The following is a 144,179-nucleotide window of genomic DNA, read 5'->3' as shown; positions in this document are numbered from 1 at the left end:
AGATGCCCCGTCCCTCCTGTCTCTATACGCACCTCATTTATACCCCCTGGAAACGTCGACATCGAACGTTGCTACAGTCGATCCGAAATCACACTCGATCCCGAGTAATTAATTGACCTTTCCAACAGCTTCATCCGTTTGCTTTTTGGGGGGTTGTCGGGCTCGATAGAGCTGCAACGTCCCCGACCCCTCCGTTTGCTCGATATTATCTCTCGAGATGAACATTCTTTTTAATCTAACGAAGAAAGATCGTCGTTACTGTATTAATGAAACGTTATACGAACGATGAATAAAACCGGCGATCAATCGTACGAACCTTCCGCGCGGAATAGAAAACGTGAGATACGGTAAAAATTCAGCTCGTAAAAAATTGCGAATTCAAAGCTACGCGAGAGCCCCCATAAATATTTAATTCCCGGGGAAATGGAAGCCGCGCGGACGTACATCCCCCGTCGACGGGAAATCGCGCCGCCCGGAACGATAACCGTGATAACAGGCGGCGTGTTCGATTGTTCTGACGTAAAAACGAAAATCGACGAATATCATTTCCTCCGCTAACGTATAGTTAATCGCTGGGCCATGAATCCCGCCCCGGGGGAGGCTCGTTCGCGGTTCTTATCTCCGTAAATATTTCGAAATTTCCGCGACCCGTTTTCCCCGGGGGAGGGGGGGGGAGGCCAATATTTAATGCGATTCCGGTGCCGCGTATTTAAAGGCGTTAACAATAATTAAAAATTACGTTTACGGTCGTGGCTTAGCCGCAACGTTGAAAATATTCGAAAAATCGATCGAAAACCACCCCCCGACGACCTGGAGATCATCGGTGAGGGTATTCTATGCATTCTGCAAGGTTTATATCGCGTTCACACTTGGGCATACTTGTACCACCAGTCACTGATAATAAAATACATTATTTAGCAAGAAAAGTGGTGTTTTAAATTTAGTTTAGAAGATTCTACGTCAAATTGGCGGTTCCAGGGATGCCCAAACAGTCTCGACGAGCCCGATGCTTTGAAAATTCGTTTCCCCTCGCGATGTACGGAAAGGGTGGAGGGAATAAGGAACGGGTTTGCGAGCAGCGGGGCGTATTTCGCGAGTAAAAATACGAGAGCGAGCCCCGGTAGTGTGGTTCCGCGAACGCGAGAGAAGCCGCTATTGAAACTAATTAATATCATTCTCCCCTCTTTCGCAGTGACATTTATACGCCCGGGAACAATGCGAGCGGCGTGTAACTTAATTAAGGCAACGACGCGGACCTGACCGTGGCTTTGCGGCTACCGTTTCCCTATATCCGGTTCGCGCATTATTATCTAGTCTGCTCTCTCGCGCCCTTTCGCGACTGGCGAAACGCCCGCAATGCCAGCCGGGAGGAATTGTGTTTGTTGCGTAACGCAAGCGCGTACGGGTTGAACCCGCTTCCGCCAAAATGGCCGAATATTCATGGACCCCGAAGACACCCCCAAGGAAATTAAAAGTGCTAAACTTGGCTCCAAAATATGCGGTCTTCCTATTACATCTCCTACGATAACTTAATATACTAAATTACAAAGCTGTACCCCATCGTTGGGGTAAAGAATCTCGAGTGTTAAAAACAAAGATGGCTGGACCGACTTTTTACAACGACGGTCGCTTTCCGAGCAGCGATGACGTTTCACGGTTAATTGCGCCACGCTGGTCCAACTGGAGAACACCGTAAATCACCGTGGGGAATCCGGCGATTAAATCGCGTTAATGAGTTCGTCGGGGAGACGCGTTCATCGAGAAATCTTGGCTATCGTGGTGGACATCGGCTGGACGGACGGGGCGAAAAGCGGCAGCCGGGGGCCGAAACGGCCGAAATCGTAAAACTCGTTTATTCGTGCCTGGGTCCTTGTCTCGTGGCTCGCGGACGCCGGCGTCGGCGAGCGCCGGCTACGAGAGACAGGGAACGTTAAAACGTCACGGGTCTGATAGGTAGCTCGTACGACAGCGCGCGTAACTGCCTGATTAAAAGTAACGGCTCAAAGCGTAAACGAAATTTATGGCCAATCACGGGGCCACCTACTTTACGTCGTCGACCGCTGCCTTGCGAAACAGAGAACTCTCGCCGACATTTTGCCTACTCTCCGTCTCTCTCGATTCCTGTATGAGCATCCTCGTCGCTCCTTCTTCCTCCCATCCCGCCCCTGTCATTCAAAAAGGTGTCAACGACAATCGCTTTTACGAGATACTTATTAATTGTTACTGCGCTTTTACGACGGCATAAAAGCGCGGTCTACGACCGTTTGAGTGGGCACGACGGTGCAAGAGGGATTCCCCCCACCGGTGGATTATTGCCTCCGATGAGGCTATACGGCGTGTCGTATAGCTGCACACGACGACACCGACGATCTTCTTGTTGATTCGAAGACGGGAAAACGATATAATGACCGACAAGATACATATAGTCGACGACCGGGGAGAGGAAAAGGATGAATCGGGGAACCTGTTCGGACTTTTGGCACCGTGTAAAGACCCGTTTTATGCTTTCCAACGATCGATGGGGGGATCTTGTTCCATCGACGCGCCCGATCGAATATCGAACAACTTTTTAATCGTCTCGCTGTCTCTTTTATTCCTTTTCCTTTTCAAAGTTATTCCTGGACGGATACCTCGTTCGCGAATTTAGCATTCGAAACCGGTGGTTCGATCGAGCAAGTGGGAATAAATCAACCGTGAGAATTAAAGCGACACCTTCGTGTCAACGGACAGGTATTGGTACGATAATTAAGCGGATTATTTATCTGCGCTAGAGTATTCGCAAATGTATTAAGACGTTAACGTAATCGACGAAAATCGAAGGATCGCCTTCGTTTCCATAAAATCGAATAACCGCCGAATGGACTGCGACTTTTATTTCCAATACTCGATGGAGACATGGTGATCGAGGGGTTCGCGACTAGCGTCCTCCACGCTCGCAGAACGGCGTGTCCGTGCTACATATATGCCAGGGGCAGACGAGGCAGGCTTTAATACTTATCGAGCTATTGGTTTCCTAAGCAGGTTCTATAAACTCTAAAACTCTAAAAAATAAAATGGTTCTAATAAAGGTTCACTGATCTCAATTATAGAGTCTCAAGACTTTTTACCAAGAAGCTAAAAAAAACTAATTTCTATTCTAAATCCTGAAAAGCTATTCCCATGGGCTTTGTTCGTAGAATTATCCACGAGAATCGCCTTTCATTTCTATACCATTATACCACAAAATTGAAGGACTCTCGAGAAACATTTAATAAATTTAGTTGTCTCTAAACTATTTGTCTTACTGTGCGTCGAGCATCCCCTATCCACCTGAATGGAAAAGCAAACGTGAACGAGGGAAAACGTGTCAAGGGGGGCCAATCGGGAGAAGCAGCACGAGGGTGAAAGAAAAAAAAAGAAACGGTAAATTAAATGTCGCGTACGTTGAAGGGTGGAAGCAAAGAGTTGTAAGAGTCGACGTCGGCGTCGTCGTCGGGGGCGGCCGAGGCGTCGGTGGAGGATGATGGCGCGGTCTAAGCTTTAAGCTTTGGATAACGACAACGGAGAGGCGACGGTAATGCCGGTGCGCAAGTAAAAGAGAGTTTTTCTTTTCCTTTGGCTCGTAGCCCCCGCCACGGCTTATCTCCCTACTAAATCCAGCAATTTTAATACGCGTTTCTCGGCAATTTTCTTGCTACACGTTCCGCCGTCGACTTAGCACCCCTTCTTGCACTCCCCTTCTCGTTTCTCTCCGTCCCGGACCCTCCCCCGCGTCTTTCCCCGTTTTACCCTTCTTTAAATAAACTTTATTTTTACGGTGCTATTTAAAGCAATTTCTGATTTCCCTTAATTCATTACGACGCCGTTCCCTATAGCCCTCTTAATGCGCCTCCGGCATTGCTGGCATTTCTCATTTACCCTCGGCCGCTAATGGCCACGCGATACGACGACTTCGATGTCGCGGTTCTAGAATTCCTCGCGTTTTGATTCCTTATGCCACCTGGACAACCCCAATCTCCGCGAGATTCGATCCACCCAGAATCTGTGGCGTTCTTTCAAACCCTTTCGGTGTCGATCCTGGCAACTTACGTTCATTAACCCCTTAATTTCGAATCATTTGTCAAACGTACGCTATTTAATTCTGTTTAAATTTCTCCGTACAAGGAATGGCCACCAAAAGGAATAGACTCGTGATCGTGAAACTTGACATCAAGAACTTGGTAACGAGCCTGACTCGTCATTGTACAGTAAAGGGTTAATACCTACGTTATCATTCGATGATTCAGGAATTAATTATCGTGAAAGCTCAACCTCGTTTAATGCAACTTTGACAATAAAATTCGGAATTATAATTCTGCTCCGAAACGTTACGTATTATTTTTCCAACATTTTCCGCGGCTTCGAGCCCGTCGCGAAGCGTTGCAACAACAAACGATTAACGGAGGGCGGAGAAATTTTTATCGCCGGCTATAGACGAAACGGATCGTCAGGGTATCGCAATAATCGGTTAATAAACCGATCGGCGACTGGAGCTTCCCAGCGTCGAACTTTCTTCCTCGGGAAATTGAGTCGGATTTGAGTTATGGGAACGGCGTTGCACGTCCCTCGGAATCGTCCTGGTCTAGCGGCCGAACCCCCGTGTCTATTTTCGACCCTCCTCCGCGCAACACATCTATCGCCATTACCGGTGCCGAGGAGGGCGGGAAAACTTGTAAATAAAAAGGAGTAACGATGACGTAACCGTCGTTTCGCGGTCGACGGGGTACCGTGCCGCCCTTCCCTATCGATCCGTGGACGGAGCAGGGCGTCAATAACAATCGATTATTGTTTCAGGAGTTCCTGGTAATAGGCTCGATAGTCTTTACTTTCCTCTTTCTCCTTTCCGTGCGATAAACTGCCTGCCCCGGCGAGTTCTCTTATTCTCCACCCCCTGATCGGTCCGTACGCGTTCGAGCAAACAATTATCGGAGCCAAACAAGACGCTCACCTTCCCGACTCCCGAATTCGCGTAAAGATAACCCCCTGGACGATAAAATCGACGATTCGAAGCCGTGGATCGCCAGGCGAGAGCGAGCGAGACCGGATTCCCACGTCCCCCCCCGTCGCTCCCGGCAATTCGTATCAGTTCAAGATCATTATACATTCATACCCCCTTCGGGAGGTTAAGCCGAGAGCGAGTTTCTACTTTGCAATAAATTCGGGCTTGCGAGGCAATTACTCCAGCCGGCCGTAACCGGGCGATAGTCTAAGATTAAAAGAAGGTCTCCTCCTCTCCGCGGCGTCCGCCATAAAGGTGGAACAGGGTGACGCGACGTTGGCCGCAGGTAGGCGACGCGATAAATATGATTTTTGTGTGAAACCGTCTGGAAGACGCGGGATTTGATCGCCAGGGGTGGTCCCGTGCGCTCGTACGTCACGCGGGTCCAGGGTCCTCCTCCCCGCCCCGTCCTCCTCGGCCCCCGGAAACCGGCGAGATCATCGAGAGGGAGCCATTGGACAACCAAAAGACATTCAAGGTCCCGCGATGTCGTTCGTCACTTGGCCTCGCAAGGGGACCCCGGGAGTTCCCCTTTCACCGCACTCCCCTTTGTCCATCTCTTCCCCCTTTGTCCTACCCCGGGGCTCTTTCTCTGACGCATCTTAATCTAGATGTACCCAGCCTCTGACCTCCGCGTCCTCTTCCAACAACTAATCCTATCTTCTTACCCGAACCATCCCTACCTTCTACGGCGAACCCTCGCCCCTCGTCCCTCGTCCGTCGAGGACACCGGGACCGACAGGTTTGTACGACACGGTCGTTGTTTCGCCCGTTCGAATCCTTTTCTCCTCTCCTTTTATCCGGGAATGCCACCGCTCTATTTATGGCCGACAGACGCGCGGAACAAGAACCGCTGGGAAGTAATCTCGACGACTATCGTTAATAGAGTCGTTCGTTCGACCTATCCGCGCTAACCCGACCGGTCGCGAACCTCATTTTTGATTTCGAACCGGCGTAAATCGACTCGCTTCCACGCATCGTACCGAAACCGTCGCTGCAAACTATCTTTTCAAACATCTAACCGTCGCTCTCGATCTCCTCCTCGCAACGGATCTCCCATCTTCCATCGTGACGGGGTTCTCTTCAAAAATTTATTCTTCGGCTTCGAATTCACTGGCCTGCCCTTTTCAATTTTTTTTTTTAACATTTAATGGAACAGTTTGATGTTAGTCAGGGGGGCAAGAATTTCTTTTAATGCTATTCCGTTCATATTTATTTTTCATTCGCAACTTTGGAGGTAGTTTCAACCCCTAGACACGAACATCAGCATCTAATATAATCGTACCTCAGTTACTATTATGTACTTTCAATCTACATATCTAGAGAGGCTCAGGAAGCTAACAGTAGGTCATTCTATCAATGTTTTCAAAATCGCTCAACCCAGACTTCTTTGGTCAAGGAAGAACTCGAGTTCCTACGACACCCCTATAGTCCAGCCTGCCCTACGATGAACGGTGTTAGAGAGGCCATAAATGGCATAATGGCGACAGCGGCTGTTCCCATCCGACTTTCCTAAGGTCTAATGCGTTCCTCGCCATTCGTCACCGAGCCCTACCCCTAGATCTCTCCAAGTCCACCCGTTAATAGGTTCAGAAGCTATCTCTCTAGACGTTCACAAGCATTTCGGAGCCCCCATAGTCACACCTCTCGGATTGTCTCGTCTCTAGGCTAGATCAGGTTCTCGAGAACATTGCATAATTATTCCCTTCACGAGATCTATCCCGAAGCGATCTCCTCCATTACTAGAAAGACTTTTACCAAGCTACACGGACTCGAGGCCTGCTGAGGTGCAACTTATCGGTTCCCTCATCTGGTCCGTACTTGATCACAGCTACCTTGTGTATACCGATCTGACCAGCTACCATCCGAGCGGCACGATTCCCATCTTAGAAGAGATCTAAATTGCTTTGTCCGTTTCATCTTTGCCATTGGACGAAATGAACATGTCACGATTCAAGATAGACGCTCAGGCTACTACCTCAAGTACGTCCACAGTATTCGATAAACTCTCAAAAACGAATGAATTAAATAATTTAATTATTTTTCGACCCGAGGGGCACCTACTACCACGTGCCCCTCTGTACCTCGTCCATTAACGACGTTTCTGCACCTGCACCCCACCTCTAGCACACTCTAACGTTTCAGCTACGAACATTTTGTACAGGATGTATGGAGTTCGAAACGAAGGACCACCTCTCGCATGGAGTCGCTGGGATTTACGTTTGTTTGCTCGACGTTCCTCGCGAGGGCAGACGCCGCGGATTCGCCGAGTACGATTCGATTTTACGAGTCGATAGCGGAGACACGCGAGGAAAGTATAAAAGCGTAAGTTACGCGCGCCTGTTACGAGGCAATCTGCGTCAAAGTGGATTTATCGCGAACCCCGCCGGGATGCTCTAATAGAGCGATAAATACGAATACACGGTGGCTCGTAATGGCGGCCGTACGTCGGCGCGCGTTGCTTTCGTTTAACCCGCGAAAGAAACAACGAAACGAACGATAATTAAGATGCAGTTAGAACAACGAACACGCCCCGGGTTTCTGCGTAGTTTTTTTCTTTTTTCTTTTTTCTTTTTTTACTGAAACGCTACGGGATCGCGACGTGCTCGGCCGTTCTCGCGTAAAAATGTTTAAACGAGGTCCAGGAGAGCCACTCTTCGGGAAGTTTGTATCATCTATTGTTCCTCCCGACGTTGCTACGACGATGCCCGCTCCGAGATTCGCGTAGATTTACGGACCAAGTATAAACATTGAGAAGATTACGGCGGAGCTCATTTTAAGTTCTAACGAGCTCCCTCCCTGGCTCGGTGTCGGCGGCATTATCAAATAATTGAGAGATGTAACTCACCGCTATCTACGCTGCACCCTCGCACCGTGGCCCCCTACTCTTGTCACTCTTTCCGCCGCGAAACCTCCCCCCCCCGAAATAGATCGATTCTCTCTCTTTAGCGACCTCGTCCCTGCTCCAACTCTTTACCCCCATTGATAAAAAAAAATTTCAACGGGGCCACGATGTATTCTTTACGAGGTCGACGGTCGCCAAAGACGAAAGATGACATTAGGGACAAGATAAAATTACGCCAACAGAGGGTCGCTGCCGCCATTTTCCTATTCAAAAGGCAGGATAGATTTTTATTGTGCCGTAACTATCGCGGTGAGACGGGGTCGCGAGCAAAAAGTAAAGGGTTAGACCACGGTGCCCCCTTGAATTCAGCGTAACGAAGATGCGGCGTCCTCGTGTGGCGCTCCGGCGAAATATAAACAAGATCCGCGCGCGGCTTAATGCGTCTCGTACGTCACGCGGAAAGATTAAACAGTTAATAAGAATAAGAGTCTCCGAGCGTGTTCTCCCCCTTTATTCCACGAACGGGGTTTCTTTCGTAGGTCGCCGCACGGCCGCGGGAAAGTGGAAGAGAGACGGGACAGGACGACGGAGAAGGGGGGACACTTCCACGGGTGGTTGGAGGGAAATGGCGGCCATCTTTCCCACGGGCTCTTCTCGAGAACCAATCGCCTTTCTCCGGCGAACATTAAGGCGGCAACTCCGGCTGAAGAATTGCCTCTGCCACGTTAGACACATTTTTCTCGCTTTTCCTTTATTCTGTTCTCTTGGCTCCAGGAGTCCCGGGACTCTCTCCTCTCTCTCCGTCCCGCTCGCGCGGAGAAACCAGCCGCGCACACCATCTCCGGCCGCGTCGTCGTTCCGCATCTCTTATTTTCTTTGTTCAGCCATACCAAAACCCCCGCTGCAACCCTCTTCCTGTTCTTCTTCTTCTTCTTCTTCTCCCGCGGCCGCTCCTTTCTATCTTACTTTTCCCTCTGTTCCTTTTTTACCTACCCTACCCCCCCGGTTATGTATAGATATAGCGCGGAGGGTTATAATAGTGTTCATCCCTGAAGTGAGCTCCATCGACGGCAGGTGGCTGACCTTAATAACGCGCCACGCAAACCGTTCCACGGGGCGAAAAAGAAAATCGTAGAGCGTGCCATCTATGAGACGTCGCGGGCAAGATTTACGCGACGAAAGTCGGGGGGTATCGAGGGGGGGTTGAGAGCAGGTCAGAACTTTCTGTGCTTTCCCTCTGTCGGCTGTGGGAAAGTTCGAACAATCGATGTCTCGAGTATCCTTTTGTCGACGCGTCTAATAAACAGCTCGTAACGCACCGGCGAATGGAGACGCTGAATAAGCCGTGGAAAAATGTCCCTAGGTTCGCGCGTTCGTCACGTGTGGAGGACTCGCGCGGCGCTACCGTGACGCATCTCGGGATATTGCTTCATTGTGTGTCCGCGTAGCGCTGTTTCGGAGGTTGGCTGCGGCCCGATTCAGGGACGAGGACAACCATCGACGACAATCACGGATACCCTCGGCCTTTTAAGAGAGCTCGTAAAAAGGAATCGTGTACCTCACACGTTGAGCACCGGAAGAAAATGTATTAACCCGACTCGAGCGCCTTTTACGCGATAGCATGAAGCGCTAAGCGTCCCAAGTTTCACGGAATAATTTCAATTACGCCCACGATCCTTGGACTCTCGCCTGACCATCGGATTTCTTTTACAAAATACAGATTAAATTTTAGGATTCGTTTGAGAACGCACCGGTAAATAATATAACTAAGAGTTTAACGCGCACGCAAGCCGCTCGAACGTAAACGCGGAAAATGTTTCCACTGACTTATACAGTGTACTGGGTTGGCATACGCGCCGCTACGGTACCGATACGATGATATTCCGATACACACCGATTTTATTCGTTTTATGACTTCTTTCGCTGCCACTGTACGGCATTTCCAATTCATGAACGAGCTCGCTGAACCAGTAACGAATACTGCGTCCCTACAGATAGTGGAACGACGTTAGTTGAGGTTAGGAAATACTAGAACCCCGCATTTATTGATAAAAATACCCTTTCGACAGAGAAAACGAATAATATAGCCGCTATGTACGTAACGATTATTAAACAAATGTGTAATAAAAACATTCGACAATGATAATTGTTTGTTTCATTTATCCCAGTCTACTATACATCGATATCGCCAACTTAGTGAATTATGGAGTTCCCTATCAATCTGGTCCAGTCATTTGTATCTAGTAAATAAACGCAAGGCTAAATAAAGTTTTCCCGTCCGCGATCAATAAAAATCACTGCCTCTGAGGGTGTGGTACCACAATTGCAAGCCCATAAATCCCCGAAACGTCAGTGGTGGCATAAACGGTCGGTGAATCGGCATTCCCTCCGTGTTGTGACTACGTTCGAAATAACGAGGGACGATTATTGGAAAGTGGATAAGTAAATGTCGAGCCCTTTTCCGTCTTGGTTTCGGTCTAAGCTCGGTAGCAGGGCGGCAGGGTGACGCAGGGGGAGCTCTTTTCTTGACTTTATGGCAGGCAACTTGCCCGTGCTGTACCGGTAGCTCTCCGGCAAAGTCGTCAAAGTCTTTTACGAGCGGGTAAACGGGATTTAAAGTGACGATGATGCAACCTCAAGGTGCTCACTTTATCCTTGACGGCCTCATAAATGTAACTGATGACATTGCCAGATACGTTTGACTCGTCTCGTCTTTACAGCGCCGCCACCCATAGAAACACCGTGGGCTCTGTGTGTTGATGAGAACGGCACGAGACCCCACTTACAGATACCGCTCGTAAAAATCAAAAGGACCATTGAACTGGATTAACTTTTCGCACCTCTCGACATTCGTCATGCCTCTGGTTTAACTACCCCACGTTTCTACTTTTTTTTTGTCGACCGGGTCTTTTATCTCAACGGTACGCCATTATCGTAACGCAGGGACATTTATTGCCGTCGCGATAAATCAATAATTACATCACCTCGGGTGTAATTAAAATATCCGTGTAATCGAGAATACTCTTCGCGCAGAATCCACCTCGACCGATTAGTTTCGAAAGCTCGCGATGCAAATTTCCGATCGAATATCGATTACGGCATAATCTCACTAGAATTCTAAACGACGCGAATAAAAAAAATCACTATGTACCGCATCATCCAGTGGCGCCACCTCACAAAAGAAATCCAAAGCAGGACACCATAGATTAAGAAAGCCATCGACAGCTAGTAACTACTGAGATGGTAAGCGGTGGCTTCGACCATCATTCATCGACGCGTTTATAATAAACATTTTCAAACGTAATCAGACGCAATTTAAAAAGTTAATTTCCATTTTTCGACTTGATTGATCGCGACACCAACGATTCGCGTAACAGTTCGAAAGTGGCGAATCGATAAATGCTTCGAGCACGAGTTAACGATTTCCGCATACAGTTTAAGTACACGAAAACGATTTGTTTCGGAAACCGGAGTTTCTATCGAGCGTGTACGGACAAGCGTACAAAGGCAAGTGTAAGGAATAACATAAAACGCAGTAACAGAAGCATAAGAGGAATCGTAAAACGCGGGTAATACCAGTGAACGGCATTCGGCCGCTACCAGCACCATCTACGATCGGTCTGAGTTAACACGGAACAAAGGCTGGCACGGTCAAGCAGCGCGGACAGATACGCGGGGAGAAAGTATTTCAGTAACGTGACGACAGATGGCCCAATATTCTTCGTTGTCGTGTGGTCCGTGCGAAACGGTGCGAATTCTTTCCCGCTGATTTACGATCGAATTAAAACTGACAATTATTGTTATTGTACCGTCATATAAGGAGGTAACAGATAATAAATTCGACCGTAAAACGTTAAACTAGTGTGGCTGCGTTTTGTAAGGCTGGTTTAGTGCTGAGTCGCGTGCAACAGCGCTCGTTAAAACAGCCGTAAACCGACGTAACCGCCCGCGGTGTGGCCTGTCCCGCGACGACCGACGTCTCCTCATCTTATGTTCGTGTCAGAAATTTTCCTTTTAAAACGTCACTTTTGTCGCTATTGTCTATCTTCGAATTGCGCCTTCAGCAATTGCCGGGCCATTACTTATTACAAACTTTACACTCGACCAATTAATTTTTTCACTCGCAACGAGTCAATAAATTCGTCATTCGTCAATTATGTACACATCCGACGCGTAATGCTTCCGACGAAGAAAAACGATAGCAGCGTAAACTTTCCATCGATATAAATCAAATTCCAAAAAGAGTAACTGCACTTTTTCGTTGGGATATTCACGCGGATACCTAATGAGCACTCTAGGGATATTTAGAAGGCGATTGTCAGCAATGTCCGCCATCGTACATACGCGAGAAATCACGCTAGATGACGTGTCTGGTAAGATCGAGCAAGTCGAATAATCAGATTCGCGATGTTAACGATATTTTCGTGAAGCTAGTAATTTTATGATTCCGATATTGAATCCTGTGGTACGACTGTTAAGCTCTGTAGACATTACAGAGAGTATTTTACCGCTTAAGTAGGTCACCTCCGTATAGTTTAAGCATCGACCGTAAGAGCGGCTTAGCTACCGATTCCTTAACGATTGCATTTCCTTCGAGCAAGTGTTCTAAATATTCATACGTGCGCCTGCGTGTTCGTAAAATTGATATTGTCTACTTCTGAATTTAATTCGTATATATATATCAGCTTGTAATTCATTTAATCGTTTGAACAGTACATAATAGGACTTTCGTGTCTTTCAATTTGCTCGAATGCCGGTTTCAGGAAGGCTTTAAACATTATTTCTAATTGTTATAGAAATTAATCGACCCGTTCGAGGATAGGGGAACTCTAAAAAATTGAGGACGTACAACCCCCTAGAAAGTTGTGCCAAAAAAACGAGTAAAAGGTGACAGATCCGACCCTCGTTATAGGACGCCCGAGGAGGCAACGGAAACAGCGTGGTGTGCAGGTTCTCGCGTCGGGTTCGATTAGCCAAATATAGATTTACCGCCGGAAACAAGTGCGCGGCTGAAAGGGTGGCGTCGGGGTTGTCGCGGCCCGACGTACGCCGATTCTCCTCAAAAATCAATCCCGATTTATGCGCCGCGGTCGCCGCGATTTCGTTGCCGAAAAAAAAATCCATATTTAAACCGTCGTCTGATTCGCGTTGTGCCGCGTACGCAGCCAATCGTGACAGCGTAATGGCCACCGTTCGAGTTGGCCAAGTTCCCGGCGCCGCCACTAGATGCCGCCCGGCTCGAGGGTCATAAATCCTCGCGAGATTCCCGCCCATCGTACGCTGGTAGGCGGTGCCAAAGCGTTTCGTGACGTTGTTCGCGTCCCCGTCGGATCCCTCTGGCGGTTCGCCCCTCTACTATCCGACTATCTCCTCCACACCTCCCCTCCAACGCTTCTCCGACCCCCACCCAAGCGAACGGTGGCGCTTCCAGCGCGGCCCCCCCGTCCCCCCTCGTCCAGCGTTCCATCGCTTTCCACGTACCCAGAGATCTCTGTCTCTGGCGGGCCAGCGTATCCCCGGTCATCTTCATAAATGCGAGTCGGCCGTTTGAAATGGTATTGAGGCTAATTCGAGCGGCGCTTATGCGATACAGTGTTTGTTTACCGCTCGCTAAAGCGGCCCGGATTAAATATAAAACAGTTGACAGAGCGTAGACGTCGGGCTAGACGGAGTGGCGCTAGCCGAGAGCTGCGACGACGTCCGACGGCCGCCTTCCTTCCGCCTCTCTCGAAAACCGTGCTCTCGGTGCTCCGCTCTTCTCCGACTGTTTGTTTTTTTCCCCCTCGTTCCAAGCCTTTCTCCGTGGCCCGTGCAGTATGCAACCCGTTAATCGTCCGCGAACTGTCGCCAAACTATTACCATTCGCGATATTTTCTATATCGTTGACGATAAATGGGTAACGTTCGTGAACCATTTGGGGAATTCTCAACGACCCACACCTCCTCCTCTCCATCGTGCTTATCTCATTTTAAGGGGTTTATACTCTATCGTTTTCTCGGCATTGAGGACAAGGAGACGTTGTTTCGGTGTATCGATAGATCTCTCTCTCGACACGAATACGCAATTAAGGTGCGAGGATAAATCACCCAACTGCGCCACGATAGGAGGATCAAGCGGACGCTTAATAGCAGACACGACAGTGTGCTGATTAATCGTCCGTAAGTCTCTCTCAATCGCAGTCGTTGGATACCAAGGTTGAAAACTACGTTCTACTTGCCCTAAAGAAAAAAGTTTCCTTTTGATCTAGAGGCTCTATTCCATAAGAATAATCTAATATTGCTCAAATACGAATAACGCTATGCGGAAATATCGAATGTACACCGCGGAAAGTTCGGGCAAAGTTAGCGGTTAAGAGCAGGAATTATGAAAAAAGCCACGAGGAGCGGTTGCCAGAGAAGATTCGGGGGAATCGGCTTGGCAGTGAAACGGGACCAGTTCTCGCGTCCAACGACAAGAGGACAAATGCGAACTTTGTGTTTTATCGGGGTGCACTCTCGCTATTGGGACGCGCGGGCGGAGTCGCGGACGCAATATTCCCTGGCCAAATTGTGTGTTATAGGAACAGCGAAGCCAGCGTTCGTCTCTCGGGGGAAATGTCGACCTTTAGTCTGCACCGGCAGTTGGATTGCGTCTGTGGAGACGGCACGCCACTAAAAAGATCAATACGCCATCGCCCGGCTCGCCTCTTCATCGGAATCTATTTAGACGACGCGAGCCCGCGGCTCTTCTCCAAACAAATACACAAATAATCATACCTACAACTCTAACGTCCCTAAAAATAATCATTTCACGCTTTGACGATCGTTCCATTACACGAAAGCTAGAACCCTTTGCTACTTTATTACGCGCTCAATTATGCAATCTCGATGGATTTTTTTCTTTGCTTTCAAATGTCGAGCACTCTGAGCATTGGAACGCGGCGATCCTCGTCTCGCCAGGCTGCAAAGTGTTAACCTGTTGGCGTCAAAGTGTTCTCGCAGACATAAGCCACGCGCGGCGTTCGGGTCCAAGTGCGCCTATCTAGACGTTGCAGTTAAGGCTTCCATTACACGCAGACCCTTCTCTCCAGACTAGTCTTATCTTTCAGGCATACAGAACGTCGGCCATAACGGTCCAATTATGGCCGGGATGTTGCAGTTCGAGTTAACGTTGGCCTACGAATCCTGTTACATTTTCAAGTGGACGTACCCCGGGGCTGACGGAGGAATAAATAAGTTCGCGTCGGCGCAGCGTTCGTGAAATATCGTCCTTTTTACTGTTTCGACAACCAAGACGCGGGCAACCACGGAGCAAACGTTATCTACGAGGACTTTCTCAGCTTTTACGACCGTGACACTTCCTCAGACGCGGAAGAATAAATTTACTGTGCCGTCGTTGCCTTCGCCCACGCTCTTTGATACAATGTTCCCTCGATAACGCACGAGCTTTAATTTTTTAGCGATCCAAAGGGGTGGAACAAGATCCTCGTTTCGTGTTTCGACGTTAATCGTCGCTCGATCCTCGGGAATACGTTGGAACGTCGACGATCCTTCTTCCCGGGTACCGATAAGCAAATTTCTTGAGAAATTGCCAATCGTGACAAAATGCTCGGACCCCGAGAGACCGGTCGTCCGGGAAACGTCGTAGAAAACAGAGAGATAAGTTCGAAAGCTGCAAAACATTTCTATCCCCCCCGCCCCTCCGCGCGGGGGTTCGGTTCGCCAAAGAGTCCCGAACGATCAGAATCGCGGCGGTAGTTTTCCATTGTTCCAGAAATATTCGTGTGTTTACTACGAAAGTAATGCTCTTTTCTTAACTCCCGCCCTTATCGTTCGCGGTATGACAGAACTTGCCCCGGCGTGTTATTACGCTCTGGAAGAGATAGGGATCTGCCCGCCAGTCGAATCTATGTAAATTATCCCTCCACCTAACATCGGGGTCCCTCATCCTCGCTTTATCGCGATCCTAATGCCTCCTCTAACGATTCCGTGTCTGCGTTACCAGATTAATTATTGTCGGATTTTATCGAGCAGTTTCGAAACACGGACACACTCGGAGTCTGTGGGCTTTTCCAAAACTCTCGATCGCTCATAGGCTGTAGCACAGTGAAAGAAAATTTTGGGCCTGGTACCGAAGGTGTTGATATTCACCGGAACAGTTACCTTCGTTGCAAGATCACCGTGAATCGAAAAGAGACCAGCAAGCGAAAATCGAGCCGCACCAGAGATTTTCGATCGTTTTTTTCGGAGCGTGTTTTGAGTTAGTAAATCGGCGTGCGTGCGTGCACGGTATTAACGTTAACATAGTTACCGAGTGCGTGCTGGTACGGCGTCGATGTGACCGTTTTACACATGTAACGGCGCACAATGGCCGTAAATGGTATCAACAAGTGGATGCTTAAGTGCCATTATGGAACGTTGATTATGGGCATAAACCGTATTACGTATTATTTGCGAGCATATTAAGATACCGCGCGTGTCTTCGTGCGATTATCGCCCGGCGTTTGTTTTACAATCGAATAAAAAAAATACGATGCAATCGCCCGAAGAGGGAGAGGGGGGGATAGAAACGAATTCTACCGGACGCTGTGTTGCAGGCCGCCCTTAAAGAGTCGCGATGCCTAGCGATTAGGTTTGTTACTACGAAACGCATAAAAAATGCAACGACGTTAAAGATTAATTTTTCATCGCATGCGAACGGAACTGGAAGGGAAACGTATCGCGTATTCGTTCTCCGTGTTCTTTTTCTCTTTATGCCTGATTTATCTTTACACTCTGTAGCGAACTGTTCCCCGTACGCGTTCGACGTTTCTTTTTTTTTTTTTTTTTCCCTCCCCCGACGGAGGGAACGGTATTTACGATACCAGTAACGTCGTCTTTATTGCGCATTGTATGCTGAACCGCAGGAACCGTACGTAAATTAAAAGAATTAGTAGTAGCGTGAGCGCGATGGGCGAGGTCCAGGTTGGTAATCTCCGTTTTTACGCTTTGTGACTGACGTTGATGGCGACCGTGGCATTTAAGTCGATCTTACGAACAACGGTCGCGCAGCTAATGTTCGTAATAATGGAATATATCGCGGCGGGGGCGTGTGAATCGTGTCCCGTGCATATCTACGAAGGAGCTTCTGTCATCTTTGGATCGAAGGTTTAACATAGCTATTTCAAACGCTCATTTAATGCACGTTTCATCGAAAATCTAAAATAAAAATTCGATCACCGTCCGCTCCCTTGAAAAGTCTGAGAATTTCTCGCTTATAGATTCATCCATAAACACCTGACAGTAATTGGCGAACAGAGACACGCTCTGTCATCTCTGGAACGATGTTTTAATACAGTTATTAACACGGCGATATTAATCACATGGCGGGTACGAGCCGCGGGCTTTGATTCATGGTTGTTTATGGATCTTGAAGCGATCGTTTATCGCCGGTAGTAAATATTTATGTTCCGTGAAAGGACGCCGTGCGATTATGAAGCGTAAGCTTGTACCTACCGAGCTAATCGTCGTCTCGTGTTACACGTTGCAATTATTATCGTTATTGCTATTATGCCGTTTAGGCGATGGAACACGATGGTTGCGCCGTTTCAACGTACGTCGATGGGTTTCGCCATTCGCGAAACGGCAGGAAGAAATGTCGATTAGCGTGGACACGTGGTTTCGCCCTGTTCGCCTTCGATTTCGCAACGCGACAGGCGGTTTCGTTAATTAGACGATTGCATTGCTCCGTTTAATTAATACGCGGTCAGATCAAGAAACGCGAGTGATCTTTTGCGAACGAGTCGTCGACTTTCTACTTTTAGCGGGGCGATTCGTTTAAAAACGTCATCGAGCAACGAGAAAACCGATATTACAGGAATTTTCGGGTGCACCGAATGCTCGAGCATTTAACCGTTTAATGACCACGAGGACTACGTAAAGACAGGCTACAAATTTGATTTTTGGCTAGATAAGTTATCAAACGAGATGTTCCAAGAGAAATTATCAAAATTTCCCTTATATCGTATCAATTAAGCGGCGATAAGTTCGAAGATGCAAATACGGTTAATTATTTTTCAACCTATTAAAAACACTGGAATAATTTTCGCATAAAAGTCGCTCGACCCCGGGCGGAAGGTGTTCGAAACGAAACAGCCCACCTAATTATCTCCTTTAGTGGCGACGATACGAACCAATACTTCACACACATTATGCACTGCTTTGAGGGCGTGAATATTTTAAGAAAAATATTCTTTTCGGCAACCGCGCGACCACGAACATCCACCCGTGAATATTTCCATTAAAATCTAACGGGAAACTCTCTTCTTGGAGTCACGAGTGAGAGATTTCAGCGTGAGTAAAAAATGACCCGCCCCTGTTTTCGATTCTCTCAGCCATTCCTTAGAATTTCTGATCAGAGGAGGTCAAGGAAAGCTAGATTCCAGGCGTTAGATCGCAATTTCGAAACAATGTGCTCGATCGGGGGGTGTGAAAATCGAAAAAATCTGGGGAAATATTCGCAGAAAATGTACGCGAACGGCGGTTTGGTCCGCGTTTCGAAACCCGTCGGCCGTAATCTGGCCGCGTGCAATTTACTCGACCGGCCGCGGGCCAATTATGCGCCTCGCGGCGAAGAATTTGCGACTCGTCGCGGGAGAGTGGAGACGCCTCGCGTTGGCGACTCTGTGGTCGCGTGTGCTCGCGAAACTGGCTCGTTAAAGGCAATCTAAGCTTTCTATCTGGCCGAACGCACCGACGTCGGGCCAGAAAATTACACGAGGCGAAGAAAAGAAACGAGGACGGAAGGAGCAACGCGTAAACTGTTAGCTACGACCGGGTCGGGGATGAAGCCTCCCCCGTCGCTCGATACTCCAGCACCCCTTTTTTTTTTCGACCTCCGGAAAACGGGTCTGCGAAACGTCAAAGGGGACGCGCTGTCGCGGCCACGGATCCTCCGCTTTGAAACGCGTCTGGCGAACTTCTGAGAGATCGCGCGCTGCACTTCGCCGAATCGTGATTTACCGCGCGACGTTGTTTCGAGAGCACGTTATTTCCTTTCCGATGGATTCCGGCAATGAGTTACGAGAGACGGTGGTAGGTTGGTCTCTGGAGAAACTCCGTCGGAACCGGTGACGTCCTCACGGAGAGGAGACCGAATCTGTCCGTGACATTCTTCGCGTCCTGAGAGGGTAGAGAAAAAAGACGCATACTTGGGACGGTCGACCGAGGACCGGGGATCGAGAATGTGTTCGAAGATGTACGGATAATGGAGATTCCCCAATGCTCGTCGGATGAGTGATAAAGTGCGATCACTCCGATCCCCAGAGGGGGGGAAAGAAATAGGCAGAAGACACTTAAACCCCTTGAGGACGGACCTAATACATTGCAGCGTTCAATTTTTCTAAATATATTTTCAATTCGGGCTATCTTATCGCGGGAAATAATAGCAGATGGCTGTGTCTGTGAAACAAAAGGACACTGTTCACTCCTGCTAGCGATGTATTACGGAATTTTTATCGGGTCAGTAAAATATTTGGTTCCAGAGAAGAGTTTTTATACGAAAGTAAAGGCAGATTATGCACGAGAGGAGTCTGATGGAATAATAAATCCAACGTCGTACGGGAGATCGAGTTCTAAATTATAAGCCAAGGTTTAATATTTGAATATTTTTACGCGGAGTAGTGTAATTTATGTTTTGAATTACGATCGCACGAGGGGGAAGTAAAATTAGAGGAGGGACGCATCCTCCGTTGTTAGCGAGCGACGGCCGCCATAACGGGGGGTGAAATCAATACCTCGATGTTCCGCTACTTAAAATATGAAGTATACCGAGGATTCCGTACGCACCGTCGCGGTCGTAAATTTTTTAATTATCAATACTACACGAAAATTCGAGTTTCAATAGTAATTCCTCCAATCGGTAATTCCTTTCAAAGTACGCGAGTAAAAACAGGTAAAACTCTCAAGAAGAACGAGAAATTTCGTTTCCAATAAAATTCTATACGTTTATCTAATTTATTTATCGTCGAAAGAATTACGACAGGTATCTGGAAGGTTAGAACCATCGAGGGGCAATGTTTTCAAAGAGTTTTAGAGTACGAAATTAAGACAAGGTTTGCTGAATCAACCTTATCGACGAGCCCCATCGGCAGTCCCGTACAACAAACTCCGTACACGCGTATTAAATTGAAAATTACGAAATACGTAAACGATAAAGATCACTACCGAATCTCATACTAATTAAAATTACCGTTAACAGCTAGGCCGTTAATTCGCTTTACTTTATGTTCTCAAAAAACACGGGGCGGCCGTAAAATAACTTTTATGAATGAAACAAATTATACGTAGAAACTTAACTATTCGGTGGAAATCGTAAAAGAGTACAAAAGTCCTTGGGACGAGCGTGTGATCGAAAGTCAAGTATTCCATAAAACACACTGTACACACCATAGTGACGGTTTTAAAGCTGCGGATGCTTTATTGGGCGATAAAGTCGTTCGAATAGGTGATCCTGCGATTACATTTTAAGCGCCCGTACGATTGACACAGTTCTTCTTTCGTGGATCGGTATCTTAATCGTCGTCGTACGGGTGTCGCACCACTTTCACATTCGTCGCGCGATCGCTATGGTTTATTGGTTATTTCTATTCGAGTACACGCACGGGAATCGCGTAGCACACGCGGGAACGCTGTTAGCGAAATCGTTTCGAAAGCACGAACTGTTCGAACGATTAATCCGAGACTGACAGGAGAAACTTTTTCACGATCAGATAGCCCCTTTGGCGCACCGAAAGGCGTCCGCCATTGGTCGAAAAACGTTCCCGTTGTGTAAACGCGAGACCCGTGCGCCGGGGTAAAAAAAAGGAAAGTCTGCCCCGGAGATCGAAAGGGCCTTTCTTCAACCCTGTCTTTTTAAAAACGTGAAATTTTTATGACCACACTTTCGCACCGTCCCGTCACCGGTAACTTTCTCGAGCCCGTCGAGGGGAACGGTTCAAATTGTTTCAAAGGGTAGTTCGCACTCTTCCAAGCTCGCCATTCTTTCCCAGAACTACTCTTTTTCCTCTTACAGCCAGAGATGTGTTCAAACTTGCAGAATTTTAGTTCCACGGTTCCTGAAACGGCAAATACCGATCAATTTCACATTCAGTGGGAGACTATTTGTCAATAAAAATTGAGTAAGAAGCAGTGAATAATGTAAGAAGATATGGTAGCTTGGTTATAAATACGGTACACAGGCGAGGTACAGCTAAATGCACTTATGAACCCTGCTCCGAGCTGCAATATTTTCCTACCTTCTTTGTTTAGCTACACCGTCTAATCTGTTCCAGAGTAAATCTCGACTAAACGTGACGAAGCCCGTGCAACCTTTTATCTCGCTACTTTTTTATATAAAGTCAAAAACCGAGGATCGAATAGTTTACGCTCGGTAAACTTTCGTGACCTACTATTCAACCTAGATTAATTTTATTTTGGAACGCAACATCCAGTCACACTTGTCACATCCAGCTTGTTTACATTCTGATACAATTTAATTATTTTTCAATACGTGCATGTTCCTAGTTTTATATTCTTGATAATTTTATTAACGTCTAACCAACTGTTGGAAAATGAACACTAATGACGAAAGGAGGCTGTTTTGTATATTTTAATAATGTGTTTCGAGGTCTCCGAGTGCCCCGCTTGCGAAAACACGATACCGCGGTCGACGATATCTCGACATTACAGGTATTTATCGAGGATATTCCGACGTTCATCGATAACGTTATCGATGCCAGCCGGTTGACGGGGTATCGATTGCATAGAATTGCACCGGTGAATAAAATTTTCGCGAATCGCCGAGCCCCGCTGGCCGCAAAGCGATTTTACTGCCTCGCGGAAAGCGCGCGGCGAACAAACGGAGTTAAGTAAATAACGAACGGTTGGCGTAAATTCCGTTTACGCGGGTAATATGTATCGATGATCGTTCCCCGGTATTATGGGTAAATTGATAATCCGTATTTAGGTGACTATTATAGCCATTAAGCCGTCACGTTAATGCAGGTGTTTACGCACGAATGGGAAATCATTTAAGCTGGCCGCCGCGTCCGAGTCTCTTGGTCTTCGTCGATCGAACAAATGGAGCAAACGCGACTGGATCCCCCTGTTCCCGATCTCGCGAAACCCGCCTAAATGCCCCGACGATTTGCATTGCCCGCGACCACCGAAACACCATAAAGAGTAAAAAGATACGATCTCAATTAGTTCCCCCGGGGACCGAAAGGAGGACCTTACGAAACGGACGCGATAAGAACTCGACCGCGCGCGTACCATTTACGGGTATGCAGCTCTTGAATTATGGCCGGACTCCGAACTTTTGAGTAATTCTCCGAAACCGCTGGGCCCCCGAGGACCCTCGACCGAGCATTTCTTCTCTCGCGAAATCGCCGAGATTGGGACTTTCAGAAGCGGCTCCACCGGCCCCTGATTGATATTTCGCCGGGCTTTTAACTTTCGACTTTATTACACTCTCGGGGAGGAAATATTTCGGATTAGTTTAATCGTCAGACGTTCCTGATTTCTGGAAGCTTGCACGTTCGAAGGACAGTAGAAGCTAAGCGTTAAAAAAAATCCACCCTCCACGAATCGTCACCCCTGCGATCCTATCATCGCGGGCGCGAACTCCCGGAGGGCAGTACCGTACTTTGAATTTGACTTACCCCCGTCGGAAAAGTGCGTGGCCCTCGCGTGGAAGTCTCGTCGTTGTCTCGAGATCCGTCGCGGCGAACCGAGGGATCCTCAAATGCACTGGAAGAGCGTCGACTTGTTGTGAAAGAGGTCATGCAGTGCCGCAGATTCGCAGAAACGCGGGAACGGACGGGGACCCCCGAAAACGATAACAAGGATCGCAGCGAGTGCCACAGATAAGGTCGCGAGAAGAACTAACCGCGACGGTAAATCTGTCCGTAAGCCGCGGTTACACCCCTCCCCTTCCCCGATCCTGGAATTAACGGCGACGATAAACGAATTTGGCCGAATCCAGGTCGCTCCTTCGAGATCTACCATCGCTCGAATATTTTCGAAAATGGATGACTATCTCAATGGAAGCTTATTAAAAAAATATTCCCTTGTATTATTAACCCTTTGCACTCCGAAGGGTCATCCAGCAACGAATTTGAATGCATCCTCTAAGAAAACATAACGATATTATTATTTTGAAGTGATTATACAGGACCAAATACATAATATTTCGCAAGAAATTGTGTTTGAATTGATAGTTACCGATGGAGACTCGGCGAATAGTACCAGATCAAAAAGAAGACCTCTGTTTGCAGTATTTGTTACGATTAAGAGATATTCCAGCTCGTGTACGGCGTGGATTGCGCGATCGGACAATCTGGACTTGACAACGCGGTATAGATCGAACAGACGCGAATAACGCGGGGGTGGACGTGTCCCGCGATCCGCTATCTTGCGTGGAGCGCCTGTGTCAGCAGCCGGAACGATATACGAGTGCTCGGTGGGCGCGGGTGCCTTTTATTTTATCCCTTAAACCGGCTACGCCGTTCGTTACTTTGCGTAATAAGGTGGGTAACGACGCCGGGTCGCCGATTTCTTTAATAATCCGCGCAACAGCGCCGTTTACGGTAATTGAGCCACGCCCCGCGAGCCACCGCGTCACGAATAACCCGCTCCGGGAAAGGAGACTTCGAAATAGCCTCTTGAATTCAACCTGACGAGAGGAATCCATCAGGTGTACACTAGACACTAGCCAAATCCATTCCTTTCAAAGCTAGTTTACGGGGTCGAGGAACTGCTATTCGAACATTCATTTCTACATACACGGTATCTTCAATAAGTTCTCAGACTGCTTTCATCAGTCGCGCTGTGTAAGCGCCATCTATCTCGTGTTGCTATTTTTTCAAAGCGTAATTTGTCTCCTAGCGGAAAAGTTTCAGATGTTGCGACGAGCTTATGGGAGTAATTGTTTGGGTCGCAGTGAAGTGTTTAAATGGCATGGTCGCTTCTGAGATGGTCGGAAGAGTCTTGAGGGTTGTGAATATACGGCGAGTTACGTATAGTCGCGGAAATCTGTTCCCGTACGTGTCACGTAGGCGCCCCCCGCTCGTGGAAATGCTACCTAAGTCTCAACGTGAACGCCGATACGTGACCGGCAATGTCAGATTACTAATGAGTTACCGTAGCAGAAAAGTAAAAGTTCTGTGTCACTTGCTCTTTCAGTTTGCTACTGTGTATAGTTTCTCAAATACTCTTCTAAAAAAACACTACTGTCTCACGTTTCCTCGATGTGTCTAATAGCTACGCAACTTCGATCAGATTTGTGTCTACACTCGGGTCAACGGCACGAGTCAGCGAAGAAAAAAGAAAAGAAGCTGCAGTCACTGGCTGTCAAAGTGCACTTACGAGCCACATTCAGGGACATTTGTTTCCGTTTGCTGACTCGTCTCCCGAGTACACGAAATCGTGTTCACTAACGGTCAGTCCCGGTACACAATGTTCCTAAATAAACTCTGCCCCGAAAAGAAGGGAAAAGAAAGTATGGCGGAGGATCCATCAGGGGCACGCGTTATCGTGGCGTAATAGTAAGCATGTCGGGTCGCCTGCCAGCCTCCCATCCATTTATACGTTTCGGTTAAAGTCCCCGAGGGAGCTCGACACCTTTCGTCCGAGGCTTCCACGTCGCCTGGCCGACGGAACCAATAAGCCCGGGTAAGGAAAAACGGGATAGAAGGCTGGCACGCCGGCAGCATATGTATTTCCGCGGCGACGTGGATGTATGGTCGGTAGCTAGACGGGCGAGGAGACTCACGGGTAACCCTAACCCCACGAATTAATATTCCATCCGCGCGGCTTACACCAGGTCTCGCAGATTGCCAATGCCGTTCGCCGCGCGGGAACGTCCTGGACCCTCGTGGAAGGACAAAAGGAGACGCGATCCGCAGGATCGTCAGCCCTCGACCTGGTCCAGCCTCCTCTGCACCGTGGAAAACAAGATTCCCGGGGCCCTGGAACGCAATTTCGCGTCTGATCCCATGAGTTACCGCGACATTCTTCAGGATTTTATTACGTTCCTGATAGGGGGGGAGCCATCACGGTTGCAAGAGTTTTCCTAACATCTATACCCATTTCACGTTACTTAAACATGTACCTACACTTTCAGATTAATTAGTACAACGCAAAAACGCGTGAAGGCTGTTCAGTTTCGCCGGAATTTAGAGCTCTCGATAGTAATTAATACACCGATTCGAGCACCGCGGTGAAAAGTATTTCCCCCAATAAAAATCCACGCGAATATGAATTTTTGCATCGTGGAACGGTCCTTATCGCGGCTGACCGTTACGTTCTCGATTAGGCTGGTCGTTACAGAGGGATTCTTCGGTGGCGGACGAAGACGCGCAACTAAACTTGCCGAACGCGGCTCGTAAATTCCGCGTTTTATTAATTCAGCGTACCCGGCTGTCGCTGCACCCTTAATCGGCGCACCAGTTAAACCGCTTCTTTTTTCCTTTCGTGTTTGGCTAGACGAGAATTTACACGCGGCGTCTAGGCGCGTTAGATAAATCCCCAGTAACGTAAGATTCTCGATATATACGCGCGATAAGGGTGGGTGTCAACGCGACTCGGTTTCCGTCGGTGGTTCGGGCACACGTAGGCAGAGAACGTAGGATACAATTGACGAGATACAGATAATTGGAAATGGGAAATTATATCCACCGATAGCCGGAGCGAGCGCTCCCGGCCGCTCTGGCAAAGATAATGAGCGCGTTTCGCGCATACCGCGGAACCTGTTCGCGGAAAATTATAATTCGATACAATTAGAAATGATTTTCTTTCCGCCCGTGATTCATGGAATTCTTCCCCCCTTTCCGCGGATTCCGTTAGCTCGGTTTTCGAGTCGAGCAATCCCACGCCACCGAAACAACCGATATTTTAATCGCCAGCCACGGAGTAAAACGCAACATTACTATGGATATAGTTGTATAGACCATGGGAACGTCGAGAAACGCTCGATGGAGTCTCGATTTTTATCAACAATCGGCTTCGTTCCCGCTCCGGTGGAAGCTGGATCCTTTCGCGCGTGTCGGAACATATTTCGATTTCACTTTTCAGGGTGTATAGACTTCCGTGTCTGTTATAATATTATTTATTTTACTCCCGTGACCCTCGGATCCCGATGAAAAAAACGAGTAAAAATCCGTTGCAACACGAAACACGTTTTAACAAAGTGCAAAAGAGGGATTAGATGTTTCTAAATCTGACCTCGATGAGCTGTACGATTATAGCAAACCGTGATCGTTTGTATCAATGCCCTCTCTAATTTCACCTGCATTTTGAAATCCAGATCCCTCCGGTAAATTGCAACACGTATACCAGATTATTTATCTCGTGTTTTCTGTCCAATTTAAACTAATTTTACCGACAGATCGGAACTGTCACGATCGATTGGAGACCGTGGAATCGAGAACAAATTGTTGCAAAAACATAGTTTTTCTGTAGAAATTAACCTCGTATTGCATGCCCTGACATTTTACACTACATTAACTTCTACGCACCAATTAGAAACGCTGAAAATTTCCCATTATTTTCTATCGATGAACATTGTGCGCCATCGACCGGTTATGCGCAAACGCTAATGAACTTTGTAGCTACATTAATTTGCTCGATTTTTAGCCGTGCAATTGTATCGATTTTGAATGTATTTCTTGCGAGATCGAGCATTTATCATCGATAGAACACGAAGGTTCGTCGACGAACGAATCATTTTACTCCACCGGCTCTGCACTCAGCCACCCTCCATCACTGGTGAACTGTAACGCGAAAGCAAAAACATTTACACTCGATTATATAGCGTTTACGAGTCCTTTGCCAACGATACTCGAAAGCCGTAAATTTTAGCAAACTACCCGTCCACGTTACACACTACACGTTCTACACGGTAATTTTGCGGTTGTTTTCGTGCCGTTTGCGTCCGTAGTCTTTTTTCTCCCCTCGACGTCTTACGAGCCGGCGAAAAAGCTTAGAGTGGATCTCGAGTTCTCGGTCGATTTTTAGACGTACGGTTCGGAACGGAAAAAGAAAGACTTCGATCCACGCGCGATTGGTACTCGAGAGCATTCCCGTTTCCGGATCGTATCCACCGGGAAAATGGGAAAACGGGATTTCACCGTGTCTGTTTCATATCGCAACGAATTCCCTTCCTTCGAAACTTTCCGCGTTATATAAATTTTTCGAATCCCCTTCCCTTTTCGTTCTTTGTTCGAACGGTCGTTTATACGCGAAATACGAGCCTGGAAAAAAAATTCATAAACATTGATTCGTTTCGACTAATCGACTGCAATTAACCCTTAGCGTAAAGGGTCGTACGGGGACCTCGATAAATATTTTATAATCTAATTTTTTTTTTTTATACGCGTTTCATTACTAATCTCGAACGAAACGAGTTTACGATGAAATTAGAAACGGCCGGGGAAAAATTACGAATAGCAAGAAATATTCTCGAAAGATTCCTTGGTAAAGAATTGTTCGAATTGAAATTGCATTTGTTTCGCGTTGTTCGAATCAAATTATTGGCCGTTTCATGATCTTCCGGTGGAAACTGGAGACGGAGGAAATCGCGGAGGAGGGCAACCCTATCGCTATCAGCGTCGAATAGCCGGTATGAGAGCGTAGAAAATTCCCCGAAGGATTCAGCGCCGGGCGTGCAGACCGAGTGGCAAACAATACAGGTTAAGATCATCGAATGGACATCGGGATTGCAAGGCAAATGGGTGACTGGCGCATCGGAAGAGAACCTGGGGAACCATGGCGCATAAACCGATACGGTTATTTCGGAATATCTGCAGCCATACGCGACCACTCGATGCCTCCATTTCAATGTTCCGCCCCTCCGAGCGTAAAAGTGGCGAAAACGCGCCGGGATGGGGTGAGTTTTGCGAGGGCTGCGACCCGTAGCCCCTCGGCGTATAATACCCCAGTGGCTGCGAACGGGCTATCGAGACGTAAACTTCGATACTACTCGAATTAGCCCCGTAGAGTCGACAAAGATCGCGAACCGTTCGAAATTCCGTATCCAACCCCCTGGAAACTCACTCTTTTCTCGACAGGATCCACCATTTTTACTCTGTTGCTTCCTCGTTACGGTACACACGCTTCTCTATTGGAGCATTTGTTAGGATTTTTGGTAATTGCGATGGACAGGAAGCAGCGATAGGATAAGAGTTTTGTTTCTGTAAGCAAAATGGGATAAACGGTTACTTTTGTAGAAATAATATCTTACGCTAACTAGGAAACAAACGATCATTTTAAATGTCTGAGAATTTGGAAACTGATGTGTCTTTTGATTCTCGAAAAAGTGTATTTGGGGGAAGGTTGAATGGTTTTAAGCAGCTTGGGTACGAAGGAGCGCACGTAAGAAAGTGAGATCGACGCGTCCGTAATTTACTATACGCTTTTATTTCGTTTGTATATCATAGATATAGCTTATGAGTATAATTCTACATCAAGTTTCGAAAATGGATACATTTACATTCATTGTCAATGGATTACCTTTTCGCCCGTCGTCGTAGTCGTCGTCGTCGTCAATCGCCACCCTCGTCGTCGTCGCCTTTCATCGTACGGGTATATAATACTAATCTTGAAGTAGTCAGTAGACATGAGAGACTCCATTATTCCGTTACTTTTATTACTTAACGTGGTAGGTAGGTATTGAAGGACAGCTACGCTCTCTTATCGTTATAGTTATTACATTAATTAGGTATCATCCAGCGGCTAACGACGAGCCGCGGCTACTACCGATGGCCGGTCGATCGATCGATCGATCATTCGCCGCGGCTCCGCGCCCGCTGAGCAAAACGTTTAACCTTTTACGTAGTGTTAATATTTACATCGAAGAAACTCTTGAAGTAATACACGGCTTTCCATTCGTTTAATGTAGGTACAGCAAAGAGACAATAATTAAGACCTAAATTCTCGGATTCGATATTTCGTTATTCGTTTATTTTTTTTTTTCTTCTTCTTCATTCCCTTCCTCTTTCACGGCAACGTGTACGTGTGTTTCTGTGTACGTATGTATCGTTTCGGTTGCACAATGAGGGCGCGTGGACACGCGCGCGCGCGCGCACGAATCCTTCCGACGAACGAAACTAAACAAAACGCCGTGCGTGAAAAGTTCGAGTCGCGCTGCTTTTGCAAAAAAAAAAAAAAAAAAAGACGGGGACAAAAACGAGGAACGAATGGCTTCCGTTTTTGCGCGGGGGGAAAAACAATATAACGATCACAGTACGTCGCGTCGAAGAGTCCGAGCGTTCGAAAAGAGAATATATACGACATGTGCACAAACCCGGCTCTGCGTGGCTTTTTTTTTTTTTTTTTAGTTATTCTTCGTATTTTTTGTTGTTTTTCTCGTTTCTTTTTCTTTTCTTAATTATCGTTCGGTTCGACTTACTTTTCTAATAACAAAAACCACTGTTCGCTCGATCGCGTCGAAACGATAAACAATATTCTTAAGTAACCCGCGAATCGGCGCTGAACAATAATAGGGGACGGGCGAACTTAACAAAACGGGGCTTCGAGAACCGCACGATCGTTTCACTGGGTACCCCCGTGACGCTCCGCGTTCGCGCGGAAACACCGGGAGAAAGCAAATCGGGGGTGAAAGCCACCCCCTCCTCGCTCGAGCGTGGAATTCTCGAGGCGTCATCGACCCGCTAAGAAACTAACCGGCAGGATACTGGTGCTGTGTTGCCCGCGAGCGGGGAACTACCGTAGAGAACAGTCGTAAAAATAATAGTATTCGACGCACGTGCGAAAAAATGGGACAGCTGCCAATAAAAGAAACAACACTTAGAGTTGTAGACCACCAACACGCTTGACCAGCCTATCGACAACCGGAATCGGTTGTAAGCGAACGTCACCGAGGGACGAGAGCTTCCAGGGATACTCGCGTCCCGGGGAAAAAAGTAAAACAATAATAAAAGACGTTCCCCGCGACCGTCGAGCCCCTGGTCTCGTCGCTACGATTCGAAAATCCCCTAACGCGCAGAGTAGAAAATACCGTACAATAGAAATAATTATATTACAACCAGACGCACCCTTTTCCCGCTTTTAATCTCGAAAGGCGATCGAATCGTACGCGCTACTTTCCTTATGGCACCAAAGAACAGAGATCCGATGATCGATCGTTCCGACAATTAGCTTTTCCGCGACGGGATCGTCGTCTTTCGATTTCGTAACGTTTAAATATCTATACATACGTGCAGTCGGGCCGGAGAAAGATTTCTCGTACTTTGGCAGTGGTTTGATTAAAAAAAGAAAAGAATATCTACGTTTGGAAAGAGCAATAAAAATTTTGTGTACTCCGTTTGAAACATAGAAGATGATAACTGTGTAGAAAAATTAGATGGTGGATAGTTCTAGTTCTGTATGGAAACATTTTATATACAATGATTTCGGAAGGATCCTCGATCGACGACCAAGTCGATTCTTCCTTCGACCCGACCATTAATTTCGAAGCCGTGCAAACGATAATCGCTCGTATCGCAAAAACGAAGACACTCGTCAGTACCTCTAATCACTCTCTCTCTTTCTTCGCAATTAACAAAAAACAAATATACGAAAAAATATGTAAAATTAAACAGTTCATAAATAAACAATCAGATTTACACGCAAAAAAAGAAAATATAACAAATTCCTCCGTTTTTACCCCTACTTCAATTCGCATCGTCGATACTGCGTTCCGCGAGACGGATTCGGGTGCCTATCGCTTATTAAATAACGCCTTTCGTTCATTTTTCTCGTTAAATTTTTCGTCATCGATCGTTACGCATCCAAGAATAGATCTAACTTTAATTTTCGTTTAATTTCCTTAGGAATACATGTAATGTAGTACGGCGCGATTAGTGCTGATATTCCCTTTCACACGCATACGCTCTCTTTCTCGCTCCCACTCGCACGATATCGATCAAACTCTCTCACTCTCTGTCTGCTCGTCGCTTATAAATGGCGGGTTGCTCTCTCATAATCAATCTGACGCACCAATAAAAAAAAAAATAGAACGTATCGTTTCGAGCAACGCTTGAGCCACACTCTACCAGTGTTCGTTTTAACGTTATTTCCTTAATTCGGATAAGAGAAGTCTTGGCGTGCGCGCTCGCGCGCGCGTCTATGTGTGTGTGTGTGTGTCGAGAGCACCGCGCCCCACACGCACGTTTCCCGTGTTGTGTGTGTGTGTGTGTGTGTGTGTGTGTCCGTCGATACGAGACGAGTAAATGTATTATTTCGTGGTTACGCGAGTTTGGCAAGTCGGGCAAAGTTGTACTACTAACGCATTATTACGTCGACGTTTCGTTCGTGTTGCTATGTTATTTCCTTTTCTCGCGTTTCCTTTTCTCAGTAACCTATATGTATATATGTATATGTATAGACCTAATCGATATTATTTAAATTCAATATGATACATTTATAATAATGGTAAGAATAGAGCGAGTAAATCGTTTGGACGTCGGGGAAACGGGAAGATGTTCGAGGAGGGGGGATCGGGTGAGAGCACGGGGAAGCGTTATGAACGTTAATATGATATGATTACGCGTCAATTATTTGGAATAATATTCTATAACAATGTAGATGCCATAGCTTAATGGTAAAGCCGACGTGAAGCTTCGTATGTGGACGGCGCCCGCACAATTGTTTTTTTTTTCACCTCCGTTTTCCTTTTCTTTTAGTTTAAAATTCGTTTCGTCCCGCGTGCCGATCCGCTTCGACTCGCTCGAATGATTTGGGAACGCGGCTGAGCTCCGAGCAACGACCCGATTTTCTTCGATCCCATCAAACCAACAAAGAGAAACGATCGCGTTCCCGTAACAAACCGGCGACCCCGCCGCGTGCAACGAACGAACAAAAAACACACGAACACCTCCATCGACGTCGATCGTTCCTCGAAAGTGGAAACGCGGACGCGAACAGTCGGTTGACACGCAATAAACGTTCAACCGTACGCGCCGATGAAAATTAGAACTGGAAACAACGATCGAAGGAGCGGTCGTGGCCAGAGATGGGCAGAATATTATTTAAACGAGCGACGAACGATAACTTTGTATAACAATCTTTCCATTTTTCATGCAGAGGGTTCCGGGAGGGCTCGAAACTGGAGAAGTTACGATTTTCTGGCACACTTTAAACAGTAACAGGGATAGTTCTGAAACAACCCTTAAATCGATGCAAGAAACGAGGCACTCCGTTAACCCCTTCTCTCGTACAATGACGAGTTCAACTGATCGTAAAATCTTCACGCTAACAAAATTATACTAAAACTTAATGCATCGTAAGCGCAAACGTTAAAAAACAAAGAGCTTCTAATTAAATCGTACGATAGTCAACGAGAGAAATAACGCGCGAGAGTTCGTCCATCGCTCGAAACGTTCGAGACGAGCGGCCATCTGTGGCCGCGACGCATCGTTCGAGTGGATACAAAATGGAACGCGGAGCTCGAAGAGAAAAGGAAAGGAAGAAACGGAAACGGCACGGTTCCCAAATCGTCCGTTGGGTCGTTCGGTCGAGTCGACACCCGACGACGCCACTTTTCCCCGAAGAAAAGCTCGCGCGAATGGGCCTCTCGCATTCAACTTGATCGTTTCTTCTCAAAGTTCTTCTCTCTCGTTCTCATTCGAACCGCAGTCACTAACGATTAAGACTTAATGCATACGTACGTATATAACACGACCGCTACGAACCACCTCACACCTCAGCGAGCACTGTACAAACTCCACGATCATTGATCGTTGATAATTAATTAGCAGTTTCACGCATTTACGTATATCTCTAATTTGTCGGACGTATCGGCGCCGCCACTTCCGCCGGCCCGTTTCCTGGCTGCCGTGCGCGCGCGTCTGTGTCGTTTCTTTCGTTCGTTTTCGTTTAGAAACGGACCGCGTTACGCGAGAAGATTTAACATGAAAAAGACCGTAACTACGCTATATAATTAAACATAATAAAAATAATGTCGACGATACTATTTTAATGATAATAATAATAATTCGTATAATAGAGTCACGCGTAAAGCTTTTCTACAAATAGTTACACCGATTCTCGGGACTCATCGCGTCACGTGCGTTTCTTCCCTTAAAACTTTCTCTCTCTTTCTCTCTCTCTTCATCTCACTTAATTTCCCCTCGTTTTCCTTTCGTTTTTTTTTTTTTTTTTTATTTTTACGTATACATTGAGCCGAAGAAGTTTCAGGCGCGATCACGCGTCTCCCGTTCGATGGAACGACGGAAAACGTTCCCTTAAAATTCGATAACTGAGATTACGGGGAGCGGAACCGATGTACGACTGTTCGTCGACGTTCTTCACGGTCTTTCTTTTCGTTTCGTGTCACGATCGGGTGTATACCTGGGCTCGCGTATGGTTCCTCTCCGAAGAAGATATAGTTGTCGCGGTCGATCGAGACGGAGAAACACGCGTACGCGATCCACGATGAGAAACGAAGCTCTCGAAGTACGATGATAGAACGGACGTTAGAAGCGAAGCTTGCCAAGTACGATACGTTTCAATTTTCTCCCGAACGCGTCGGGGAAATTACACCATCTGAGGTTTCGCGACGCGAGTCCGCCGGAAGTGCTTGTTTCCTCAGACTCTGAACAATTACCGAGCATTCAAACAAAATTAACAGGACTCTCAGAGATTGGCGAAATTTAAAATTAAAATTTAAACAACACCGTTTTTTAGTCACGCTCGAAAGGCTGCTCCAAAATGTGCACGACTCGCGCCCGAAGTCCTCGGAATCGTAAAGAAGGGGAAAGTATAAAGAATCGAAAGTGACATTTCGAACGTCACCGTAACGAGACGAACTTGGAGTCCGTCGATATAGAGAATTCTACAAAAGAAAAACAAAAATTAACATCTCGTGCGTCTCTTCCATGAATTAAATATTCTCCAAACGAGTTTCTTTGTTCGTCGAACAGCGTCGATGCAACTATATATTTTTCCGAGTTGTGTTCCCTCGAAACGTCGATCATCCTGCCAAAATCGTACCCTACGCTCGTACCTTACGCGCCTGTAATATATTATATACTCTACGTCGTTCGTGTATTTCTATTTTCTTTCTCTGCTTCGATTTATCTTGCTCGTTACACGTTAAAACATCGTTACGATTACGGTATGCACCGGTACATTGCTATGTCGGACGAGGAAGGGTGGGGAGGGTTTGGATCGGGATGAGGAAATCTTTACGCGAGTACATCTCGTCCGTAGACTCGCATGCTCGGTAGCTTAATCGTTAAACTTTACGTACGGGAATATTATTTATAATAGTACTTTAGTTAATTAGCGGTACAGTATTAATATGAATTTCTATCCACTTTTTACTTTTCCTTCCCCTTATAAGATTTCCCCTAAAACGACGCTATCTCGCCATGATTACGGACGTGTCTATTACTTATTCACTTTTTTTTTTATTTCGCTTTACTATTTAGTTTAGCTGCTGCCCTAAAAATTCTCCCCTTTTCAATCCCCCGTTTAAACGTAAACAAAGTCTTATTTTTTAGTTTCACTGTTTCGTTTAGCGTTTCCTTCCGTCCGCGTTTCGCTATCCTCGTTTTTTAAATCGTTTTAATTACGTACGTCATACGTATCCTAAATTTCTTACGACGCTACTATCAAAATCATTTGTTTCTTTGTCCTTAGAGCACGGTGCAACAGATTCTTTTCCCCGTTTGTTCATATATATATATATTTGTATATATAATATACTCGTTATTTTTAATAATATATATATATATATATATATATAATATGGTATTGTGTACACTATGATTTTACATGTCGTAAATAGATAGTCACCGGACGATTCGTACAACGGATTCCCCGCCATCGCGGGAATATGAATTCTTCTCTCTTGGCTCGAGTTACGTATATGTTTCCGCGATATTTCAACGATTTTTCGCGATCTTCCCGCCGCATCGTTCCCTCTGAACGTTCATTAAAATAATCATCGGCGAACCAGTTCCGATAAAACTTAACGATTCACCCATTAGAACAAAAAATCACGAGCAACCGGAAGAAATGATAAAAAGAAACGCTCAACAAGAATATTAAATCGCGGGACGGATCCGTCTTCGACGGAAACTGTTCCCCGGAATCGATAATTTCCCCGCTAAAAACCCATGGAAGACCCAAACCCACGAAGCATCGACGTCAAACTTAACCATAAAATATATTTCTAACGCCGCGAATCCGAGAATCCTCGAGTACGGTGGTCGCGGAATGCTTTGTACGAATCGCGTTGACGGGGAGGAGACAAAAAATAATTAGGTAATAATTTATATAATCTGAAGAATTTCCTTTTCGTCTGTTTTTTTTTTTTGTCTATCCCTCTCACGTCCTCCTCGCTTTGTTTACGAATTCTACCGTAAGTAATAGCAACAACGGCTTCTATATCTATGGAAAAAGGTCTACCCTGACACCAAATTACGTATTTAATGTACTAAGAGTGAGATACTCGTCCGGTGATGTGTCTTTGTTTGTACGAGAGTCTGTCGTTCGTTCCCTCGCCCCCTGCTGTTTTCGTTACATTTTCCCCTGGCGGACAACGAAACAATAGAATCGTAAACGATCGAACACGGAACGGGGAAAAAAAAGAAAATCATTCTTTTGGAAACGGATAAAAATCGTCTCGTTCGTCTCGATATAAACTATGTTAACACTACGTAAAATTAACAGAAGAGATAATTAACATACCACCCGCGAAGTGAGCAAATAACATTAATCAGAGAGAATAAAAAAAACAAAAAAAAAAAAAAAAAAAAAAAAATAAAATGGGAAAACAAATGGGGAAAATAAATTTCTATCAACGAACGTCGCGTTCCGAGTTACCCCGTGGACGATCGTGGATCGTAACGCGATGCAACTGAGGATAACATCCTCGGATGGCGTTTCGATAAATTATCTTAGATAATATGGAAAACGTACTGCTTTCTATACAAGTTATCTTGTATTAGTAAAAGCCTTAGCGATACCTTGCGCGATATCCTCTGAGATCTAACTGAAGCGATATAAAAACGAATGCAGATGCTCGTCGACGAGTCAGTCTGTCCCGAACCGATCGTACTCCAAAACGTTTCCGAAACTCCCCCCCCTGTTCCGTTCATCGAAACAGATTTAACAAACGGCTACTTGCTCTTTTTGGCGGTTCGAAGTATCTGCAGAATGTAAATGAAAATTTCGAAGACGCCAATCGGAGCAAGTGTACAGGGTGTTCGAACAGGTGAGCTGGCGACAGGTAGAATCGAGTAGCTTCTTCCGGATTGGTTGTGTATTTTGCGAGAAAGGTGGCTCGAATTTTTTAAAATTTATAAGACAGTAATATTACAATGCAGCCACAGAATGTTACGTTCAAAGAAAAATATCTTCTTCAACTCTCTGTATCTAGATCGTCCCAAAAATATACTATTCTCGTAAACGCCAATAGATTTGTCTAAAAATATTTGATCTCTACAGAAACAAAACTGCTTCCCTCGGAAATAATTGACAAAAACTGTGTTCTTACCTTTTCGATTACCTCATGCTTTCAATGGTCCCCGAAAACCACACAACCGATCGTAGAAATTTCGTATCTTTTACTTGCCTCGTTTTAGGACGAATCTCTTCCTCGTCGGTGGTACCCGCGATCGCTTCCGGACACCCTGTACGGTTCTCGTGCCTTTCGGGGTCACGGGAAGAACGAAGAAAAAAAAAACAAGGATAAAAATAAGAGAACGGTCCGCAACAGGTTCAGCTGCGAGAAACGCGCAAAAGTTACGTTCGCGTCAGCGCGGCGAAACTCCCGCGCGGTTTCGTACGGACGTCGGGAACGCCGAGAGATATTCTCGGTAGCGACGGTTAATTCGCCTAATTGCAACGCGAAGTCACGGAGAGAGGTAATCGCGAGCGTAAACCACGGCTAATTAACTCTGTAAAAGGAGAGCTCGGCGAATGGCATCATCGATTTGTACCACTAAATTCCTCCCGGGCAAAAGAAGTTGGCCAGCGTTTCGAGAGCGCGCGTGTGTGTTCCCGTGCGTGTGCCCCGAGCAGCTGTTTTGCCCGGGCGATCTGTGCCTCGGTATCCGAACAAGGTATGCGTATATCCGCGATCGCTCGAGAGATACATTCGTCCTTCCAACGAGGAGCGTCGCGAACAGCTGCGCGAGCAGTTAACCGCTACGGCGACGCCATCTTGGTTCTATCTCGAGGGAAAAAAATCCGTTCGACGATACACGACTCTCCAAGGATGCTTCTGGGATGGGTTTAGGTATTTTTTTCGGAATGATCGGGGGGGTTGGTTAGGGTCGCGACGAGCTCGTCTATCCTCAATCGTTCGGCGCAATTAGACGAATTCTTCGACAGCCTCGCTTTAATTGCTCTTCTCCGTCGTTATTAATTGATCGTCCCGTCGGCGACTGCCGTAAACAACTCGCGCGACAGGCCCGGGGGGGTCGTTGTAATCCTTCTGCTTCCGCTCGTTTAAACTAATTCTAGGCCGTCGGTTCTTCTCGCGTGTGCCTGGCAGTTTTTATCGTGGTCGCCAACTGCTCGTCTTGGTTGTTTGTTGTTTTGTTTGTTGGTTGGTGTCGCTGGTCGGCCGGCAATCGCGATGACTCGTCGCGCAGCGCCCGATTAAACAATTATACATTATAGGTTCTAGGAATCAGTCGCAGGCTAGGTCCTCCTTTGGCCCAGCCAAATAAGTACGTAGTTTCGAGGGTGTGCATCGCTTTTTTTCTTCTACGCTTCGCGTTTCTACTACGGGTTGTCTAACGGTCTATACGATTACTTGCGTTTCCGTGCATTTTGTTCTTTTCTTTTTGCTCTTCTCCCCTTTGTTCCTTCCTTCAGAGAAACAAAAAACAAAAGAAAAAGACGAAAGAGACGGACGAGCTACGGGAGACACCGTGCGACGCGCGGCCACGCGTTTCCCTCGCCGTCCTCGCCTCCTCCTCCCTTTGTTACCCTTATCGTGTTCACTGTACCCCAGAGTCCTTCTCCCAAACCGCGCGGAAAGTTTCTTCCCGTTTTCTTTTCACCCCCGGTGCAAAACGGATAAAAGAGAACAGAGATCACTCGGCGATGCCTCCTACGCGAAAACGCCGTTCTCCTCGTTCGTGAAAGACCACGGGGAGTCCCCGCGGTGTCCTGGGTCGGCTCGAGAAGAGGAAGAAGAGGAGCACGGCTTCTTTCGTTGAGGTCCTCCACGGATTGGCGGACCCTTACCGCTTCGCGTCGATGCCCGCCGCGTCCAGTCTCTCGTTTCTTCTTTAAAAGAAAGACAACCGGCCCAGCAAAGTCTCCTATGTGGGCACCTTACTGACCGCCTTCAGAAGATCGCTCTGCGTCTTGTCCAGCCCGGTGACGTGATGCTGCTGCTGATGCTGGAGGGCGGCGCTCTGCTGGTCCTGCTGCATCTTCGCCTGCTTCTCCGCCTGCTGCTTCTTCATCATGTCCTGCTCCTCGCGTTCCCGCCTGGCCTGCTCGTTGATCTCCTTCACTGCCCTCAGCTCCTTCTTCAGCTTCATCCGCCGGTTCTGGAACCAGATCTTGATCTGCCGTTCCGTCAGGCACAGGGCGTGGGCGATCTCTATTCGCCGCCGTCGCGTCAGGTAGTGGTTGAAGTGGAACTCCTTCTCCAGCTCCAGGGTCTGGAACCGCGTGTAGGTCTGCCGACCCCTACGCCTCGGACAGCCGTTCGGCCCTGGAAACGTCAGAAACGCAGATTTGCCTAGGTTAGTTTTTTCATGTAGGACACGGTCTTGCCTTTTCAACCCTTTGCACTACCCACAGTCAATTCGACGCGTCGATCACTTACCATGCGTTTCGTACGGGTCCTGGACAACTACGTGACAAATAAAAGGATATCCGTTACAATTTAGCATCTCCAGTAAGGGCTGCCACGATGGAAACAACCTGCCACCACGCCATTTTAAATCCTAGCAAGATACCTTGATCACAAAATCGCATTTCTAGGAAGTCATAGACACGGTGACAGTAGTCTTTATATTGCTCAGAGGCAGAATTTTGATTTAAAGAAATCACTGTCGCCTTATCGTGCCCCCCAGAAATTATGCGACTTCCGTGAGCAAAGCTCCGTCCAGTTATTTACAATGACGAAGATTGTTTCCAACGGGGCGACCCGTGTATTAACACTTTTGTAATGTGTGAAAGGAAAAATAAAAATGGTAACGCGTTCACTGAAAACCTATCGAAAGAAGTTGACTGTTGACTTACCGTGTAAGCGCGTAAAGGAGTGCAAAGGGTCGGCTGACTAAACGACAATTGATAGCCATGGATACGTTCGAAAATAAATTTTTGGTTGCTGACGCATACTTCGATCCTTGAAGACGAGTTTTATTCGCTGATACGGAAGATTCGAAGATTATACTTTTGGAAACGAAACGATACGAACGCAAACGAACGCGTGCAGAATTGTTTCTTTTTTTTTTTTTAGAACAGAGTCGGGTCCGTATCCCGAGGGTTAAGCGCTGAAATTATTAATTTGAATTATTAATTGCACGATCGTTGCGCAGCGGCGTGTAGTCGATTCTTAATTAATAATTAGCGCATCGAGTTCGTTAATTTTATCGCAAGAAGCGAACGACGCGCGTAAAACTGTCGCGTATTTCATTGTTCGTTCGACGAAACAGGAATCCGGCGATTTCGCTGGCGGCCCTTTCGGCGGACAGAATGAGGGTACCCGATTATGGGAGTTGCTTTTTCGTTGCGCAAAAAGTTCAGTTTTTCCGTGTTCCCGCAGAATGACCTGCGTTTCGTTCGTCGAGTCACAAATCTTAACTCTCTCCTCGCTTTCTCTTTCCGGAAGGGGGACGAAAAAAAAAAGAGAACAGCGCTTTCGGACGGCCGGTTTATTGCAGGGGTTGAAGGAGGTAAAGACGGAAGAGCAAAACGACGGAGAAAGAAAGTTTTCCCGAAAAGTCTCGTGGCTCATTGTCCGAGAATCGAACCCTTTCTTCGAATGCCTTTTGCTCCTCTAACTTTCTCCGACCGAGTCAAAAAGTCGTAAAACGGGGTGCGCTCAGGGCACGCTGAATTTTTTATGGTGTTTAGGTAGCTATCGAACCGCGTTGGCGCACTAACCAGGTAAAAACTCGTGCTTGTCATCTGGCTTTTACCTGGAAGCGCTGCTTTCTAGCCGTTTCGAAGCTCGTTCGTGGTACCTAGACCTGCGATCTCTTCAAAATTCACAACACGTACCTAACGACCTTTAAAATTGCGACTTCAGTTTTTGCACCATAATCAAGAGATCGTTGCTCCCCGTTTTCGAGTAATTTTCGATCGTTCCGGGACACCTGGCGTATCCTATTCTACAAGACGATATTATTGTCAATTGTAGTCGCAATCTGACAGACGTAAATCGTCGTAATGTTATTAATATTTCAATGGAAGCGACCAACGTCGGTCACCGATGATCAACATGGCGGCGAACGTGTTAACTGTGCGATAAAAGACGTCCCTGTTGCGTCGCGAATGATTTAAAATGGTGGCTGACCGTTTATACGGTCCGTAGAACAAAAGGGGGCGGCAGCAAATTGTAACAAAGACGAAAGATACGTTTCTCAACGGCAATTTTCGCAATTGGCTCGGGCGTTATTCTACTTTTGGCTGCCGGCGCACAGTCGCAGGGAAGGAGGGGACTCGTATTTTCGGTTCGTCGCTAAGAAACCGGTTCCTCCGGTGCAATGAGCGGACAGCCATAATACCATCATTCTCACGAAGACGCTGAGTGGCCATATTATTGCCTCGTGATGAAGCAAATACGTGCTACCGACCAATAAAAGATAGCGAGATTTTGTGTTCCACGCGGTCTCGCGTACCGGAATACCACCTTGACGTCTTCCCTACTATAAATAATAGGAAGCAGTTCGCGAAAGCTGCACGGCCTCGAGAGAGACGCAAAATGGTGGCAACGCGCGTGAAGAAAATTCGAATATATTCTATTCAAAGATCAACCTTAAAGACGTTAAATAAAATTCGATTAAAATAACGAAGACGTTAAAACGTCCAGATTATAACGGTGCACGCAGAGTGTCCCGGGAACAGAGCCCTGAAATATTCAAAGCGAATCCTTCTCGCTCTGGCCCGGAAAGAAACTCCATTTTCATTCCGCGGCCGGCGCGTGGAAATAAACAGAAACGATTTCCCGGGTAAATTCGCCCACGCAAATCCCCGAAAAGCGAATTCTCGAGCGGCGTTCGAGCTCGCTCCGGTCATTTTCCTCCGGTTTTCCCGCGAACGGGCGATTCGCGAGCGCAGGGAGGCTTTCGGGGTACGCCATTCGGTCCTCATCGTTCAAAACCGAGCAAAAAAATATTCGGAGGGAACGCGGGGAATGCTGATATTGAATTCAGCATGGCCGTTCGCAGCAGCGAGAGAGGTCCACGATTCATCGACTCTCCGTCGCGTTTGTGTGTGTTGCGCGCCTGTCGGTTGCACGTATCTCCGGTTTATGGGTGTGGTGGTGCGCGAGACACGGGGGAACAGCCGTGGGATCGGTGTGCGAGGGTCGGGGCCAACGTGGTTTCACCGTGCACCCGTGTGCGTGAGTTCGACTCGCGTACGTTGGTGCAGCCACACCGCCAACAGGGTGGTTGCTGAACTTGGGAAGGGTGGGCCATAGGTTACCTTGGCAACCGGAGGGAAAACCATTCCATCCTGCTGGCGGCACATCACGCCAGGGGCGAGCCAAGCAGCCAGAAAACCCTTGGTTGCATCCTCCGTGGCCCTACGGTTCTACCAGCGATTGCGTCGCCATAAATATCCGCGGCCCATCCAACCGCCGCTGGCGCGAGCATTATCAACAATTTCGTCGGATCAGACTAATGTCCGCGCAGAATTTATAGATAACCGACGCTCCTTTTCACCGCGCCCTACTCCGGAGGGAGCTGTCCGAGCAGGATTTCGACGGACGGGGTTAACATCCGGCGAGCCTCCTCTCGGGGAACGCTTAATTTATGTACCTTCTCCTCTCCTTCGAATATTTCTCCGTTTCTTTGTCGCGTTACTTTTTTTTTTCCTCGTAGCTACGGGTGTAAAAAACGTGTCTGCTTAGCATGACGCGCGCTCGCCAGGAATTAATGTTGGAAATAACGATGATCGACGTGTAAAAATACGACGGCGGTCTGTACCGCTGAAGAAAATCTCGCATTATGCAAACCGTCGGGAGGGGGAGGGGAAAAAATGGTGGGAAGAGTACGGTTAATAGTAAACGTATTCGCGTTTTCTAAAAAAAGGCATCGACCATGGTCTTCGTTCGGAGCGCTCGCGACGCGGAGTAAAGGATTCTTTATACGTATTTATTAGTTGGTTATTTTCAGAGACCGCCGGGGACGATAACCCCCGATCGAAAATCGCCGATAACCCCGAGCAACGGCGATTAAAAAAACTGACGACAGAAGCGTGTAATATGCGTCTACGAGTCTCGCGACAGATAACCTCCGGGCGCTACCGTTACACCGTCGTTCGTTGCGTCCCGTTTATCGCGAACGTTCGATGTTTTGCGAATAACACGATAAATTGATTCTCCATTACCGATTGATAATTAATAAAACCGATTAACCGTCGTAAATAAAATTGTTTTTACGTAACGTATCGGTGCTCGCGAGCCGGGGTTAAATTGTTTTAGCGCGTACGCGTTTCGATGGCGGTCGCGTGTCCGTTCGGTCCCAATTAAAAAGCCCGCGCAAAAACGCGAGGGGTGGAATGGAACGAGCGCGTCGACGTGGATTCGCTGCTTGGAATTTCCCGTTTAAGAATTCCGGCTAATTAGCGGTTGGCAGTGATTTAGGGACAAAGGGAGCTTATGGTTGACACCCGGCGGTCCGTTTGCTCGAGGGCGGGAGAGTGACACGGTGGCGCAACACGGCAGCCTGTAAACGATAAGGGCGAAGGCCTGCGCCTAATTGCGGCTATATATTAAGTTTAATATCCGCTTTCGGTCGCCGCACGCGGCATTCGCCGTTCCTCGCGCAGACGGGGGATATTGCGGAAGTTTCCTCTCGCCCCCACTTTCCTCGAGGCGCCACCCCCGACCCCCGACATTCTCTATCAATGCGCCACGACGCTTTCTAACTTCGCGAATTTATTCGAAATCTGCGGAATCGAACTTCCGAGGCTTCGATTACCCCGGATTAGAGGGAACTTATCTCCGCGAGCGGCGAATAGAAGGAAAACCCGGAAGGATCGCGCTGCACCGAACTCGAAGATCCCCCCGACGGAGGTACCACGAGTTTCGAAATAATTTTGACGCGTTCGCTTTTACGTTTAAATTGTATTTTCTGGGAGGAATTCGACGGTGGCTATCGACTGAAAATTTTCCAACGAACGAACAAGGTTTATTGCCTACTTTTGGCCGTCGTTTCTTTCTTTAATTGCTCAATCCGGATAAAAGACACAGTCGAAGAATTTAATCGCGGCGACGTAAAATAATCATTACCGCGGCATAAATGTCAATTATTTTAAACTGGCAGATACGGATAAATGGCAATTAAAACTGTTGAATGTCAGACTCGTAACGGCACTTAATTGTGCCCCGTTTTTGCCCCATTACTTCCTTATCTTTCTCGTTCGCTCGATCATTGTATGCACTTATTCTTGGTTTATCTGGCGTAATAAGGATGTTCTATTATTGCTGTATCTATAGCACGGTAGTGCACGTAGAAACTACATACCGTAAATAATAGTAAATGGGAATATCGAGGATATCAAGAAAGTTCCTACGGTGTATCTTTTTTTTTTCCTTTTTCCTGACACACCCCACGTTAACGTCACGCCATCCTCGTATCCAGGGATCCACGGTTTCTTTCCATACCCTTCGTCCCCCACACGACAACCGGGGAAGCAATAAATCGCTTCCGGGACGGTTAATGTCAGCGTCAGGTTGACCATCAGGGCCATCAAACCTGTATCGCGTCGATGTCAAAATCGAGGAAAACGATCCCAACGCCTCTTCCCATCCCGGCGATACTCGTCGATCGTTACATTTTTATTCAGCGCGAGAAAAATATAACGAACGCTGACGAAATACGTTCGAATATCTCCTGACGCAAGAAAACCGGGATTGCGCAGCCCCGTGAAAAACGCGTAGAAATCGGCACGAATTACGCAGGTACCGAGAATTCACAATCACCGAGAGAAAGGTACGCCGTGCCGTGCAAAAATAGTAATTAATCCCAACCACGTGCCTCAGCTTCTGCGTTACTCCATCATCCGTGGACGTAACATACGCCCGACAGAATAATTACAATTATGTTTACGAAGTCTAAATCACTGTGGTAATTTCGTGGAGTATTACTTTTAAATATACTCGTCATGTGATCGCGAACCCTTTCGTACATCGTTAACCCTTCCGTTCGACATGGTGGTCGTTAAGGGTCGTAAAAAGAACAATGTTAGAAACGGTCCCGGAGGGTTACGGGAGCAATGGACGCTGTCAAAACACTGGCCGTGAACGCGATTACGATTTACAATCGGAAAATGACGGTGATGGGGCGAGAGGGGGCCGAAGGGTGAAGGGAATCAGGCGTTTGGTTCGAGTGGCGTGGACAGTCCAACTAAAATGGCAGGGAGAGTCCTCTGCTGTACCGCAATAGCGGAGGCAATAGGGCCGAGGTTGTCGTAAATCTAGGCGGGCGATTAAACGTCAACCGCGCGCCTCCATGCGATTTCGGTTCTTCCGAACGAGCTACGAAACGTGGTCGCAAACAATAACGCGACTTTTAACGGCCATTTTAAGTCGCTCCATTCGCTCGACGCGTTATCGGGCCACTTCGCGGTTATCGGTCAACGCTTTTTCATCGTCCGTTGGGTATCACTGGGTCTTTGTTTCGTTACACGAACTTTCTCCCCTTCCCTCTGCCCGTTCCCGGCGCCATTTACGAGGGGACGTTGCTTCGCAGAGTTCTGAATGGGACTGAAACCACGGGGGCCCGTCTGGTTCAATGACGATTCCCCAAAGGGCATTTGTATACTCGTTCGAGGATAATCCTCCATTTTTCCCCGAAATAACTCCCTTATCTGACGATGACCAGACTAATTAAAGTAAAGAAGCATCTTGAATATAATTAAAACGTTGTTACGTTTGTGGTCTCTATTATAATTTCAAACTTTGGTACGCGAAACTATTTTGGGCCATTCTTCGGATCCATGTACCTCTGCTCAAGAACACAACAGTAATTTTTGAGGATAGTTGGACGATGACAAAGCGTACAGTTTACGGTTCCAGCTACCAGGACGCGATAAATATCGAGACATCCGCGTCTGGATCGCGTCCCACCCCCGTCAGCCCCGTTTCGCAACTCGGGCGCTCTTTCGCGGGGACCACACATGCGTGACGTAAATCGATTAATATATAAGTCGGAGTACATTGTACACAGTTTACGTCCACTTCAATCGGGCTCGCTGGAAATAGACCGTCCGGTACCGGCGTTGAAAGGAGCAACGGAGCGACGTCAGGGAGGCGAACGGTTTGAAATGGAAACGGGATACGGGCACCGACAGCCGAAACGGCTTCGATCGCGCGGTAAATTCGCGTCCCGAGTTTTATTCGTCGTACGTTTCCACTTACCTTGTCGGTTTTATTCGGCATTATTTACGCGTCCCTGAGTTATCATTTCACCGAAAACACGAACGGCCGGGTGTTCGCGGGCGGTAACGCCGTCTCGTTGCCCGCGACACCACCGCCCGCCCCCGTATACATATCCCCGGCTTTTTCCGTTTGTTCGCTTTTTCGCCCCGCTCCGTTCCCTCTCGCCGTTCGACCTCATCGCGTTCGCGGCTAAAAGCAACCGCGTGTTTCGCGGAATAAAGTTCGGATGAGTCACGAAAGTTGCGCGTAATTCGTAGCGCGCACCGGCTGATCGGACCGACTACTAATGAGATCGGGATCCATTAAAGTTTCCTTGGAATTCCAGCGGGCCGCGATCGTACCGGGGCGAGACGCGAGTAATTGGATAGCGGAGAGCCGCGAGAGCGCGTTTCGACCGCGGCGGAGGCAGTTCCGCGTTCGTTGAACGCGACCAGTTCAACCCGATATGTAAGCCCGATTCTTATACCGCTCTAACCGCGTATAAATCGCGGAATTTTATAACGCACGCCGCCGGCCAACGAACACGGCCGTACGTCACTTGAAACCGACCGTGCGCGCAATTGAAACGTATCGAAGTCGCTCCGCGACCAGCGCAGGGCTCCGTGAAACATGTCCGCCCCGAGCCACCGTCGTTACACACCGAGTCACGCTTAAATTAACGGTCAGATCTAATCGGCGAGCCCATTCGTGTACCGATTACAATAATCGCCAGCGATCAGCGCCGCGCATAAAATTACCATAAATGAATCTCGCTCGCCGGTATCTCATGTCGGACGCGACCGTTCCGACCAGGAATGCGAGAAACCGACGCTTTTCCAACCGTACCCGCGGGCCCCGTACGCGAGTTTTCCGCCATTACGGGATTCCTTCTCGATTTCCACGCAACCACTCGAAATACCGGTGATCTCTCCCTGGGAATCCATCGACCAACTCTACGGAACACCATTTCAGGATACTTTCGTACCCAAGACAACATTAGGGGATGAATATTCTTTGTTCAACTGTTTCGATTATTACGTGCTTAACACACACATGGGTGACACTGTTTTCAGCAAGGAGTTAAAGAAATTAATTCTCAAGATCAAATGTTACAGGAAATAACTAGTTGCCAAGTACACCACGTCGAGTCGATGTAATTGTAGGCTTCTACATCTCCCTAAGCAGCGAAACTGCGGACAATGTCGTAAAATGGCCTCGTTTCGAAAGAGTGTGCGAAAAGCGAGCGTTTATCGGGGGGCGGTGATTGCGTGAAAGGGGGTTTAATCGGTTCCAGGGGATCGTAGCGATCGGCGAACGGAGGCGGGTTATCGTCTAGCCTCCCTAGATACCTGCGGGGACGAAAGGCAAGCAAGTCGGGCACGAAAAGTGCGGAGGGATTAGCCGGATAAATCGCGCTCGGTCGGCGCGGAGCCTGGAATTGCCACGGGTAGAGAGAGAAACGAATGGCGGTGGAGTTATCGCGAACATTTTTCCCGCTCTCTGGGTCTCCCGGTATCTCCGTCTCCGTCTCGCTCGATCCCCTCTGGTTCGGCCCGGAGTCGTTCTAGCGGAGGCTGCAGTGACCCGAGACGGCGATCAAGCGATTCGTGGGTCGTGGCTGGGCCGTATCTTCTCCCGTTTCTCCCCCTCCCTCCTCGCTGGAGTGGCTGTCTACATTTTTCACCGGCTCGAGATTTTATTCGCCCGCAGTGCCGCGAAATTAAGCCGTTTTGAAATATTTATGAATGGATCCGGCCGCGCGGGCACCCGCTCGAACAAAGAGGAACGCCAGCAGCGTCTTCGTGTTCGAAACCGCCGCGACGCGCACACGATTTGCGACCGTTGTCGAACTAGGCGCTGCTGCTTTTTCGTTCATGCGACTCTCTCTCCCCGCCCGTCCCACCACGCCGACATTGTCTATGGAATTCCACCAACGACGCCCGGATAGCAGGCATATCTGCTATATGATGTCACGTATACGAATACATTAGCCGTCGGTCATACCGGTGGCTTTTTTTAGAAGGCGGACGAACGACGACGTGATTAAAAGTTAAAGTCAGCGTCGGGAGTGCTCGGGACCTTACAGTCTCCGAGATTCTACTCTCGACGCATCTTAAAGATCTGGGTTCTGCGATCTGTGGTTCCAGAGACAGAAAAACAGGGTTTTAACCTTTCACTACGGTCAATTTTAATCGTTGAACCGATTGACAGAGCGCCTTTGGTAGTCAAAGGCCTAGAAATGATATGATCACTGTGACAACGTTAAAAGTTCTATCGAAAAAGAGCACAAACTACACGTCTACTGTCTTCCATAGTGTTTCTAAAGTGGAGGGTGCGGGTATAAACTTTTAATGTAGAATAACGTGAACTCATCTTCGTTAACTATCGAAACACTCGTCGAGTATATTCTGCAGCTAATATAAATGGAAACTGTAATTTCGAATATTTCTGTATTTCGTTCTTGTAATTTATTTCAATAATCTGCTGGCTTATCGGGAATCACTTCTGGGCAAAATTCCCGTCCAACGTAAGATAAACTCCCGCCGTTGTTTCAATCGGAATTACATAATTGTTTTATATTAAACTAATAAAAGCTTATCTGTGGGCATCGGGAGGTTAAGAGTCAGTGGTCTAGACAGCGGCGAGCGCCACGCAGGAATAATGGCGACGCAATGCGTGGGCGGCGATAAAGGAGACTTCTTTCGAATTGTCGCGCGCGTTCGCGTCATCGACGCGACGAGATTTGTGCTCCGAGAGCTATCCGGGGGCCGAGCATCCTCCGGCTGTTTATGGGAGGGAATACGACAAAAGATAGAACGCGACGATCTCGCGAAAGTGGACTCGTCCATCTGCACCCGACCTAAAAGTCGTCCCAACGATACGATCCGTAAAAACGAATATTGGAAAATGCACCGTTCGGCTCTTGGGTGGAATTCAGACCCGACGATCATTGAGTTTGGGGGGAAAATGGACTCCCGATTTAAATATCAGTCCGGGAAACGATGCCAGCCTTCTTTGCGAGCCAACGCTTCCGGACGTTCTGGGCCGTGAGCGTCTACGTGGGTGTCGTTGATGGCCCCGGGGCGTAAAGGCGAAAGAAACAAGGCCCAAACGACGAAACGAGCGTACAGGTGCTGGGCGCACTCGTTCGTCAGGCGAGCAAGTGCGTAGGCAGGGCACAGCTTCCATCAGAGGCAGCCAATAGGCTTAAATCCCGATTGGTTGGACAGCTCGTTGGGAGCACACACGCACACCGTGGAAGGGTGCGGAAGGAGGAGGGTGAATTGTATATGAGGGTACACCGTTCGTATATATACCGGGTAGTAATAAAGGATTCCGACAAGGATGGATGGTGAGAGGGGGAAGTTCGCTCCATTGTTCCCGGTGGAACCCAAACGTCATCCATAAGGGTGCCTCCCATTATCTGGCGTGTATCTGCCTCGCGCGCACACACGTCCCCCTATAGCCTGTCGGGGCATCCTACGCACACGTACGAGCGCACACTGTACCAGCAGAATCCCGGAGAGATCGGGTCTACCCAGATGCGCGACATGGCGGTGCCTTTCACGGTGTGTGGAATCGTATCTACATGGCGGCCGACTGTGCAGCTATTCCTCCTACCTCCGCTGCCGGCAATAGGAGCTCTAATCTCCCACGAAATTGTAAAGTCACCTTGGGAGTGAAATTTATAAGAGGGGGCCTCGCACCGCGGCACGAGCGCGCCACGTTACACGGTTCCTCGGGAAAAGAACTCTTCGTACCTTTCTTTGTTTCGTCCCGTATCGTCGGAGAAATTATTGTTGTTTACGACGACGCGCCGAAGAAAGATGATCCGTTCTTCGTTTCTTTTCCCCCTCCCGTGGGACATTGGCTCGTATTTCATTGGAAAACCGGGAAACCTGTACAATTCCTCTTTCGCTCGTGACTCCAGAAATTTCGTGTCTCTAATCTCGAGCAATTGTGCTCAAATTACCATGCACAACGTATTTATTTTCTATCAGATGTTAGACCGGAAAAAGAAGTGACACGCAAGGAAAAAATACGCGTTGGGCGACGCGTAGATCTCTCGGAGCAATAACTTTCGGCTACTTTCACGCCGAAAATACTATCGGAATATTCCCCCCCCAACCCCCTCCTATCTCCCAAGTCATTTTTTACCGCGGAAAGAGTACACGCGCTAATTGCGTGTCACGGGGCTCGCGTAACTCTTCGAAAAGTATCGCGGAGCAGCGGTTGGCGACCGGGTCCTCGCGAAAATAAACCGGTCGGCAACACGCCAATCCGAAAATACGCGTAATCCCGCGCTACCCGGTCCCGTGGATTAAATTTTAATTTTGCAATAAAGAATGACGTATTAGAACGCCGTTGGCAAACATTCAGCCCCTCGTAAGAGCCGTAAGGGAGGCCACCCTCGTACGCCCACGGCTGTAACGGGCCAGCAGCGCGAACAGCCACCCCATGGAACCCCTAAAACTCTAATTACGGCCTTACATTCCCTCCCCGACCGTCTTCCCCTTTTCGCGACCCTCCTCCGCGCCCCCTAATATTTTCCAACATTCTTCCTCACGGTCTGGTCCTACCGTTCCTTGCACCATTACATGCAAATGCCACGGTTGCCTCTTTCCGCTAATAAAAGTCGTGCCCGTGCAATTTAGAACATCCGACGTAGAGCCGCCACGGCTTCCGAAAGATACTCGACGAGACACGGAATAAGTTCCGAGGAGGTACAGACGCCCCGAGGAAATTATTGCTCGTCAACGGAACCCCGGAACACGACCGTGCGCCGCGTTTTATGCCCGCCGCTGCCCGCGCGTCGTTTTGATTGTTATTTAAAATGTTGCTCGAATTACACGGCGAACGTGCCCCAAATACAGCGAGGACCAAACGCTGTACTCGATGCAAAATTTTCATTCTAATTACTTTCTCGACGACACAACTATTGCAGTCTATTGACATCTACAGCAGTCGCAGATAACTTATCGAATTATTCACGAAGACAAATTAGACGCAGCGGACGTTTCAAATTGATCTTTCACGCATGGTTTAAAGTTCAATCTCTCCAAACCGTCCCTCCAACGTTATTGGCCAGCGGTATCGCGTAGAAAAACTGCCCCGATCTATCTCGCGTTCCACGGCATCGGTATTCGTCCGATAAATCATACGGGAACATCTTGTTCTCGTTTTATATCACTCGTGTCTCGTTCTCCGGGCAGAAACTCTGCCAATCAATTGTCATTTCTCTCGGTTTGATCATTGCGATATAATATACGGTCCCTCGTCTATCTTCTCGCTTCGCCTTCTGTATCCAATGTATTCAAAACTCGTGTCATCGTTGCTCCCGCCATGCCTCGTAAATACGGTCTCTCCGTTAAAATCGTCTTGGCTGTACGCTGAGACAAAGATGGATCCTCCATTCCCGTTGTCTCGTCTCGGAAACAATATCCACCCGTTTACTGCCGTATCTCCGTAATCTCATTCATACCACACCTCCGCGCCATTCTATTAATGTCCGTTCCACTCGTTACCGATCACATAAATCTATTCCAATCCACCTTCTATTTCACTCGTAAATTTCAAGTATCTTGCCTCTTTCTTCCGCGCGCCCGCCTCCAACCATAATTCCCTTCCACCCGATGCACGAAATTTCCTGACCTACATTTAAACGTAGTGCCAAAGCTTTTATCCCATCGCGCTTTTCACAATTTCTCCGCGGCAATCTATTCATCACTCCTCTATTTCTACTCGATAATTCTTTTTTTACGAGGTAGAAAGAATATATACATTATACAAAATAACAAAGAAAATGTCCTTTTTCCAAATAGCCACGCATACATTTGCATTCTCGAGTCCGCGTAATAAAAATTATTACACGAAGTTTCTGTTAGCAGCGAATTTCTGGTTTACGTCGACAACCGGACGATTTATCGTTCTGTTAACAAAGACGTTGGCTCTTTTGCGAACACGACCTTGCGAGGCTCGTTTCTTGGCGCGAAAGGAACACCGTTCTTACTATTCCCGAGTGTCGCGCTGCCCGCTTAGTCACAAACGTGTTTCTATTACATATCCATACGTTCTTAACGGCGCCTCTTATCTACGGGTAAATAACGTTCGCTCTTTGCTTTAAAAACCGAGGAATAAAAAGTCGATCGCCCTTTCCGATCGATCGACGTCTCGAACGCCTAATCGCGTTTTACATTCGACGAACGTAACCGTCCGGGGCCGATATGGCGCGAAGGCCAATGGCGACTCTCTGATCTCGACGGCGTGTGGCGCCAATACGAACACCCATCCGATCACGCCTAATCCATACTAATTAGGGAGCCAGCGAAATATACAGCGACAAGAATCGTTCCCCTTATTGAAAGAACCGATCGAAAAGGATAAGATCTTGCCGGTGGGCATCGTCAGCGGCGCGAAAACGTTGAGGCCCGCGTAATGTTTAATCAGAGCACGTTGCGGCTTTACGACATTAGTCCCTTTCGGCACCCTCCTCCGCGCCCTTTGCAACCCCCGTCTCCAGCCCCCAACTATCGCTTTCCTGCCCGAACACCATCGCCTTGCGAAATCTTCCGGATATTTCGGAATTTACAGCTCCGAGGTGTTTAACCTTCGACGAGGAAATGTGTTTGCCAGCCTCTTACCCTCTCGAATACGTGTCCGGGGATGTACATATTGGTCGAGACCCTGATCGCTCTATCGAATCGTCCGGTTCGCGGGTCGAACGAACGTTGGGAGGAGATTATGGAGCAGTTTAAATATACTCGTCCAAGGTTCCTCTCCGGAGAAAAAATGTCGGACACCTGCAACGTCTCTTTCGGCTGATTTATCAATCAACGCGAGCGGTAGCAGACCCAGTTTAAGCATCTGCCTCCTCGTTCTATCTACATATATTTTGCCTCTAATTGAAGGTCACCCGAGTTCATTGCGGCTAATAACGCCGTTATTGGGTTCAAGGCGAACACGCCGTCCACCGTGTCGCTAAACAGATAATCCGCGCCTCGACCGTACGTCGACGATGGACCCCGGGAGGACGATCGACCGAGGAAAAGATCCACCCGTAAATCTGATACAAATAATACCGAGGGTGCGGTTTTATCGCGACCATTTATCTGTCTCCTCGCCGCTGCATCACCCGGAGGAGAATCGGAATCGAATCGCGAGATCCCCTTTCTTTTTTTCTCTCGGCTCCGTCGAGCGCCATTTCTCGTAGACGTCGAACTTCGCCACTTTATAGTCCGCCCACGTGTTTTCGGAACGGTCGATGACAGAGACCGAAAATTCCCTCCGAGGAGAGCGTGAGGCCAATACAAACAACTTGATTCGAACCAAATTACCGGACATTAGACGTTACAAATGATCCGTGAGAGTCTCTCATGATTTACTCTGTCTCTCCACGTTTTAATTAACCTAACTCCTGACTAAGAATCGAAGTTCGAACGTTGGGTAAAAATGGCCCCCGAGGGTAGCAGGAAATCATCGGGAGCGTGTCTTCCTAATTCGACGATCGGCCGTATCGTCCAAAGGAAATCTGCACACGATCCTCTCAAGACTGGCTGACTGCACCCGACGAAGAAGACTTCGCTAGGCAAACATACGCGTAATAAAAGTCGCAAGATAGGCGAATTCCTCCGGGAGCTGTAGCTGCCCCCGGTGCACCCCACACACCCCGTGGAGACCGCCATCGGTCTGTCCTCGTCGCTCTCGCGCTCGTCTCGGGCACGCCGCGCACAAAGGGGAATCCCCCGCGCATGCGCGCTCCTCGCCCGGTCCTAGTAACGATTCCACCCTCCCCCGACACGACTCCACTCCCCCGCCAGGATCCCCCCTCGCCCGACGCTCGACGACCACGAGAACCACACACGCTCTCACGGTTTCTCTGTGCCGGTGCGGGCTCGAGGGGAACACCGACTCGACGCGAGCGTGTATTGGCTCGGCGCGGGCGATGGGTACGATCCGATTTTCGATTTCGTACCTCGCCTCCACGGGAGAGAACTGCTACGTTCGATGGCACGGTTGACGACCAGCAGAAACGCGCTACAATGAAGTGAACGCCGTTGCATTATCGTGTTGAAAACTGCTGGAATTTCGCTCGAATTACAACGAGGATTAAGAAGAGGTTGCAACATGATTTGAAATTCATTTCTCTTCTTCAGGATTCGTTCTGCATGCAGAACCACGCTAGAAGACTTACGAAAAGGAACGTAAAATTGGTATTCGAGCGAACGGGGGCCCCCTAATGGCGTGCTCGGGGACTCAATTAAGTAAACGCGACGCTAATACGTTCGTATCGTCCATTAGATCTTATTTTCTGCGGCTTAAATTGAATTAAACGGTACCGAATCGCGACGAAGTTATAATTTCCTCCGGCGAGGGGGCTCGTTAAACCGACAGCGCAGGACGGAATTAATTTTACGATCGCGATTTTGGAGCACCGCTAAATATCGGGTTGCGTTTCAGCGCAAACGCAAAGTATTGTCACTTTTAGGGGCCCTTAAGCGATACCGGGGCCTTTAATTATGTCCCAATTAACCGGGTACGCGGAATTCCAGCGTTTCGTTCGCCTTTTTTTTTCCCCCCTCGAACCCATCACTATCGACGCGAGGAGTCCGAAAGCAATTTCCACGACCAACGTGCAGCACCGAATATGCCTGCGAAGCGCACGACAACGACAGCGCGCGTCCGTGTGCGTCGTGCATCGAGCTCTCCAGGCGCGCACACGAACCCGGGGAACACCCTGTATGCGACAGTGTGCGCACGACTACCAAGCCGGGTTGTTCGCGTACGTAAATATAAAGAGAAGAGGCGTAATATCCTCCGGTCGGAGCCGCGGGACGGTACAAAAGCTGGAAATGGAGCCTTTAGTTTTTATCGAGGGATAAAAGTCGTGATAAGCTGTATCAGGGGTGTACCGTGAAAGAGCACGGCGACGTACTCGCGCGCGTGGATACGTCGGTGAACAGCGGGCATCAAAAATTTCGAGAGGCCATTGGTAACCAAAGATATTTCCCTCGACGATCACGTGTATCTGCCGAACGATTCAGCTTCGTTTAATTCCGATCGTATTCGTCGCTACAGCCCGTTAAGATCGTCATTGTTGGTGTTATCGACGATGTTAATTGGACCCTCGATCTTCCAGCCATTAAAAATTACTCCCCTCCGACCGTGGCGGCATAGTTATTTTACACCGCGAGGGGGGTGGAACGGTCGCGTAACAACACGACAATTTCCCATTCGGAGGCAATCGTCTCAGAGCGCAAGATTATACCCGACGTCCTGGGGGATACGAGTCCCGTGTTCGCGTCCCTCCTTTGCTTTCTCGTGCACGAGCTACCCGGCAACGACCGGAGAGAGAGAAGAAAAAAAACGAGTACGCGAGTTCCGAGCCCCTATCGAACGATCCCGGGGTCGTCGGGAGTCGATAATCGTTAACTACCCGACGACAATTAGAGACCGTACGGCCTCCGGACGGCGTAAATCAAGCCTCGATCGTTACGCGAACGTAAACATCGTAATTTCGATCGGTAGTAAATCTACCTGGGGATCGGAGAGGAGCGATCTCGACGCAGTCCCTCCGTTCCGTATTGGCCGTCCGGAAACATAGATTATACCGGGCGAGTCCCCGGGGACAGGAACGAGAGCTCCTCCAGCTTCCAACCCTCCACGGTTTCTCTCTTTCTCCCTTGGCCACGGTCATCCCCGCTTCGTCCGCAGTGGCACTCTCCTCGTCTAGCTCGCGCCGGCTAAAGGTCTATATCGCGCACCGTCAAACCTACCCGAATTGCTCGTCGTCGTGTTATGCAAACGGGCACATTTGTTACGATAGTGCCCGCCGGGGGGTCGTTCTCCACCGACGCGGCTACGCTCGCCGTGGCGCACCGGCACCGGGAGTAACACAGCCATCGAGAGCCATCGCCTTAGGATCCACCCTAGCCCGAGATCGCGTTCCCCGTCCGGTGAGCACGTTTTCTCGCCCCGGACAACGTCGTTCCGCGTGTCAGCGGTACGTTTTCCTAACGACGATCCTGTTCCTTCCGTTGAACGTTACCGTTCTGCGAGAACGCCTCGCGATTTACTCTTTATTGCACGGTTCACGCCCACGCGGGTCCACTTTGACCCGTTCTAAGTCCCCTGGCACCGAGTGCAGAGCCTCGATGACTCTATAGACGAGCCAGGGTAGGATTTTTAGGCTTTCCAATGACACTCAAAGCGATATAACCAGACTATAATTCTCAATATTTGAGACACTTTAATACCGCCATGATTAAAATAATATCGATTGCAAATCACGAGATAACAGATTGATTTACTATCCCCAGGCACGGTAGGCTCCGGTACAACGCGGAGAATAAATTGTCAGAGCGATAGCCTCTGTCCTTTTGTTGCATTGTTAGCTCGTCGCGGGTGAACGCCACGACGCCAGTGAATTTTAATTGCTCGAAACAGTTAGGGGATCAGGTTTCCGGGCAGTCGTGGGAAACGAACTCGCAAGAAACATACGCGACGTTCTCGAAGTCGATTTTGACACAACTCTGCGGAGAAGTCAAAAGAACCCACGGGACTGTAATTAGCTACCCCAGTTTAAGTTCAAGGGTTGAAACAAAGTTTCTCGCTTCGAGGAATTAAACGCGCAGCGAGGAACGTTGATACCGGAATCGAGTTAATTTTTCCCGTGGAATTTCACGTTTGTATAACCGTGGATCATCCGGAGATCGGTTCCGGAGGCTTTGTCGCAGCACGTGGAGAGATTCCAGCGATATTTAACGATCTTCGCACATCCTTATTCGTCACATATTTCACCGGATCGTTCTATCCTTGTCATAAAATTTTATCGACCGTGAAAATAACACTCTGTCCGTGTTATATCTGCCAAGTGACATTCTCCAAGTTTTAACGACCGTCACGCGCCTCCGTATCTGTCAGCAGGAGCCCTCGGCCCTTCTTCCTATGGATTTGATTTTTCGGAACCCACGGAACCAAGAAAGGCGGAAATCGAACGCGTTCGTTACGTCGAAGTCTGTGTATAAATTTTATAGTCACCGGAGGATCGGTTTTCTAACGGCTACGACCACTAAAAACGATTACATTTTCAAAAGGGAAAATTTCGTAGTCGATTTCCAGGATCGAGGAAAAAACAACGACGTCGTCGTCGTCGTTCCTCCGCCTCCTCCTCTTTCCTTCCGCTCGGCAACGGTTAGAGTAAAATGTAAAACGTCCTCCCCCATCTCCATTTTGAATCAAGAAACTTCGCCTCCGGTTCCATCGTCGTGCATTCGAGCATGAACGAGAAACGGGCAAGGACGTTCCAAGTTTCGGGTCGGGAGAAGCAATTTTTCTCTTAAACACCGCGCTAAAGTTTAAACTTTCGGGGCATAGAGATGAAGACAAGTTTCGACTAGCAGCGACTCGGAAGAATAGGATATCCGACTCGAAAACTCGGAACGAGATGTTTGTTAGAGGGGAACTTTTAGCTAATCGCGAGATGGGGGTTCTGGAGGAAATAGTGACCCGGCCCGTTCCCTCGAAAAGGCGAGAATTTCCTTTTGTACATGTATTCCCCGTCGATGGAGACAAGTTTTCTCGAATTAGCAACTGGATCTCGAGGAATTGCTGCATCCGACAGTTAGTCGAGCGCCATCGAACAACGTCCTCCCAAACGAGAGAAAACTCTCCGCCAAGGAAACTGTTCAACTTTCGTGTACACAGGCTTGCCACCAACAGGCAACCTAATAACTTTGTTGCTTCTAAGATTAACATTTACGTCGATTAAAAAATATATTAGCAAGATACAGTTTCAAAATTATCTTCGAGGAGACAGTTTAACTCAGCAAGATTAAAATATTGGGGTCTTTCGAGTATGCTATTTCCTGTTACGAGATAACGCTGGTTAATTTGGAATAAATACATTTCTAACGAGGGTCAGGGTAAAATATAAAAACTTTTAAGGAAGCCAAGAACAGAGAAACACTGCGGGAGTACAATTACCCAACAGAACAGAACTTATGGTCGGGTTTAACGAACTCGAGAGAAAGTACACTTTATCACATAAACTATGTATCACATGCAATGCACATTCCTGTGATAAGATCAACGTTGGAAAGATCGGTTTCAAACGTTGTCGAACTCCGGGCGACGCGTGCATACGTTCTAATAACAGTAAACATAAATTGAAACACGATACATTTTTTTCCCCCCCGTCCAGAAAATACGGAACCAAAGTTTACGGGTAGAAGATTGAATTCTAGTATGCACCTGGGCTGGCGAATAAAATTAATTTTATATTCGAACTTGGACAGATATAAATGGAGAATATTTCGTAACTCTGGATCACTGAAAAGAAGGATGCATTTGTAAGTATGCAGATGCACTGAGAACCTTTGTGTCGTACTCGGTTAAATCTAGCAACGCTTTGCATCGCCGTTTACCCTTTCGCTGTGCAATTGTTTTGCACTTCAGCAGCTTCTCATCGAATCGAGAGAATTTTATGAAAATAAATTCTACGATCGTCTGATAAACCACTCCCGAGATATAAAGCGAACAGGAATTTTTTGACTAGTTTATTTTTAATTCCCGGGCCCTCGAAGGGCTGAAAAGGTTGTAAAACGCAGAGGATCGTGAATGAAGAGAGAAAATAAATACGGGGGCTCGCGCGTTTATCGGACCAGTACTGTCCATTCGGGTTCTAATTGCGGGCATCTCGCGACGCAAAACAAGCGCAATTATGCCCCGCTCTCTGCACCGAATTGGCCCGCGTGCACGATTATTTTTCTGGTAATTGGAGCGTGGGCGGCCTCGTGAATTTCCCTGGCCGGCATTGGTATGCAAGTCACCGCGCGGATCCAACCTCTAAACCTAAGTTTTCATTAGAACGGTCGTTCCGCTATCTCAATCCCCGCTCCACTCTGGGCATAATCGTATTTCAACGAAATCCTGTTAGCAGCGTAGGAGCCGGCCCGAACAGCCGCGCCGAGCGCACTATTTTACCCTAACCGCGCTCCCATTGTACAATGGCTCAAGCCTTTTGCAATTTCGCGAGCTGCGAACGCCTCCGACTTTGGGCCATAATTCAGCCCGTGGAACGTCTCTACCTGGCCGAAATCGCGAAAGGTCGCTGCAACGGACACGTTCGTTCCTTTAATCGATCCCCGGTGATCTTTACTATCTGCAAACTACAGTCTGCAATATGCAACTGCACGACCATGGAAGGGGGAATCCATTGTCATATCATTCTATCCGTGCAGTGACATTTTCCAAGCGCTCGCCGCAAATCCAGAGGCCATTTTAGACTTCTCGGGTGATCGCAAGGTTCATGAAATGTTGCAAATTTTTCTATTTTTGCGAAACACCATAAGCAAAGATCTATTCCAGAATTTATTATCAATCGACACACGTTCCACTCGACTTTATCTTTGTCCGTTGTTTCCACGTTGACCTTTTACCCCCGTTTGAGCCGAGCCTTATCAGATCTTTGTCTACGTTCGTTGTTTAGGGCCCGGTGGTCGAGCAATTTTCTTCGGTTTCGTAGGCCTTTCCACGCTATTTAGGCAACCGTGCTCGATCCAAGCAGCGATAACAATTATTCCAACGTCGAAGTAAACAGTCGTTACAAAAATGGAAAATTAGAATACGATTTGGGGAACACAATGCTGCTATCGCCAGACGCGTTCGCTTCTGTCAATAAAGTTGCAATTTCATCGTTTCATTGTCTACGATTTTCTCTACCAGGTACTCCAGCGAGTATCTTTCCTTTGTATCGCACGGTTCACAGGTGTTGATTCGATCGCGTACGTATTTTGGCAGGCTGGTCAAATCCAGAGGAGACGAAATGGCGGACGAACGCGAAATATCACGGTCGGTCGTCGCGTCTTCGCGGGCACCGCGATACAAAATGGCGAACACGCGAGCTATCGAGAAACAGATAGCGCCGGCGGTGTAATTACGATAAATCGTGGCCTCCCCCTCTCGACCCTCCAGCGCCCGTCCCCTTTGCCGATAATTATCGGTACCGGTGGAACGCCAGGATACGCCGAGTCCGTGTTTCTCTCGGTCGTGGCGCTCACCTACGGTTCGATTTTTCAGACCCTCCCTCGGCTTGCGCAAATGGCACCGCTGAATATACGATCAGCCGCGACGCGCGCCGCCGACTACTCCCCCTGGTAATCTGTTCGTTGGACGAGTTTATAAATTAGAACGCTCGTGCGCGGCTACTCGACGGCCGCTGGTACTCCAGACAAAGCTCCAGGATCGCGTTTTCGCCCACCTATGCGTCTCTTCCTGCAACCACCGGATAACTGAAACAACCGTTCCCCCCCCCCGGATAACTGAAACGAGACCTTTTATATCCACAAATAGCTCGCGATGAATGAAATTTGTCTAATCTAACGTTTGACGTCGAACCGTTTGGAACCCGCCAGGGGTAAAGAATTTCGCCAAGGTGATTTTTTGGGGACGAACACGAACGTCAAAAGCCTTTACTTTCACTTGCCGGAGAAACGTGATGATTTACGAACGGCGTCGAGGGCCATCGACTATTTTGGCTGGTTTTTTCCTCGTCCCGTGAATGGGGTAAATCCTTTATTGCTTCTTAAGGGACGCGGGGCGCGCGACTGTCTACAAAGGGTGCGGTGAAAGTTTGCGCCGGGTTAGGAAAAAACCGATCCTACGGATAGAGGCAGAGCCATAAAAACGGCTGAAGGAAAGTCGACCTTGTGAAATTCAAAGTCCCCCGGTGAAATTTCGCGTGCTCGTTACGAGTCGTGTGCAGGCTGCCCCCCCTTCACCCCGGTGCGTGGAAACTTTTCCATTTCTGCACGCCATCGGCCCTATCGCGCGATTATTCGCGAAACGTTCACCGAAACGCACGCAGTATCTCGCGATAAAGGAACGAGAAAATGAATCACGACTCTCGTGAGCGAGTTCCGTGCGTCTGAACTGAGACGGAAGAATCGTAGCGTGAACGTTGCGCGTTCAATCTTATCGTCTGAAAGATGGACGCAACTATGGACTTAACAGGATCGTTATACGCTCGCGCAGATAGCCATCGAATCTTTATTCTTTGTTTAACTCATAAATATTTTATTTAACCTTCGATTTACCGATCCGCTACCGGTGGAAGCGTTTATTATTTATGGGCGATTGTTCTGTTCGTAATGGAACTCGCGTGGTATCAAAAAATATGATTAGAATTCTTTAACCAATGGATAACAAAGTTCTATTTCGACAATATTCTTTCAAACGAATTTAGTATACGTTCGGAATAAATTTTAGCGTACTTGAGACAAATACAAGCACTTTACATCAAGAGGAGCACAGATAGTGACGACGTTCACTTAACGTTCGCAGTTACCGTAATCAGTACACTTCACGCCATTTTACGATTTTCCTGCAATAATATCACCGAAGCGAGTGTCGGGCTAATATTAATTGGCCTGTTTTTCACACTTTGCGAAAATAATGTATCCGTTTAATTACTGTCAGACGCAACCGAGCGAACGATTATATCTCTCGCGTTTCGCGTTTATTTTTCACTTTATTTTAATTTATTTATTATCCCTAATTTATATATCGCGCTTCTAAATTCGAAACCGAACATCGTCTGGCCGTCTTGGCTTTGCATTGAAGGAAAATAAAAGTTCCGGAAATTTATGTCGAGCCGACAATGTGCGGGGAATTGCATACCGTTTCGATAAGTTATCGCTAATTGGGTGAAAAAAGGCTGGAAATTTAACACGACCTGATATTTCTATTCCAGGCACAGGGTGAGTTAAATTCTCCGTTTGAAACGAAACGTCCACGGCGTTGTTACAGGGTGTTATCGCGTTTGTGGAAATTCCGGAGCGACCGTTCGCCAAATCGATCGCTCTATTCTGTCCGGTCGCGCAGCACCGTGACTATGGATGTTTCTTAAATCCGTAACGACGTGTAACGGAGCACGCGACGCAATCGTTTGCATATCATCATCATGGGGGCGGAGGGGGAATAAAAGCGTGTCGGGGCTGGAGGAGCACCGTACGTGCGGCTGCCGATCCGGAGGATTCCGGGGCGAAGGAAATCGCTCAAAATAAACATGTCGCCGGGAACGGGAGTGAATGAAAACGGCGAAACGGCCGGTTCGTGCGCCGTTAAGGCACGTCGTATTTGCAAACGACTCTCTCGAATGCACTTCCGCTATAGTACTTCGCCGGCGAACGGGTTGATAGCGCGTCGACGATACCGGTTCGCTTATCGTCGGAAATTTACAAGCGTAAAACGAAGAGAAAGAGAGAAGAGAGGGAGAGAAAAAAATGGATAAAGTACCTACCGGTCGACCAGTTAACGAAGCCAATTATAAAGAAAATATTCGCGAGAGACTGGGGAATCGAGACGGTATGGGAAGGGATGGTAGGGGGGCGAAGAAAGAAAAGAAAGGATGGATGGTGCGTGGGTGTCTCGCGTCTCCGCAGAAATTGCCTCGAGCGACCGAAAATAACCCGTGTCACGGGCTCCTCCACCGGGGCAGATATTTATTTTGAAACAGGCAGAAGCGTGAATCTACGGTGACATTTAGAATCGGCCAAGTCGTCCCGAGGATTTGATCGGTATGATGGCTTCGGCACGCGACGAAACGGGGTACGTGCCGCCACGGCCGCCGTATGACCATAAAATAAACGTTTCGGGGTGGCGCAGGCGGAGGCCAAACCCGCCGGCGCATAAACACTTATATAACAGCAATTAAACTGCTTTTAAGGCCCATAAAACTGCAGTTTCAATAATCTCGGTGACAACAGGATTCTGACCTGGCTCCGACTTCTCCCGAGGCCTACCCGGAAGCGGGGCTTCCCGGCGACGACCTTCGACGGGACCGTCTTGCGAGATCACCCTCAAAAACTTCCCTACCCTTGTCCTCCGCACTTTCCCTTCCCGAGCCACGAAGGGGTGAACTTTTCGCCCGAAAGAAACTTTGAAAACCGCAGCGTTAACTATCTTCGTGGTACTTGCGAATATCAGAAAGTCAACAATATTTTGAAGAGGTTTGGAAAGCACCCTCTGAGATGCAAATATGGGATATCCAAGTTTCCCACTAGCTAGGAGAAACAATCAGTTTCCCAAAGTTGGTGCGTCGTCTTTTGGAGAAAATGTCGGGTACCTGATGGCGGCAGATTCGAGAGAGACGGGATAGGTGTGAAATAGGGACGGGGGACGAGGAAGAGAGACACAGTGGGAGACGAGGGCGGGTGGAAAGGAGCAGAAGCCCAGGTAGGGGAGGGCTGGAACGATGAAATGGGATAATACGGACGCTGCAGGACGCGGCAGCCATCATCGAATGCTAATGAGGGGTTGGCGGGCTTTTGGGGGCGGAAGATTCAGTCCGTGCAGTGGCGCACTGTTGCCAGAGAAACGGTCTGATTATAAATTATACATTATCTCGTGCTAGCCCCCGTGTACACACCGAAATCCAACGTACCCAAGCCGCTGAGCCCTAACATCAAAATGCAGAACGTTCGCGAACCAGAGATAGATTAAACTGGCCCGTACCGTTGCGGCATTATCGCGCTAGCTGGCCAGCGAAAATCGCGTTACACGCCACCCCGAAACGTCCATAGTATCGTTTGGGACAACCCTCGATGGCTTTCCTTTTTATTGCACCCTTCGTCAGTATGCGCTACGGGGATCACCGTTTCGTCCAGAATGTACATAAAGAGCATGCACACTGGATCGATTATTTTTAGATTCGATAAAGCTCTAATGGTAGTTTAATTTTTCTTGTTGAGAAATCGTGGGCAAGTGTGGGTGTTGCAGAGCGGAATTTTTAGAAATATTAGAGGAAAAGGCAATTTTGAGATCTTTAAATACGCCTATTGTTGATTCATGGACTTCGAGGTCCATTTTATTGCCCAGTTGCTCTCACGATGAATAATCGATTCGTCCAACGTGCCCCGTAGCGAGATTTTAGGAACATTTAGCATTCGCCCTACGTCGTCCATGTAGAATACGACAACGAATCGCGCTAATAGCGCCCACGACCGACAGACGTTTTGTTCCGCCAATGTTTTACGATAAGAAAGGAACGAATTCTGTCTGTAATTTCGAAGATTCGACCATTACCGTTCCTTTTTGCCCGGTTACTGGAGGTAAACGTTTCCAGGAACGACGCAGTACACCAACGGGGGTTAATCAAAGGGTGGTGGAGCACGGAACGCTCCTGGAACAGTCCTGAGTAAGCCAACAAGAATGTTCGCCGGCGCACTGCTGCCAGCAGATCGAACTGTTTATAAATTATACATTATCTCGTGATAGCCGAGCGTACACAAAACCCGGCTAGACGTTTACTGGCCACTGAACTCTGTCGCGAATGCGCCAAACATTCGCTGCCGTCGGAGAATGGAAAGAGAAACGTCACGGGACTGAGTTACGTAACCCGTTCTATGGATTCCCATTATCCTATTTTGCTCCGCCGGTTTTCCTCCTTTTGTTGTGGCAGCTATTTCGATTTACCATTAGTCCCTATCCGCAACAAAACTCTTACAACGAATTTTATTTCGACTTTAAAAGAAGATATCAAACGATTAAATATTTTTATTTTATATTTAGGGAGTATCTTTCGTTCGTTGCGCGAAAATTTTTATTCGGGCATTTGGCCCGTCTCTGCTACCAGATTCCACGTAAATTATAAGTTACGAAATTTGGTACCGATCCAAACGGAGCGACTCCTACAGAAACGGACTCGCGGAATAATATCCACGAGAAGCCATCGGGCACAACGCCGAACCCTGACCTCAAAATGCAGTGCGTTTGCATACCGAGAGTGAAAGATTAGATACGCGTATCTCCCGGTTAATATCGTATCGCTGAACGTACGTAAGTACTTCTTTCGTACTTTTACAACTAAATGTTCCCAAAGTAACAACAAAAGTTTGTCGTGCGTTCTCAAACACCTTCGAACTTCGTATTATTGAATTCCTGATCCGTTAAAGGATCAATTCATTGAATTATTTACCGTGGAAATTGATCGAGTCCCTCTCGGAAGAGGTCGAAGTCGGAATCTTTCAAGAATCGAGGAGCTAATTTCGCAACCGTGGCATTTTTCTATATTGTGCCGTGTCGCTGGCGTTCCCCCGGGCGAAAATGTATATAATTTTCGCCCCAATTGGAATCCTACGGCGAGACCGTGCACGGCCATTCTATCGGCCGCGGTCTTCGAAGCCACCCAGTCGCCGATGCCAATCTGAAAACGCGACGGTGCAGTACGTTCACGTACCGGCGATAGATTACGCCCGTAGACACGGCGACGGATATTGCCAGCCAGTGGCGGAGAAAGAATGACGCGCTTGAGTTGAATTCAAAGTGCTAATCTTGCATTACTTTATAGCGAGCGCGAACGGAGCGCCGCGGAATTCGAAAACGGCCCTTTCCATCGATATATTAAAATTTGGAGAACCGACGACACGCTTCCTGGGAAAAACCATCGAGACCCTTCTCCAGGGCCCCGAGCACGTCTCCATCGATCGACGCTCGAAATCGAAAACGCGTACGCGAATAGACCACCTTATCTTGCTCGTTACTCTGACCATAAAACAACGCGCGCAAAGATTTACAAGTGCACCGAGCTCATCGTTTTACAAACGACATATCAGCGTTTCTCATTTCTGGATCGGGGAAAATTTAATTTTTTAAGAGAATGCAAAGATATTATTGCTTTGAAACGTTTATACATTTTGGGAGAAATGTTAATGGGAGATTTTAGAGGCCAAAATAAGACAAAAGTCAAGAATATCAATTTGTTGATGGATGCTCCGTTGAATTAAAAAATTTCAAATCGATCACGGAAAAATTATTCTCGGCTGCGGGGGTCAATTGCAACCATTTTTGGTTATTAAATATATCCCCGAAATCCTCACCACTTTCGAGAAAAAAAATCGAGATGTCTAAATTTTTCGGCGAAAAAAAAAATTTTTAAATCGTTCTAAAAAAATTATTTCCAGTTACTGGGGTCAATTACAATCATTTTTGGTGAATATACATACCTTCGAAATCCTAACGAGTTTCGAGAAAAGAATTCAATAATTGGACAAATTTTTCGACGGAATTAAAAAATTTCAAATCATTCTAAAAAAATTATTTTTAGCTAGAATGGTCAATTGCAATCATTTTTGGTGAATACAGATACCCCCGAAATCCTACGTACTTTCGAGAACAAAATTCTTTACCGAAAATATACCGTGTGACCGGAAATGATTTTCGTCTTATTTTGGCTGAACTATTGTGCGAACTATTAAAGTACGCTCAAACCTTTTCAATCCTACTACTGTACAATTTTTGTAATAAATATTTCACGAAATTTTTAGCATCCCATTTGTTTTCTTTTGAAATGTTTCACTGGTGATCTATCGAGGGATGGATATGGCTATCGAAGATCCCAGGATTGTACGTCGGTGTTGAAAGTGTGGCGAGGTTTTCGCGTCGCGATTATCGATGCAAAAGAGATCGGGGCAAAAAGGAATACGCCGTGAACGAGCACCGTATGCATAATGCATCGCCAGTCCGCGGGACTAACGTTGATTCGCGCACATAACTTCGATTACAATTAGTCAAACATCCTGGAGGTCTTCGTGCAACACATTCCCACAGGTATTTTGGCTGACGAAGCCCAACCTCCTTAACGCATTAAAGTTGCGTCTGTCGAGACGTTGCCAGGAAAACCTTGCACACCTCCGTGTTTCTAAAACACCGATTCGTCCGCCATATCGACCCGACCTCGAATCTTTAACCGCCCTTTAAAGTAAACTCCGATCATCTTCCATCAAACAAAAGCAAACGATCGATCGAGCTGTCCACCAGAAATCGATAAAATTCGATTCGTAAACAAAGAATCGCTACTTTCCTGTTCTATTATACTAAAATGCCCGGGCGAACAAACCATAGAGCAACCCTCGTCCCGATTGTGTTTCGTTCGGAATTGTTGGCGGTGTAAATACCCGGTTAACTGTTCCCATCGCGCACAGCGACTTCCTCTTATTTGAAATTATGATCCGCCCAATGTAAACAAACCATCGCGATAAGTCCGACGAGCGAGGTTTTAATTTCACCTAATCGCTGTTTACTGCGTCATTGTCGGGCCGTAATAGGCCGTATAAAAGATAGTCGCGGTGATAATTTGCGGGCAACATTATCACTGCGACGACAGGTGTAGTTGGCCGTATACATGTCCTTCTTGCATGCGCAACCAACATAAACGAATAGGGTACGGGTTATGGTAGCACGTGCTACCGGCACCCAGGATTCGAGCAAACGACCGAACTCGAACTCGAACTCGAACTCGAACTCGAACTCGAACTCGAACTCGTGGCCTTGACTTTTCTCCGACACAGTTCCAGCCACGTGGGTTCGGGACGCAATCCGACCAAGGACACTTTTTCTTTTCTTTTTTTTCTTTTTTTTTTTTGTTCTTTTACGCAGCAATGAATCCGCGAACGGCGCCATCGCGTTGAAAGCAAGAGTTGGGTCATCGACGTGTCCTCGAACGCGAAATAGGCGCGCGAATTAGCTCTAAAGCGACTTATTTCAACCGGTATATCGTTGGGTGAAATTGTAAGTAAAGTTTAACGACGGCGCGCTTTTATCGCCAAACTCCCGGGCCGAACTTCGAACTTTTACAACCGAATCTTCCCGCGGACTCTGGAAACTCGTTCCTCGACCTTCGTACGATCGCTAAAAAATAAACGAACGTCGTCTCGTTACGTCGCTACGCCCGATAATTTTTATTTCGCCCCCGAGACGGGAATTCGATCGTCGAAATAGGGGCCACGAGAAACTAGCGTCTCGTACGATTTAGCCCCGTGAATGAAACTGGCGTTTACGCTCGAAAGTATGGCCGCCACATGTGCGGGCTGCACACACGCTCGGGGAACTCGAGAGTTCCTTTTACTTCTACGACCGTTTCGAACCGACGATCTTCGCGCATAAATCAAATTTTTAACTCTTTCAAGGATGCTTGAAAGTACAATATAGTGATTCGTTTCGCCGAATGTTCTTTGTGTTTTTACTTACCGCGCGAAGTAAGTTTGTATATCCAGCCAGTTCACGCGGAACAGATCGAAAGTTCGCTGCCCGTCCGCGGCAGCCAACATGGCGGCGACCGCGAAATATGGCGAAAAAACCTCGTCTCCAAATATCGATGCTCGAAACGAAAAAAGTTTCCAGGCGATAGGTTTCAGCTAACAGCAACGTCGCCAGCGACAACAAGATAATACTCACCGCACACGACTCTGTCGAAGGGGCTCATCCAATCTGCAAGTAAAAATAGAAAGAATCGTAATTAGAGAGAGTGTTCGTGGTGAATCGATCCGATACGGATATTATCGAGCTCTTTAACCCCGGTACGTGAAACATGCATAAGGCTACGGACGAACTACCCGACACGCAAACAGACCCAAGGAGCGCTTCAAGGGAGCATCGGGCGCAAGGAGGGATAGAAAAATCGAGCAACGGGGGTAGTACGGGGAGGCGCGTCGAAACTTATTCCACCGGATACGCAATTAGAAAGTAGGAAATTCGCGGCGGACCGACACGCAAAGCTCTCGCTGTAACTTCTATCCCGCCTAGGAACGAGGATTAGACGAACGGATCGTGGAACGTTCGAGCGTAACGGGACTTAATCCCTCGCTCCCACCTGGTCTCCCTCGATTAAACAGAAACGTCGCCGGATTAGGCTGACGTCTATCTCCTGTAATCGCGACGCCCGACAAGAAACGCGCCCAATCAGAGACACCAAACCGTTTCGAAACGGAGACAAACGTCTTACGACCTCCATCTTAGTCACTCGTGAGAGTCGCCTTTAGATTCATTGTTTATTAAAACCCAATCCATTCCCAAAGATGGTGTTTAAATATTTCAAACGTTTTGGCTGGCCCCTGTCGTCTTCACTTTAAATGTCTATTTGGGTCGAAAGAAGGGTTTCGCGGAGGTCTCGTAAAATGGCGAAGCAATTCGTCATCGACGCCAGCTACCGTGCTCGAGGGAACATTTTTCCTGGTGGTCATCCGCCAGGAGTTAGCGACTATAATGGCTCGATCGCGGCGTTATCCGACTATGGACGAACATTTGTACCGATAAATCACGCGGCGACTACCGCGACAAGAGCAATAGCGCGGAGGTTTCCCGGATCGTAAAAGTTATTCTTACGCACTCGTAAACCAGATAAGGACTTTATTGAATCACGAATAGACGCTTCTCGCGAACGGTGCCCGATAAGGTCGCGTTATGGACGAAAAAAGGACGCACAGTCTAACGAAGGTGGACCAGGTGAACTCGCGTTCGTTGCAAAGCGAGTGAAACCAGTCTTCTCCGTTGAACGGAACGAAAATAAGGGAATAGAAATAATTTTCGTTCGATTTTTCTTGCGTTATCTCTCTAGTAATTTAAAATAGATTCGAATTTTTTGCGTAAAGTGACAAATCATCGTTGTTACGCATCCGTGACGGCGGTTTCAAATGAGAAATAAAGTGTTACATAAATAACGCGATAAGCTAGATGCGTGTCACATATCCTATGTACGTGATAAGCCAGATGCGTGGCAGCGAACGCGTTTACCGTGAATTCATAAATCGTATTGGCACGATTTTCGAAACCTTGCTACGATTCGGGATTACGATTAATTTTAGAAAAATATATACGTACCGTTTTTCATAACAGTAACGGGTCGGTGAAATAATCCTAAAATATTTAAAGATGGTCGACTTCCGTAAGCATACAGTATGAGTATACAGTAGTCCCGTACGAGAAATCGCTAAGGAAGCCAGCAATTAACACGTTCTCCATCCAACAAATTCCCCATTAAAATTGAACCGTGGAGCCATTAAAACCTAACAATCTATCAGGATACGCGTATACCAATTGCTAATATCCTGTACAGCAAATTAAGTATCTCTCTAACAAAAAATTTATGCCAGCCAAAGCGTGTAAATCCCATGGAAATCAGTTCGATGGTAGCCTCGAGATCATCGAACGCTAACAATTAAGCTCGCGATCTCTATCTGTGCATCGATACAGGTAATAAATAAATCGAGGAGGTACGATCGAAACGCATTAGGCAACCGTGGATCCTGGAACGCCTAGAGACGGCGTCGTTAATCGCGGACATAACCGTGGATCTCTCCGTCTCTCTTTCGCCTCGAGTCGATGGTAAAAAACGCGTGAAAGCTCAGCAGTTTAATACGTTTATAGGAGCATCACGGCGTGGCGTTGATAGCGGAACGGTCCTCGGTAAATAATTTGCATACTCGACGATTACGGCTTCATCGCGATATATTCGAACGGCCGTGTTCGTCGCCGGGCGAACCGGGACGAAAATTTCGTCGTCTTGGGTAATTTAAAATCGGCTAGAACTGACGTTAATTCGCGGATCGCGTGGATATTCCAGCGTTAGCCCCGGATGCGACGCGATATTTTAAGGCGGCCGTTCGTCGAGACGCCCGTCTAGCGGTCGGTCGATGAGATCCGTTATAGTTGGAGCGAATTATTAGAGGACGCCTTACGCGCGAAACCGTACGATCATCGTTATTGGACCATTACCATTGTCCCATGAAATACTCGATATTATAACCACTTTCGCTATCAACAAAGTTACCAGGCGTCCAAGATTTCAGTTACTTCTAACGAATAACGATTTAATTTTCTTCCCCAAATGCTGCTCAAGGGTCGAATAAAAATTGGAAAATTTAACTACGTTCGTTTTATTCAGTATCCGTTCCCTGGACGAAAGTTTCGCACATATTTGACATTTTGAATACAGAAGGGTGAACGTCTTAGGGTGCGAGACTATCCGAGACACTCAGGTACCTAGGAGGGTTAGCCTGGGTCGAGATTCTAAAGTCACTTGCCACGAGAATTTCTTGCGACGAGCTTTGAAATCCTCGAGCATCCTGTTTATCGCGTACGATGTTACGAAGAAACGACTCCACGCGACAAAAGATCTGTCTTTCGATCGAATTTGGAAAGTCTGATTGTGATTTACCGATACTGGCACGAAACTAATACGAGTTTAATAGCAGAAAATATGCTGGGAATATTTTCCTTGTTATTGCGTACAGAGTCATGTCTGTATGGTTAAACAAGGCAGTTACGAATTGAACATAATGAATTCACCATTTTTCATTTTTCCAACGGCTGTAAGATTTTTCTACTCGATCGTAGGAGGTTTTATCGCCTCCTACATGCCGTTTCCACCGTCGAATAATGTAACTCATTTATTTGAGAAGCAACTATTAAGAAATTGTACTCGGCGGTGTTTAGTTGCGTCGTGTTATCGTAATAACTTGTTGGAAATTAAGAATTAATTAAGGTACTAAGGCCGATAAGAAATAAATTATGCCACCGTCAATGTTTATAAAACCAGACGTAAGTAACTAGCATGGATTAAAAAGACATACGTTACGAAGGATATGGTCGACTGCGTGCATACCTCACTTTCAAACTCGAATATCTCGGGAACGGAGCCACGCTTAAACAAATACCATTTTGCGTTAACGACTTATTTTTAACTCGCGTTTGAATCGCGAGATGCGGGCGAAATTTTATTTGAATAACAGATAACTAGCGAAACCAACGCGCGGCAATTTAATGGCTACGTTCATTCTACAATTCAAATTTTCGTTCCTTCATCAGCGACGTGGTAAATTTTCTATGTTCTAATTAACTTCTTGAGTGGAGTTTTCAGTTTTATCTGCTCGTTAAAAAAAATATTTACATACGTCACGTTGAATTTGCTCGTCGTTTACGATTCGGTAAACACTGATTACTGATTACTGCATTGCTAATGCCATTCGCGGAGATGACCCCCGCGACTTGGATCGAAACGTTGAATAAACAATTAACCGGAATTGCAAGGAACATCGTATTATCTTAATAATTTCGTGCAAAACAAAACGATATTCAAGCTCAACGTTAGTAATATCGTGGGGACGCTTCGACACCCCAAAAATATATAATTGAAAAATGAAAAGCAGCGAGTCGATCGTTTTTAATTAACTCGAAACTGATACGGCGAGGGACCAGAAAAATGCGTAACAATAAAAAAAAAGAGATGCATCCTGTAGCAACGAAGCTTTGTCACGTAGTAAATGCAATTATTTCGGTTTCGTGTATTTTCCAGGTCCCCCCGAGAAGCCTTGAGCGCGTTTCTTTCGCGAGGCAGGGACGGGGGTGTGAAATTTACCGTCGTCGCGAGGAACAACGGGCCACGAGAAACAATGGTTAACCGATGTGTCGCGGATCGTCTTCAAAAATACTCGAGGCGGTTTTCACGCGACGACAGGTCGCCGTTGGCGCTCGTTTCGCGCAAAATACACGCGTTAAACGCCGTCGGGCACTTTGTTCGCGCTAATGCCCCCGCGGACAAAGGCGCCGAGCGTGTACAAGCGCGGCGTGGAATGCATTATGCGAAACACGGAGGGAACACGGCTCGTCGCGGAAACGGCGCGAGGTTTCAGGCCTCCTATCGCGCCTCGAGCACGCTTGCCCATTGTTCCCGTAAATTGAACATCCCCAACATCGACGAGAATCGCCAATCGGGATCGCTGTTCACCGTGTCGGAACTTGTGTTAGATCGGACGAACGAACGCTCGTCGCGGAAAATTCATTTAGCCGCTCCTCTCGCGGCACGCGAAACGAAAACCGTTTATTTTCCAACCGCGTACTCGACGGATATTTATAACGGGTCGTGTAAGCAAACGAACGATTTTGGGCGGGAATAATTACTCGCGAATCGAAATGGGCGTTAACTATTGAACTTGGAACCTTAGAACGGGCGGAAATTAAATTTTCTTCTGTGATGTATTAATCTGTAAATCTTGTGTAATTGCCTCGTGGAGAGATGATAAAGTAAAGTTTGACATTGAATTAACCTGGTCCGTTTAGCTAAGAAAAATGGAGTCGATATATTTACTGGCTCCCGAGAAAGCAACTTGCAACACTTTGTTTGGACAACATGGTACACTAAAATAAGGAAGGTATTTTATTCCGCGAAGACTAGACTTTATCGCCGCATGAAAACAAAGGGGTACAACAACTGTTGCCATAGCGTGGTAAATCCGAGCATGTTTCAATCGGCCATTTATTCCCCCAGCAGCCTTAATAGCTTTTGCCCGCGGCTCCGCTCGCCTGTACACGTTCGTTTAAAGAAACCGTTAATGGGTATTAATTTACAAAGGAAATTCAATGTAATCTAACGAACGACTGCGTTTTAAGCAGACAGGGGAATTCAGAAGATTGTTAAATATCGTAGGTCAGTTTCGGATCCAAGATGCTCCATCCCAGACTATTCCTGCGTTTCATTTTACGAAACGCGACAACAAGGGGATTCTAATTTCTGCATAAATAGTCGCGCATCTCCGTTCGCGTGTTTTGCACGATTCCGATCGCCCGATAAAATTGTACCGATAAATCCGCAACGGGAAGCACCGAACAGCAATTTACCGCGCCATTAATTTATTGCTCGGAACGCAACTTTGACTTGCAAATAACGCACCGAAGAAACGGACGAATTCGTTACTTTTTAATCGTGCGTTTCGTGCAACCTACCAGGCGTTATCGTTATCTCTCGTGCATTATTAAGAACAACATCCGACGCGGACGCGCGTCGATAGCGTAACAACGATCGAAATGACGTACGAATGGCCGATCGACGATAACGTTAATTCTATTATTGATTTCACCCTTCTCGGCGGCCAATTTAGCGCCATATTAAAACGCCACGAACGGTTCGCCGGATCTATCTCTACCGGGCTAGCGTATCGGCCATTTCCCATCTTCCGTTCGGAAAGAGGAAACGCAAACGGAGCATTTAACGATCGCGTACGATAGACCGAGATTAAAAGTAACGAGTTAAATATTTTTTTTTTTTTTCCAAACCGCTATCTCCGTTTCCCCGTCGAGCGTGACCAACGGCCAAGATACGCACTGAAGTACGTCCTTACGCAAATTGGCGATTTTTAAACGTTTCGCGTCGGTATTTACTTTGTCGTAGCCGCGACACGGCTGAATCGTAAGCGAGTTACTTGGATTAAAAATTTTTTTTTATTGGGTTAGAGCTTTATTGCACGTAGGGTGAACGGGGCACGAGTGTCATTTGATAAAGAACCCTCGTTTCAAGCCTTGTGACCTGCTTTATAGCTTATATTTCCGCAAATTAACCACGCTCCGTTTTCGAGTGCGTTAAACACCGTCCTGGGTCGTCCATCGTTATTTGTAAATGGAGATCGCTATCTGAATTCCTCGACATCGTCTCTAATGTTGAAACGTCTACGAAAAATATGAACGCAGGAATAGAAACTGGGGCCCGTTGGTTCCTAATGCAGCGTTCTAAGTTGCTCACAGTTTCCGTCGGAACACGAAGAGCACCTAACCGAAATTTCATCCGGATTGGGGGGAAATAGTAGGCGTTATAAGAAAATGATAAACACGAGGATTATGAATTTCTGTGTTAACGGTACGGAGGCAAATGGGTTAAGTAGATATAGGGGCAACTTGATACAGCGAAATTTTTGCGACACTGGCTATTTGCATAGCCTAATCAGGATGAATTGTAATAAGGTTCTTGCTCAAGCTTTTAGCGACAGAGTGTGCGTGTGGGAAGGTAGACATTAGAGGACGTTATTTCATTGTTTCAAGGCTCCGCAGTGAAATGCAAAATTCACGTTGATTAATGAGGTCGTTCGAAGATACGAAACTTTATACCACAAATTAGTTATTCCAACTACTAATTATGGTTTTTGAAGGTGAGACGACCTCGTTTACTTAACTATTTCTATGATTCTCTTTTCTTTTTCGCTATTTATTTATATTAACGAGCAAAGCGGTTGAGGCATTTCCTCGAGAACATGTGGTTATTGTGTTTTAAGTAGTCCCAATTTATTTTGAGAGCTGGAAATACCGATAGAAACATGAAAAACACATCTGTGTGCGAAGTTTACGACGATATAACAGAAAAAGTAGCGTCTGTTCAAAGAGTAGCGGGCAGATTTAAAAAAAAAATAAAAATTCTTTCGTGTCCATAACTTATTGTTCGGAACAAAGATTTTAGAGAAGACTGAGATATAATAATGACGAACTGTGTAATAAAGATAACTAAAATATTATGATTTCTATAGTATGAGACGAGTATTATAATTTGGAGCGAAACAATGGAGAAACTTTTAGGCCAACGCTGTGGGGAGTTTTGAAGTCTTTGTGGTGTAGATTGCAGGCATATTTGTTTAGTTAGCTCAATTTGAATCTATTGTTATCGAATAGTTTTATGCTAAGTAAATGGTGAAAACCTCAGGCGTTTCGATCGTACCGTTTTTTAGGGACAAATCACCCAAAAATGCTTATTTTCCAGCCGAATGATAATCTATGTTCCCACAGATACGACCTAATCTAATCGACCTCGACACAAGTGACACAAGCGTGTAACTTTGTCGTTAAACAATATTCCAGTTGCTCGATAATGTTGGAATTTTATCCCGGTTTCGACTATGGGGAAGCTGGATGTATCTACGAGGAACAAAATGGGACAGCAGGGGTAAACAAGCAGCATAGAACGTTTGCTGCGAGCTTTGCTTCGTGAAAGGATGCTATAAATCTCTATTACAAGTCTATGGACTCGATGCTTCTTGCATTACATACGTGTAGTGAAAATTACGGTACATATTCGTCCCGTGCCATGTTAAACGTGAAACGTTCAAGTCCACGAAAAAGCTAGCGCAGCAAACGTGTTAAGCTAGGTCACAACAACCAAGGCCCGTCGCTCGAGGGCATTGAAAACGAAATAAAAACCCGAGTTTAAAATTTCCAGCTAGTTTATCCACAGGTTTGACCAGCCGTACCGAGAGTCTATTCCCCATGAAGTGGCCACCGAAACCTGCGGGCACACTGTCTGTAAACATCGGGGAATCAAAGTTCGCTGGGAGATTTATCACGAGACAGGAGAAAGTTAAAAATTCCAGCAAACTTCGACGAATTTTGGGCCGTTTGCAGAAATATTGGATCAAAATCAGAGGGTCGGAGTCGAAATAACCCTTAAGTGGATTTTTGGGGACGCTTTAAACAATTATTCATTATTTTTTAAATGCTTAAAAGGAAGGTTGCTTTCTATTTACCAATTTGGGAAAAATCAACATTAAGCAAAGTAATTCGGTTGAGATTGAGAGTCCGCTTGAGGGTTAAACGGGATTCTTTATGCAGAATTCAGTATGTAAAGCGGCCTACCGACTTTGATACTTGTCGCGATACAAGCAATGGTTTTAAGCTGTCGACAATAACTCATTCGACGTTGATTCATCGCTCTATTTTCCAACAGTATGAGAGCAGCGAACTTAAACCCATTGATACAACAACAATGTATCGTTTCGATGCCTCGAAATGGCGTAATTAAAGCCCGAATACAATGTACGAATTAGCTTATAGGCATTTGTTTCAGGTACGATTCGGTATATCAGGTGGTAATGGAGTAGAAGGTTCAAGCGATATTATATTCTGTTTAAAATGAATCAAAACAAGAATTTTTGGGAAGAATTCGTCAACGTTTACAGATTACACGCATATTTGTGGAAAACTTTGATGAATTCTTCCCAAAAATTGTTGTGTTCTACTCCAAACCCAGCTCACCGCCTGGTATACCGAATCGTAGCCGAAACAAATGCCAATACGCTAATTCATAGATTGCATTCGGGCTTTAATCCCGCCATTTCGATGCATCGAAACGATACATTGTTGTTTTAGCAATGGGTTCAAGTCTGTATAGTCTCTCAGCGGGTTTAACCCATTGCTAGTATCGAAAGATGTATCGCGACAAGTATCAGCGACGCTATTGAGTTTTTGGCTGCGTGTAAAATGGAGAGATCGAAGGTGAACTCACCGGTGATGGACATCCACGGGTACCGCGGTATGTCCGAAATGCCGGGCTGTCCGGTGGTGGGTTGTTGGCAGGACGTCAAGGGATCGACGACGGCCGACGCGGCGGCGGCCTGATGATAGAATTGCGCGGCGGCAGCCATGGAGGCGGACGCCGCTGAGACGGCGGATGATGCGGATGCGGAGGATACCAAACTGCCCGGTGTGGCGCCGTTCTGGTGATGATGGCTGAGGGTGTAGTTGACCATCGGGTCCGCGGAGGATGGAGCGACGTTTCCAGCGAGGCTGGCGGTGTAGCGGCATGACTTGTCGCCGGCGGTTGCGGCGTCGACGGCCGCGGCCGCGGCCAACGCGGCGCTCGAGGCCGCGGTGGAACCGAACCCCGGCACCATGCTGGACGTGGCACCGAAGGCCGCCGCCGCGACCGCTTGCTGCTGTTGATGATGATGATGCGCCGCCGCCGCCGATACGTACGGATACATGCTAGAGGTGGTGCGTGCCGCCGGTGAGGTAGACGCTGAGCTGCCCGAGTGCTGGGGACTGGAGCCGGTAGGGCTCGGAGAATTGTGCTGTTGCGCGTAATTCACTGCCGCGGCCGCGACCGCAGCCGCGGATAAACTGGACTCTAAACTGGCGGTGGCGGGGCTCGTGGTGCACGCTTGGATCGTGCCTGGGTTCGCGCTCGTGAACAACTGTTGATGATGGAACTGCTGATGGTACTTAGGTAGCATACTATCGATTATGAATTTCGAACTCATATCGGCTGTCACCGGTTGCCGATCTCTCGGTGCCTCGATGCCGATGACACGCCCGGACACGGAGACCGGGTCGAGTGTCTCAACACCGACACCGTGCCGCTGGCGAGCGCGCCAGCTGCTGCCTCATCTTTCGCGCACTCACCGTTCGCACCGGGGTTTTTTACTCGTCCGATCCCGACAACACCGACTCCCCCGAGCTCTTTTTCCGCACCCTTCTTTCACAATGTCCCGTCTCCTGGGCCTTTCCCTTCGGTTATCCGTTTACCTTTGACCCCCACTATTTCGATCGCCACTTACGCAACTTGACACATTATCACAGGAACCCGAGAGCGGACGCGAGGGATATGATGATGGTCCGCGAGGCACCGCGACGGCTCGCGACGGCGGACGGCGGACGACACACCGCGGAACGTTCGTCTGTGGTCGAGTCTCTCAGAGCATCGCGTCGTTCGGCTCCCGAGAATCCACCGGACCGGGGCTCTCGTTACGATTCCTTTATGGTAATTACGATTCCTTCCACATCGGGGCGACGACGCACGGCGATAAAGCAGCGGGTCTTTCGTCGTTCCTCGGGCCCACCCAGCTGATCCAACGCAGTGGTCCCAGCGAAGGAAATTGGGCTGCGACGGCGAACGAGGCGACGGCACGCGGAGAGAGAAGAGAAGAGAAGAGCGTGGCCCCTGTCAGGTGTTAGAAGCCGTTTCTTGCGTACTTCTCGGATAGTCGACGAATCCTTTATGGGCCATGCATGAAGGTACTATAGCCCCCTATCCCGAACGCCGCGTACTACAACCCACGGCCAGCTAAATGTAACCCCTTACAATAATGGCGCCGCTTGTCTCTCCGTTCTGTTCCCCCCTCTCTTCTCCGATCCTCGAGCGCGCCGCGCCGGGGTACCAGCTGGTAAACAGAGCCGACCAATCGCGCCGCTCCCTTATCCGCGGTGGACCAATCGCGCGCCGCCTAGGCGCGCCAAGATGAATGGCTCTCTCTCTCCGGGTCGGCTCGCCTCGCTCTGATCTTCGCTGCTGCCTATGCTTCGAGCTCTCTCTCTCGTTTCTTTCCAGCTCAGGGCGCCTCACAGCCGCTCTCGCTTCACCACGCCACGCTCTCGAGCCTCGTCCGTGTCCACGGGTTCTCTCCTCTTCGTGTTCTCTCTCGCCAGTGCAACTCCTGGCCCGCCACGTTGCCTATAACCTCTGCACAACACCGCCTCGCTCGCCAGCCTTCGAGCGTCTCGCGCGAATACTCGTTCCCTCTGTTTTCCTCTAATCTCCGCTCCTCTCTTTCTCCTCGCCAACCGTGGTTTTTCGAACGTTAGCCTCTCGCACGCGTTTCTTCGCTTTTTTTTTTCTCTTTTCTCTCTCTCTCTCTCGCTCCCCCCCTCGACGAGTCGTTTCCTTCTCCTTTGTTTTTACACTTCTCAGTCTTCTCCCTCGCGTCTCTTTCGGCCAGCTCGTAAACGCGCAGCAATTCTCCCGGTTCGCAGTTTCGTATCGATCTTGCTAATCGCACCCGCGGCTCCCGATTTCGGGTCCGACGGCGTACGTTCTCCTCCGGGTCTCCCAATTTTCGCCTTATCTGCTCCCCGTTTCTTTCGTTTCTTTTGCTTCCCGCCCTGTGCTCTCGACTCCCGCGATTCGATCGATCGAAACGACGATCCAGATGGCGCTCCTCTACCGTTCTCGATTCCGATTCCGTCGGAACCGCGGCTCTCTCTCGCCTCTCCCCCGTTTCGCGTCGTCTGCTCGACTCTTGGAAACCACTGAACTCGTCCCGCTCGGGATAGTGCCGGCATTCCAGCGTTCTGAGAGTGGTGGCATCGTCGATGGGGCCCGGGGAAGGGGCAAGCCTCGCGAGGGTGGAAAGGTGCAGGGGCGGGAAAGGTCCTCGATCGCTCCAGCGACCGTCTCCCTGCATCGCGGAAGGCTTCGAATTGATTCCTCTTCTTCCGTTCCCAACGCTCGGTTTCCTTACTCTTACTAAGTTTAAATATAACGCGACTTATGCTTGCTCTCGATCGCCGAGAGCGCGACGCTACGCGGTAAACGGCCAAGATCGCCCCTCGAACCGGCAGCTCCTTCGTCTCGCGAGTTTTACGAGGGCTTTAACGACGAGGGAATCGAGATTTCAGGGTTCGATTAATTTTACAATTTATTTCCTACTGTTTGGACGATACAACCCGTCGATTAACCGATCAACGACAATCAGTTTCAGGATACATTCTGACCCACGCTGTCGTACTTACCTTGGACGACTCTCTCCCCTCCTGAAACACAACATAAATACAGACCTTGTTAGCCGTTCGGGAAAGTACGCGTTAAGCGTTCGGTTCTCCGGTTAAAAATTGCAACGAGCCACGTATCTTTACGATCGACAGATTTTAATAAACGGTAACAGCGGTCACGGAACGCCACAAGGTTTCCAGACAAGCTCGGGAGTGCAAGGAGTTAATAAAACGAAATCTTTCTAAATTAAAAATTTCCTCTCGGTCCCGAGACCCCATCCCCGCTAAGGTTCCCCTCCCCTACATTATGAGAAACACTGGTCCAGGGTTAAATATGCAAACTCGAACCTACCCCAGACTCCCACGGAGTCCAGGTGACTCGGACCACCGACTTATTCGGAGATCCGTAATTTATCGCGTTGATTACAAATTATCCACGCGAGATCCTTTAATTCCTGGAGATGTTGGGGCCCCAGGACAAGCCAGGCGTGGCCTCGCGCAGGTATCCGAAAAATGGGCTGGCGCGTCGAAATACGAATAGTACCCCCGGAACCTAATCTATGGAGATGAATGTCCCACCTCTCTCCGTGTCCCGTTCGAAGCCACTCGATCCTTAAAGACACCGCCTGGCCCGATGATACCCCGAGACGTGGCAACCCGGGTGTACAAAAGGAGAAAAGCCTCCGGGGCCCGACCTTCGTTGCCAGGGCGGTTCGATAGATGGAACGATACAGAAAACGACCTAAACAACGCCGGATGGTTATACCCTTTTTTATACACGGGGGACACGTGAAGTTTAATCTGCTGCCAGCCGCGGGAACTGATTCACAAGAGGAAGATAAGGGACTGGAAACTGTACGATGTTTTGACGACCAACCGCCCCCCGTTTATTGCCCCGCGGCGACGAAGATATTCCGCGACCGACAATTGCTTTCGCCCAGGGGGCCAACGAATAATTTACGATCCCGGGGAAAAGCCTTCTTGGGATTTACGATATCGACGATTAACACGCTGGCGTTAATTACCGTTGCACTGATTTTCGCGAATTCCTCTGAACAACGCTTTATCTATTGCTCTGGCAACTGGAAGGAATCGCTTTGAGAAGCAATATCCCGGAGGTGCCCAAAGCTAGAGACAATCGACGATATCGTTAATTAGGGCCAGCTACCGCCGAAACAGGCTCGTTTCTCCCATATTTCTGTCGGAGGCTCCTCGTGCCGCGATCCAATCGTCCCCCCTCGAGGCTAAGCCGGCGTCCAATAAACCCGAGAGCCGGTGATGTACGATCGTCGATCCACGGCGGATCCAGCGCGATCCCATAATTACGCAAGCGACCGATCAGAGTTCGAGACAAAGGGTGTCGTCGACGTAGTGTCGAAACACGGGCCCGTCCAATTACAGGAACGATCCTGACGCGTCCTGGACCGGAATGGTCCACGGTCGTTCTGATCGCGGCCACGCTACGCGGAGTACGTATACCTGTCTTGAGCACCACGGGGTGTAAATTGCGTCCGTGGCGCGGACAAAGACGGAGAGCCGGGAGGCCGGTTGGTATGCGTGGACCACGGTAAAGATGCGCGGAGGATAAAGAGGTGGTCTGGTTCTGCCGGTGCCCTACGAACGTGTCGTGGAATTCTCGAGCGAAGGTTCTCGTTCCAGGGCTACCCCGAGCATGATCTCGCGGCCCGAGGGAACGTGAACGGTACGAGGGGGGAAGAGGAATTGGGCGGTGGTCCTGCAGGATCGCTCCAGGCTGGGGGTGAGCCGGGGTGACGCCCTGGCGATCGGAACTGGAGGCACCTAGCGCGCCATCTTCGAGGAGATAAAGGGAATAACCGAGCCGCGCTCTTTGTACCGGCATCCACGCCCGACTCTTCTCAAATTTAGCGACCGCGGTGCCAAACTTCCCGTTTTATTTATTTATTTAGACGTACACCGGTCCATTTGTACGATATTCGATTATATACATTGGATAAATAATACGACTGCGGGGGTAGTGGTATTTTATCATTTAATCGGGTAGGTGACATTTGTCGAGACATTCCTGACCCACATGTCGATAGCGAACGTGTTAGGGCACCCACCCACGATCGGTATTATTGTGCAATAAAGAATATTGGCAGTAATAGTCCGGGGATGATATCGTGGATTAATGCAATATATTGAAACCACCGGTAATTAATCGATATTATCGAAGCCCTGTCGATATATTGACATATGCGTAGGCGGTATTACGAAATATTATTACTTCAGACTCGTCGTAATCTATGTTCACGGTGAACGGACGAGGGAAATTGGAAATATCGTCCCAACGATATTACAACGTTTCGAAATGTTATTCAGAAAACTTGAATTCTTAATTCTTAAACCTTTACACGATCAGCCACAGTGATTTCCCACCGTGTAAATCAGAGCTTCCCAAGGAACAATAATATTTTAAAAAGCTCGAGAAATGATATTTCCAAATACCAAACCGATCCGATATGAAATCTGGAACGACATAATTTTATTCTATGTAGTTTCTACCGTAACTGAAATTCTCGATCGAAGTTTTCTAGATCCAACGTTAACCCAGATCACTTTTCACTGCTCGTTGCGCGCGTTCTACGGTTTATTAGGCAGGAATTCGAAACGTTCGATTAATTGCCAAGAATCGAAAGTAGCGAACTCCCAATGCGCACGATTACGGTTTCACCGTACGATTTCTTACGTATCGATTGTCTACCGCCACGCGTCTCGTATTAGCGACTGTCGTTGACTATTAATCGGTGCACTTATGCTCCGATGCTGCTCCGCAAGTTGCAAATTAATTGGGACGAATAAAATCGGCGCGAGCAACAGAAACGAAGGATGAAAACGTGTAGACGACGTTTACCGGCCAGGCACTTTTTGCGCGAATAAACTATTACGCGCGTTAAGTTGTAGGATATATTAATGTAAACCGTAAAAGGATAATAAACCTGAGTAGATTTCTTTCTCATCCATTATGCAAATAGTTGTTACGCGTCACTTTTTGTCGGGCGTTTATCTAATCATAATGTACAGCTTACATGCCGTTTAAGCTGTCGTATACGTACCGCCAATTAAACGCACAATTAAAAAGCAATGCGCGTAACGACAGATTACGGATCAAGGTCACGGTCCGTTTTACTCTTGCGGACTGTTTTACCGACTCGCTTTGTCTAGCGCGAAACCTGTTTACCTAGCGAGGAAATTCCCCAGGGCTTCGTGGGTATTTTACCTACAACGGTTCCGTACATTTTCAAACTTCTCGTTTATCGAACAAACAATTCGAAACTCATCTTACAAATTGATTATTTACACTTTTGGAACAATATAAGAACTCTGATTTGGAAACTTTGAGTCTTCCTACAGGAACACAAATTTCTACAATTTCTGGCGTATGTTGAACGATAAAGAATTTTCGACTTTTCAGGATAAGAAGTTGTACTACGTTTCCGTTACGTCAAGAAAACCCTTGCAGAAAACGAGGCAAGAAAATACCGGTTTGACGTCGTACCGGTTCACAAAAACACCAATATATCATTATTCTACCGGTAGTATTACTGGTAAATATTCTCATACCCAACATCTGTTCTTTTACGACCCATTTCTTCCGTATACGTTTTATAAACTGCGTATATCTGTATTGTGTTCCTCGGTGCATGTACATTTTACAAAGTTACATAAATTCTTTAAAAATGGTGATGGTGTAAAAAAATTAACGCCATCGACGTAGGTACGCTTCGAGGGATCGAATCGGCCGATCTTCAATGAGCAGGGAATTCGACAGTCGCCAGAATTCTCTCGTTTCGGGCGATAAAGCGAAGCGCCGCGCGATCGAAGGGTGAAGAAATCGCGAGGACGCGGCGGCGGAGAAAGATTGGCCCTAAAACGCCGACGAGGCACAGATAAGAGGCAATCCCGTGACGTTTTCTCTGTCCGTATCTACCGGATTACCGATTCCCTCGAGTCCAGCCACGAACAAGGTGCAAAGTTCGCCTCCGACTTTCGACGAGGACGCAAGCGGAGGAACCCGGTGTCGTCGAGCAACGTGAGTAACAAACTTGTACAGAATTTGAATACACCCTGTATATAGAATGGTAGAATTGAAACGAGGATATCTATAATTGCGTAAATGGCGAGGCGCCACTCGTCCACTTTTCTGGAACTTAACCTCCATTAACCCTCGGTGAGCCACGCCATCTTGGCGAAGATAAAGCAAACGCTGGGTTCACGAATTTTTGTTTACAAGAATGCACGATCGAAACGAAATTTCGAACTCGAGAAATATTATCGGGTAGAAACGAAAAGGTTCGAAAAACGAACTGGCAAGCGCAGGTTTCCGGAACCACGAAAAATAATGGCGGTTCGAGAAAACGAGGCGAAACTCCGCGGATCGCGCGTGCACCGAGGTTGTTTTTTTTTCGAAGACGTTTCTACTCGTCGCGGCGCGGAAAAATGGGGCGTAATTTGTTAAACAAACCTCGCGCTGTAAAAGCCGCACGAAGACCGTCGAGGCTGAGCCGAGCTCGCGTTCAGGGACGCACGGCCTGTCATTACGAACAATTTTATTAGCGCTTCCGAGAAAGTACTGGCGAAACCGTGATGCACGAATACGGTGATTACGGTGCACTCCGGCGATTGGTCGGCCAATTCTCGGAACGCGCCGACATAACCGGGGCGGTAATAATAATTCTCCGCGTTCTATCGAAGAATATCAACCGCCGCCATGGCGTTGTCCAGTTTGCTTAAAAACAACACCGCTGGGGCCCTGATGAATAATAACGTCGAAACGAGGAAGCTGGAGAGACTTTCACTCCGCGGTTTTAACGCGTTGCCTGGCCGACTCGTATTAGAAATACCCTAATAATATAAAATAATAAACGTACACGTATTATACGTACATCGCTGATTCGAGTGATCAGGAGCCCGTATAATAATCTTAACCAACGAGGTCCAGGTTCCCTGAAAGAAATATCGTGTCTTCTTCTCTGCAGATCGCGCTGTAACGGCCAACTCGCGATCGTAAAGATACGAAACTCGCCGCGACTTTCCGCGCGATTTAATTGGCCGGAGCCGCGGCTGGCACACTTTTTCCACGTCCCGGGGAAAATACGAGGGAATTGCGTAAATCGCGCGGATAATCGTAGATTCTCCTCGAAGGAGTACGCGACGAGCGCGGACCCACCAGAAACACGGCACGGTTATGGCACCCGTTTTTAACGTTATTACGGACGCGAGTTTTTCTCGAAGCCGTAAACGTCGAAACGCTCCCTGGTCTCCGTCGTTCCGCGCAACGCTAATCGTTTTTCCGCTTAATGAAGTCCGCGACGCCGACCGCGGCGCGACTATTTTTCCGACAGAACCGCCCGGGAATGCGGCTCCAACGACGACGTCGACGCTTTTGTTTCTCATCGGCGATTAGACGCGGGTACGTTCGACAAAAAAGCTCGCGACTAACTTGCAGAACTTTCCCGGCATTCCGTTAAAACGTATTCACAATTATCTCGCGCTCGAGCGTCGAAAATTTCCAGCCAACAATTCGCAGACCGGACAAGTTTATTCTTTCGCTTTTAACATTTACGCGGAAAATTCGGTATTAACACTTTGATTGCTACGTTACCCATGCACGGGCGACAGGATTCTCTGCCACGTAACGGGAAAAATGAATTCTCGAGTCGAGACGTCGAGGGAACAGGAACGCAGTTTAGGTTAGGCAGTTGTCGATTGTCTGAAATCAAGATCGTAGTCTCGTAGAATGTTGCACGGGTTTGATCTGGCAGTGAACGTGTCCAGTACGACTAACAATGTCTAGCAAGTTTACCTTTACAAAGCATCGCGCGATCAATGTCACCTTTTTCAATAATTTTCGATTCAACTTGCACCAATTTTTACGTATGTACCTCGTGGCTAGCCCAGCGTCACTCTGGTCGCGCGTGCGCGGCCGCTGGGTCCAGCATGGCGTCGCGTTCGTTGCGCGCGCAATCCGATCGAGGAATCGCGGAAGCGCGAACTCGCGAACCGTTCGAAAGAAAAGGGTTTCGGTCGAACGAGACGGTAAACAGAGGATGTGCCAAGCACGTGACGGTCGAACTGACGCGACGCGACGCTCAGTGACGTAATGACGTGGCGGAAGGTCCGGAACCAGGGACAAGTGTACGAGAGACAGCGAGAGGAGCCACTTAACGACATTAGCGAAGAGGAAGACAGAGGGAACCGGGCAACGAGAGGGGGAGGGAAAGACAGACCGGGCGGACTTGTGACTCGATGCGTTTTACTGCTGCTTTACGGCGGTTTATTGCGCCATCAAAACATAAAATGTGCCCGGCCGGGAAGCGAGCACACGCGTGGGTACACCCCCACTTTACTTTTACCACTGACTGCCGGTTAAACCGGCCAACGTTTCCCGATTTCTTGCTCCGGAGAACGTTCCGGTTCGCTTCTCCCGATCTCCTTTTTCCTTCCTCCTCCACCCTCGACGTGCCTTACCGGGAACTTTGTTTCATCTTCCCTTATACTCTGCTCGCGCCCTCCTGGCTTCATCTTCTCCGCGCTCGTATTTTAAGCTTAAGGCCACCGTATTGGGTGTAATTTGATTTTCTAAATCCTCGTTAGTCGTTAAATCTAGACGTTCCATTTCTATCAGCTCTTGGACAGACACTAGAACGAGAATGTCGATACAGTCTAACCTTCTTTACAATAATACTTGCAACACATTTTCCAAACATTCGCTGACCATCTGGCAAATTTAATCAGAACCCTTAAGGATCGTCTCGAGGGTTTCTGATTCGCGCAGGTATCCTGGGTGGAATCCACGGGAACTGGTCGGAGGAAATATTATCTCAGAAAATGGCGAAGCCCGGTGCCGGTCGGGCATGTCGCGCGCCATTACGGTGTTTTGTCTGGCGGAGAAAAAGAGAAAGGCGGGCGCATTCCGGGCCCTGGGCGATTTGCGTTTTCGACGCGATAACGTGGCCACGGGGTATCGGGGCGACGTTCGGGGCCGAAAACTCGCTCTATCGGGAAATTTACAAGGACGCGGGGTCCGTAAATTGAACGGTCGCGCGCCGCAAATTTTATTAATCGGAACTTGGTCCCCCCCCGAGGGACCAACCGCCGCCATCTTCAACCTCGCGTCCCCCGAACGCGATAACGCACCGAGTCGCCGTTAGAAGTGGTTATTGATGTTTCGACTCGCGAAACGACGTCGTACACTCCCACTTTTTTTTTCTCCAGCTTCCGTTTCGTACGATATAAACGGCGAGCCTTCGATTCCGGGGCTCCGTACTTCGTCGGAATTCGATTCGGTCTGTTGGGAGATAGGCTCCATTCTTATCCGGATGAAATGTTTAAGGTACACTTTTTATCGGTTCTACGTTTAATAAATACCGTAGAACCTCGATTACTGCACGAGATGTCTGCTTCGTTGCAAGCGCTATCAACTTTCATTTCGAAATACTCGCAACCAACATTGTCAGGTTGCTCTCGAAACTTCAGAACGGTTGCACGATATTGTTATTTAATCGATATTCGATATAACAACATATTCCTTTATAAGTTTACAGTAATTCGTTTGAATTTATGCGCGAAAGAGTCCTACCCCATTGGGAGTTGAATTAAAATTAGCGAGGATATCGTTGCGTCGATTAAACGTTGCTCCTGCTCGTCATATTCGTAATTCGAATAGAGTGCTGCCCGCCTCCGAGCGTATTTCGCAACGCGAAGAACGAAGCCGACCTTGGGATTCACGAGGCTTCGCCGTAGAAGGCAGATCAAATCAACCTGCGGATCAAGAAATCTCGACCGCGAGGAATTCGTATCGCATACCGTTTCGGAATTGCCCCGCGCGTATTAATTAAAACGAGACGTACCCGTGTAAATTTCGTACATTATTCAGTCCTTCATTAGCGTCGATCGCCCTTGTAATTCCCTTTCACGGTTGAAATTAGCCAATCGGTCGATTGCTTTCAATAATGGCCATCGAAGGCCGAGTACCCCCGCCGATGACTACGAGTTCCGAGCACACCCATTCCGAATAACAAAAGGACGTTACACGCGATCGAGCACGTGCGAACGTGTCCGAATCTTGGTTCGTTGACTCCCAAGGTCGGGCTGGTTGGGTGCAAAAGGTAGACCAGATCTCGACGACCGATTAGCAACGTCATAAAGTATCTGGAGGGTGAGTTTAAATAATTCCCTCCCTTGCAAACTCGCTATTCTTCCAGGATCTTAAAACTCGAGCAAAGTTTGCGAAGCGTCGGCAGGAAGCGAGGAACGATAATCCTGGTCAATGGAGGTCACGGGAATTCGCGAAAATCTCGAACCCCCTTGCGATCCGGTGGCGTCATCTGACGAGGGGTGGTCGAACGTTGGCTACTACCCTGTTTCGAGCGCATCGCAAACCCCTCTGCAGAACCGACCGATCAGACAGAGACCGATTGGCGAACCCTCCCTTACCCCATTCCCCGTGGGTTTCCAGCAACCGTCCGGGATACCGTCGGAGACACCTAGTTCCCTGAAATCTCGCCAGGGCGATCGCGCGGAGTGTCGATTAACCTAACGAATCGCACCCGGTCACGCAACGCGGAAAACGTAAATCAAGCGACCAACAATTTCAACGATGCCCGTGGGAGACGCAAACGAAACGAACTGGCAATTAAAATTCTTCCGTGTGCACGTTTGCGACTGTTGCACCTAATTTCTCACACCTATTGCGAAACAAAGGCGACTGAGCAACGCACTTACTTAATTAAAAAGCCTGACGTTTGTTCCGCTTCTGCAAACTACGTTCCGTAGTCATTTACGGTCTTCTATTCTACAGGGGATAAACAGCAGATCTTTGTAGAGTCATTTCAAAGACAAAACTCTTTTCTCGCGCGATGCAAAATTCAGTAGAAGACAAACGATTTTACCCAAGCTTGTTTCTCGATTCGACGTAAAAATAGGTAAAGGTTCTCGATGTAAGGTGGATAGCTCCATCGCGGAGACGTGTCACGCAAAATATCGCGGTCGTAGAAGGTGCGTGCTTCGCGTGCAATTCGCTCGAAGTCTCGAAGTGAACGACGCGAAGACAGATTGCGACCGGTGGAGGAGGGGGTCATTCAAGGAGAGCGTAACTCGTGACATCTCTCGTTGTCGGATCGAATCACGCGTGTCCAGCTCGCTCGACAATGCAGGCGGACGCACGGTAGCTCGGCACCGACCAAAGCGTTCATAAAATTTTAACTGCTTAATAAAAAAAACGTTACGAGCCACTGTCTCGCGCGAGGGGGTCATCGTCGAGAGACCCAGAGCCATCTTTCATGGCGCATCGACGCGGCGACACTCAAAATGCGCGCGCGCGCGCGCCATATTCAACGGTACCTTTTCGTGATTTTTAATCGTCTGAATTTTCTTTACGCATTGGTGCGAGTATTTTAGAAATTTCAAGCTGAATACATACGCTGTGTAAGCATTTTAGTAGCAGAGGAGACTGCAATTTTTCCAGCAGCGCGTTTAAGGGTCGAATGGAAGGAAACTCGACCTACGTAAAGGTTGTGCGGTTGGCCTTGGAGGGTCGTTTCCACTGTTCTTGACCGCACCTAGCGGCTACCGTGTCCTTCGAGGAATGCATGAATCTCTAGGTGCATTATGCTCATTGTGCACATGGCGCAGAGGTTTTTCCCCCGCTTTAACCACATGCTTCCTCGTTTTAGAACCCCTACAAGACCTTTGCAACGCGCTTGTCGAGGAAAAAATTCCTTCGAGTCCTCGAGATAATTAGAAACGATCGATGCAAACAAGTTTCGTCGCCCAAATTTCTTTCGAGCAACGCAAGAGGGTGGAACCAAGATGGCCGCCGTTTTGCAGTGCGTTGTTTCTCGTTGCAAAGCAATTACGGAAGGCTCCGGAGAATCCGATTTCCCAGTCAGTCGTTTCGTCGTTCGCGGAAACATTTGCGGGGACGGTTCGAAACGAAGAAATAAGACGGTCGGAACGCGACGTCCCGGGGAAAGAATGCGACGTAACGGACGTTTCCAAGACCGAAGCGTGCATTCGGTGGCCGTTATCGCGGCAGAGTTATGGCCGATCGATAAGGTTAAGAACCCCCCGGTCGGATTTACGATGTCGGTCGGAGGATGATCGCTCGCGATTGCACGGCCTTGTGTCGTAAACCGGCGATCGCGCGACTCAACTTACGCGCGTGCACGCATATGGAACGAGCTGGCACACCGACCGACACGACATGTGGAACTTGCGACCGCGATAACGACTTCTTGGATATCCGAACAATTTATGGGAAGGAAAATACCGCGTCGATTTCAAGGCCGTACGCATTGGTCTATCCCTAGCGATGCTGCCCGCCACTGTCCGCCTAAAACACCTTCTTTCGCGCATTTCTTATTCATTGCGTGGAAAATACCGGGACACAGCTCTGTACTGAAGAAACCATAGGAACGTTACGATACTTATCTTAGTTTTGAGTATCGACAGAAGCAGTCGATTTGAGAATTAAAGTGGAGGGATCGAGAATAATTTCTCGATTCCGGGAACGCGTAACAGAGAAAAATATGGACGATTGCCTCTGCATCGGCTAGCACTTTCTTCGTTCGCACGCGTTGCCTGACGGTAATTGCGTTTAACGAATAACCGCCGCCATTAACGCGCCCCGAGACGTAATCGAAGCTCGGTTATAGACGCGTATCGTGCGGCGACAATTAATAATCGCGATCGAGGGCCTTCGACTCCGACGCGGACTGTAAAAAACACCTCGACGCGTTAACGACACGATTACTCGACGAAATTTACGCGACTCCGTGATCACGCGAACGCGTCCGGTGCTCGGAGACTCGGACGCAGCGGGGAACTGGGCGCGTCGTTAGCGAAATTGTAAACTTATCAGCGATCGTGAACAAAATTCGCCCGCCTTCCCACGCGGAATTTCAGGTGGCTTCGAAAAATAATCATTCTTTTTATTCTGTTACGTGTCGCGGATAAAATTGCCCGAACGTGTTTGTTATTCCCCGTACGTTCCCGGACCTATCGATTCGTATAATTTTAGAATAAACGTCACGAATAAAGGATAGAAAGAGCGTCTAGGGGCGAGTAGTACCGGCAGAAAGGCCAAGGAGATCGTCGATTAACCGGGAGATCGCGTTCGTAAATAGATCTGCTAATAGATCTACTTCGGATCGGGAGGATTCCAATGGAAATGAGACGAGCGTGTTAAATTCTGAGGGATATCTGGACCGAAGTGGACCAAGGTCGATCGACGTGATCATGAAGATCGTCATCTGAGGAGGAGCTAAACAATGTTGAGTCAGCTCTTGGGGAAGAATGATTATGGATAACACTCATATGCCAGCAAAGACTTGGATCAAAATGAGTACCATATCGATGGCTTCTTTGTCTAAGGCTAGTCGACAGCCAAGTTTGGACGACAGCCTTGACCGGAACGGAGGATTCTCGCGAGTCGGCCGAGCGCGGCGTCGAAATCATTCCTGGGAGAAAAAGTAGGGTCGAGGCGGGAGGATCGCGCGAGAACTCGAGGATCCGATCGACCTAATCTCCGGTAACCGATAAAAGGCGAGAGCGGCCCGGAGTGGGCTGCGGGGCTCGTAGATTCCGGGCGGTGAATTCTCAGCGAGGAGGGTGGAGGGTCGAAAAATCGCGGGGGCGACGAAGCGAGAAGAGACGAGAGGAACAGAGATCGCCGCTGAGGGGTTTGACGGGGGAGAAGGGGGGGGCAGAGAGACAGGCGGTGGAGACTGCGGCACGAGGGGCAGAGCAGTTCGGAAAAGGATATAAAAGGAAATATATGGTAATGTGGCCGGGGTGACAGGGTGGCTCTCTCGACGGGGGGGTTGCAGAAGGAAGATAGGGGTTCGAATCGCTAGCCGGGGGTTGGGCGTGGTGGCTAACGCACCCTCCTGCTTCCCACCCTTCGGTCTTCGTGCTTCCGTCCCCTCCTCCTCCGCGACTCACCCCCCCTCGCCCCACTCCGAAGCCTGAATCGCGGTCTCTCTCGATTCCTCGGAGCTGTGCCAGCACGCCGGTCGATACTTTGGGGCCGCGTGCCCGACTAGCGTCGCGACGCTGGAATTCCGCGCTCGACATGGCCGCCCTTAGTACCTACGTACTTATACGTACCTACGTCTCGTTCCTCGGCTGCGCCCTTCGACGTGAACCACCACGGCCTATCCATCGTCCACACCAGGTGAGTCACACAATCTTCAGAGTACCCGGTTACCGGCGAACGTTCCTCCAATTCACGCCCGACGAACGAGGCGATCGCGTGACGTGTCCTCGCGAATTCTCGTGGCACTCGATCTCGTCGGTTTGCCCTCGAATCTTACGGAAAACGATCCATCGATACCTCTATCGGGGGCGGAAAATTGTCCGTGTGCTTAGCATTGTACCTTTGGAACCTAACGTCGACGAAAGTTGGCTACTTTGACCGAATAATCTCCCTGGGATTTCATTTAATTCCTCTGGACATGACCCTGTGTCTTAGTAGAACCTTTATTTATACCAACAGGGGGATAAAACACCAATTAGACTGTGGAATAGTGACGTTCTGTGTTTTCTGCAAGAAAATGCATTTGTAAACAATATTACGTGTTGTATTACCAACGAAACAGTTAGTACCCAGGTTATGTTCGATGATGCAATCGCATAAAACTCGATGTACGATCGATACACAGTCGATACGCGACTCGATAGGACGTCTGAATTGAAACTGGAGATGGTCACTCGGAGCAATTTCCCTGAAGGTAGATAAGCAGCTATTGCGGCACAAAACAAGCCATAACTTGCGAACAAGTTCGCAACGAGCATATGTTTGCACGTACACTTTTTCTTGTTTCGGTGTACGTTACGTACGTATTGCATAAAATGCAAGATACGTTCAGGCATGTTATTACAATCGTACCACATGTCGTGCCCCACAATTAGCCCGCTCTACCTGTACTTAATGGCCTGGCCGTAATTCACGTGTATTTAAATACTCTTAACCGTGTCACGCGTGTGCACAGGAAGCAATTAATTAATTCCACGATCGAATAAATACTCCGGTTATCCGATTTTCAAGACCTCCGGACGAGACACGAACATGGCCGCGGTCGGAACTTGGTCGCGACGTTAAAGGGGATGAACAGTTGATAAGAGAATTACTCGGATAAGTCAGACTCCGGCAACTGATTTCCGAGGAATCCATAAAAATTTACAGCAGCGTCGATACTCGAGTTTTGAAATAAATTTTGCGTCTACGATGCTTTCGAGACTCGATTAAATATTAATTAAAAAAATTCCGTAGACCTTTCGCGCGACACTCGCCACCCCAAAACGAATTATTCACTGTCTTCGCCTTCGTTTACCCCGGAGGATAGCGAATTAACATGTTTTTTAATCATCCCGACCATGTTCAGTTCTCAAAGCGACACGAAGTTTCCGGGGAAACGGAAATGACGTTATGAATATGAATGAGAGAACTTGCGTTCGCTTCGAAGCTAGTTTTAATACCGTGTCTGATAGTAAAGTCCCTCTATCGACCTTGTTTCATTAAAGTGCCTTCAGTTTCGCCCAACGACTTCGCCCTGACGTTCGAAACACATGTTTTCACACGAAAACTCGAAACATATTCAAGAGAAATTCACAGCTTGCACTCCGTTTAACCTTTCAATTCTTTCGCGATCTTTCATGAAAACGAAATTACTTTGGTCTATAATTACAATTAAGCAGTTAACTTAGTCACCTTCCCAATGATTGCTCCGAGCGTTCTTAGACCGGAGGTTCCGTGATTTCGATAAAAAGAGTAAAAGTGTAGCAGATTCGACGCGTCGAAAATCTCGAAACGATCGGCGAGGCAGGGTGGTGGGTAAAGGACAGGCGCCCACCGGAAGGAGAAGTCAAGTTGTTTATTTGATGGTGCCGTAAAAGGCCTCTTTATGTTTATCTCCCATTTGAAACGCTCGCATAAAACCGACGACTGCACACACAAACTATCAACCGGTTGTAAATCGTGCCGCAAAACGGAGTGCGTTCGGGAGTCACTGCGATTCGTGATTCGAACGCACACGGGAAGATAATGTTCTGACGTTTCGAGAGCCGACGGCCAGCTCTTACCGCCTCAAATTCGACCGTTCTTTACCAAACACCACTAAAATCTCGTTCGAAGACACGCACAACCAACAACAGCAATTTATTCGATCGAACGATTAAATTTTAATGGCCAATTGCCCCCCGCCTCTCCAATTCAATACGTTCAATACGAAGGATAATGAATGTAACCAAACGTCTAGAAGAACCGATGCTCAGAAATTTTATAAATTCTGGCTCGAACGCGCGAATTCCAATAATGGAAACGTGACTCTCGCGGTTCGACACGCGTTCCATAAATTAATTCTTCCTGTTGTTCCAAGTTTACGACTTCGACGAGTAATTACTCGTTATGCAGATGAGCCAGGTCTCTGTTTATCGAACCATCGCGCGTCACGACGAAAGAAACGCCAAAGTACGACGTTTCCACGCGTTTCCACTGGCGAACCGTTCGCTGTCGTTCGCTCGTCTCGACTAGGATTTTTTTCCCTTTTCGTTCGTTCCTTTAACTCGTTCCTGTCGGTGCATCAGGTAAAAAAGACGGAACCCTAAGGTTTTTCGATGGACGCGACCGGGCTCTAAGAATACCGAGCGACCTTGTCGCAACGTCGCTACCTCTTTTGCGCGATCCTTGCCGAAGAAGGCATCAAGGATACTCGCTAACAAGGGTAAATTACGATCTGTCCTCCGTGCTCATGCAAATTGGAACGAATAATTTTTCAGCTGGCTCTCGAGAAAAAAGAATCGCTGGGAGGAATTCGCTTTCAGACGAGACGGAGATAAAGCCATCTCTTAGCGACTCGACCTTTGCGTCAGGGTCTTCCGTTCGTTGCCACGACGGAGATAATTTACAATTTTTCAGAGGTTAGTTTCCGTTCGAGGAAAGAGGACGGAGGAATCCGTACGAAAAATTAACTCTTCGAGCGATCGATACTGCAAATTCGAGACGAAGATCTCCCGACGGGGATGCAATAATTTTGCAATGTTTAGTTTTAGAAGAAACTCCACTCGAGGTTTGCGTTTCTAGTCGTGCTGATATTAATTTTCTTTCGGGGTCATAAATCGACCATTGGGAGAAATTGATACTCCGGGTAGTCGATAGAGAAAATTGGTCGAAATTTCAGGCGAGCTTTCGACTCGTTTGAAAAGAAGAAAGAAATAAAATAATATTAATAGAACCCAAGAATACTAGATATAGTAATTATTGTACTCTGATCTGAATTTAGTAGATCACTAACTGCGTCCACAATATTTATTTTTATTTTCCAGAGTAAAGTGGCGGTAAATATTGGAAACGTTTATTTTTCTGTCGGATCGGCGAAGAACTCGCGTGGCGTTTTTTAACAAAATAGTGGGCTAGTTAGGAATCCTATAAAAAATGATTATTCAGGTGCCAGTATCGTAAATTGGCCCGTATTCGAAACGTTTCGACGCGAAGATTGCGTTTATTTTGGCTGAAGATTCGCGCGATGACGCAGGAGGATTACGTTTTCCGCGAAACCCATTATGCATCCGCGGATTTCGAAGTTCGAATCAGAATTATCGGTTTATTTCCGATTTTGCAGCTTTATATTACTTATTCGGTGGATTTTGGCGTGAAAAATGGGATGGCAATGCTAGTTAGCCTTCTATTTTTATGGATCAACTTACAAGCTCTGTCATGTTAGCGTAGAAGTAATTAATAATTTACAACTATTAAGTTACATTGCCCTCACGACAGTTGAAGTACGATATAATCCTCGTACGACACTTTGTATATCAATTTGCCAAGCAACAGAAAACCAAACATATAAAAGACGGTCGTTTCGTGTTTTACTAGCAGTTACAGAATTTGTGTTCGCGTTAAAGTTGCTTTTAATTCCACCGTGTAATTTATTTATAGAGAATACCTCATTGGAAACGTGATCTTGCAACATTAAATTTCGTCGCAACAGCGGTGGCACGTCGTGCGAGATCATTATAGCCGTGCAACAAAAACCGTTATTGCAACAATTTTACATTCCCTTTCGAATCAGATATTGTATCTTGGTTGTACCAGCGTCCGCGAATTAATTAATGCTCCGATCGAACAACGGAGTGGCTGAATCCACAGAGCTGTTAGAAGTCCTCGTAAGAAATGCAAATCTCGTAAAATTTTCACAGCGAAATTCACAAGGATTGATTTTATCCGTTTTACGATCGAGTATGGTATATAGTAGAAGGTAACGCGAGCGTATGTCGTGGATTGAAATTTCATTGATCGTGGAAGAGGTTCGTTCATAAATATAAAATTTAAATTTAGAACGAAAGTTGTCCATCTACCAATTCGTTACTTTACTATCCGCGCAGGAATTTTATTTCAAAGAATACAGTAGACACGTAGCTCTGACCAAAATGTCTGTGGGTACGATCCATCCCTCGAAACGTTTGCGGATTTTTCACCATAAATCTAATCGAACTTTCAGAAAGATCGTAAGGTTTCGAAGGTCCTGCAACTTGTTTCGTTCCGTGGTTCCGCGCGATCTCGTCGAAACGTCACGCGAGAGAATGTATATTGCCCGTTCCGAGCGATCCTCTAAATTTTTAACAACCCCGACGCGACCTCGAGCTACGCAAGGGAGAAAAAAGGCAGAACCCTTGCGGCGGCCAAGGTCGCGGGGCATCGGATCCTCCGTCTAACCGAGAAAAAGGGTTGTTTTGTGCGTTTTACGGCGGTCGCGGCGCGTCAAGGCCGAGCGTCCAACCACCGTAGCGAACAGCAACCCTTGCTTCCGTACACGCAACGATGCTCGAAAAGGCTTCCCCGTGCGTCCTTCGAGCCCCGCGAAGGGTTAACGGCCAACCCGAGCCTCGACGCCGGCATTCAGGATTATACGAGGCTCCTTTTTTTCTCTCTGTCCTCGGCCAGGTAATCTAGAGGGGCGAACCGGGGGGTCAGGAAAAAAGGGGGCGCAGTTATTAGGTGTTTTTAAGACGAGGACGCAAGGTGACGCGTCCCTGAGTAACTATCCACCTAACGTCCGTCCCGAGACCTTGGCTCCTCGTAAAGGGGTAATCAGCCCTCCTCGAGCCCGGAGCTCGTCTCCGGGCCTCTCGTCCCGTCCGCCTCTGTCTGTCGGCATCTCTGTGACAGAGTTTAGGCCGGTATGTGCCTCGTCACGCCGCGCTACCGTCATTCCGTCGACGAAGTTTGTCTACGAAACACGCTGCCTCATCCGCATCCGGGTCCAGCGTGTTCCCGCGAGTTCTCCGGTTTGCACGAGTTTCCTATCGATCTGCTCCAAACATGGCTGAACGTGTCTTACCCGGGACCACGTGATCGGACATCCTGCCGCCAACTGCGCAGTCGAGACTCACGCGATGTGTGTTTACGATTGGTGATGCATTTCTGTGTCGTGAAGTGTTTGCACTGGTGTGTGGTTTGGTATTGGAAGAACCACGAGGGTACTCGTTAGCTTCGAACAGAGCTACACTTAAGGTAAAGCTACATAGTTACACTATTTGTTTGTAGGCGCAAACGTCTCGAGACCACGGTCAACGTCGCTCGTATAGATTTCTCGATGACGTATACGGTGCTCCGGCGTCTGTCACCGCGACCCTGAACTTTGCCTCCCAAACATGGCGTCGACCACGTGATCGAAAGTCGTGTGCCGCGAGCCGTTCGCTCGAGTTTGCCGCATCGAGCGGAACGCGCGTATATAGATTCCTAACTGATGCATATAAATTCCTCAGTGTCCCGGTAGGTTCTGTCATTCGAACAGCGATGTCGGGGGGCCACGTGATCCGGTGTAGCGACGCGCGCGAAGCTCCCTCGAATTTGCCCGCCACGAATAAATTCCACGGTAACGTTCGGATTGGTGGAAGCATCCCCGGGTATTCTCCAATCGTCAGGCACCGGGTGACCCCAAAATTCTCGACGAATTATGTTCCGCTACGCAGCCGGGAACAAAGTGTCTCTCCCTCGTCCGTGGCCTCGAAACTCCCGGTCCAATTAAATCCCGCACGGCGGACGTCTGAAATTAAAGCGACGCCAAGAAGAGGCCTCCCGACAGCTGTGAGTCGCAATTATTTCTAGTCCCACGTCCGACACACGCGTGACACCGTCGCCGTCCCGACGAGGGGTCACGCCACGCGGGGTCGCGGCTCGAATACCGCTATCTCCTTGGTTTATTAGTTCTTCGGATCTCTGTGTGCGCGTGTACGCTCGTATACTTATCCGTGGCGGTTCGCGGGGCTTGTTCCTCTGGCTTCTGTCATTCCGTCAGTGAAGTTTCTCTTCCAAGCGTGGCGCGCCGACGCTCCAATCCCTCCGTCGACGGGCGCGGGAAATTCGCGATCCCGGAAACAACCCCAACAATTTCAAAAAAAAAAAGTCATCGACCGGGGAATCGGATACACGGAGCTCCACGGTACGAGAGTCTTGTTCGCCTTCAAGTGTTGTGCGTTGTTCTGTGTCGCTGTTGCAAGCACCGATTGCGATCGTTCGGCATGGATATCGCCGCTCTCCGATCTTGGTGAGTGACTTTCCCTTCACGTACGCTTCCTACTCTCTGGATTAATGTTTTCCTCCCGCTCCTCCCCCGATTGTACGTGCCGCGCGCGATCCGTTCAGGATTTCCGGTGTTTGCTCGCTGCGAGGAAACGATTCGGAAAACCGGGGACATTGTTTTCGACAGGTTTCTCTTTCGCGAAATGTCATTGTCTTTCAATCTAACTTCGGCGGCACGTAACTTCCCAGATACTTTACTGCGCTTGTCTAGACCCGCTCCGTTCGACGGTTTGAACACGATCGAGATTTCTATCTTCGTTCTCTTACGTATGCATCCTCTTACTGTTTTTAAGTCCAGGGTTAGGTTGCAGTAACCAGCTAATCGTAGAGTTTGTTGCAACAATTCTCAACCCCTATCTAATACGTTTGATTTTATATTTTAATTCGTTCTTGATGTATCATTTTTCATTATTGTGCCAACACATTCACTTCATTGAATTGTTCTGCTTCATCCAACCTTCGTCTCGATCGCTTCTGTCCGTCGCATGAAACACGTTCCCCGTCACGAGCCAAAATTTGTTTCAAAAATCGATTTCGAACGTCCCTCCAGGGAAGCAAAGCGGCCATCGCCGTTCGCCTAAGCTTCCAAGCGTCGCTCGGCTCGCGTTCAGCCCACTTATCCTTCATCTCTGCTCGGACAATCTTCGCTGAGCGACCATACAGATCTATGAAACTTCATGCAGCTCGAAAAAACCTCTGTTTTTTATCAAGATACAAGAAGAAATTTTCAGGATTTACTTCTCGACGATAATATGTAATGCAAATCACGGCCACCCATGAGGCCCAACCGTAGATTTATTAAAGTATCTATCGAGAGCTAAATCAGTTAAATAATCGTGCATTGCCCGACGGTTGCCAGTTATTTTAAAAATAAATTGCACGCTATCCATGGACTGTAGAACGCCGGATAATCTCGCGTTATTAACGCCGCGAAATTCGAACCGCAGAGATAGGGCGTCGCGTACGGATCGACTTTAATGGCCCGTCGGTGGTATGCCGGTCTCTTGTGCACGACAATCTGCGATACCGTTGCATAAATAACGCGATTGATATTGAATTCGATTAAGTCCACTCTCCTCTTGAGTGCACTTCCTTCTTAAAACCTTCGACGTCGCCGAACGCGCCATTATCGTTCGCTGTGAATCGGTACTGCGGCGACCTTCGCCAGAGAACGATAACTTAGAGTCTCGGAGAGACCTCGAGGAACCCTTTCCCCGTGTCTCGTCCGGTTCCCTTCGTCCACGCCGACTGTCCTAAATTCCGTTTTCCATCGAGCACACGCGACATCCTTCTCCACGGAAAAGACGTTCACGCGTCGAGTTTCCAATACGTATTATCGACTACGTGTTGACGCGTCTCTCTCGTTCGCGTTACGAAAGGAAACGATAAAGTTTTGCGTCACGTAATCGGCCCGTTACGCCCGCCATTATCCCGTCGATTCGCATCGTGCTTTCGGGATGCACGCCGCGACGACGCTCTTAATTAATTTTGCAATACCTCAAGGCGCGCTAAGCGTCCAGTTCATTTTACGAGCGTCCCCGGGCCATCAAACTTTCCCTTCGGAAAATAACGATTCGCCGTGCAATTAGCGTTAATGTTTATCGGTGATGCGCGCGGTATCGTTCCGTCACTTTCGTTTAATATCGCCGCGCTGATACTTTTTCTCGTTCCCTTCGCCCCACCTTTTCGTTGTTCGCGAGAGGGTCGCTATCCGATCGTAAATTAACGTTAACTTAACGGCCGCGCGTACATTGTATTAAACCGTAAAATATGCACTCGACGGTGATTTCTCGGTCCCTCGAGGTCTACGCCGCGCGGGCCAAAAAAGGCCAGCGATTACTTTCCGCGGTCAGGCTGTACCAGAATGGCCAACGCGAAAAAGATATCGCTATCGTGGGAACGACGAGGGTTCCCCGACCACTCCATTTTTTCCCTTCCAAAAATCATAGAGCAAACTCCATCGAATCCCCCTCTCATCGAACGCTCGGATATTGTTTGGTAATATTTCAGTTTAACTTTGAGAATTATTTTTCAACTGATTTAGTTTTTATCCCGTGTGCATTGTCACGTCGAATTATTGCCTTCTGTGTTTCAATTTTTGAATAAATAATTCTATGTCGAACGTTTCGATGTCAGATTTAAACCATCTTCAGTAGCAAGGAGCCGAATAATTATGGGACAAATAAAAATAGACAGAATTAACCATTTGGTATAGCTACAACGTACACAAAGAGCAGATATTGCATTTATTTTGTAAATATCGTCGAGTATCGAAGTAGCCACGCACGATTTTGTTTGGAGTCACTTGTTGGACGCCAATGGCGGAGTCACGGCCGCCTTATTCACGGACACGGGGACTCACACAAGCGCCATTACGAGCGTGCAGCCATCTTAGCGTGGCCTCGTACGCACGGTTCTCGGCTCCATCGAGCACACAGTCTCCGAGTCTCGTGGCTTTTGTCGTTAGCCCGAGCGGCGGCCATTCTCGAGTCGAACCCAATCCAAGGGGATCGAAGCTGCCGGAGGACCCGGTGTCGCTGAAACCGATCTCTTCTGGACCGTGCGTTCCGTACGAGATTTTATCTTTGCCATTCCATGTGACACGAGTGCTCGAAAGTAATTTGGAGCACGCGAAGAAGAACCAAAACTGCTCCGAATAGCCGTGAGAAACTGTTGAGATCCGCGCGAGCATCGTTTCTGTGTATTTCGACCTCAAAATAGAAGAGCCATCCCCACAGAGATAAAGTTTTACTTTCGATAAACAGCGCGGTTTGCGTATTTGAAATCGTGTCTACCGTAGAAACGTTTCAATGTATATTTTGAAGAAGACGGACTTTGAAATCGAGCAGTTAAAAATTATATACTTGATATTTCACTGGGCGTATCATCAACAGTCGCTTTGATGTTTGCTTCTCTTCTTTTCTAAACGTTGTGAGTCACTGTTCCGACGATGCAACAAGCTTTCAAAGTTTCAGCGGACTAAATTATTCGGTAGACTGTAGAATCCTGACAAAGTATTTCAATTAACCACTGTTTCAGCTATCGTGCATCCGAATCCCTCGATCCACTGCGCCCCGGTGGCTTTCGAGCTTTATCCGCAGGAACAATACTTCCCCAACTATCGAAATCTGTTCGCCCATCGCGCGACGTATACTCTCACCGTATCTGGAAAGCAAGGAAACACTCGCAGCCAATAAATGTTGTCCACCGAAACTCCCATTTCTCGAAAGCACGGGATCGAACTTTCGATCCGTAAGCTGGGAGCCTTATCTTTATTCGCGAGTGGAAAAGGAAGGTGTCCTCTGCAGAATTTATTTCGAAAGATATATAATATAATTTCGTTGATTTCGTACAGATGCTATCCTCGCACACCTATTCCCCTAATTAGCCATCCGTTTCAACAGAGAATAAACGTGTGCTCGTCCAGCGTAACGTTTCCCTTCCTTAGGTGCTTTACAACCAGAAAACATGAACTTCTTCTTACATAAATTCGATTAAGATCAGACTACGGTCGACTTTAATCTTCGATCAACGAACGAGAATTTGTTTATCTCGGTGTCTCGACTGCGTGGCCATCTTTGGGGGGATAGAAACGATCCGAACGTCCGGTTCGAAGTTCGGCAGCCATCGCGGTTAACGGTTGCCCGGGAAAAAGGGAGACGTCGAATTCGTTCGGCGAGTACGAGTTTCCCGGCGGCAGATTCTTTTCGGTCAGCGGCAGCAATTTCAGCGAAACAGTCTCGCCGAGACTTTTGCAGCACGAAGAGACCCTCCGGGTACGAGGAGCTGGAGAACGTGAAGCGGGGAGCAAAAGGGGGCATGGGGGGGAACGGCGGAGGGCGAGATTTGACAATCGCAACAACCGTAGCCCGGCGAAATTAGGTGGGCGTGCTTCGTAGCGCGAGGACGAGAAAGGGATTCGCGGCAATTTCGGCGCGTTCGTTATTTTGCATTGATAAATGCCTTTATGCAAATGGCGGTCCGTCGCGACCAGGTGATCTTCATTAACCTCCGGTCCAACGCTAACCGGTACCGTAAATAAGCTAATTTATACGTGCTTTTTGCGTCACCTGCGCCCGTGTAACGAGAGGATCCGTTCGGGGACTCGTTGCTTCGTCGATTGCAATATTTTTCGAATTCACCTTCCGTTTCTGTCGTACAGATCGCACAAGACACCACCATTCTTTAGACAGTCTCTTTTATAAAGAAATCCCTCGGTATTTATATTTCTAGACACCATGGTCATGGTGTACCTGTCGACATTTTTCGGTGAAAAAACAAAAATTTCAAATCGTACTGGAAAAATTATTTTCAGTTGCAGGGGTTAATTACTAAAATCCGACACAGTTTCGAGACAAAATTTTTTTGCCCCAAAAATATAACGCGTGGCTAGAAATGTGTCGTCGTCTATTATCTGAATAAAATTTCGAGCATCTTATCGCGAACTCTGGAGGAGCAGCAGACGGGACACAGAGGTGTTAAACGAGCGGAAAATGCAGAAGAGGAGCGTTTTTCCGCGACTCGAGCCGGAATGAATCACCGGGCGCAACAATAGATCCGTGGTGTCTTGTTAAGAGGCGACCGGAAGTCGAGGAACGGCCCGTTGGCGTGCTCGAGGTCGGTTTATTAAATGTAAACTGCACACGGAATTCAGCGTTTGCTTAACCGGCGAGCTGTTATGAACTAATACAACGTTGGACACACGCGACCGGCCGTATCTCGGCGCGATTTATAGAAATGTCGTTGACTTTCGCCCCCGTAGACTGACTCGAGACTCGCAAAGTGCAAGCACCGGGCGTTTTTCACTCGTTCAGACCCCTTTGAACGTCGCCTGACGGCCAACAACAAATCGTCGGAGTTACGCTATAAAACGAGCAATTCTTTTGCAACATCTTTTTTATGACATCGAGAAGAAGTGATACAAGGGGTGGTTTTAGACTTCTCGAATTGCATAATACACCTGCGGGTTTAAGGACCATCGGCTCCGTATATGGGCGAGATCGCGGAATAAAAACGGGTCAGTAAATAAATTTATATTCCACCCCGATACAGATTGACTTCGTCGATTCCGTCAGTCGTAAAATGGCCGCGGGAAGAATGAAGTCGTGAACGGCGACGATTTTCGAAACTCGATCCTGTCCACGAAGTTTCCGTGACGTTTCGGTATCGCGAGGCCCGACACGCGCGAACGAATCGCCGATCTTGATCACACTTTCCACGGTTGTAAAACGTTGCCAGCCACGTCGCGGCGGTGCCTTAAGTATCCATCTTTCGAATAGCCTGTAATTTAATGGCCGATCGTGCCGCGGAGCCGGCCCCTTAAACGGTTATAACTTGATGTGTAAACCGTTGTAAATCGTGCTCGGATACTTTGAATACCGGCAGCCCCTTTGACGCCGCGTTTCGCCGGACTGATCGCCGACCAAACGATGGAACCTCCATTTTTATCCCTTTTTTGCAATCAATTTCGGCGAATCACTATCAAATAAATACAGCCGGATCGCAGTTGTCGCGACAAAATATCACTCGATCGATCAATTCACCAAATTTAAATGGACTCCCAGGATCTCTAAATTTCATTTCTCTCTTCAAGAAAACCCCCAGTTTTAGAACACACGTTTATTTGGATCTTCCTATTTAGCTTCTAGATAGCCCTAGGAATTTGTTAATTTTTCTTTGAAAAGCTCCGAGTGTTGCATTTACAACGGAGGGTGCAATCATCGGTAGATCTGTCCTGACACGAATCCGTTTATTTTCCCTCCGTTTCTGACGAATGTCAACGCGATCGTAAAAGTTCTTTGACGCCCGCGTTTCTAATAATACGGACGTGGAAACGGTTCTGTGCCAGAAGGATGATAAACAACGCGAACCAAACGGTTGTTCGACACGACGTTTAGGTGTTTTTCAATCGTTAAACACGCCGCGAATAATCGTGGATTTGAATTGCAAAAATTGATTCGCCCGGAGTTCGTATGGAGATCCGCGGACGATAAGGTTACGATTACGTTTCTTTGATTCAATTAAGTCTGGAAGTTATAGTCCGTAGAAAAATTATTAGTCCAATTACACGCGTTTCGGTTTCATCTCGTAGGAAACTGCCAGCAGTGCGAGCTAACGATATTCCTAATTACACGTTGCTAAACACCTGGGGTTTCTAAACGCGAGTAACTTGTTGTAGAGACCATTAGAATCTTGACACCGGTCATTCTGTATTGTACAAGACGGCTAAATTATTTACATAATTAAAGTAAGGTGGACGTTAATTGAAAGAAGTTTTTTTATATATTAGAGTATCTCTCTGTAGCGAAATCTAAAGAAATAAATTAACACCGAACCTTCCGACATTTTATGTATACTTTTGCGAGGCAGATTCCAAAATAAACATCGAAGACATCATAAATTATAAAAGTTGTTGTGTTCGTTGGATAGAGGATGAAATGACCTTTAAAATGAGTGGTCGAACTTGTCGATAGTTTTATTAGTTCCGGAGATATAGCGATTTTAGTTTCAAGTGGATGCGGTGGCTAGTTATGGAGATACGGTTTGTTTACGTTTCGTTGTGCACTCGAGAGTTCATTCACCTCGCGCGCGTGACAATAGTAAGACGGAGACAGAGATAGTCGAATTAAAAAAAATTACCCCTCTACATAAATTGCGATATCTCGAAAACGAGAAGTCGGATAGCCAAAAACCAAAAACCATTTTAAAGGGGAGGCTTTACTGTTTCCAACGATGGCTCAATAATTAATAAAACATTAATAGTTTCAGAACTACACGCGTCTAAAGTTTTAGTAATTTCAATACGCGTTAATAGTCTCGTAAAACGGAGAGTATACAGCTCACGATCTGTTTTCCTGGCTTGGTCGACGATATCACGCAACAAACAAACGTTTAACGCCGTTGTTATTCAATTTTTTCTTCGCGCGAACCCACCGTCCGGTCAATGGCGCAATTGGAACAATTGCGACGGAGGATATCGTCGTTTCGAGATCGCAAAGAGATGAAAATAGACACCGAACCACCGAGCATAGCCATCGTTGATGCAAGTGGGCAGCGATTGGGCGCGGTTTATTCAATGAGCGGGACCGTAAATCTGACTTGGGAGAAGGGAACGCATAAATACAAATTTAGAACGTCGCGGTCGCGCGTTCACCGTCCGGTTAATTAGCCACGAATTTCGTGGCTGGGAATAAATAACGCGATCACGGTCGTCGTAACGTTAATTCGCCGATAACTGATGCGATAATTAATTTCGAACGGGTTGTGAATCGGGTGTGCTCGGTAAACTACCGATAACGAGTACCTCAACGTACTCGTGGCGACAATGGAGGGTAAGACGATACTCGAGAAAATAAACTGGACCTGTCTCTGCTAAATGAAGTCAATTTTGAGCCGTTTAGAGACTAGTATTTCTACGTGTCTCCAAACACGGCAAATTGAGCAGTATTGTAAACGCGTGTGGCAATTCGGGGGATGATTTATCGTTATATCCCCGGGCTGCACTCGATTCCGCGAATTCGGAGCGGTTTGAAGCGGAAGCGTCGTAAAACCGTGGTCTATCGGCGAACCGCATTCCCATTCCAGAAACGTGTGGAGTCGGCCGAGCGTCACGACGCCCAGCGTCGTAAATAACGTCCCAACAATTAGCACACGCGACAAGGGGGCGTCTAGTGCCAAGGAGCGCCCCACGGATCGTGGTCGGAATATAGGATTCCCGCAATAAGAAGGATTATGCCCGGTTTTCGCAACGACCTCCCCCTACAGAAACGAGCCTAACTTCTCCGGCCATTTTCGTTCGACCACTCTGCGCTCGTCCTTAGGGCTCGTCGCCATTCTCGATCTCGAACTAAGCTTTTTTCGGGGGAATTTATTCCGAGCAGATTCAGCTGCAAAACGAAACTTTTAAGAGTCCCGTTGGCAAAGTATTAACATTAACCCTTCGAACATGGAAAATGGTTTTGATACGAGGGCTTGCATCGTCAAGGCAGTCCTGATAATAATTCTTTCGTAACTTACACGTGAATGCTCGTAATTTAAATCAGTTTGTACAATCAGAAATAAAGCTAGAACTGAATTGCAGCGGTTATTACATATATTGCCGAAGCCGCGCCAGTGGAACGAAATGAATAAATATAAATGTGTTTATCAGTTACATGACAGATTGTTAAAATTCATTAGATAAGATAGATAAATAAAATAATATCTCGGACGCCTCGGTACGATGACGGTTGTAAAAAATATTGCGAATTCCTATGTGCTACGTAAATAAGTAGCTAAATATATACACCCGTATCTGCTTAATTTATCATTCGAAAATATAATTTATAATTGTGTACGATGTGTAAAATCCGCCAAGTGCCACCGATCCCAGACCTAAATTGTTTAATTTCAGTCGGTTACGAGATAGCTGGGGAATACGTACATATGTAGCTTCTGTGTAGGATTAAAGAGGTCATAGAGGAGGATCTCTTAAAATAGCTAGCGTTCGTTCGATTAAGCAAATGAATTATCAACCTTAATCCTACCGGAACGTGACTTTGGGTCGCATACCACGTTTGAGTAACTGTAGAACCCGCGAATAAATTCGTACAGTAATGTGTTTTATAACTTAATAAAACACGGTACGTCGTTATTGTACAAATTTACTCGCGGACACCGCGGTTACTCAAACTTGGTATTTAACGCGAAGTCGGATTCCGGTTGGGATTAGTGTTAATGCAATAATGAGGCTACACAACGTGTTGTAAATTATACAATTTTTCATATTTTTCGCTATGTAACAAATTATTCCTAACTTTGTCTTAGCCGGAGGACTCGCTCGATTGACATTTTTTTCAATAGTAAGACCGAGACTGAGAGTTTCGAAAACAGTGGAGATCGGTTTCTAAACGAAATAATCGGAAGAACCAGCGATCGAAACGTTTAGAATTGGATCGCGATGTTACCACTTCCGTTGGTCGTAGTGTATTGGAATAATCCATAACGAGTGAATAACCGTGAAAGAAAGAACGTGGCAAAAATAACGTTCCGAACGGGCACGTTACGCGGTCATCGTTCGCCGCATAAGGAGAGGAGAATCGAAGGCGGAGGTGTGTGAGGGGGCGAGGGGATAAAATTCGACGCGAGAGATCCTTTGGCGAGTATTAACGGGAATATACGCACGCCGGTTTCCAATCTTTATCAAAGGATATTGCGATCCTACGATCCTGCATGAATCCTCTCCAATATAAACACGAGTCGGAGTACTGGTTTCCGATGGCGAAAGAATCCCGGTGCCTACTCGAGGCTGGCCGGCGAATAGTTCCCCATTTATGGTCCCCGTTATTATTATTATCCCGCAGTTATCGCGAGCGAGTTTATTGGCTTAAAATTGACCGTGCGTGCAACGTACTCGTACGTTACTAGATAGCGAGAACCACGTAACTCGAGCTCTTGGAACAGTTCTCGGAGAAGCTCGTTCGAGTATATTTTCAAAAATTATTTTTTGGTAGTTCGATATCGTAAAAACGATGCTCGAGCCCATTACTGCCTGGGTAGAGGTGATTGGACGTATGCAAATTCCGAGGTGAATATTAAGGGTTAATTCACCCTAATTTAGAGAAGAAAGAACGTCTTTTCTGGCACGCGCGCGTAAAAATGTACCGCGACCGTGGAAGGGCGAAGAGCACAGCCCGTTTACGGCTCACTGAAATAACCGTATACACCGTTAAGTGGCGTCATTTAATGAACCGCGTATTAATGTAGCATTTATAACAGTTCCTGGCTCGTAAAATCCCCCTGGGCCGATTCCATAAATACACGAACCAGTTCGAACCGTTTCCCACGTCGATACGACATCGACTGGCCCTCGATCCTTTGCCCTTTGCGTGAGCTTCAACTTTTATAGAACTTTGTTTGCGATCGATAAACATGAACAGGGTGATTTACGTCATTATTCCACATTTTGTAAGACGTCGTTTTAATCGGACCCATAATTACCCTGGCGAGTGTGGGGGGCAGCGTGGAACACGCGGGGTGGCTCGAGGAATCAGGAAAGTTCGCAAAGTCGTGCTGGAAGTCGGCCGTGTCGGGGCTCACGACGAGGAGGAAGCGAAGGTGGACCGCGAAGAGGCGGGAGAACCGAACCGAGGGGGCGAGAAAGGTTCAAAGAGGAGGAGGGGATGTCGGCGGAAAGGCAGGAACACGGGTCGCAGAAGAGGCTGGAAGGGGGCAAAAGTTTCGATCGTAAAGCGAATGGAGGCAAAAAAGGAAAATTACATTAAGAAACTCGAGCGTAGCCGAGGCGATGGTACTCCCGGAGCTGCTGGTATGCGGCGTGCTGGCCGACGAACAACTTTGCCGCCTCTCCCTGCGCTTCTCTCTTTCTCCTCCTTTTTCCGCTAATGCTCCCTCGCTGCGAGTAACTGCGGTAATGGCGAGAGGTGCCAGGAAACGACGCTCGAAAGAGCCGCGCCGACTCCGCCGGGACTCAGAGTTCCAGCCGAATCGACTCCTGCACGATTGATTCCTGATTCCTCGATCCCGACAGTTCCACGAAACTTATGTCCCGAATCGTCTCCGGGACTCCCAATGCACCCCGTAATCGATCCCGACGCCCAGCAAAATGAACGAGAGGCGCGAGAGATCTGGACAAATAGTCAAGTTTCGTTGGGGTAGGTCTTCTGAGTTGCATCCATTTTGGTAGTTACTTTTCAATTGCATCGTCCTTACTTGAAAATCTTGAAAAATTTTAATGGGAGACTCTGGAGGCCAAAATAAGACGAAAATCAAGAATATCAGTTTCTTGACCGAGGCTTCGTGAAAAAGTGATTAAAAAATTAAATTCAAAAATTTCATATCATTTTGAAAAAATTATTTTTGGATGCAGGGGTTGAATACAATTATTTTTGGTGAATAGACATAACCCTGAAATCCTACCCACTTTCGAGAAAAAAATTCGGGTATGTGCTTCGATATTTCGGCGAAAAAAAAAATTTCAAATCGTTTTGGAAAAATTATTTTCGATCGCGGGGGTCAGTTACAATCATTTTTGGTCATTAGACATACTCTCGAAATTCTACGCACTCTCGAGAAAAAAATTCGAGAAGGTGTGAAATTTTTCGACAAAATTAAAAAATATCAAATCGTTCTGGAAAAATTATTTTTAAATGCGGGGCTCAATTACGATCATTTTTGGTGAATAAACCTACCCCCGAAATCCTACCCACTTTCTAGAAAAAAATTCAGTACTTCATCGATAAATTGGTATTCTTGATTTTCGCCCTATTTTTGCCTCTAGAAACCTTAATTTACTTTTATCATTTATGCTTGCACCCTTAAAGTAAACGAGTCACTCGAAGGTCTAGACGAATAATATATCAATTCTAAGTTCGACTCGCATCGATGTTATAATTGGGGGACGCTAAACATTTCAAATATCTCGTCTGGAAGGAAAGAAAGGGCTGGACGTCGAAATTAAACGGAAGAAGGGTTCCTCCGGGGGTAAACTGCGGAAGAAAGTCGAATAGAAACTGGCAGGGAACGAGAACGACGCTCCTTCCCTCGACGAAACTGCCAGTCAAATTCGAGTTAGACGACGTAGAGAGAGCAGAGCGCGATAACGAAGAGGGGGTACCATTTGAATAAGAAATAAGCCGTACCCCCGCTCCTCCGTTTGAAGTTTTAATCATATTTTACCACGGTTTCGTACTTCGTAAAGCGGCGCTGTTCCACGTCCATTTTCAATTACGCGGCACTCGGACGTCGCGGACTCGCGATCGTGCTTCGTAAATAACCGGGAACTTGTTGCGCGAACATGTAGCAAATTTGCATTTTCAATGTTCGCCGCGTATCACCTTGAGAAACCTCTTCCTCGATTTGCGATATCTCGAGTCGTTTCAGTGACATTATCCCGTGGGCCGACACGGCCGTTTCAAAGCGAACCTGTCCCGGGCGTTTCGACCAGTCCCGTGGGACGAAAAAATCGAATGGAAAATTGCTACAATTTGCAGTAAACGGTTCATTCTTTCAACGAGAATGGCCGCTTCTTTTAACGTACTCCCGTTTTCTTTAAAAAGAACTTCATTTTGCATTTGATTACACGCGGTTAATTTCTGTAAAACGTAGCAGTGGAAGTTTTAATTGCCGGGTTTTTCGAGTCACGGTGCAAGTCGAGTTGGCGATCTGAAATGAAAATCAGCGAAACCGAGGGGAACGCTGGCGTTATCGGGGCGAGGTACGGGGCTTATCGCGAGGGCGAACGTGTTCGATTAAAGAAAGGGAAAAGCCGCGGCGAGAATTTACGTATCGGAGGAGCGAAGGAAGAAGCCGCGGAAGAGGAGGCCGCGCCGAGGAGCGAGGGACGGTCTGCATATAAAGTGGACACGAAATGAAGCGGGTTACGTTGCTCGGTAGGTAGGTAAGGGAGCATGTGTCGGTGCCTCTCGAACGGGAGAGTTTGCCTCGCCTTTTTACTCGTTGTACATTTCGTTTACATAGGATCCACGTGCAAGCGGGCGTGCAAATGCGAATATACGCTACGGAACGCGTACCATATACCCACGCGTATATACGCGAGTGGGAAAAGGGCGAGGAACGAAGAGCCGTGCTAGGTGGGCAGGCTGATGGGGGACGACGAAGGGGAAACGAGAAGGGGGGGGGGAGGGGGGGGGCGACAGGCAGAGAAAGGGAGAAGGTCGAGGCTTGGTTAAAAGCGCGCAGGGTGCTCGCAATGGCCGACGATTTTCAACTTTTGCTATCGCCTAGCCGAGAATGGAAAATGGAGAATCCCGACGGTCGGATATATACGCGAGATCTATGTATAGATACGTATGTATGCGTTACATATATAGACCGAACCTGAACTCATTTACTTTGAAAGTTTCTCGAGAGCCTCCCGGCACTCTTTCTCCGCCCGCGTTTACTGTTTTCTCTATCTCCTTTTCATCCTGCCGGGGCCGTTACCGTCGACGAGATCGCGCTCACCGACGGGATCGACCGTGAAAACGTCGCTCCTCGGCCCGATCATCGATAGAGATTTCATGGATTTCGCGAATTAAGGGATTAAACGCCTCGGACCTTCGACCAAGTTTATAGCCGATCGGTTACAATTAACCCCTCGCCCTATCATTTCATTTCCGACCAGAAGAGTACGATCCTCTCACCAGCCAGCTACGTTATCATTTTAAGAAACATTCTTAACCTCCGCGCACGGTACGACGGCACCCAACCCTCGAAAGAGGTCAACGAACTCGTATCGCCCGGAATTACGAGGCACTAAAGGCGCGCATTATTGTTATTAAATTGCCCCCGGCGCGAGAGTTAATTCGGACTGCGACCAACGACCATAAAGCTTATTTTCGGGAGCTAGACGGCTCTTCCGCCCTTCGTCGAAGGGTACCCAGGGCGGAGAGAGGAAAAAAAAAAAAAAGAAAAGCACGTGTCGCGCGGTCGCACAGCCAGCGAAACATCAGCCACCCGGGTAAACTTTTGTTCGCAGCTGCGACGAAACGTTCTTAACTTCTTACGCCCGGAGTTCCTCGTCTTCTTTCGAAATGAATTCCCTACCGGCGCGGAGTTTCTCGCCGCGACTTTAATTTCGCATAAAACCGCGACGCCGCGGAAGGTTTATTTCGCCGCGAGTTGTTCACCTCGCGTACCATTCTCGACAACGAAACAAAGAGTGGCTGAGAACATTCTGAGAAATTAACAAATTCGATCTTCGGGAGAGAGGGAGGCCGTCGGATTTCGTAAACGAAAAGTAGGTAGCTGCTAGTAAATCACGCTCGCGGAGGATTAATGTGTATTCCGGAGTCGTGGTTGCGCGCCGCGCGTCGAATTCCGGGTCAGTAAAAGTCATCGTAAAAATATAATCGCGCTAATGATAAGCAAATGGAATACACGACGCGGGAGATCGTCAAAAGTCAGGAAGCCCGGTCGTAAATTCGTCTATGACGTTTATAGACGGACACCTCGCGGCGGAAATTCTTCCTAGAACCGAACCGGTGTACCAGGGGAACTCGAGGATCGCGAAGGGTTAGATCGTTAATTTGACGTACGATCGCGCCGGTACGCGATGCGTGATTTAGAACCGCGGGGCCCGTAATTGTTGCGAAAATTTACAACCGTACGCAGCACCGGTCCGACAATAGTTCATCGATTAAAATTTACTGGCCGCGGTCCAAGCCCCCGGACGACTACGTAATTGAATGAACTCGGACGACATCTTGGATCGCGACGTCGATGACGGTTTCCGTGATTTATCGAGCAGATTCTTCGTGATCTGTATTTTAAGCCTCTCCTGGCAAGTTAATAATACACGTGATCGATCAACTTTCGATCTCCATACGGCGAGAGTCACGGAATTCCAATCGCCATTGGAATCTACGTCTGACGTAGTAAATTATTTTTAATTTGATGGGAGCGTTTATATTATTTGGAGACACGGTATGGCCTTGAAAAACTCTTAAAGATCTCCAAGTAGTCTTTAGTAGCCACAGCCGTCGACTAAAAATACGGGAAATAAAATCGAATGGATTATCTTGCTCGATTTTGAATTTCACGAACGTACGCGAGTCTGCAATGTCGAATACGCGACGGGACGATACCGAAACCCATTCACGTATGGTTTCTCTCACGGGATCCCCCGAGCTTTCCATCAATCCCACGCCGAAGCTCGATGCAAATCGCGACGGGAACGACGAGAGAAAGATGATACAAAGTACTGGTAAAAATTCCTGTCGCACTCGGGAGACAACGGAGAGGGTTGTATCGAGGCGATCTTCCATCGCGGGATTGATTTTGCGAGAAATCGACCGCCTTATAAGTGGATCCGAGCCGTTTACAAGCGATTGGGAAAAATGACAGAGGTATTCCCGTGCTGCTCGACATCCGTGTAAATACGGGGATGCAGAGGGCGACGGGTGAGGTGGGAACCTGGTGTTTCAATGTCACGTTGGTTAAACTCTCGATTGCCATGGATCGTACGACGCGTCATCGATCTTCGCGAAGAACACGGACCTATCAAACGTGCTACCAATGGCCGCGAAAGGCCGAGGCGCGATACGAATTCCTGAACGAGGCTGTTGACTCGCCCCTCGCGAGTTAATTAGCAAACCAAATCTTCCTGCCGGTCGAAAATCCCATGTTTACGGCCACGAATGCTTTCTAAGCGTGATTCACCGTCTTCATCGTCGATCCAGCGCGTGGACGCTTTCCGTCGTGGTCAGGGAATTTTTCAGCCCGTGTTTGCCCCGAGAACCTGGACGAAGCTTCGTCGAAAGAGCGGTTGCGTATCGGCGGGGGTGAATCCAGGAACGGCCGGCGGATCTCTTTGCCATCAGATTGCCATGAACTAATTTAGCCTCTATCCAATCTCGCTGCTCGTGCATTCCGCGCCGTTTTTAGATTTAACCTACCCAAATATGCAAATTGCCGCGTAGCATAGCGGAGAGAGAGTCGCTCGGAGGATTCCTACGGAGGAGAATGGTCGATTCGGTTGGCTGACGGCGGAGGGGGGGAGTATAATCCTCGCCCATGGGGGATTGTGGGCGGCCGAAATGAAAGAGCAAAAAGGGGAACGTGGAACGAGAAAACAAGAAAGAAAGGTGGACGGGACGAAGAACGTGGATCCGGTCTTGCGTGGATGCACGGCACACGTGCGTAACGGGGTTTCTATCGGTGCTGATCGATATCGACCGCGGGGAAAAGTCGGGGAAAATTAGGAGTTGTGGCCCCACGACGTTCGACGAACCCCTTCGCGTACACCCTGCACGGGGGATGTTCCAATTTCTTTATTGCACCGGTTACCCGTGCCTGGATCCACACTTTGTTGCTTCGATGGATACGCTTGTTGGTTCGATGCCGAGGATAGCTCGCGATTTACGTACTCGAAAGTCCTGCACGCGAATGTCTGACACGACTCGTTAGCCCTGACGTAACCAAAGAAGATAAAGAGAACCGAGGGTGGATGGAATTTTATCAGGTATCGAAGCATTTCGCGTACCCAAGAAATTCTCCGAGGGGTTGGACGATTGTTCTATTCCGCGTGGTTTCCTTGTCGAATTTTAAAGGGAAAAGGTACACGAACCAGGGATCTGTTTAAATATTACGAACGTCTAATTAAAAATTCTGCGTAGAGGGGAACAGTTCCCGGGGTTGGTCGTAACGTGTACCGCGAAGAAATTAAAAGGGAAACAGACATTCTTGAAATTGCAAGCAATTCCCGTGAAATAGACGAACTTTATGAAACTGCAGCCTCGTTGTGCGCTTTTACTGAAACGCGCCCGTAAGCGTCTATGTTTATTCGCAAGCGTTTACATTTGTTAGCGATACCGAGGCCCGCGCGTTTCTAAAATCCCGAGTAAATGTACACGTTTACTGCGGTTTACGCTCTTTCCCGTAATATATAATACAAGAAGCACAAGAAATAGGAAATGCACTCGGGTCGTTTCCCGACGACTAAACATTTTTACCATTGCCCCCGGGGCCCTTGGAGAGGAACATCCGACGTAGAAACACGTGTTTACTTCCTGTCAGACGTGTCTTGTCCGGCAAGCAAGTCCCTTTTAAGCCGCGTGCCCACGTTTACAACGCGTCCATGCCATGCACTTGCCGCGTTTACACGTTGCTCGCTCGTTTTCGACATCGTGGAATCCTAATTGCACGTCAGAGAAATTAAACCGAGCGGCGGATGACTGTTTCTCTATGGAAAATCCGAAGGAAACGTTTGCACCAAAATAATACCGTATTGCACCGTCCAAAAAGAAGAATCGTCGCGAACGCTGCTGAACTTTCGACCCAGAAACGTTGGTCGCGATGATATACACGTCGGTCGTGATTTGTCGACAGCGTTGAAGGAAATCTTACCTCGCGCGGCGTCCAAGAAATTTCGTCTGGTTCCCCGACCTGTTGAAAACCTCTGTCCGTCGAACGAACTGTGACAAACATTATTGCAAAATATTTCCCATGGTATTTTGATGGGTAATTTTAACCGACAAGAAATTTCTATGTATTTTGCTGATCGTTGGGTTTCGACGAAGGTGAACAAAGAGACAGGTGTTCGAACAATCGGATCGACGAACGTCGGGCTAATTTGCGCGTCCATCGCGATAAGGATCGTTCACGGAATTCATTGGACAGAATCGAGCGGATAAAAATTTCTGAAAAACGAAAGGCAGGGGGAAAAGAATCGCGCGACACTGGAGAAAATACGCGTTACGGGTACCTAATAATCGCGTACTGGCCGGAGGCATGATGGCGGAACAAGGCGGGGCTCTCCGCGAATATTTCTGTCCGCGTAGGTAACTTAAGAGAGGGTAAGAGAGAACGACGGACACAGAGCATGGGAAAGGAGCGAGGGAGAGAGCCAAAAGGAGATACAGTGCTGGACAAAAGTATCTCCGCGCCAAGATCATCGCCATAAATTCGTTAATAAACAGAAAACACATTGTATCATCGACCGCTTCTAGCATTGTTTCAAAGCTTTCGAAGCAACGAGAATTAAAATAATGGCGAACGATCGATATTTAAAATTATACACGAGCTTTGAGAACGGTGATATATCTCTGGTTTAAATCTTCGTTTAGTAGTTCGATCTCAAATAAAAAAGCTCCGTAGTCTCGATCGTGTGAGCGTTGGTACCCTAAATACAACGTCGATACTTTTGTCCAGCACTGTAGTCAGAAACGGAGAAAAAGGTAGAGCGAGAGAAATCCAGAGCCGAGAGACGTGGAAGGAGCAAAAAGGCGAGGAAAAGACGGGGGGTATGGGGTACGATGGAGGCTGGGACTGGCCCGTAATCGTTCCTCGATTCGACCAGAAAGGGAATCCGACGTCCCAATTTCGCTGGTCCTCTCCTTCCTGCTTTAATTAAAATCAGAAGTTGACGGTCGAGCGTGTCGTCCATGCCCGGTCAAAGAGAAACGCGCGGCCCGCGAGCGTTCGTTGCGACCGAATTGTCTTTATTCGCGTGTCCAGGGGACCCAGCCATCGTTCGAGACTCTTTGCTTTTATTTCGGCCAGGCTCGTTTATCGCGTTCCACACCCCCATCGGGTGTCACGATTCTAGAACGGGGCCCCGGTACGCTCGGTGAATTTAGTAAACGCCGCGTTCGCAAACAGGATACCTTATAGCGACGACCGGCGAACACGATCGAATCGGCGCAGAAAACGAAGACGCTCCTCGTCGATCGATAAGAACGCGCCCTCTTCCTCGGTGTTCCAACGAACGCGTCGATCAGTTTATCGATCCACTCTGCATCAGTGTCTCCCAACCCTCTTTCGATCCTTGGATAGCCACATTTCTTTACGTTCTCCATAAGAACAGCTCGTGCTACTATGCAACGTTCGATAGTTGCCAACGAGTCAAATCACCTGTCATTATTGCCTAGAGGAATCATCGAATCAGTGCAACAAACTTCTTATTTCCTTTCTTTGTTATAAAAACAACCCTTGTGCTACTACTATGCAATGTTCGAAAGTTGCCAACGAGTCAAATCACCTATCATTATTGCCTAGAGGAATCATCGAATCAGTGCAACAAACTTCTTATTTCCTTTCTTTGTTATAAAAACAACCCTTGTGCTACTACTATGCAATGTTCGAAAGTTGCCAACGAGTCAAATCACCTATCGTTATTGCCTAGAGGAATCATCGAATCAGTGCAACAAACTTCTTATTTCCTTTCTTTGTTATAAAAACAACCCTTGTGCTACTACTATGCAATGTTCGAAAGTTGCCAACGAGTCAAATCACCTATCATTATTGCCTAGAGGAATCATCGAATCAGTGCAACAAACTTCTTATTTCCCTTCTTTGTTATAAAAACAACCCTTGTGCTGCTACTATGCAAAGTTCGAAAGTTGCCAACGAGTCAAATCACCTGTCATTATTGCCTAGAGGAATCATCGAATCAGTGCAACAAACTTCTTATTTCCTTTCTTTGCTATAAAAACAACCCTTGTGCTGCTACAATGCAAAGATCGAATGTTACCAAACGAGTCAAATCAGCAGATTGTCGTTACTGCGCGTAAACTGAAGCTGTGAAATTTTTGCAAGTTAATTCAGGTGTCAACTTTCGGGGTCTGCGCAGTACGTAAGAGCGGTGCAGAGCCGTGGGAACGCGGCTTAAGGGGTATCGCTAGGCAAACCGTGTTTGGAAGCAAATAAACACGTGTCTCTATGTTGGCTGTTCGTTTCCAAGGGGGATACGAATATAAAGACAGTTAGCTGGCAGAAAACGACGCGAGCCCATTTCCTATTTCTTGGTTCGTTTGTATATGTTACGGCAGAAGCGTAAACTGCGGTAAACGTATACATTCGTTTGAGATTTTAGTGAGAGCGTACACTGTAACGCACAATGTTCCCTATTATTAGTAAATATAAGAACCGAGCGGGCGAGCGTGCATACGGTTTTTAGCAAAGGACGCGCGCGTACGTAGAAAATGGATTTTACAAAGTTTCACGAGCAGGCTGGTTTTTCTTTCAATTTATTCGAAGTGTAAACATTAAACCCAGACCTACACCAGACAAGACTTCATTGGGTTTATCTTTCAGATTGTATCGCCCGATGCGATGCGTCATGCCTTCGAGGCGCATTAACGAGTGGTCGCGCATTTTAAAAAGCTTTATCGCGCCCGGTGGCTCCGCGAACGAATGTTTATTTATAAAATCGGCGCTCGTACGATAGAGTAAACAGCGAGATAAGCGTGTAGAACATTTACCGTCGTTACGGAAACTTCTATTTCGCTATTTTATTCGCGAACGCTGATCGTTAACTTACTTTCGGACGCGATCGCGTGCTTCCTCCTCGCGTTTAACAATTTTCCAAAGTTATGGAACAAATCCGCCGGTTCTGGAACGAGCCAGTCCGCTCTTACGGAACGTATCCGACCGTGTAAAAAAGAGAATCGAGCGTTGCACCGTCGGTTATCGCGGCGGCGTACCCCGAGGCTACCCCTCGAGCCGGAAGATCAGGACAGTTTTATCCCCTTAATCCGCGGTCTCCGAAAGACCGCCAATATCCCGGTAATGGCGGTACTATACGACGTCCGATTAAAGGGCATAGACGTTAAACGGCAGATTAAGAAGTCCAGGACCACGAGTCAAGACGTTTCGGGTTATTAGTGGCGCAGCGGGTTCAAGCGCAAACGAACCGTCCAAAGAAAGGCGAATTACATATTTTCATTTATTTATTTTGTTCGTTCGCGCTCGTCCGTGGCTAACCTGTTCCTTTCCGGATTCCCTCGGCCAGCTACGGGTAATTAAGTAACGGATAAAAATCGGTATTAACACCGAACGCCCCGACACCGGTTCCCAACGGCGATCGGCCGTAGTAATATTTTACCGAGTTTATCGCCGCGACACCAACCCCCTTTGATTCGTTTCGCGGGTGGTTCCCTTTCCTCCCTTATCGTTGTTTCGTTATGCCGAGATCGGGGACGCGATCCGGCGATCCGACTCCATTAATTGGATCGCCCGGAATCCCACGAATCCCCGACCAGCCAGCGTTTAATTGGCGATTCGATTACGTAGTTCTCGCGCGCCTCGATTTTCGACGACCGGCATCCCGCGAGGTTCAGCGCGAGAAATCGGAGCCTAGAAGATTCGGAGTCGCGATTGGTCCAAGGTGAATTCCGTAAGACGATCGTGCACGAGGACAGGACGATAAACCTACGTACTATGTAGGGATCGCGAGGAGTCGCCAACCAAATTAGACCCACCGCCACACGGCTGAGAAGCTCCCATCGTGGCTTTGCATTTTTCTGTTTACGTCCCCGCGATCCAGGAAGAGCCGACGCTTGGAAGCGTAAAAATTTTATAACGGCTTAAATACGCCGCGGCTGTCGTCGCGTGGGCGGGAAACGCTGTTGCACAGTCGTCGACGATAAGTTCCCGACAGCCCGCATCGTTTGTCGGACGGAATAGACTCCTCCGCGTCGCGAGATACCCGGATAATTGCTGTCAAATCTCCCGGACAGTTGTTAATAACCGTTCTCCGTCCATAAAGCGATCGTTAGAGGAGGGGGAAAATGCAGGATCGCGATGATCGTGCAATAAATTTCAACGAAAACGTAAATTCCCTGGGAACGAGCTTCTTTCTCCTTGCACCGGTGTCGCGGCTGTTGCGAAACCGCGTCGACGAAAAACGCGGCAATTAGCGTACGATCGAGTTAATTCATCCCCGGGCGGATCCTACACGCTAATTAAATACCGTAGAGCTGCGCTTAATTCAGGAAGCTGTAACTTCTCCCGGTTTAATCGTTCCGCCGTTAATCGGACGTAAATCGCCCGGCGTACGTTCGATACGATTTACCTGAGATCGATGGCGAAACCTGGACTCGATCGGAATTAATAAAGTTACTGTGGGAAAGATTCGTCCCGTTTAAACTCTTCTTAAAATATCGCACAAGTTTTGAAGGAAAAATTCTTTTAAATATCTAACGATTCGGTTTATCGAGAGGGTTTTAACCCTTAAATGGATCATTGAGGCTGCTGTGATTGTTTGAAAATTTAATCCTCCGTTAGTTCATTGTTTTCTAAATGCTTTAAAGGAAAGTTGATTTTCATTTGCTAATTTGAGAAGTATCAACATTAAGTGAAATAATTGAGATTGCGAGTCCATTTGAGGGTTAAGATTCTTCATTCAGGATTTTTAATAGGAAAGAGTGTGATTTGAGAGTTTAATTAGTCTTTGGGTGTCTGGATATTGTAGGATTTAAAAAAGAGAATTGTATTTGGAACAAATGTACAAATAATATAATTAAATGAACGAATTTGAAATACACCAAGCACACAATCTTTTTACACAAATCAAAATCACATTAATTGACCACAAAAATTCAAATCACGTCTGTCTTTTCCAATCACTCGTTACTCTCTGCCCGTTGTCTCGCTGTCCCTAGTAACCCCTTCTTTTTTTAACAAAACACTTTCAACCCTTTTGCACATAAGTTAACATTGAACCAAACTACAGCGTGGCACAAATATTCAACACAAATCTCCTACAATATATTTAAAGGAAAGTTGATTTCCATTTACCAATTTGAGATCAACATTAAGTGAAACAATTGAGATTGAGAGTCCACTTAAGGGTTAAGATTTTTAATAGGAAAGAGTGTGATTTGAGAGTTTAATTAGTCTTTGGATGTCTGGATATATTTAACCTCTTAACGCTCATATTTTTCGGGTTAACCAACAATGATCAGTTTTCTTTATTGAATTTGTTTCCAAAAATATGGTTTTTTTTTAATTACAATGTTGTATCTAACGTGTAATTCGAAGGAAAAAAAATATTATCATCCCTTAAACCGTTGGATTGAACAAATATTGTTTTTCAAAGCAGTCAGACTCGGGTATGAACGTTAAGGAGTTAAAGGAAAGTTGATTTCCATTTACCAATTTGAGATGAACATTAAGTGAAACAATTGAGATTGAGAGTCCAGTTAAGGGTTAAGATTCTTAATTCAGGATTTTTGATAGGAAAGAGTGTGATTTGAGAGTTTAATTAGTCTTTGGGTGTCTGGATATAATCTCGATCGGATCCTGGGACATGGTATCTAGGCATCGCGCCCGGAGGGTCGACGTAGGTGGAAGTCATGGAGAGCCCGGTGGAAATAAAGACGAGGGTATAGGTGTCGGGGGATGGACCATTCGCCGTGACCATCCTATGAAACCGAGTGCAGTCCAGGGTATAGTAGACATCCCCTACCACGGGGAAGTTTTATTGGAGATGGCCGGAGGGAAGAGCGAGTCCAGCGTCGGACAAAGAGACGAGGACGACCATAACCGAGGGGAGGGAAGAGCTGCGAAAAGGAGCGCGACGGCGCTCAGGACCGACGATAGGGGAAATAATACGAAGGATAGACGGCGAAATAGGCTCGGGCATTAAAGGATGTCCTCGACCGTTCGCATAAAAATAACGAAATCCCATTGCCCTGCACACTTTCGATAAAGTTGTATTGTTTGACGGAGTCTTTGGGGTACTGGACGCGTTGCAACTGGACCGCCAGTTGTTTCAGATAATTCTATCGTTACGACACTCGAGACCTCGCAAAGAACGATCCAAAAACGTTCCAGCGAAATAGCCTTTAAACAATTTTTCAATACCGTGTTTCGACAATTGGAGTCACAGTTTAGCTATTCGATGTTATTAAAGTTACGAAAACACTTTTACAAGCTCAGACGCGTGTTTTAAAATTGTTGTATATAAAAATTGAAGGCTGTTTAAATTTTTAACGAATAATAATTTTTAACGTACAATATAATACGTAGATATCAAATAAAAAAGCGTTTACCGACTCGATGCTCGATTGCAATGAAAAAATCGCTGGGAACCGGAACCATCGTCGGTCGAGAGAACCCGGGATCGCGAAAAATAGGCAAAACAATTCGGATAGAGAGTGGTGCATTAGGGCTTATCTAAACGCAGCAGTGATTCACGCCGGTCGTAAATATCGCGCGCGTCTTTCCGCGGCGGTTCTGGTATGCGTGCATTTGCGCGTCCCGCTGGATCCTCCGCCTCCTCCGATCCCGATCCAGCGACGAATTGCATTACCGCCGGGCAATAAGGAAGATAGCGCGCGTCCGACGTCTCGAATCGATACGTCGTGCCCCGGCCGCGTTCTCCTCGCGGTTATAAAATGTGGAGTGAATTTCGCGGATATTTTCGCGAGTCGCGCGCGTCCAGGGGTCCGGTGGCCCACGCATGCGCGGCCGGAGAACCGGATACGTCCGAGGCGTCACGCGAAATAAGATATTATAATCTCGCGGCCGGTCGTAAATATTATTGCGGTGACGCCAGCATTACCCTCTAGAAGCTGTAAACTCGTGGAACGTGTTACACCGGGGAGTATTCAGGCTCTCTCTGGGCTCCGCTAGGCCCCGGATTGCCTGGCTCTCGGCCGTGTTGCTCGACTCCGTGGCCCGACCAGCGGTACACGCCTTCCCCTCCGTGTTTCCGTCCCTTTTTTCTCTCCCCCCCCTCCTCCGTTTCGTTACACGATGTCTAAGGCAGAGCATAAATATATCGTCCGCTCCAGTCCGCGGCGCTCGTACGACGGCTAATTAAAGGAAACTGCTTGTACGCTCGGCTGACACGGCCCTGGACATTGCTACATATCGTATGCCACGTTATCGATGCACCGAAATAACCGTTATCGTTCCAGTGCTAAATATCCCCGCGGATCTTCCTTCCTCTTTCCTTCGTTTCGTTTCTGCCTCCGTGCGCGGGCGTAATGGACCGAGATCGCCGCAAGGACAGTTTCCCGCGCGCGAAACGGCGTCCATCTTGCGATTAGTGGCGGTCACGAGAGACCCTAACGCCCGGGGTTAACCTACATCCGTCGGGCAAATGTCTGTCGTTGACGTGACTCGCTTCAAACGATCTCTGTTCGACCATTAGACTGTTAACCCTTTGCACTCCGAATTATATTTCAATTCTGTTAACAGCTTCCAATTCTATTGTTGTGTTTTGTAACTTTCGAGTGTACGATACCTCTTGAAACAATTTCGCAAATAAAAATTGGTTTCCCCAGGTAGTTTTCTGTTTGCGCAAACTGCACAGTCCTTGTGTAAACGAAAATGAAATGAAACAACGTCACACTCGACAGAGGAATGCAAAGGGTTAATATTATCGTTGGGATTCGAGTACCAGTAGTTCTAGTTATAATTGTGAAACGGATTTAATCCTTTGCTTACGCTATAAGCGTATATTGGGATCGTCGTGGGCTTCCAATTGGAAATACCATTTCCCTCGGCTACCAACGGTGCCAATTTTTCGTCCGTACAGCCGATTCGTGTACCTCGTGGAAGGTAATGGAGACCGTCGAGAGACTTTAAGCGGAGACGCCGTAAAAACTCATTAATTAAGAGAATAAGACTGCGGAGTACCGTGGGTGGTCTCCATTCGCAAAGGAATTCTCTGTCTCCTTCCGAGTCGAGTCCTCGGGAAGCCTCCCCATTTCCTTTCCCTTATTATTTGTATACACAAAGGCTCGCTGGTAACGCAGGAAAATTTCAGAACTATTTTCCAACCATCCACGAGTCGGAGCAACGAGTTTCTAAATTGCACAGACCGGATAGAAAATGGTGCTGAACCAGCCAAAAAGATTTGACCGTTTTCTGGGTAGGACGCAACCTGCCCTCAGGTTCCTCGACCCTTCTGCTTAGATCAGCTGGAACGTAGGAGACAATTGAGCACAATGGGCGCCGAGCGGATCGTAAATGTAAATTCCGAGGAAACGCACAGCGCGGAGAACGTAAATAAAAGGGTCGCGGGAGTCCGGGCGAACGATCGCGTAGTAAATGGCGACCGGTCGGCCATTACGATCGTGGTAAATCAGGAAACGCGCGATTACGAGCGCGCGCGCGCGCTCGCTCGCTCCGGAAATAAAAATGTATCGAGGCCCGAGACCGCGGCTGTTCCTTTCCATTCTGTTACTGACCCGCAACACCATAAGCGGACGCGATTTAATACGCCGTAAATGGTAATGACCAGATAATAAACTTTTACGAGCATAATTGAAACTATATTTTCCTCGTCGGAATCGAACGTCCGCCAAACTCTCTCGACCTGTCTAACAGCGACTCGAAGTGTCTTCGTAATGGCCCGTAGCGTCCATAACACGAGTTCCCTTCCCAGAATTCGAATTTTCGCGCCTGGTCGCTCGGGGCAGGACGGGTTTAAGGCTGATGCAAATTCATCGTGGAAACGCTGGATCCCGCCCGGAGAGCGTAACGAGCGTAGGAGAAAGCTCCTTCATTCAGGATGACAACGCTTCAGCGTATTAAGACTCCCGCCCCGTTTGTCGCTGGAAGTGGAACAATTTGTGCCAGACGAAGATCCACTCTTACGACCTCAATAATCCCCCTCCGTGCTACTTGTCAAGGTTAAATTGTAGCTACGACTCCGTTCCTCGACGCCCGTCTTCCACGGTCCGCCGAATCAGACAATATAAAGTAGCTGCGTTCCGTCGGGGCATTATAACCAATGAAACTATCGTTCTTCTCGGTCAAGTCTCCCCGCCGCAGGAAGTCGACGCGACGCGATCGCGCGACCCTCCCAGAACGCGCAAGACGAAATCTCTTTCGAGACCAGAGGCGCGACATCTTGTCTCGACGAAAACTAGTCCAGGAAAAGAGAGTAACGAGAGTTTCGTTGCTCCAGTAACTGATAAATTCGCTTCCATTTGTTCGAACGGATGATCCCATCGCGAGAAAATGAATATGCTCTGCCTTATCAAGGGTTAGTTCCCGGAACACCACGATCCACAGGTTCCACGATCCACGTTGCTTCGAGCATGGAAAAGTCGATTTTCCACAATGTGGAGCTGTCAGATCCGCAGTTTCCAGCAACGATCAGAGCCCACGCTGATGGCGGACGCGCGTGTGTCGGGACACGGGGGGAGGAGGTGGACGTTATAATGCGCCCGGTCATCTCTATTCAGCGTAGCTTGCCCCGGAGTATCTCCAGTGGGCTTTTTTCTGCTTCTATTTTCCCGTGAAATGAAACTGCAATGCACGCTGCCCGGCTCCTGTCTCCTCTCTCGCTCCGATTCGACGCCCTCGCTGCGTCCTTGTCCCTCCCTTGGCCACCGGTCCCCTCCCCCGTTGATCCTCCCGGGTGGATGCGCCCGTCGTCCCACCCTGGTTCTCTTTTCCTACGGTTTTTCTCCCCCACCGGGAACCCCACTCTCCTCTTTCGTCCAGCTCTTTCTCATCCGCTGCTCCCATCCCCCACCCCGGCGGATCCACTCTTGCCAACCGGGCCGCACGAGAATACATATTTTACAGGCATTCATGATGGCCGCCGCGCATCTGTGCAAACCTGTCTGCCTGGCCTGGCTCGGACAGGCTCGTCCCCTTCGAGCGGGCAGAAACCCGGCTGCTGCCGCCGCCGCTGGCTGGCCAGGATAACCCTTGCGTCCTTTCACGGTTCTCTTTTTACCCAACTGGCCCAACCGACCGCACCGATTATCCGCCGCGACGTCTCGCGCGTTCCAACGACGCCGCGTCGGTTGCTCCGTTTTCCTCATCCTCGCTGCTTTTCAATCGAGGGGCCCGGATTTAACTCCGTTCAGTGATCGCGAATCCTCGACAAAACCCTATCCCCATTTAACATACAGGGAATAAATACTCCGAGTAGTTTCATTCTCGTCCAAAGTGTCCACGAACGTGCGAATAATAGGAACGTTTATCTTATAAGAAATTTAAGAGCCGAGGATCGCTAATGAAATAAATATTCATGTGCATGTAAAATAGCTTCGAATTTAGGAATGTCGAAACAGTATCTTTTTATAGGAATTCGATGTCAACACGAGGCGAAAGGAACTATTTTAGAGTCTATAAATAGTTTGCAATTCTTTTTATTTAAATATTCAGGAGATTCTAAAATTTTCGAAGAGGACTCCCGAGGTATTTTGACTTCGTTTTCGATCGATCGGCGACGATGGGAATTACTATACTTTTGTCGCTTGTCCTCGTGCGGCCCATTGTTGTCTTTACTGCCAGTTTCTCTGGTTTTTCGTTACCCGGATGTTCCTTTCTCGTCCCGTTGAAGTTTGAAAGGAAATACTCGGGGTTCGTGTCAGAGTGCAATAATATCCCCCATAAGGAGTGTCGTATTGCGTCACGTGAATCCGTGGCCGCCATTATCGATCGTTTTCCGAACCCCCGGTATCCCAAATGTTTCGAATATTTCCCCGACAAAACGTGGAACGAACTTTTTCCCCGATCTCGACTCTTTGAATTAAAATAACCCCGATGGATCCAACCGAGGGGGGTTAAGAAATCGCAAGATCTCGAAGACCGTGCAAAGTCCAGCGTCCGTTGGGGTCGGGGACGGTTTCTGCAGGGTCTGAGGATTGTTCGAAACAATGGCTCTCTGCACGGGTGCCGCGTAACAACGGGTTAAGTGGAGAACGCCCGACGATCGGTAATGGTCCCTGGGTGGTTGCTCGCAGGGCCAATCGGCACGCATAAAAGTGGACAGATGTATAGGAGCGCAAATCGCGACCGAAATTACGAGGGTAATTGCGTAATAAGGCCCTCCGACTACTCGGCTGCCTAGAGAAATGGTCGTCGGACGAGAGAAATGGCGCGGGTAGCGATGGGACCGATCAAGTTACTCCGGTTCTCCGTCGGGTTTCGAATTCACGCGCTCCATCCGTGTTTAATTGAATAGTGGAAACTTAACCGATGCGTTCGAGGGAATCGAGGGGGGGAAGGGGGTCTCGAAGCTCTAAGGAAACGAGAACGAACGTATTGTGCGGGGGTGTCGGGTATCGATTCCGACGGAAACCGAATCCCAGCGACAAAGGTTTCGGTTTGGCGAAGGTCGGTATTCCTATTTTGCATCGTAGATTCTATCAAAAAATGATCTAAAAAAATGGGGGATATGTAAATTTGATTTTTATTAACGCGTTACGAGGAAAGGGAAATGGCGGAGAGATACGCGTTTCCCTTATTGTTTTGCAGAGGCCAACCTATTCGCGATGCACTTTAGAACGCTTATCGGGCGAACGGCTCGTTATAAACTAATTTACACAAAGAGTTAGCGCGAGTAGCGTAATACCATAAAAATTCATCGTCACCCGGATGCGCCGTAATTCAGCCGATGACTCATAGTAAAACCAGTTTCCTTCGTTTTACACGGCCGCATAGAGATTTTCTGAAAGCGTACGCGCGAACATTCCCGATAAATTTATCGATACCGCGGCCCGGAAAACGCGAAGACCTATGGGCGTCGGAATAGTTAGCCATAAAAGCGTCGTGGACCCTGGTCGATAAACGCTATCCCAGAAAGAAATAGGACTATCGATACGCACGAATAATGGTATATAAATTTCAATGAACGTAAACTGTATGAGAAAGTGTAAAATAGTTGTGAACAGATGGCAAACCACAACCGTTAGATGTTTCTAATATTAATTCAGACTCTAAAACCGTGCGTAAAGCGTGTACGAATAAACTCGTGCTAATTTGATCTAAACGGTATCGGAGTCTGTATTTTCTGCAATTTTGCAATCGTATAGATCTTGGGGAAAAGGTTGAGGGGCAGTTTGGTCCCATCGCTATGCAGCGAGGTATAATAAGCGTACATGTATGCTTTGCGGAGCTAACCGGTGCTCTCCAGCGATCGTTGCTCCACGTAGCGGCCATTATCATAATTACCAAAAGCCGTTCGGCGCGTATCCGCCATTATTCGGACTCCGAGAGCGGTTTCGTTCCCTTTTTTCCCGCGCTCCGACTTTTCTTTCCCTCGGCGAGTTTTACGACGGTTTACTAACCGATGCGTGGCAAGTTATTGCCACCGATTTTAGCGTACCTACGCCGCTTATGACTACATCTGGTTCCCGCGGGGACAGGACACTGCCTCTATGGCCGCCGCAAGTCCCGCGGGACCATCGAGAGTGTACGGTTTTCAGCCTCCCGGTCTCTGCTCTCGAGCTTTGACGCGTCCCGTCGTAAAACCCGACCGGTCGAATACATTATCGAACGTGAATTTTCATTCACAACTCCACCGGGTGAAAAAGGAACACGATTCCGATGTGGCAAGACCCGCTAATTACACGACCGTTGTAAATTATTGGACAGTTCACATGGAATTTTGTTTTCGAACGAGGTATCGAGCGAACAGCGTGCTTTTGAACGGTTCGTACTAAACGCTATGGCCTCCGGAGTATTTTAAAACGTAGGAAAGGCGTAAGGAATAAAGTAGTTAATGTTACCTCGTCGTTTCAATCGACTCGGAGTCACGTTTTTTTTTAGCACCCCTTGTAAACGCTCAATAAAAAGAGTGTCTCGTTGGTCAAGGACGCTCGTATCTTTTCAACTACCTGCCTTTCATCGAAACGATGCTTTTTCGAATCGCGAAGGCTTCGAAGCCACTTACACCTCTTTCGACCTGGCAGGTATAGGGATACCTGCGTCTAATTACCCGGTAAGGAAATATTTCTTTTTTTTTTATAAACCATCCATAAAGCACTCCGGGGGTCGTTGAATTTTTATAACCCGTCGAACACCGAAGTCAGTTCGCTGGATAGCGTTTTCAACGTTGCCGGAACACCGGCTTCCGTCGGCAGTCGTTCGCAGGGAAACTATTTTAAGGAGCGAAAGGTTCGAGTTCCGGGGTAGCTAAGCCACGAAATCTTTTAAAAACCTTTTCCCAAGACTTTTACGTATTTTAATTGCCACGAGATTTATTGACAAAACTCTAAAAATTTACCAAACAACTATAGACCGTTTCAATGGAGACACTTTTGCTATCATAGGTATTTCTAATGTCATTTAAATAAAATTCCGAGCTCCAAGATTCCCTAGAGTCGAGAAAAGGTGTTTACAAAAAATGACACCAGCGATTTTTTCCAAAATACGAATCGTCGATACTCGAAATTTAATGTTTCTATAATTAAGACACTGGTCTATGATGTAGCGACAAGATTGCCTTTTCTAAACGCAGTAGAACGCTAAATATACTTGCAAAAGGATCGTCAGTAACCGAGCGAACGGTGTGGAGCACACACCATAGATGGCAGCAGCTAACAAGGTACCCTGGATGAAGTTCAATAATCCAACTTCAACAAATTCGACGAACTCTCGCGAGGCAGATAGGAGGAAATTGAGCATCCTCGTCCCACTTTGGAGGAAAACTAAACAATGGATCTTGGTAACGAGGTTTTCAGAAAATCCAAAATGAAGCTGCAACGAACGCGATACGTTCACCGGCGCGCAAGCCAAGCGATCAAAATAAGAGAGTGGCAAGACTTTTTGAATTTAGACCAGGATTCCTGCTATAATTACGGGAGACGTTCCAGATACCTTGCAAGCTAAGAGGCACTCTAATCTCGTGGAATTTTATCTGCGATGTAACGACCCCTCGTTTGTCAGCGCGCTCTCAGCGCGCAGCTAAATCCCTTTTTCATCTAAATTCCTCCGTAACCAATAAATCTTAACGCTATCCAGACGCGGTCGGTGCTTCCTCAAAACCCCGAATAATTTGCCTCGGTGTCTTGGACATCGTTTTGGTCGTACACCGGCCAGGCTCTTTATTATCCGTCATTTCGCGCCGTTGGATAAATTATTTACACGCCAACTAGTTTCTAGTTTCTGGGGAGAAACGAGTTTACTCGCGTTGGAATTGTATCATTTACTCATCGGGATACTCGATCGACTCTCAAACTCACTGCCCAGGAGTCACACTAATTTATTTATTTATTCAAGGAGTTTAATTTTTCGAGTTGATGTTTCTATGAATGGGGTTGCAATGGCCATGTTTATTCTACACAGTCGCGAAGATATTTCCGAAAAATTCGAGGAAGACTCGTTGTTCAGTAATTTAAAGAAGAAGATCGGATCTGATGTTTCTCTTGGATGCTCAAGAATAGAATAGAAATATTTCGATGGGACATACTTCCATTCCTGATTGAGATAGTGTTATTTAGAATGTTACATTAGGGTTCTTTTACTATGGTATACAATGTTATTAAGAAGAAATTTTGCTAATTGTCAGATCACGTTAGGATGACCTGATACAAATGATACCATGGGCCTAAGATTAAGATTCGAAACGGTAGAAGCACATGCATGTGACAGAAGCATTCGATGGCTGGTTTGTCGCGTCGTCTAACGAATTCGTTGACTGTTCACAGGGCGAAGGAGCGAAAATGGAGCAACCATCGAGGCCATAGGCGTAACGCGTGTTAGGGGAATCCCTCGCGAGTGTCAGCTGTCGAACGAGGAGGCGGAAGAGGTATCGCGGGCGGACGAAGACGGAAGGAACAACAAACGATGACAGGCGGAAGGGTAGACCGGTGGTTCGTGGAATGTTTTTCGCGAGACGGAGGGCCCAATAAAAAGCGTGACGATCCGGGATCGCGGTGTTTCGAGGTGGTGGCCGGCTGGTGGCGCCAGGCTACGCAGTCTGCCCAGGGGTAGCGCGAACCTCGGTCTATACGCCGACGGTGGACGGTGGTGGGGAGGCGATATCGCGCACAAACACACGGACGCCGGTGAAATCAAATCGACGCCGACTCGTAGGAAGGGCGAAGCTGGTTCAACTGGCCGCCGCGTCGAGAGGAACGAGGAGAGAACACAGAGGGGACGACGAGGACGAACAACGGAGAGGGGTTGGTTGACCCTGCCGGGTCAGGGGAGGGTCGGAGGAGCGCGGCGGATAGGTGTTATTCGATTCCGTTCGGGGGAGACAAAGCGAGAGCCGTGCAGCGGGGAGACGCGAGGGGAGCGTGGGAGGAAGATGCACGGAGAGAGGGGTGGCTCGACCCTGAGGAAACGGACGAGGAGGGGAGACCGCGAGAACGAAAGAGAGGGGTTGCTCGACCCTGCGCGTTATCAGGAGCCGCCCCTCCCGGTCGCCCCTACATCCACCCCGAGTTTATATACCCCTACGATGCGTCTGTGTGCGACACCCACACGGCACGACGCGGCGACGTCCCTAGGCGTAGCCGGGCGCAGATCGACGCCGACTCTTCTCTCCTTTCGGCGTCGTCGGGCGGCCGCGGCACCGGAAGAACCCTCTTCTTATTTGCGGTCTTCGACTGCGTTTCACCGTGGAACAACGAAAACGCCGGAAGGAGGGACGACCGTAACGAGAGAGAGAGAGAGAAAGAGGAGGAAGCAAAGGGAGAGAAGTTTGGTTATCGCGCCGCGAGTGACGCGCTGCCCTCGGAGCGTCGCGACGCCGCCAGACGGCCGACAGTCGTCCGTCAGACGCGGCACCGGTTGTCTCCGAACCGACCGGTTTCACGGTCCGCCCGCACTTCGCGCTCGTCCGCCGAGCGACCAGCCACGTTTCCTTTCCTCTTTGCTTTTCCACCTTGCGAGCCGACGCCTTCTCCGTGCCTTCCGTCCGCGTCCGCATTCTTCTCGACGCTCGGTTATCTCTCCTTTCGCCTCTCTCTCTCTCTCTCTCTCTCACACACTCTCACACTCAGTCTCTCTCTTTCTCTCGTACTCTCTGTCTCTGTCGCTCTTTGGGCTCGCGGGGCGACCACGAGCCGCCGCCAGACCGCGTCTACGCTCCGACGTCACTCGATGCACGTAGACCGAGCCGGGCTGTCATCCTCTCGACGACGACGCGCTTCCTAGTGGCTTCTGTGACCGACGCGAAATCGCGAACACGAACACGTACCACCAACACGGACACGGACACGTTCCACCGGGTGTGCTAGAACCAGTGGACGACCCGAGGAGGAACGAAACCATCGAGAAGGTTAGTATGGAGTTTCGGATCGCGGCTGAAAGCGGATCTCATAGCGACGACGACATTGCGTAGGAGCGACAGAGCCCTCGTGGACGACTATCGACCGGCGCCACGCGTGAAAAACGACGTCGGATTTCGGGGGGACGGTTTTCGTCGCCCTGGCAGCAGGCAACCGGATCGACGCCGCTGCACCGCGGGCGTCCAGGTACCAGGCGAATATTTTACAAATTATTTCCATCGACGATCACGGAATCTCTCTATTTATCTTCTCTGTTTGCAGGATCTCCTCGATGCACTTTGGAACGTCGTCTCGTGGCTGGATTCTCGTGACAGTTTTCTTTGCCTGCGTCGCGGTGACAGGAGCTGTCGGATTCCTGGGTGCTCGACGAGGAATGTGAAACCCCCTGAACGTATACTGAATGTATCCTGAGTGTATTTCTGTCCGGTATACCTTCAGTATACGTAACAGGAGGCTCCACCGATCTACGCTGGTCCGCCATCGTTGGACTACTTCGCCGCCGATGTCCCCGTTAATCGTAAATTTAGCTTAAGCGGATTACCATTTAATGGCTGCAGTTTATTACCTGTACAACGTTACTTATCGTAACGCGGGATCGGGACTATAGTGCAAGTCGGGATCGTTACCGCCGAGCGTTATCTTTGGATATTTTGTATCTGTACTCGACGTTCTAGAATTTATCGCGAGCCTCGAGCGTGACTTTCCCCGATATGTGTATTCGAGTGCAATCGACGAGAAGAAACGGAGTATATTTAGAATCGATGCTTAGAGATTTGTAGCGAATGTCGACGGTGAGAAATATCCGACGAATGTCCGTGTATTTATCTTCGAATAGAATTAGATAAGCTTTAAGACAGACTACGATCGAATTAGTGGAGCGATTCCTGCTTGATACGGACGCGTTCGAAGTGTTCGAATCAATAATTTGAAATAATTGTTACGTCGATGTTCGCGAATTATGCATGCCACGATCGCGGCTGTTTTAATCGTTGCGCATTCCTGGGTCACGCGATGCAATCGTAGAAACCTGTAGAATTCGAAAGCAGGAAGTTTATATTAGAATGCAGGGAACATCTGACTGTAGCATTTGGCAATCTTCCATACGATCTTTCGATGTATTTTCGGTTCGTGACGACGATCATAGTCGACAAAATTTCGGGATTCTGCGTCAATCTCATTGTACAGACTCTCGACACCGTACAGAATAATTTCTAGGGTAATTCTAATGTAAACAAATTCACCAGCGTGAAATTCCATTAACCATCGACGTAAGATTTTACTTTTAATTGTACATCGAAACGAAATCGGTGGAACAAATAAAAAAATTGAACGATCTCGTCGCTTCGTTGGTAAACAATTAAATTGCAATGAACGTTTGGACTTTCCTACCGAGTTTTAATTCATCGACGCCATCTTAGAATCAGCTTGTACGAACGAGGCGACGAAGAGGCAACCGTTCTTACCGACTACGAATTAAATTATCGCGTTCCTCGACGTCGTTGCATTTCTCGTGTTTGTATGTACCTATAATAAAATAAAATAAACGACGATAATTCATCGTACAATCGTTAACCGTCACTATCGCACGATCGACCTACAACGAAATAATCCTGCACGCTGTTAAAACACAAATTACGATACATCGACGAGATAAACGCAAACTTTCGACTCCTATCGATCGCCAATGTGCGTTAACTATCGATGGATAAACATAGCTGACTCGAGATCCTTTCTATTTATCGCGTTTCGTGAATTATTTTCCCTCGAAGAAATTACAAAGTAATATTCGTTTCGTTTCCCGACTACATTCCTGGCAATGATTCTTACGTTTTCACTCGTGGATTAACTTTATTACATCATGCACTGTTGCATTTCTTTCTTTGTTCGATGAATATCGTCGTTATAGTTATTTAATATTCTATCAGAGTTCTAAGAGCAGGACTATGCTCCAAGAAGGACTTCTCAGATATTGTAGGACACGTTTAGATCAAAGATCATGAACATTGAATAGTAAACTAACATTATAGTTTTACGTTTCGTTATGTTGGACTGAATAGCGTTGTAAAACGAGTTCTTTCGAGACATGCTCGCGTCGTAAGTTGAGCAGACAAGATCACATTATATTAGATATTATTAGACAATATTGTATGTAGTTTTTTATGTATTACTGTGTACAAAAATAAATATCGCTACCAGTATTGTAGAGACAAATGCCAGGACTCTACTTGTGTTCTAAAAGAGTGGAAATACTTAAAATAGTAATGAATCTTTCATTTTGACTGTTTGGTGTGTGTGTGTATAACGTATAGATGATAAGGTGAAGCTCTGGGGGTTTTCAAAACCTTTGGTTATGAATTATACTATCAAAAAAATAACCAATGGCCAGGCCTCGCATTGTTTTGTATTAAAATTCAAGTTTCCTAGCCCGATGATGAATATTTCTGTCTTTTAAAATGCAAAGTATCTCTTTGTTTATAGTTCTAATGATCCCATTAACTAAATTTCGATGCGATAATATCTTTCGTACAAAAATTGTATAGAATGTATTTACATTTTTAATTAATCTTGTACACCACATGTATGCAATGAGAATAAACGAGTAAATAAAAATAACACACCCCTGGTACCCTTCGAGTATTTATCATCTCATCTATTGGCAGTAGCACAGGATAAACCACAGGTAACAATTTCAATAATTTCTTCAACGATCGTCAAAGCCTTTATATTCGAGATTCCCACCAACTTTTACAATTTTATTATTTCTTCAACGTCTCAACACGATATTGTCCATAAAAATACACGAAGCACCACAGATTTAATTACATGCCCGCATGCATTTTGTATGCAAGAGAAACTTTTTAGTATTTCGTAGTTCTTGGCATTTCGAGACAGGATCCCTCGAGCCTCGAACGAGGTCAGGGATCCTCGGAAGGATTCAGGAGCAAGGAGTCGCGATACGATTCGCGAGCATCGAGGCTAAAGCCCGGTCGTATGCCAAACGTGAAATAAAATTGTTTACGAGCGGCATTGCGCGAACTTAGTCAATAAACCTCGACCGAGACAAACAAGGCGTAAGTCATCCCCCGCGTAGACCCCTCGTCTCACCCGCTAACCACGTGGCGTAACTCTTTCCTCGGACCGGGTTGCAAAGGCACGGTCAACTTTCTCTTTTAGGGCACTCGTAAAAAAGGGTTGAAAAGGGCCACCCCGGTGGCCGAGTTGTCCGCGATCGGTGGAAAGGGGTTGGTGAAAGCGGCCCTCCCGGCAATAAAAAATGCTAAAAATTCGAGAGCCAAGAAAGGGTTGGGGCAGGGGACGGGAAAAAAAATTTCACTTTCTTTTCCGGATGAGCGACGGGGCCTACGAGGCCAGTCCGCCTCGGATCGCGATCGGGTGCGTGTTGCCTATCGTCGCGAGCCTCGTATTTCTTTCTGACCTCGTGGTCGTTGAGGTTGAACGTTAACGGGGAAGTTAATAATTTTACGGCGCCTTGTAAAAGGATTTAACTCGTCTACGTCGGGACGACCAGGCCCCACGGTACCCCGGACCGCCTCGTTTACCTGCTGTCAGGTTTGTTCATAATATTCTACGCCGATTAATAATCGCCTCGAAATTGCCCGCTAATTAACCCCCCTCGAGACGACTCGAAGAGTCACCTTATAGTTTAAGAAACTGGAACAAGTAGAACCGATTCAACCCTCTTATAACTTCCGAACGAAATTACATAATATAATGGGTCGAGGGTAAATATTTATCAACCTGTAATCGTTCTTCGACAATATGGACAAGTCACGCTTATTTTTTTCACACTTTTAAATAGAAATAACACCCCACAAAACTGTTATCCGTCGATCCCCACTATTTGTTTACACAAGTCATCCTATACAGTTTGCACCCGTTAAGGATTCCTTGATATTTCGCCTACTCGTCGACGATTTGCTCTACAATGGGTGGTTTGTTACCGCGCGACCCCTAAAAGGGATCACTTTTCGTGCAAAAATAAATTAACAGAGAGGGAGTGTCTGAACACTTCCGGGTCTCTCGATTTGTCCTCCCCGCCCCTCAACTTTTACGATTCATTTCTTTTGTAAAAAGAATATCATTCTCGTTGCGCCCGGGTATATTTGGCGCTCGATAAACGCAATTGAAAGCTTATGGGAGGGAGAAAATGTGCGACGGTCCTGGCAGGAATTGGATACCGCGGAGGAACGGATATAAACTTTATCAATTGCGGGTTCTGGACGGTAAAAAGTACATTTCGCTGATCGACGATCAGTTAAAGAAACACGCCGCGCGATACCGAGGCGAGAATTACATTTACCAGCAGGATAATGCAGTAATTCGTAAGACGATGTTGTCCCTGATTGGCCGGACGCGTTCGCGTTTGAGTCACTAGCTCGAGGATTTTTATTAAACACGTCAACCTACAGCGGCTGTTCGGGCTAATGATCGAACATTCGATCGGGGATATATCGATGATACGATATTTGCGTCCATACGTCGCTAAGTTATTGATACCGAAATAGTACGCGTTCCAAGGATAAAAAAATGGGTTTAGAAATTCTTTCTTCGTAAACAGGTCTCGTTTGCACCGAGATCTATAACAGAGCATGTCATCCGGTTCGAGAAGGATCGCACAATTTTTGGAGACCGAACTTTCAACGCGATTAAAAGTCTTGAATATCGTTTACGTAGGATGGAGTTCCGGTCCATTTAATGACTTGGAAATATCTTACGAAGTATCCTGTGTAAATTTTATTAATGGCACGTAGTAACCTGGCGTAATGTGGCAACTTGTTTTTAATGCGGTCGTAATTTTATGCCCGGCGATTACTGCAACGCAACAATGGTTGCATACCGCGCCTTAGGCCTTCAAGAATGCGCGGGGGGAACATTCGCTAGTAATCTTTAGCTCGGCTATAGACAGCACAAGTTACACGGGCGTTCATTGAATCGAAAATAAATATATAATCAAGCGTATTTTTAAACGAGTAGATTACAGACGAATATAAAAGTAAACCAAATTATTGAGCAACTCCTCTGTTGATTCAACGATTGGTGTAACGACTGTTTGTTCATTTAAGGACTTTCAATGCGTTCTAACAGCATTCTATCCACTAAATCATCGTCGAATCGGCCTCTTGAAAGTTTCGAGCAACATAGGCGGCATAGCACGCACGTAACGACAGTTTAAATCATTTTCCATAGTGACGTTATGCGAGAACGGCAGTTTCAAGTATGTTATGCCTGTTTCTAATTGCGACAGGGCAAACTGCGATACGAAACCTCTTGTCGTCGCTGTAAGGTAATCAATTAGCATGTGGAGCAATACGCTTCCAGTCTTCGGTATTTATGGAGCATGCAATCGTCCGATAGAATTTTTATTTGCATCCGCACGATGGGAAGCGCGTTTAAAATGTTCCAAGACGAAAATGAGGTTTTTTCAAGCTTGGCTACCGGATTGGAGCTTCCAGTCGCGATCATTAGGTTGAATTTTCCATTTTTCTCGCGACGAACGAGCTGTCGGGACTCTCGCGCGAAATTATTAAATCGATGCGTTTTCCCGACGGTGTCGTCGAAATCCTCGGCGTCACGGACGTTGTCGCACGCGAAGACACGTGTCACCGAATCCGAATTATGCATCCGCGTCTTCCTTCTCGTTCGCCAACGGAAACTATCTACGAAAAGAGAGACAGGGAGGCGAAGTTTCGGTGAAAAATTCACCGCTCGACGAGGGGTGGAAGTCGAGGCACGAAGGGTAGCATCGAGGACTCCTGGCCGGAACGTACGAGAGCGCGGTGGCCACGGATCGAGAAGAAAGTTCGGGGGGAAAAAGGTGGAAAGGCATCCCCGTAGCGGCGAGAAGCCCTGAAATTTCGAAAGGGAGCTGGAAAAGCGAGCAAAGTTCAACGAGCTCCGGCGATGCTGGAATTTCGAACCGAGAAACGAGCGTCGATCGAGTCGCGTCGCGGAACGAAGAGGGGCTGAAGCAATGGTAGAAACAGAGAAAGACGACGAGGAAAAGAGAAGGAGGGAGAGAAACTGGGGGAGATCGCGGGTATACGCGGCCAATGAGTCGTCGTCTCTTTTGGTGGCCCAACCCTCGGGCCAATATGGCCGCCACGTGCCAAAGGGAGCTTAAGTAAGGGTTAGGTTAGCTTGATCCTCCTGGACCCGGCGTTCCAACCGGGGGGAGCTGGTCCAGAACGCGGCGACGGGGCGCGGTGGGCGTCGTTGTCAGCCATCATGGGATGCTGCGGGACACCAGCCGCCGCGTTTCCAATGATTCTACAACCTCGCGTCGCTCGATGCCCGCGCCTCGAATAATGGAAACGTATAAACTATAACTAGGCTAGCGTTTCACACGCGTGTCCCGGCTAATTGCATCCACCAAATCGAACAGGACCATCACCAGGATGAGGCGAAATTTCATTCGAAAGTTGCGTGCAATTGGTTCAAAAATGGAGCATTGCTTGTGATTAAGGTTAAAGTTACCGTGAGGATTATTTGTATCAAACGAGGAGGATAATTATGGGCTGCAAATAAGTATTGTCAGTTGCATCCAAATATTATTTCTAGTCTTTAACGCGTGTAATTACCTGCTCCAAATCGAACTGGAGCATCACCAACACCAGGATGGGGTGAAATTTCATTCGGAAGTTGCGTGCAATTGGTTAAAAAATGGAGCATTGCTTGTGATTAAGGTTAAAGTTACCGTGAGGATTATTTGTATCAAACGAGGAGGATAATTATGGGCTGCAAATAAGTATTGTCAGTTGCATCCAAATATTATTTCTAGTCTTTAACGCGTGTAATTACCTGCTCCAAATCGAACTGGAGCATCACCAACACCCAGGATGGGGTGAAATTTCATTCAGAAATTGCGTGCAATTGGTTAAAAAATAGAGCCATGCTCGTGATTGATATAAAAGTTACTCCGTATTCGATACGAATATTCGAATTAAAATGAAAAACCTCGCTTTATCGTAACCATAGACGAGTTTCGATAAAAGTATGTGGAATCAATATCTTAGTGTCGAGAAGCACCGATGCACACGACTTCGATGCTCATAATATTCACCACTCTCCGTTTCAGAGTAATGAAGTAGGATTATAGTATTTAATACATAATAGGCACCTCTCAACGATATTAGGAATTGGCTACCGCGAGTAAGAAGCCACGAATGACTTTCGCGTCGAGCATTTATCTAATCTCCGCGTATTTCACATTGGTAACCATCAAACTGCTATTCCTATACAAATTGAGCGAATCTACTCTCTGGGAAATTACTTTGGGAAATTACGTCTACCTACAGTGTACAGAAGCACCGATATTTACAGCATTATTATTCCGTACTCTTTTTTGAGGAGCCATTTTTCTAACAAACTTCACTCGTTTACATCAAAGGGAGATTAGACATAGGTTCACGAGATTTAATAATATTTAAAAATCAAAAGATCTCTTACAACGTCGAGATTTCTCGAGTAATTTTCTACATTGTTTGAATCGTTCCAGTGGGAAACGGGATGGAAAAACGCAGGTACCCGCGCGTGAGAAATGAAAAACATTGCAACGAAGAGAAGTAGCGCGACGGTGTTGATCCGCCATTAAAACGACGGCGAGCACCACGTTACGTGGAATTAATTCTGAAATTAACGAAGGCTGATCCTCGTTACCGTTCACCTGCCTCGGATCCTGCATCGAATGGATTATTTCACGTGCGCGCGTTATCGCTTAAAAAGTTTCAAAAACTCACCGCCCGAAGGATTTGCGCGAATTCGTCCCGCGAAGTTCGCCCCGTAAATAAAGAACAAGTAATACTTTTAACGAGCCATTAAATACCTCGGTTCGAGTTAATCTGGTTTTAGGGCAGAGACTATGTCGTTTATTACGAAATTTTATTCGGCGCGTCAGTAACGCGGCCTGCAACTGGTTTTCTCGTGTCTTGTAAATTCCGCGAGCGACGTTGTCGGAAGCTTTTATCGATATTCTGCTCCCGAGATATCCCACGAAATTCGTGTAGTATTTTTTGTTCAATTCTGCCGAGGGTAAACGAGTTCTTTGGACTTTGGACCAGTTCTTTCTTTGTCGTATTGCAACCGATAATTCATCGATGCTGCACTTTGTACACTTCGAGCGTTCCAAAATACTCTGAAATCAGCGAGAGATTGTGCAGAATTTTGCAGACGCAACGAAACGTTAATTATCGAGAACAGCAAGGACTATCTTCTCTTGTTTATCTATCGGAAAGCTACCGTGTGCGTTTCCTGAGACAGATCGTGCCTTGTGTCCAAGTGGTTCGGTTTAGCACTCCACAAATATTTAGCGCCGGGCACTTCTGGCAACAAACTTGTGTGCATCGACCACATCACGAGGACCGGAATAAAAATAGAGCTGTGCTGTTGTTGGCCAGAGCGTTATACGATCTAGGCAAACTGTATCAAAGACTAGTAAACGCGTTTAATAAGTATTCCTCGTTGAAATTTACCTTGAACGACCGGCCATGACCTTTCGTTACGTAAAAGACAGATACACGAGTACCGTGACCTTATTCACAAGCAAAAATTTACTTTGTTTCGCTAAAATTCTATTAGAAAATTTATGTCCCCCAACAGCTCGCAAATTTCACACCTCGTTTGGGGAAGTGCTATTAAAGTTACGGCACTAAAAGTTGCTCTATTGTAAAATTTACACCTCTTTTTACAAATCAGAAACACGCTCGGCTCAAACGTTGTCGTTTATCTTCTCTGAAAACAGATCGTAAAAGACGCCTGGGGATTTTTAAAAGCGCTTGTTATTTTATTCCGACGCGTGTTAAAGTAGATTTTACACTCCTCAAATGCTACGTTAAATTAAACATGCCTTTACGCGAGACAACAATAATACAAAGTAATTCATGGCTCCCGAATGCTTTTGTAACCTCCGTAAAAGACTTGTTTACGCTCGATGGTCTATCAATTATTTGTATTACATATTTTTGGATCTCCCTGGAATTTCTCCTAAACGTCGATACTCGCCTTCGGTTACAGCATTATTTTAGAGACTTCGAATTGTTAATTTAAAATCTTTTGTTTTCTCCTTTCAATATTTTTGGAAACAAACGATCCCGCGGAGACGTGTTTACGGATGGATAATAAGAACTTTATTTAACATAAGCAGCCTTTTGTTTCTAGAAGATTAATAAGTCTACGAATATTTATAAACTTGCATATGCGATACTCGCTCCAAAATGGCCGTACTCCAAATTGTTCCCAATATATCAGAAGCAAATTTTCTTAACGCAAACTTTTATTCTACCGTTAGATCAAGCGTACAAATATAGTTTTATGCGATTCATTAAATTAACACTAAATTTACGGGCATTGATCGCACCTATATTTATTGATACCTTTCACGTTGACGATTACCTTACAACACGATTTTTCTTTTAATTAGAATATGTATCCATGCCAGTGCATCGATCAAATTCAACATAAGTTGTTAAAAAATAATATTTACGCGTTCTACAATTTTAAATATGGAATCAGACACTTGTCAAATTGATGGCTTCCATAAGTCTAGCGTTAAGAATTCACAGATTAGCTGAAGTAATTTTCAGACACCTATACTTGTTCCAAAATGGCTACAAATTTCCCTGATGCAAACTTTTATTTTACTGGTGGATAAAGCGTAGAAATAGACAGAACTTTGTGTACGAAAGGTCGGGTTTTCTCTTTGTTGCTCGTAACAATCGCCACTTTTGCAACGAGTATTATTGGCGACGTGTGTTTGTGCGTGCGATCCGATGGAAAATTTTCTCGGCAGGCAACCAGCGATTGCGAGACGCGTAAACGCCATAGGGATGGAGGGGTCAAGGGGTAGGAGATAAGAAGAGCGTTGGCTCGTTTTCGAATACGAATGGTCGATTCGCGATATCGGTTATTATAAATTACCGAGAAAATCGTGACTATCCGACGTAAAGGGTAAAGTAAAGTAACGAATTAACGGGCCGGGTAGTGTCGCGAAGTGTAAAGTGCCCCGCGTTCCTGATACGTGTTTCCGAACCCGCCGCCGACGACCGCAAGCCCGGCTGAGGCCGACGTAAACGTGAATTTATAATGACGTTGTACTTGGCGGAATACCTATTACGAACTGCCTTTTAAGGAAGTTGTATATTACGTGTTTCACGGGCTTTCGTATGGTAACAGACAGCCCGGGAGTATTTTAAGAATTAAGATACACCGACTACAAAGAAGCCCGTTCCCTTTATCGAGGCTTTTCCCCAACCGGAGCAGCCATTTTCGAACGTCCCGTGGTGCCAGACGCTACCGACGATCCACGGAATTACGAATCGCGACTACGACGCGACGAATATTCGAATATCACCTCCAACGACCGCCTCCTCGAGGACTTTTCTGCACGCTCGATCGTAACGTACGATTTTTAAACGAAACGCTGCACACGACTCTCGGGGGACCAGTAATGGCACTCTCCTCGGATTTCAGTCACTTTCGGTATTTTATACTCTGCGCTATTTAATTCCTCCGCAATATTGTTGTACCCTCCATATCGGATTTGGCTTTACTTAAAAATTCTAGTAACAATTCTTGGAAAGACACGAGTTATTAATGCCGTAAAATTTACTAGACAAAATCGGTATACTCTCATCATCTGTTCTTCGAAATAGCTCCTAAAATACAGCAAGCTCTTTAGCCAAGTCTTTAACGTTCTCGGTGTTTCCAGAGTCGACGCAGACCTTTTGCCAACTTCCTAGCACTCCATAAATACCGAATCGCAACCCCTCGAACGACCCCTTGCCAAAAATTGAACGTCAAAGCGGCGCGAACAAGGGGGTTGACATTTACACCGAACGTTTAACGCGAACCGGTCGCGTCGTTAATGTTTTCGCGACGAAAATTTCGTTCCCGAAATGCAACGAGAGAATTATCGTGCCGCTAATCGACAAGATGGAGACTCACCTACGCAGGGACGAACACCGGCGGCTCAGCTCCGCACCAGTAATCTGCAACAAAAACGCCATCGTGTAGAAACGATCCGAAACGGGTCCTTCTATATTTAAGATCAGCCGCGGAACTGTTATTTCCCGCGTAAGTTTAATTTTAGGGGCGAGTAGCGCCGATGAATCACGCGCAACAACAAATTCTCTTGTTGGGAAGGTCTCGTAAAATCTTTCGTGGCTTTGGAAACGTTTCAAGATTCGCTGTTTCCCGTTCGACAAAAGGGCGAGAACGTTTCCGTTTCCGGGGTGGCGAAGAAGCGGACGAGAAGTGAAAGCGGACGCGCGACTTCGCTAAAAAGGGTTAGGAGAAAGTTTCTTATTTACTGCGCTGTAAAAATGCCGCCGTGAAAGGGTTTCCTTTCTTCTACCCCCCCGAAAAACCCTTTCTGCCTGGCTTCGACCAGCTTTCCTCGAACAAATTTTTCGATCTTTGCTTTCCCCGACGACCCCCGTCTTCTCTACGAATTAACTCCGAATTACCAGCTGCGCGATTTATGGACAGTGGACGCCCCCGAGGCCTTTCATCCCCCGGAAAACTTTCCTTTGTTTTTTTACTTCGTTTACAGAAGCAAGGGTTTACGAAGTTAAATATAAAAAGGGGACTGGTAAATTTTTCACAACCCTATTTTAAGACCCCAAAAGCAGCAGGACGAGTCAGAAATAATATTTATAATCACGAAGTTCACGTTCCTTGCGCCGTTCGCCAGAATTCGACGGTCCACTGTCGTAGAGATCGGTTTGCTATGAAACATTCCGCAGAACAGACATTCGTGAGTTCTCTCGCCGAGAATAAAAGTCCGGGATAATATTTTCGTTCGCAATCTTTGCGTTTTAGACCGGCGGTACGCAGAATCCCCGTGTAATTTTATTGTTGTCTCAGAAACATTCCGCTCGTAGTAAAGATATTGTTAGAACGCAAATTCCAACAGTGTTTTAATTAGAACCGACGGTTGTTCGCAATTTTTATCTTAATTTTTCATTTCTACGAAAACCTTAAAACGCAAGACTTTGCACCATTGTCCAAATATATTTTATTCATCGACGCATTCTTTCGCAAAAAGGGAGATCAATGGCTAGATTTCGTTTGTAGGAGTTACTATATTATATTACTAGTCCCCGTACGAATATTATTAACACTGTTTTAACAAGCACTTGCTAACAAGTTTCTACGATCACGAAGCTGCAGGAAGATGGAAATCTGTATTACGCAATTTACCGCATTTTTATTGAAGTTAAATGTTAAACACCTTGCATCTGGGATCTAATGTTAGCTTTCACATGCTTCTTTAACTTCATGAAGTCTGTGGAAGCCACAGTAAATAAATCCTTGAATAAATGCACCGTCTTAATTTTTTTATATCACGTTACACGCGAATGTATTAATTTGCTCGAAATACCATAATTTTAATACATCGTCCAGCGTTTCCGACGCGATCCGTCGGCGTGACGTCGTGGTAGAACGCGAAGTGGTGCCTCTGGAGTTCAGCGGGCTTCAGTAATTCACACTTGATTCTTTGACTACGTTTATTAACTATGGAACACTAAAGTGGAGCACTGCATTCCCCGCTCGTTTTTTTATTTAGCCATTTCCAAGCAATTGTACTTCGTTGTTCACGCTTCGTGGCAATCTTCACGACGGAGGAGGAACTGCCTTGCGTTATTTCGTGAATTATTACTTTTGTATTAAGAATATCGAGCAGTTTTCAGAAACGAGAGATCGTTTTACCGGATTCTTCCAAGAATAAAATTGATCCAGAGATGAAGATAATATTGCATAAAATCGTAGGATAAATTACGATACTTAATATTTAATAGACAGTGACGATAAGAACAAACATATTTCGACTGGACGTATAGCGATCTCGTTATCGTATCTTATTTCGACGCTGATATTCAGTACCTGACCTTTGTATCGTGCAATAAAAGTCACTAGACCACGTTCAAAAGTGGCGTAAGTCGTGAATGAAACTACGCCCGATGTGCTCCAAAGATAGGCTCGATGATGTAGACCCGGCGGAGGTAAAAAATTATAGTTTCATAGAGGTGGAGTGGCTGAGAGGCACTCGAGATCTTAAATACAAGC

The 144,179-nt window shown here is 47.4% G+C and overlaps 1 protein-coding gene across 2 annotated transcripts; it reads right to left on the bottom strand.

The window, feature by feature from the left end:
- Positions 1-37,179: 37,179 nt before the first annotated feature.
- LOC122395955 (homeobox protein abdominal-A homolog) lies at positions 37,180-79,142 on the bottom strand. Of its 2 annotated transcripts, XM_043393962.1 has the most exons (4): positions 76,294-79,142; positions 67,656-67,688; positions 38,655-38,681; positions 37,180-38,540 (listed from the first exon to the last, which is right to left on the bottom strand). In XM_043393962.1, the coding sequence occupies exons 1-4, from the start codon at positions 77,045-77,047 to the stop codon at positions 38,140-38,142; spliced, it is 1,215 nt and encodes a 404-aa protein (XP_043249897.1). In that variant the 5' UTR covers positions 77,048-79,142; the 3' UTR covers positions 37,180-38,139. The 2 variants fall into 2 exon arrangements, with proteins under 2 accessions (XP_043249897.1, XP_043249898.1); XM_043393963.1 differs by lacking the exon at positions 38,655-38,681.
- Positions 79,143-144,179: the final 65,037 nt, after the last annotated feature.

The sequence above is a fragment of the Colletes gigas genome, unplaced genomic scaffold (assembly GCF_013123115.1).
Source record: "Colletes gigas isolate AHSC1104 unplaced genomic scaffold, ASM1312311v1 Colletes_gigas_Sc00006, whole genome shotgun sequence".
Classification (NCBI taxonomy): Eukaryota; Metazoa; Arthropoda; class Insecta; order Hymenoptera; family Colletidae; genus Colletes; species Colletes gigas.
The sequence above is the reverse complement of the archived record's forward strand: the minus strand, read 5'-3'. Positions and strand labels throughout refer to the sequence as shown.

Bases quoted from the DNA above. Each gene is read 5' to 3' on its own strand.
- LOC122395955 (XM_043393962.1), bottom strand. From the start codon at position 77,047: ATGAGTTCGAAATTCATAATCGATAGTATGCTACCTAAGTACCATCAG. The intron at 38,682-67,655 runs GTGAGTATTATC...TTTGTCACGTAG, and splicing joins CTTCGACAGAGTCGTGTGCG to TTGTCCAGGACCCGTACGAA. The intron at 38,541-38,654 runs GTAAGTGATCGA...TGACGTTTCCAG, and splicing joins GGACCCGTACGAAACGCATG to GGCCGAACGGCTGTCCGAGG.